General features: G+C 37.3%; 4 protein-coding genes across 7 annotated transcripts in view; 2 read left to right on the top strand and 2 right to left on the bottom strand.

The window, feature by feature from the left end:
* abca12 (ATP binding cassette subfamily A member 12) overlaps positions 1–5,104 on the top strand; it is a 95,926-nt gene extending 90,822 nt beyond the window's left edge. The window contains exons 73-76 of the mRNA XM_089133079.1: positions 1,665–1,757; positions 1,912–2,017; positions 2,862–2,999; positions 4,265–5,104. Of these exons, the coding sequence (XP_088989205.1) occupies positions 1,665–1,757; positions 1,912–2,017; positions 2,862–2,999; positions 4,265–4,369 (442 nt within the window). The 3' untranslated portion in view covers positions 4,370–5,104. The remainder of the gene's footprint in view (positions 1–1,664; positions 1,758–1,911; positions 2,018–2,861; positions 3,000–4,264) is intronic.
* An 838-nt stretch (positions 5,105–5,942) lies between these two features.
* On the top strand, positions 5,943–47,830 carry bard1 (BRCA1 associated RING domain 1). Its single transcript, XM_089133080.1, has 10 exons — positions 5,943–6,082; positions 10,287–10,419; positions 12,764–13,755; positions 17,197–17,277; positions 18,559–18,731; positions 29,871–29,988; positions 30,142–30,274; positions 35,302–35,397; positions 43,409–43,506; positions 47,428–47,830. Exons 3-10 carry the CDS (start codon positions 12,766–12,768, stop codon positions 47,761–47,763), a joined length of 2,025 nt encoding a protein of 674 aa, XP_088989206.1. The 5' UTR covers positions 5,943–6,082; positions 10,287–10,419; positions 12,764–12,765; the 3' UTR covers positions 47,764–47,830.
* Positions 47,831–53,501: 5,671 nt separating this feature from the next.
* Positions 53,502–114,531, bottom strand: vwc2l (von Willebrand factor C domain containing 2 like). 4 transcript variants are annotated; one of them, XM_039649673.2, is made up of 5 exons: positions 113,685–114,531; positions 111,501–111,973; positions 102,976–103,077; positions 87,997–88,126; positions 53,502–62,599 (listed from the first exon to the last, which is right to left on the bottom strand). In XM_039649673.2, exons 2-5 carry the CDS (start codon positions 111,888–111,890, stop codon positions 62,448–62,450), a joined length of 774 nt encoding a protein of 257 aa, XP_039505607.1. In that variant the 5' UTR covers positions 111,891–111,973; positions 113,685–114,531; the 3' UTR covers positions 53,502–62,447. The 4 variants fall into 4 exon arrangements, with proteins under 4 accessions (XP_039505607.1, XP_039505608.1, XP_039505609.1 ...); XM_039649674.2 differs by lacking the exon at positions 113,685–114,531 and adding an exon at positions 112,900–113,580; XM_039649675.2 differs by lacking the exon at positions 102,976–103,077 and having other exon boundaries at positions 113,685–114,527.
* Positions 114,532–128,443: 13,912 nt separating this feature from the next.
* LOC120473694 (E3 SUMO-protein ligase ZBED1-like) lies at positions 128,444–131,390 on the bottom strand. The gene is made up of 3 exons (XM_039663676.2): positions 130,454–131,390; positions 128,810–129,427; positions 128,444–128,699 (listed from the first exon to the last, which is right to left on the bottom strand). Exons 2-3 carry the CDS (start codon positions 129,422–129,424, stop codon positions 128,601–128,603), a joined length of 714 nt encoding a protein of 237 aa, XP_039519610.2. The 5' UTR covers positions 129,425–129,427; positions 130,454–131,390; the 3' UTR covers positions 128,444–128,600.
* Between the last annotated feature and the right edge of the window lie 12,789 nt (positions 131,391–144,179).

Here is a 144,179-nt window from a genome sequence, read left to right on the forward strand (position 1 = left end):
ACTCTGCCCAAGTAGCAGTGCTTCCCCTTCAGAAAATATAGTATTTATACGGTCAAAAGATGTCTGTGTCTCATATGGCCTTGATATTTGCACACTCTGTGACTATACAAACCACAACATGTAAATAGGAAAACGTTTGCGTTATTTTGCCACTCATTTGGATCAGTATGAAAGCTGCAACCAGTCACATCGAGTCTTTGTGCTAAGCTAGGCTAGCGGTGGGTGCGTCAAACAGACTTATAGCACGCACGGAGATGAAAAAGGTATGTATGGACTTATCTAACTCTGGGGGGTAAGGTGAATAGGCTAAAGTCCCAAAAAGTCGGAGTGTTCCTTTAACAGAACAGCTTCGGAGTTATTGAAATGGTTTTATGGTTTCAACTTCTTTCGGGTTGAATGGTGGCCGTCCCCCAAGAGGACTGACCGATTAAAGAGTCAGACACGAACATAGGCGTAATTTGCGGGTGTGATATGTCCCCATTGGAACATTTCGCGGCACTACAAACAAATAAAACATTTCCAGTTAACTCTAGTAGAGCATTCAATTCGTTCGTTTGGTAAATAAGAGGCGATCTGAAATGTGTTGTTTTTGAAATAAAGTGACCAAAGAGCTCGTTGCCTCTGCGATCAGTGGCGCGGATATGGACATGAACATGCGCTTCAATCCGTTAGGGGGACTGAGAGAGTCTCTATATTTGTAACGGTGAAATCACAAAACCTAATGCACAAAAAACGTGTCCCTGCTTGATATACAACTAATAATAAACTATCAGTTTTGTGAGGAAAATAAACTACAACTAGTACGGATTAGAACCCAGAACCTCTGACACGCTTGGCAAAAGTTCTGCCCCTGGACCACTAAAGTTCATGGGGAGAATAGCCAGATCTATGTATTTAATCACATGAAAATTCTCACCACTATCAAATAGATCTCATTAAATAACAAATTAAACCCAATGTACTATTGTATAGTATGCAACGCGTCACACTCTGCGTGAGTGGTATTTACAACAGTAACGTTAAATGCAAGTACTCCACAGCGACTCTAGGGGTCGCTGTTTGACAAAAACGGAATTCCTGCATAGTGCCCCTTTAACTAAAAAAATAAAAAAACACATTTAAAATCCCATTTAAATGTAAACACAATAAATGCCATTATAAAGCAGCTTTACATACAATGTAGCCATATCTATACATATATTTTATATATGAAGAGTTCAGATGCAAAAGCCTCTAAATGCCATTTGAAATTTTCTTCTAAAAATGACCATTTTTATCAAGCTTGTATATTTAAGTTCAGTAATTTCACTTAAATGACAATTAATAGGTAATCTTCATTGACATTTAACTGAAATTACTGAACTTTAGTATACAAGCTTGATAAAAATGATCATTTTAGAAGAAAATTTCAAATGGCACTTAGAGGCTTTTGCATCTGAACTCTTCATATATATACATACATATATATATTAAATAATGTAGTAAAATATTGCATTAAACATGTTTAACTATATATTATGAGTTAACCTGTTAATGTTTTTTAAACCTAGCCTATGTATCGTTTCAGGCGATGCTTTGAAGCCAACATTCAAATTTTGTCTTATAAGTTTAAATCGTTTTAAAAAACTATACTATACTATGCAATTTGTCTCTGTATCCTACAGTATGGAGGAGTGTGAGGCCCTTTGCACCCGTCTGGCTATAATGGTAAAAGGGCAGTTCAGATGTCTCGGCTCCCTACAGCACATCAAGAACAGGTCAGTGGTTTATCTTTCTGTGTCCTGTGCTTCCTTCCACCAATTATTTTCCATAGTTCTTTCACGCAACACACTCTAGAGGCGGATTTCTCCTGCAGATGCTTCATAATTTTTTTTTCCCTGCTGATAAAATAATCTTGTGTTCATCTGACAGGTTTGGCAAAGGATTCACGGTGAAGATGTACTTAGCTGGATCTTCCTATGATGTAGATATGATCAGTAACTTCATGCAGCAGAATTTCCCCAGCACGTTCCTGAAGGTGAGAAAGAGAAAAAAAAAAAGCATGTGATAAGGATATTTTTCATTAAACACATTTCTAACACATTTATCTAACACATTTTTGGGGTATATATTCTGGGATATCTCATAAATTTAAATGAATTGATCACTTTTATTTCTGATTTTTTTTAAATGAAAACCTATTGTGAAAGTTTTAAAACTTTTCCAGTGAAAGTTAGTATCTATTTAAAGAGCACGTATACAAAGTCAATTCACGTTTTCATGCTTGAATGTTTTTCATATTTTACATTGTCGCAGAACCTCTTTCAGTGCTTTCTAATATATAGAGAATAAATCTCTTTGGAGTGACTTTTTAACTTTGCAATCCTTTTTCCATGCTCAAAAACATTACACATTAAAGAAAGCTGAAAATGGGAAAAAAAAAACCAACACATAATATATTCTCTTTAAAACTAAGCTGTGAAATCTGAACTTTTTCGTCGTATTTCGTCAGATGAAGATATTTAAGCATATGACAGCCCACATATGTGCCCACGTGCAATTTTTAAAGATTTAAATGACAGTACATCGGACTCGACAGTAATGCACTGTATCTCATTTCAAATGTGCAGTAAATAGGGAGTTTACAGAGAAGTCTTTAAGGCACAGAAGAAATAAAAACAGCATGGGTCAGAGAGAGAGAGAGGGTGGAAATGGTCCTAAAAATTCAATTATGCTTGTTTTGGGGACAAAGAAAATTATGTTACTAGCATTATTAGTGGACCTCAGGATTTTATTTTATTTTATTTTTTTATGTGATCCCTTTGCAATACGTGTATTCTGTTATTTTAGCTAGCTAAGTTATCCATCTTCTGTCCATAAAGGATCATCACTCGAATATGGTGGAGTACCATGTGCCTGTTGCTCCTGGTGGTGTGGCTTCAATCTTTGGCCTGTTAGAGTCCAACAAGGCTGTACTGCAAATCAAACACTTTTCCGTCAGCCAGACCACTCTGGATGAGGTAAGATACATTCTGTGGAACACAAAGATTTTAGTTTTTGTTTGAAGAATTTTCACACATCTCATTTCCTATATCCTTCACACACTATCCAGTGATTTGTCGAGTCATAAAAGTAGTCCTTAAACCAGTGTTTTTTTTTCATCATTATAGCTTTTATTAAAGCAGCACTATGTCGTTTTTTCAACCTTTATAATATTTTTCCAAAACCCTTGAGATGGTACATCGACTTAAAATAGGTTGAATGACAGGTCTGCCACAGCCTGACGGTGTCTGTATCGCTTTTACTGGCACTCTGTAACTTCGTAGCCTGGGTTTCCCCATTCTGCCTTGCCGCAGTGCGATTTTATTCGTAGGGTAGGGGCTAACGTTAAATTCTTGCACGTAAGTAACAAAACAATCAGTCAGGATAACTATCCTATGTCTGCAGGCTGATAGTCATGTTTGTAACTTATTTTTCTGGTGCAAGTGTCTTGCCTCAGGGTATAATGCGAATCGATTTTTTCAAATTTGCAGATTCATCTATGGTAGCTTGACATTATAATATTGACGACATGGCTATTATCTACAAACAAACATTGAAATGAATTAGCATATCCATTATATAATAGTAACCAATAGGTTAACGTTACTATAAAGACGCTGGCTTGTAAACGTGAGATACGCAATCTTTTGACGTTTGAAAAAAATAAAAAAAAAATAAAGCCCATGACACTATATTCATAAGACATGTTGAAATATATGCCAATGTACCTGGGATGAAGACATTTCACACGCAACACTGGCAGTCTGCCCAAGATGTGAGAACTACTTCCTTCTGCAGAGTTCGGGGGTATCGCTTGTCAAATGCACGCGTGTATCCCCTAGTTTGTTTCCCAACTGTAGGGGGAGCCCGAGAGCAAAACTTCAAAAATAACATAATGCTGCTTTAATATTTTGAATGAGATTTTATGGTTTTATTTTAATTTCAGTTAAAGTTTTAGTCATTTGTTCTGACTTTTTGTCAAATGTCAATTTTTTTTGTAAATGTCTAGTTTTGTACATCAGGTTTAGACTAAATGAAAATAGGAGGGCATTATTTTATTTTATTTTATTTGATTATATATTAACATTTATACATGTCTAAAATACACTGAAATGTCTTATACACTGAAATATGAATAAATAATGTGTAAATAATGACAAAATGTTTAATTGTGAAGCTGGTGATGGTGACAATGGAGAAAAATGAACTTGAAAAATGAAAAAAAAAAAACTTGTCTCCTTAGGTTTTCATTAACTTCGCCATGGGGAAAACGGACACAGACGCACAGGAAGTCACGGAAGGATCGGACATCGACAGTCTAGACTCGTACAATGCTTTAGACTCCTAAAATATTTGCACATTATGAGATTCAATGAACCTCAAAAAAGACATTAATTTAATATATAGGACATATTTTATAGACACGATCATTTTTTGGGTTTTTGACTTTGATGGAAGGCTATTGAATAATGAAGTCGCCAAATACCTTATGGTTAATTATTGAAGATCATTATGAAAAATTATGTGTATTCACCTTCTTTCTACTCTTCCAAATATGGGATCAACATTAAAGAACCTTTTTATGGATTTTTGTTTTGTTTTGTTATTTGCAAAGTCTACATTAGTTTACACATTTTGATGCAAATTCAACGTATACTTTAATTTGTCGTCAAACAAATTCGCTGCTTCTTATCAAAGGAAATTAAGTATTTATTTACTAAATTGTTTGAAATTTGACCAGCTCTACCAAATATATATATTATATATATTTTAATCACGACATAACAGAATTAATTATGTATGCAGAGAGAAGAGTCCATCCTGTTAAACTGCTGGCTGCATCGATGCAGCTCTTGTCTGGGGTTGAAATAAATCACAAAGACCTTTTTGGCTTGGAGATATAAATGATTCTTCAATGTCTGCACATCTTCACTCTCATTAATATTTTCTCTGAAGGCACATCTCTTGTGCAAGAATGTACTGAATATTTCATCGGCCCTTTCCTCTGTCTGCTGCAAGGCACAGTTCCTCTTTTAAAAATGTACTAAGCTTATTTTTACATTAAAGCTATTTTTCACATGCAGTTGTTGAGCGTTTGTCTTATTGAATGCGGGGCAATTGGTTCTTTATGTCATGAGTTGAGGTATGCAATTTCTTTGCATAGAAAATCGAGCTCTGTGGAAGTGATGAACTAATGTTCATTCGAACTGCATTTCAGTTTGTTTGTTTTTTACATATGGGAACACAGGTAAAGTGGGACACCTTGATAATTTGTCACCGGTGTCATATTAAAATAGTTCAAAAGACTTAACCCTCACACAATGACATTTAAAAAAGCTAAATACCGTCACTACACTTTACAAATTGATTTTTTAAAAGCAAATGTACAACAAACCGTCTTAACCGAATGAACTACTGTATGTAGAGTGATGAATTGTACTTTAGTGATACACTGATACACAATAGTCAAATTAAAATGGAAATTATCAGTCACTAACCACGGTATTTAATTATGTTCTTAAGAAAACTTTTTTTTTTCGTTTAGAAGTACTCAAAGTAATGATAATTAAAGACTCATATATTCACTTAATTGTGCTTTTGTGATAAAAGAAAAACAAACTAATATGATTGCAATCTATAATTGTTTAATATTTTATCCAATATACAGTAAAATACAATATACGACGACACACTATTATAGCCTACAATGCCCATGAGACACTACACTTTATATTTAAAGGGTTTTTAAAAACGTTTTGGTTGATTTATATTGACGTTTTATTCTGAAGTAAGTAAACAGGAAGGAAGGAACTTCACAACTAAAAGCCCAGTTGACCAATCAGAGTGTAAGTCCGCTCAACTGAGCTCCTCCCCTTCGCTTCCCCGCTGTTGGCGCCACCTTCAAAAACACGTCTAGAGAAATATTGTGATGATCGGTCTCTTACTCGGTTATTATGTAACAAGAAATATCATCCTGTCAAACTGTCAAAATCTGAGACATTTACCAGGACTAAAGAGACACTTGCAAAACTTCGCGAAAACTTCCGCTGTGTTCTAAATGGTAGGTTATGTTTAGTTTCATAATGAAAGTAGATTGTGCATCCTGGTCCTAACAGGCCAAAACGTCATTTCAATATGATTTTACAGTTCATATCTCAGGAGAGAGGCGATAAGCCTTAGACTCAATGGACCATATATTGGACCAGATGCTTTGCTGGTTAAATAAATTAGTAAATTATTGCCATGTAGTTTTCGCATCGTGCGTATCTGAATCTGCAGCTTATTTATGGGTTGCAGCTTTATCAGGCTTATGTCATGAATATTTTTTATATCCAATAGACATAAGTTACATTTAAAACTGTTACACTCTTATAGGCATATGATTGATTACATATTTGACTTTTTCAGTTTGTGTATTTGTCTTTGTGTAGTATATATATATATATATATACATTCTGCTAGTATGATCATTTTTATCAAGCTTGCATATTTCAGTTCAGTAATTTCACTTAAATGACAATTAATAGGGAATCTCCATTGCCATTTAAGTGAAATTACTGAACTTGAATATACAAGCTTGATAAAAATGATAGTAGAAGAAAAGAGGAGTTCAGGCACAACACTGCCTATTGTTATGGATGGTTGATCCATAACATATTATTTACCTATTGTTATGGATGGGCCAAACTTACTTTCACCTTCCCATAATACTCCTTTTCTAACCATGTATACCATCGAGTTCATATGTTATTTTTGTCATCCTACCTTATTTCTTCACATTTGGCAGTTTCAGATGTGGTTTTATCTTTGAAAGTCTTCTTAAAAGGCCAGCGTTTCTCTGTCTTCTTCTCAGTGTGGCAGATGAAACTGGTGTTTGGTGTGTACTGTTTATTGAAGCTGCCAGCTGAGCGTCTGTTGCTCAAGCTAGAGACTCTGAAGTACTTGCCTTCTGCAGTGTTGTGCATCTGGCCTTGTCCACTTCACTCTCTGTCCTGGTTCAACACAGTTTACTTTCTTATTTCGAAGCAGTATTAAGTGCAATAGCCTTTATCTCTCAAATGAACAAAAACGGCTGCTTTTCTTGAGAAAGCTGTTTCTTTACAGCCCTTTTTGAAGTGAGAGTTTAGGAATGCAAGTGTGCTCAATACTCAAAACAAAGCCGTAGAAGTGCTGTTTCTACACATCATTAAGTAGGACAACCTTTTTAACTGCGCTAAGATAATAAGAAAGGGTTCTTTAGTACTAAATGAACATATTACAACACATTACTGTGCTTTGAATAGGGTAATGTTGTCTTAGACTGATTTATTGGCTGCTCAAATGAGGCTTTTCTTCGCAGATTAAGATTGAATTACATGAATATAAACAGTAATAACACCTTTAGTAATGGTGTTTTTGATCAGTTAAGAGTTACCTTGGTTAAGAGAAGTATCACTTTAAAAAAACATGTTGACGATTCCAAATGTTCACAGATCTTTCTCCTTAGCCATTTATTTTGATTTATACTGTATATACTATCGGCAAAAAGTTTGGAAGAATTAAAATTTTGTAATGTTTTTGAAAAGAAGAGTTAAAAACTACAATATATATAAAGCTGTAATTTATGATGGAAAAGCTGAATTTTCAGCATCATTACTCCAGTCTTCAGTGTTGTGTCTTCATGATATTCTATGCTGATTTGGAGCAATTTTTATTTTTTTTATTTTTTAATTTTTTTACCATTTAAAAAGTTTGCAGTAAGGACGTTGTTTTTTTTTAAGAAGTGTATGCTTTTATTCAGCAAGGACAGATTAAATTGGTTGGAAGGGACAAGGTTTCAAAAGATTTCCACTTAAAATAAATGCCATTCACTGAACTTTCATCCAAAAATCTTGAGAAAAATGTATCATGGTTTCCATAAAATGTTATGCAGCAAAAGAAGTTTTCAACAATGATGATAATAATAATAATAAGAGTCATTATTAAGAACTGAGACATTGAAGGCTGAGACATTGCCTCAAAATAAGAAAGTAAACTGTGTTGAACCAGGACAGAGAGTGAAGTGGACAAGGCCAGAGATGCACAACACTGCAGAAGGCAAGTACTTCTCTAGCTTGAGGATCAGACAATCAGCTGGCGTAATGGTTGCTGAAAATTCAGCTCCGTTGTTACAGAAACTACATATTGAAGTATTTTAAAGAAAAAAAATATTTTAATTTCATAATAGTTTTTACAGTATTTTTGACCAAATTTATAGTATAGATGTATACACACACAAATGTATAAGTATATATGTTTATTAGACTACAACGAGGACCACAATGGAAATTAGTTTTGTAACTTCCTTGTTATCCTCGACAGTTCTGATCTATGTATATATGAAGAGTTCAGATGCAAAAGCCTCTAAGTGCCATTTGAAATTTTCTTCTAGAATGATGATTTTTATCAAGCTTGTATTTAAGTTCAGTGATTTTACTTAAATGGCAATGATAATTACCTATTAATTGTTATTTAAGTGAAATTACTGAACTTAAATATACAAGTTTGATAAAAATCATCATTAAAGAACAAAATTTCAAATGGCATTTAGAGGCTTTTGCATCTGAACTCTTCATATGTATGCATATATGAAGAGTTCAGATGCAAAAGCCTCTAAATGCCATTCGAAATTTTCTTCTTTAATAATGATTTTTTATCAAACTTGTATATTTAAGTTCAGTAATTTCACTTAAATAACAATTAATATGTAATTATCATTGCCATTTAAGTGAAATCACTGAACTTAAATATACAAGCTTGATAAAAAATGATCAAATGGCACTTAGAGGCTTTTGCATCTGAACTCTTCATATATATACATATCTGTGTGTGCATGTATACTGTGTGTGTGTATATATACACTACCGGTCAAAAGTTTTAGATCAGTAAGATTTTTTCTGTTTTTAAATGAAGTCTCTTCTGCTCATCAAGGCTGCTTTATTTGATGAAAAAAAAAGACAAACAGTAATATTGTGAAATATTATGACAATTTAAAATGACTGTTTTCTTTTTTAATATATTTTAAAATGTAATTTGAAAGCTGAATTTTCAACATCATTACTGTTGCTGATTACACATCAGTTTTCAGTGTCACATGATCCTTCAGAAATCATTCTAATATGCTGATTTTATGCTCAAAAACATAAATTATTATTTTCAATGTTGAAAACAGTCATGTATCATTTTCCCCCCCAAAATTCTATGATGAATAGAAATTTAAATTTCATTTATTTAAAATCTAATCTTTTCTAACATTATAAATGTCTTTTCTGTAACTTTTGATCAATTTAAATCATCCTTGATGAATAAAAGTATTTTCTAATTTCTTTCCCCAAAAAATAAAAAAATAAATTCTTACTGACTCCAAACTTTTGAATGGTAGTGATTAATGTTACAAGCTTTCAATTTCAGATCAATTCTGTTCTTTTGATCTTTCTATTTATCAAAGAATCCTGAAATAGGATAATAATCATAAATGTTTCTTGCATCATATTATAAAAATTTCTGTAGGATCATGTGACACTGTAGACTGGAGTAATGCTTTGATCACAGGAATAAATTACACTTCACTATATATTCACATAGAAAACCGCTGTTTTAAATTGTAATAATATTTCACACTATTACTGTTTTTTTGTATTTTTTATCAAATAATTGCAGCCTTGGTGAGCAGAAGAGACTTCTTTTAAAAACATAAAAAAATCTTACCGATCTAAAACTTTTGACCGGTAGTGTATATGTATATATAATAATATATATGTATGTATGTATATATATGTGTATATATATATATATATATATATATATATATATATATTTACACACACACACACACACACACACACACACACATTTATATATATATTTATGAAGAGTTCAGATGCAAAAGCCTCTAAGTGCCATTTGAAATTTTCTTCTAGAATGATCATTTTTATCAAGCTTGTATATTTAAGTTCAGTGATTTCACTTAAATGGCGATGATAATTACCTATTAATTGTTATTTAAGTGAAATTACTGAACTTAAATATACAAGTTTGATAAAAATCATCATTAAAGAAGAAAATTTCAAATGGCATTTAAAGGCTTTTGCATCTGAACTCTTCATATATATATATATATATATATATATATATATATATATATATATATATATATATATATATATATATATATTGTTTTCCCATTATATCATCCAGCCCCAATACGTATAGGAAATAATAAAGTATGCATGTGATCTGTCCTATAGGTCTTGTGCACGACCTTATGCTGGTGATGGTTGCACTGTGCCAAGGTCCTGCTTGGGTGAAAGACATTCAAATCAAGAAACAGCTCAGTAACATAACAAGTATTCTGCAAGCTGGATTCACCAGAGTTCTCAAGTAAGACAACCTTCACATCATGACATCAAGCCACCAATTATAACCATAATACTTGTATATTATTACATCCCTGAATGTAATGTACTGAACACTATGGACTTTATAAATTGATGGTCCTTTTTTTTTTCTCAACACTCAAATCCCCAACTGAACTTTGAGCTTGATAATGACTATAATTATGCAATGTAATTTTCCATAGTAGCTCTGGCGGTTTCCTCTGAGCTGAGTTGAAGTGATGCTGCCGATGGCAGAGAGATGTGCCGTCTGACAGACAGCTCTCTGCCCCAGGGGTCAGGGAGTTTAACGCTGCAGAGGAGATTGAGTTGGTGGAGAGGTCATGCTGAGTCTCTCATGCTGGTGCTGCTCTAGCATCAAATACAACACCTAGGCAGGAGAAGTGTATAAAACCACTGGATAAATGAGCACATTACATCTTTACCAGTCCCTCCAGAAAAACGCGATTATGCGATCGCTGAATTCAATGCAAAATCAGCCAAAGTCCGCATATTTATGCGGGGGCCGCATTTTTTCAAATACGCCGCACTTTCGCCGCATAAATTGCCGATTTCCTTGCAAAATATGCGGGGTTTGCATAATTTCATAATCCTCGCATTTTCGTTGCAAAAAAAGTCACGTGTATTGTAGTAGAAAGTTAAAAAATGTTCCGTTTGCTTCACACAAGAGCAGCCATTTCCCTCTGTTTCCATGGGAACGTTATGAAGTGACGCAATTACGCGACGCCAGACAGACTCACGGAGGCGATTGAAATCTCACAAATCGAACTCGTATAACTGTCTGTCACACGTTCTACCGTCACATCGTTACTTAATAAACAACATAAGATAAAAGAAGTAGCATCAAACAGAAATTACCCGCACACATGGGGCGTTTGAGGCGCACATATAATATAACACTGCAGAGAGTTCAACAGGGAGCGCGCAGCTCTTAAAGGGGCCACACCTTATTTACACTCGTTATAGTCTGAAATAAAACAAGATGAGAAATTAAATATTCCCAGCACTTTCTATGATGTAGTATGCTTGCTTATCAAAGGAAGTAATAAGAAATGACTCTTACATTAGCCTAGTGAGAACAGGACGTCGGGGGAATCACTGAAAAAGAGAAATCTTTTTTCATCAAACCGCAATTTTTGCAAGTTCTCTCAATTTTGGCAAATTCCTGCAATTTCATCGCATAAAATTGCATAAATATCCCGCATATTCCATCGCATTTTTAAAGAAAACGGGCCGAGCAGGCTAATCAATCAATTTTTGCCCGCAACAATCACAAAAAAACTCCGTGTTTTTCTGGAAGGACTGAATACTATTATGGTAAATGTTATATATAAATCGCAAATTTTTTCACAAATTTTTGGAAATTACCACCACAAAATCAGTCATTTTGATCGCAAAAATCACAAAAAAAATCGTGAAATCCTGGAGGGACTGCTTTACACACCACACTGTGCTTTAGCTCTGCCTGCATATGAGGTTAATGTCAGCAGGGGACATTTAACTACTATTTAAAACAATGTCAAAGCTCACTGTTCTTTCAAAGGTCTCTTTTCTAAGCTTAAGGGTCATTGACAAATTAAGGAAGTCTTAGATGATTAAAGGGAGAATTCTTTGGAAGTAAAAAAACACACACGCACACACAAAAACATATTATATATATATATATATATATATATATATATATATATATATATACTAAATATATATATATACTGTATATAATATTAATATAAAATACAAAAAAATACAAAAGTAAAATACAAAAAAATATTTTTTTAAGGCTATAAGAAAAATTAATTCAATAACCCCAAATGGAATAACCAAAAGGAAAAAAAGTATCTGTGTTTCCAGACTATTGCCCATATTCAGATTTTTAAAATATAAAGTTTAGAAGAGTTTCTAAAAATAGATGTATCATACAGTGTTTTCATGGCATAAGTTCAGTAAGTTCAGTCACGACTGAATGACTTCAAGGTGCACATTTTCATGTGCAGATATGCAGGTTATAAAGTGTTTTTAGTTTTAATAATCATGTAAGTGCATGTTATCACTTTGAGAAAACCAATGAAAAAAACAAACAAACAAACAGAAAAAAGATATTTACAGATGATTGTTCTAAATACCAAAAATAGCGATGAAAATAATGCTAAATTAACCATTTAAGTTAAATATCATCTGAAAAATCATTTGGAAGGAGGTTTGAAAACTTGAGTCTGGAAAAGTATGGAATTTTAAATGGAAAATGTGTAGGAACCATCTCATTGTATCCTTTAAAATAATACGTTAATGTGCTCAGCATTTGACTTCCTGGTTTTATTCTCTTTGTTCAGCCATGGCCACTGCCGTACAATCAGAAAAGAGCTCTGTCCCTAAGAACAAGAAGAACATCAAGATGTGGTTTAGCCCAAAAAGTCGCAAAATACGCTGCTGTATCGAGAAACCCGCTGGATCCAACAAATCAAATGAATTTCAGGGAACGGAAGCGACTTCGCCCGAACCTAAGGACCTGTCTGTCTTCAACTTCACCTCTTCCTCCCAGGAATCTGGCTCATCCACTCCTCCACGGGGGAAGGCAAATAAGAAAACAAAGAAAAAAGGGAGCCAAGTCTACAGACAAGCCAGCGGTGGTCAAAGAACCACAACACGGTCTCAGACTATGCAGGAATCTAAGCGGCTGAAGCTAGAAGCTATCAATCAGCATTGGGCCATTGGAAAACAAGCTGCTATAGACAAGAAGGATGAAGAGCATGAGAAAGTGAGCTCTGGAGAGGAATACAGGAGATGCAGTAAGAAAGTTTATTTTCTTTTCCCTCACAGCCACCCCAAGGAGACTTATAAGGCTCCTCACCAAGGAGAGAATCAAATTCCCAGTCCCCAAAAAAGCATATTAAGAAATACGGAAACTGAAAACCGTGAAAAGAAAAACTGTGCAGCTTTGAGTTCATCATATCATGATCAACAGGTTTTGGCTGACACTGATATCCCACCAGAATCCAATGAAAATGCTCCAGGGCCTCCTCAGCCTTTTCTTCCTGGAACTGGTAAGAGAACAAGAGAGAATCAGGACAGTTATAGTCCGCAGAGTACACCACAACAACCCAGAAATTCAGGAAGAAAGACTTGGTTATCTAAAGTAGGAACTGAAGACCCCTCTCAGAGGACATCCAGACAGTCCAATGAGAAGCAGAATGTGAAGCCAATCACACCAGCTAACCCTGACCTCAGGAGGAAGTCTCCCAGTGTGAGACGAAATAAGACAAATCCCTCTTTCATGAAGAGGAACCGCAATGGAGAGACGCCACTGCACTTAGCTGCCATAAAGGTTTGCGTTGACTTCCACACATCTACACATTGGTTTGTTGGCATCTGTTTGGCTAGCTTCTACGAAATGACATATACATTTGTGACATTTATTCATCTCCATTTTAAAAGTTATTTTATCAACTTAATTGTTATCGGACGATATCTGATAATTGTAAAATATTTATTGGCTTGTAAGTATCTGACAGAATTTTAATAAAACCACAAAAGTTGCATCGTTGTAAGCATTTTGTTATTACATTTGGAAATAATGTAAAATACCGGTAAATAAAAAGGTTTATAAACACTATATACATTAAAAACATGTTATATTTCCACTCACTCCACAAAAATGGTTAATAGTCTATTGAACAAGATTGAAAAATATAAGTATAAACTAAACTTAAGTTATAATGGCATTCATTGGCAGAATATTTATTATAAACACCAAGACTAAATGAATTTATGGTGAAACTAAATTACTGACATTTGGATAATGCGCTATATAAAATAACTCGCACAAACTGTATAAATGAATGTGAGGAGAGATAAAAACTGAAAGCCAAGAGATGAATAATTTCTGTACTACTGTGTTGACCAACATAAAGTCATTCACCAAATTCAAAATACATAGTTAATGATTTTTGTTAGAGAGTATTTTGTCTGCGTGCTTGGCGTTAATTGACCTATGGCTAAGCCATGCCTCCAAACGCGATGAGCCAATCACAGTGCGCAGCTAACCCAATACACTCGGACATTCTCTGCTTCCACTTCTATTGAAATGCATTGCAGTTAGTCAGTTTTCTTCAGTTTTTTTCTTGTCATTTTAAGTTTAAAATGGTCAAACGGTGTACATGCAACTCCGACACTAGGTTCCCGAGAGGCTAGGCGACGGTGTGTATTTTTTACCCTTTCCCAAGCAACATCTCAACTGAAATAAGTGTCTGCTCTGGAATAAGTTATGCGATTAAGTTATGCGGTAGACACAACACCAACTAAACGTTTTTGAACATTTTTAAAATCTCTAATGTAACGTTAAGCTAACGTTAGCCTAACATTAGAAAACGTTAACGTTAGCTTCTAGCTGCGTTGTACATCATGTCACTTAGCTTCATTAACGTATCTGTAAATAACCGAGATAAAAAAATGTTAACAATGTTGTGCTGAATGAGTCATGTTTATACTGTAGCACCAAACGGTGATGGCAACGATATAAGGTTTATCACGTTTACACTGTGACCTGTACATTTTGAAGCTTTTCATCGACCTCCTCACCAAAAAAAGATGATTAATATAATCAATGCATAGTTAAGGCCCTTTTGTGACTTGGAGATGATATATTATCTTTCTGTCTTCTAAAATCATCAATTGCCTCCTGTCAAATGTCTTCTACTGTGACAGCTGCCATAGCGCCTGTTCCCGAATGTTGACTGTGTGTCCGAGTGAGTGGAGGGGGCGTGGCTTAGCCATAGGTCAATTGCATTATATACACTGGAAAAAATTATTTTTTCATGAGCTAAACCCCCATTTTTCATGAGCTAAACTCAAAGATCTAAGACTTTTTCTATGTACACAAAAGGCCTATTTCTCAGTGTTAGTGAGCACTTCTCCTTTGCCGAGATAATCTATGCAACTCACAGGTGTGGCATATCAATGTGCTGATTAGACATAAGGTTGGGCCGATGGACAATATCATAGACGGCATCGGCTAAGCATTGTGATGTGTGCCCACGCAGTTTGAATCTGGCACATTTGTACATTCGCTCTGTGCTGAGCTCCAGAGCGTCCTGAAATCGAAATTGCTAATGAGATATAGAGAAAAATATCTAGTGAAAAAATAGAATATTACGAAAATACCCCCCCCCCCAGTTTCACTGTAGATATCATCTGATGCCAAATTGGTAGATCGCCCAAATCTAATTGACCTATGGCTAAGCCACGCCCCCTCCAATCACTCGGACAAACACGGCACGGGTGCTATGGCAGCCGTCACAGTAGGAGACATTTCACAGGAGGCAATTGGTGATTTTTGGAGACCGAAAAAAATATATATCATCTTGAAGTCACCTAAAGGGCATTAACTATGCATTGGAGGGTTATATTAATAATTTTATTGTTGAGAAGGTCGATGAAAAGCTTCAGCTCCAGGCAGAGATCTACAGGTCACAGTGTAAACGTGATAAACCGCATATCGTTGCCATCACCGTTTGGTGCTACAGTTTTTACATGAATCTTTCAGCACAACATTGTTAACATTTGTTATCTCGGTTATTTACAGATACGTTAATTAAGCTAATTGACATGATGTACAACGCAGCTAGAAGCTAACGTTAATGTTTTCTAATGTATTCTTTATATATAATGTAGATTTTCACCATTTCACCAACGCAGCTAAAAGCTAACTTTAATGTTTTCTAATGTACGTCTAACATTAGACTAACGTGACGTTACAGATTTTAAAGATAACGTTCATATGCGTTGTTGACTTAACTTAGATCAGATGTAGACATCCTTGTTTAATTTATCCACGTTTAGTTGGTGTTGTGTCTACCGCATAACTTAATCGTAAAACTTAATCCAGAGCAGACACTTATTTCAGTTGAGATGTGGCTTGGGAAAGGGTAAAAGAAATACACACCGTCGTCCAGCCTCTCGAGAACATAGTGTCAGAGTTGCATGTACCCCATGCACACTGTTTGACCATTTTAAACTTAAAATAACAAGAAAAAGCGAATGAAAACTGACTAACTCCAATGTATTTCAATGGAAGTGGAAGCAGAGAATGTCCGAGTGTATTGAGGTTAGCTGCGCACTGTGATTGGCTCATCGCGTTTGAGGGCGTGGCTTAGTCATAGGTCAATTAGACAGCATGATTATTGCACCGGTGTTACATTCGGAAATAAACACTACAAGCATTAAAAACATGTTATATTTCTGCTCACTCCACAAAATGCTTAATAAATGCTTAATAGGAGAAGTGCTCACTAACACAGATTTAGACAGATTTGTGAACAGTGTATTTGACAGAAATTTCCCTTTAGTGTACATAGAAAAAGTCTTAGATCTTTGAGTTCTGCTCATGAAAAATGGGGGCAAAAACAAGTGTTGCTTTTATAATTTAGTTCAGTGTAAGTTGTAGGATGTTTCAAACGATAAAAATGCCACTAATTCCAGAATATATGATAAGCCTATTTTTATTCTAACTATTCGCATGTCAATTACATAGCTGCATTTTATTATTTCAGTTTAGTATTTTCTCCTTTCCTGTCTATGTCACCAATTTGTGCTTCACAGAACCAGCAGTTTAAATCTATCGTTTATTATTGCTTGTATCTGAGATTGTTCTTTGTTAGTATTCCAGCTGCGAGTCACTTTGACTACTTAATGATGGATGCTAGGTCAGCTTTCGAGCCTGGTTGATCAATATCTACCACAGATCTTTTGACCCGGGTCTTTTGCACAGGGTGATGTAGAGGAGGTTCGTAAGCTCCTTGCTCAGGGAGCTGACCCCAACCTGAAGGACAACGCAGGCTGGACACCACTGGTGAGTGAAGAGAACTTGCACACAATTGAGTATAAATTTTTTACACGGCCTTGTCTTTTGTTCGAGTTTGTCTGGGCTGAAAATGGTTGAAAAGCTTTTCCTTGTTTGTACAGTAATGTATGTTATCCTAGCAGAACGCTGCATGTTCACTCAACTGCCTTTATATATAATGTAGATTTCACCATTGCCTTTCCATGTTTGTGGTAGTCTTTGAAATGTTTTATGTATATACACACACAGCACACACATTTACAGATTAGGGAAAGTTGCCAAGTGATAAGGATTATACATTTAAATAGTTTTATAATTTAAACATTTTTTTTGTGTTGGCCAAAACAATGGTTTGATATTTTTATCTTTTTTATGAAATGTTTTGTTTTTCAGGGTAGTTTTGCTGTTTAAATTATGCTTATTGGCAGGTTCCATTGTGAATACTTACTCCATATAGTGTTATAGACAATGCTTATCCCATATAGACAGTTTTCTGTAAACCTGAAAATCCTTCTTTCCTGAATAACACTGGTGGAAATTTTTGAACCGTAAGGCCACCCTTCAAAATATTCTTGTTTGCTGTAACCCGACCGACCCTGTCAATTTAGGGCCGACCCAATTTATTTATTTTTTTCCTTTGCAATTTTTAAAAAAAATTAATGATCACCATGACTGAAATTGTACTTTTTTTTTTACACTGAATCCTGAAAAAAAAAAAAAAAAAATATAGACCTACCTACTGACCCTTTTTTTAAAAAAATTTTGCTGTTACTGCAAACCAAAATATTTTTAAGGATGGCCTAACTTTTTTTTTTTTTGTAGCCAAGGCTCCATAGTTTGTGACTCTGTGGAAATGTACTTTTTAAAAGTAAACTAACCTTAGAAATATTCACTGGAGTGAAAAAGTGTGACCCTTAGATCTGGTCCCATATATTTTAAATTGTACTTTACAGATGTATTTTACAGTTTAAATAATATATCATTATTTCTTTCACAGTAGGCTACTGAGAATTGGGAAAAGGAGTCTTGACAGCTAAATCATAAATTTTCTATGAAAAACCTTTCAAAACTGGAATAATGAACCACCACATGTTCTAAGTTTCTTAAAGAAAAAATGTATAACTGGATTTCCCCCAGTCATAAATTCCACAGGTCTGGCTTAAAGACCTTTGCCAAGCTGTTGATTCTATTATTATAATGCTCTCTCTCTCTCTTATAATCCTTCATCATATGATAGAACATTGTTGTACTAAGGCAATTATGTATTATCAGTGTGTTTGGTTTTTGTAGCACGAGGCCTGTAATCTCGGTCATCTGGGAGTGGTGGAGGAACTGCTTCAGCAGGGGGCGCTGTTGAACACACCAGGTTATCAGAACGACTCTCCACTGCATGATGCCACCAGGAACGGCCACATAGCGGTGGTCAAGCTCTTGGTTGAACGAGGCGCTTCCCAAAGTGTTCTGTGAGTACTTGACTTCACATTCTTTCACCTGATCAAAAACTGAAGCACTCACCAGAAGCTGAGGTTTGGTTGAATATAGTCAATTGGGGGGGATGGTATAACCATAACTTTGTATATTTGTGTGTGTGTGTGTGTATGTATGAATATGTTTGTATTTTTCAATTTTTGTGATAATAAATAGAAATTGAAGCTGCAAGCAGTATTTATCGGTGTTCAAGCAGTTCAGGCCTTTAAGCACAAAAGCATCAAAAGGCATTCAATTTTATTTAACATGCATTTATCCACCAGCATAATAGACGTAAAACACCATTTACAATCAATACAGGCGATTTAACATTGGAAATACATGGTTTTAAAGCTTTTTAACAGTTATAGTGCCACCTATGGTCCGATCTCCATGCTTCTTCGGCATGTTCTGAGACATACAGTATATGAGTTTTCCTTTAGGATTTATATGATTTTGGGTGCATTTTGTCCCACCCCTTTTGTAAACGACCCTGTTATAGCCAATCAAAAGCAAAATTTTGACTTTTTTTCAATAATTATTGATCTAGAGAGTCCAAAGAATAGGCCTAGACTGGTTTGGTTCCAATCGGGCTCATACTCTGATAGCTTCTCCACAATTTGAGGCCCTACCATCTGACAAAGTTTCAGAGCTCCAGCCCTTACGGTTTGGGCTGCACGATGCGTTTCAGGGGATTCTTTCTTTCTTTCTAGCAAATACAATAGGTTTTCAGCACTCCGTGCTGGAACACCTAATAAAGAGAGACCGTTTTGACGATTATAGCGCCACCTATGATCCGATCCTCACGAAACTTTGCATGCTTCCTAACCATGTTAGGACACATATGCTCATCGATTTCCGTGAAGTTGTGACTTTGTGGGGGGGATTTACTGGCTTTTGACTGAATTTTGCCACAGACCACTATCTACCCTGTTACAGTCAACCAAATGCAAAATTTCAACTTTTTTTCGATAATTATTTATCTAGAGAGTCCAGAGAATAGGCCTAGACTGGTTTGGTCCCGATTGGGGGAAAAAACAGGGACTAGTTCGCAAAAGTGGGTTTTGAACAAAAACCTAAATAACACATTTTTTTGCTCCAAATGGAAATCCGAGATATACATCTTGTCCGTCTCGAGCCAGGGATTGCAGTGGTGTAAAATTGAAGCTAAGTTGAACGGTCTAGGAGTTATGAGCAATTTAGTACTTTTGGTTGCTGTAGTGCCACCTATGGGCCAATCGGGCTTATACTCTGATACGTTCTCCTCAATTTGAGGCCCTACCATTTGACAAAGTTTCAGAGCTCCAACCCTTACGGTTTGGGCTGCACGATGCGTTTTTGGGGATTTTTTTTTTTTTCTTTCTAGCAAATACAATAGGTTTTCAGCACTTCGTGCTTGAACACCTAAAAAAACCAAAAGAGCAGCATTTACTAAATATTTTGTAACATTATAAATGTCTTAGTTTTTATGCTGAATAAATGTATTGATTTCTTTTTTTTTTTATAAAACCTTACAGGAGTAGTTCACTTTTAAAAAAAACGTTTGATTTTGTCCATATAATGGACTTCAATGGGCACCAAACGGTTCAAGGTCCAAATGAGAGTTTCAGTGCAGCTTCAACGGGCTTTAAACGACACCAGACGATGAATAAGGGTCTTATCAAGGGAAACGATCGCTCATTTCAAAAATAAATAAAAAAGTTTAAGTTTTGTAAGCACAAATGCTCGACTTGCGCTGTTCTGTTATGAGTGTTCGTGAGTCTCCTGTTCAAACTCGTTCATCAAAATCTTTTTTCGATCCTAGATAAGACCCTTATTCATCGTCTGGAATCGTTTAAAGCCCTTTGAAGCTGCACTGAAACTCTCATTTGGACCTTGAACTGTTTGGTGCCCAGTGAAGTCCATTATATGGAGAAAATGCTGGAACGTTTTCATCAAAAACCTTATTTTCTTTTCGACTGAAGAAAGAAAGACGTGGACATCTTGGATGACATGGGGGTGAGTAAATTATCAGCAAAAGTTTTTTTTATAAGTGAACTACTCCTTTAACCCAAACTTTTGAATGATTGTGTATGACTGTTTCCACAAAAATATTGTATACACTACCGGTCAAAAGACTGTTTTTTTTTTTGGAAAATCTACTGAAATAAAATGTTTACATATTAAAATAACTTCATCTCATTGATATTTAATTTTTAATTAACTTTAAAATAAACAAAAAGATTTTTCATAACATAAATACACATCTCGCATAAAACTCTAATCAAAACAATACAACTAATACTATTAAATGAACAGATATATCTGGATTTGACCCGAGTCTGCACTACAAAAGATGTTGCAAAATCTCTACAAGTTGAGACATGTCTACCATTGCAACTTTATATGTTCATATCTCATATCTTGTGACTGTGCCGTTGTGTATACCTGGTGTAAAGAGATGTTAGAGAACTTCTGCTCCGCTTTTTCCCACATGCCCTTTATCTTAATGAACTCTATTTCCCCAAGATTGGCAGCAAACCCAGATGAACGAATACTCATCCCGAGAGTTCTCTGTATACGTCTCTGCGTCGCTTTTTGTCTGTCTGCCCTTTGTACATTGATTGACTAGTGCTGTGCTGTACATTGGGAGAGCATAAAGCATCAGCAGATTTATGCTTCGTTAGTCAATGTTGAAGTGAAGCATCAGCTCTGTCATAGAAGCACCGCACAGAAGCAATCCACTCCTGTCAGACGTAATCAATCACTTTCACTCCTTGCGGTCTGGAATCGGAGCGGTGGGGCTATGTGGGGAACTGCTGCGGGCAGAGCCTTCGCTGTAATGTGTTGCATGAATTGACTGGCACATCCCTGCTGTACCAGCAGTAATCTTTAATGCGTTTCAGAACAGAAAAGACACTTCTTGGGGGACCTTGCAGGTAGCAAGTACAAGCAAGAGTCGGTAGTTCTGTTCCAAAACTAGCAGCACCTCACTGTCACAGGACCTCATATGACAGCTACTCACAGAATATCACAAACAGCGCTTCTTTATATTCATAAACATATTTATTAGTATTCATTGTCTCATTTCAGAACACCAATGCACACCAATATATATATATATATATATACAACACCGGCTCTAGGTTATTTGGTGCCCAAGGCGAGAGTGCCCCCCCCCCCCAAAAAAAAAAAAAAAAAAAACCTATATATTTTATATATATATATATATATATCCGGCATAAATCTGAAAATTTTTACACAGAAATGAAGGCCTAGCACTACAGCATTAATGCAATGTATCATAAAAAATAATATTTCATATGCAAGCTAATGGTGTAGTTGAGGAATTTTGTGGTAAATGGATATAAATTTATATCTCCAAAAACACTGCATTAATGAATAGATGAGAAGTAAACAAAAAAATATAATATTTGTATGATTAAAAATGTATATTTGTTGTACAAAAAACGAAGACCAATTGAAGGTATAATGCCGACGAACTAGTGCTGATGAAAGCCGATGTCACCTCTCGTCCCCTGTCGTCGGGGTAAAAAGCTGCACTTGAACCATGACTGAAAGAGAACAGGCGACTGTCAGCTAGAATGTGCGTTCTGCGTTTGCGTGCAATGAGCCAACTGTCTATTTCTGCAGATATATTACTCTATATTCGTCATTCAAAAAGGAAAACTGACGCTGCCGCCGCAGATAACGTTACACATAACGTAAACAAAGCAGCGCATGCTTACCGTTTTGAATATACGCGGGCATCCCCTTGTCAACATGTCGAATCGGGCAAAACAACGCCGACGAGGACTATTTTGAGCCGACGGCACGGAACCGCGTGGAACACACCGAGGAAACTAAAGCGCTAAAACCTGCTGTCAGATGTTTTCGCGCCACTCCCGGTTTCTGAGCAACGCGCGTGAGTTTGACAGCTGCTTGTCAGAGTGACTCAGTCGTTTTTTTAGGATTGTATAATCTTGTAAAAGAAATGTACAAAAACAAGCAGTGTGTGGACAATGCACAGTAAAAGTGTACAGCGTGTGTGCAGCTTTCATCATACGATATATACATTTAATTAACTTTTTTTTTTCAATTCTGCAATTTGCGCCCCGTCCAGCAGATGGCGCCCCAGGCGGCCGCCTGTGTCGCCTGTCGGCAAAGCCGGCCCTGTATATATATATATAAAGAGTTTGGAAACATTTAGGATAATGTACGTACATAATTGAATAAATAAATAACACTGTGTTTTTGGATATTTTGATAATTCTTACATATTGTACCTTTTAATTAGCCTGGGTTTCCCCATGCTGCCTTGCCGCAGCACGATTTTTATTCACGCTGCTAGGCAGCCTGGACACCATGAACCAAATTTTCTCCTGAGATAGAGAACCAATCACAGAACGGGGAGGGAGCAGCAAGACGATGACGACGTATATGCGACACATTGTTTATATTTGTTTATATCTATGGACCTTGGCAACGGACGCGAAGTTACCTTTTGATAGGGGTACACAATATATCGGCCACCATATCGGTATCTGCCGATATTTGCTCATTTTTATGTTATCGTTATCGGCCCGATAATAAAATTTGGCTGATATATTAAAGATGATAAATAATGAATTATTTCCTTCAACACTTGACACCTGAGACACTCTTCAACATGATTGATCTTAATTGCTTGAAATATGATTGGAATCAAAAGGAAAGTGCAAAATGTGCTCTTATATCGGCTACATGAAATTATAATGAGAATATTATAATTGTGTTAGGGGACGGATTTTAATTGTGAGGCTTTTGTTTTTGCAATCAGGCTTTCAAAAATTATATAAAAATTGGATTTCGATTTATCGGCCGACATTTCAATTCTTTCAAATATAAAGAATTATCGGTTATCGGTATCGACCAAAATGTTAATATCGGTGCATCCCTATACCTTTTGATACAGCCTAACATTTGACATTAAACATATCGGCTCAACTGATTTGGAGAGGGGGGATTTAAAGCTGTTCCCTTTTTACTGGTGATTCACTTTTTTAATTTTTACTTCATATAACGTTAGCCTTTTTTGTTGATCACATATTTTACCATTTCATGTGTTTTAACAGCTAGATTGTGTTGCTATGGACGCAGTTCTGTTCACTCCGGTAAAATAATCGTTTTTAAATGAATAAACTCCTTTTTAAATCAATATTTTGTGTCAAATTATTGATTTATTTGGTAGGTAGCCATGTTTTAAGTGGGAAAATGTATACTGTAGTGAGGCGGTTGTTACAGCGAATACAACCCCTTCAGGCTTATTCAAGACCCCTCCGCTTCGCGTTAGAGTTTGTGGGGGTTGTATTTGCTATAACAACCGTCTCGCAATACATTATCCCTTACTTTTATTTTTTATTTCTATGAGGGCTGACAAGACAAAAAAAAGGACTGTCAAGTGTGTTTAAACAGTGCTGTACAGCAACCAAACCAGTTGCACTACCATTTTCGCAGCGCCGAAAGCGGACCTTTCACTGATGTAATGACGCAATGACGTGCACTTGCTAGCCTGTTTCATTTACGTGTTCTCCGAATGCTAAAGAGGAGCCTCTTCTAGCCTCTGGAGGAAATGACTTGAAAGGACCCATACTGCCCTTACTGTTTTGCGTATACATAAATTTCCTAAATCTCTGACCCATCGTCGTCTTCATCGTCTAATTTTCTGTCGCTCTCCATACGTCATCTGGTATCATTGAACCCATTGGCTATGAGCTACGTACAGGCGCATTTGATAGACATTCGTAGGACCCAATAATACGGCTCTGGGCATTCGTAAACCACGCCTCAAATACGAGAAAATGAATGTGGTTTCCAGACCACGTCTCATTCTCGATGCGTGATCTGGCGTTAGCCAGGCTACCCTTTAATAGACACAGCTGAGTCAGTGTCATAGGAATGCGATCGTGATCTTTTCACAATTAACAGCGCAGCTCTTGATACAGATGCATTTTCAGTTTCTAAAATGCGCCGCGCACTTGAGTCTTGTCAGTCCAGTTTAAACAGCTCCTTTGTGTCTCTGTACTATGGCAAGCTGTTTTAGCTTAAATTGTCTCCAGCCTTATTCATCGTAATTTAATTTTTACGAGTAAGAATTCAATTAGAGGGGTTTACAATTAAATTCGTACTAGTAGCAATTACAATTAGAGAGCTCTCTAATTTAAGTTTTACAAGTAACAATTACGATTAGAGAGCTCTCTAATTTGATTCTTACTAGTAAGAATGTAATTGCAGAGCTCTTTAATTTAATTACAGAGCTCTGCAATAGCTTGTTTTCACATAACGTCACGCCACTTGCGTTGCCATGGTGCAAAATGCAAATGGAGGGCAGGAAGTGATTTGCTGTATTTAGAAAGCACTATAACAAACTCAAAATGCCTGTGTTTTGAGTCATTTATAGTTACTTGAATGGATCAAACCACAAGGAGTTTTTATCGTGTACCAAAAGTTGTTATTCATAAGGGGTGAAAATGCTGGAAATTGATCGAAAAACTCTGGAAAAACAGCTTGCAAACCTACGTCTGTAGTCGGGAGGAGCCGAATGGGATAATGCTCGTGTGTGTAACGTTAGTGATCACTTCGTCAAATGTGACTTAATACAACTTAAGTGACTGTTTGTGTAGCGTGTAACGTTTCCGAACTTTGTAAAGTCAAAATATGTCTGTAAGACGAGGTAGTTGCTGATATCTACAGCCTCGATGGCAGGAAAATATTTTTAATTCAGTTGAAAAATCGCTCCCCTTCATAACGTAAGGATCACATCCAACATGTTTGATTTTTTTTGTTTATTTCTTTCTCTTGTAGAAGTAGTACAATACGGACTTTCCTCCATCTTGTTTATTGCGCTCTTCACTCCCACCCCCCTCCATCTGAATTCCGCGCGTCATCATAATCACGTGACTGAAACCCAGCTATTGCATTCTTACTAGTAGCCATTACATGCCCTTTGTACAATTAATTTTTAATTAAAGAGCTCTCAAATTGAATTGTTACTAGTAGCAACTCAATTGCAGAGCTCTTTAATTCAATTAGAGAGCCCTCTAATTCAATTGTTACTTGTAAGAATGCAATTAAAGAGCTCTCTAATCCAATTATTACTAGTAAGAATGCGATTGCAGAGCTCTTTAATTCAATTACAGAGCTCTGCAATTATACATATCGTTAATTATTTTTTTTTACTTGTTCAATTAGAGAGCTCTGTAATTGCATTCTTACCACTAAGAATTGAATTAGAGAGCTCTCTAATTGTAATTCTCTTACTAGTAACAATTCAATTAGAGAGCTCTGTAATTACAAATGAATGGAAGTCAATGGAGACATACACTGTAAAAATTATTATGCTTTATCTAATCAATAAAATTGTGGCAACAGATTACAAGCAATATTATTTATTAAATTGAGCAAATTAGAATTGAGTAATAGTTAATCAAATTAATATTCTAATTAATAATATTGCTTGTAATATGCTGCCACAATTTTATTGATTAGATAAAGCATATTATTTTTTTCAGTCTATGACTAGTAAGAATTCATTTGTAAAGCTCTCCAATTAAATACTTGCTAGTAAAAATAGAATTACATTGAGTAAGGCTGGATACAATTTAAGCTAAAACGGCTTGCCACTGTACAGCCTTCTGAAGGATCCCAGCTTCGGAAACAAGTGGATGGTTTATTTTAATGGCGTCCCAGATTGCTTCGGGTGATGATATGTTTGTTCTGAGAATTTGACTGCAGATTGATTTATAAATGAGGCACAGAGTAATAGAGAGTTAACAACGACTTTTGTTAAAAGATGAAGCAGCCAATATTTGACGATTTTAAAATTGTAATGCCTGCTTGGCTGATTGTCGGTATCTGCAACACCATTGAAAAGCTATTCTTAATTTTTTTTCAGCTTGGTGCAGTGCATTCTGGTCTTAGCTGTTGTAGGAGGCAGCATAATTAAGATTCCAAGACTCACTAGGCTAGGCTTTGGAACACAACAGCTGTGTACTAGTAGGAACATTTAGATTGATTGGGCTTGCATAAGCTTGATTTGTTTCTTCGTTGATCTGATTCGAGCAAAGGAGCGAACTTCTTGCTTTCAGTCGATGAGATCTGGTTAGCTCTAGTGCTTAGCGCCACCATTCTTGATTGCTTCGGTCATGTGAACAGGAACAGCTGGAGCACCTCCGAGGACTAATTTTCACATCTCCATCGATCTGTGATTCATTGGTCCCTTTTTACCGTTGGCATCTGTGTCTGATTTGTCAACTGCAAGATGGATGCAGTTGCTGAGAGGTTTTAGCTTACTAATATCACTCGTTAACTGCATGGAGTGTCTTATTTTGCTGGAGGTGATGAATGCACACCTCCCCTTTATCAGTATGGGTAACACACACATGTACTGTATGTATGTGGCGTCTGTGTATTGGTTTTTCACTTTTTGAGATTAGAAGCTGTGCAAAATCATTAAACAAAATCCTTTACATCCAATGGGAGTGTGAAGAGACTGTGGGCTTGTTTGGGGGGGTGGGGGATGGGGGGTATGGGGTGGCTCATGAATCCAAATGAAATTTTATGGACCAGTGGACCTCTTAATTGCCCCCCAGGTGTTATCTGTGCTACAGCTTAATCTCAACACGCATCCCTCTCGACTTTCTTTCATTTCCACCTCTCTTTCCCTAACAGCCAATAGGGACAAGCGATCCGACGAGGGGCCGTCACATACTGCTTGCCAGATAGATCCGTTTCGGGTTTGCCCTAGGCCTTAACCTCTCACTCATCTGATAGTTTTGCATACTAAGTGAGTTACACTGTTTAAATTCTGTAGTCTGCAAACGCTTATTTTGAGACCCTGTCCCTAATGCCAACCTCAAACGTCCTATGCTTTGTCTTGTCTTGAAAGAAGCTTCTTATGTCCCCCATTGTTGCATTTATTTGATCATAAATGGTTAAAAATAACATTGTGAAATATTATTACTGATTTGAATATATCAGTTAATATATTAATTTTCAGCATCCATTACTTCAATTTTCACTGTCATAAGATCATAAGGAGTTAGGATCAATGTTGAAAATGGTTGTGCTGCTTAATATTTTTGTGGAAACAAGGATTCATTGATGAATTGGAGGTTCAAAAGAACAGTTATTTTTTTATAACATAAGCATCTGTCGTTCTTAATCAATAATGCGTCCTTGCTGAAAAAAAGTTTAATATTTTCTTTTTACTAAAGTTATTCTTTATATTAACACACCTTGATGGTTGCAAACATGTACGCAGGACACAGATCCATATAAAAAATGGGAAAAAGTCCAATAAACGGCTGTAGCAATTGAAAATCCCATTTATTTAAACAGAAACGCTTCTTTTGTCATGATTAATAATAAACAAATATTAGGAAATTTGCCAGCTACAGCAGTGTGCAGGAAAAAACATCTTGATTTAAATACTTGGGAGTTTTGTAGTAACTCTAAAATCCTTATTGATGAAAAAAGAAAGATTTTGTTTACTTGCTTTATAAATATATAAATACAAACAGTGGCGTCATGCCCATTTAAACGGTGGGGGCACGTGCTCCCTCAGATTTTTCCTCCCTGATAATTTTTTTGTTAACTTTATTAATATTATGCTCCAGAATTACCAGAGTCTATAATGCCTCAAAAGTATTCTTCTGGACGTGTAATAAATCAGTCAGCATCAGCCCACCCCGTTTTCCTAATATGGTGTCTGTGTATATAAAATATAGAGCTCTACGAAGCGAATTGAGATATTTTCACCAAATTTGGCACACACATGTATAGACTCATTCTGAGGACACATGAAAAAAAAAAGTGGGATTTTGCCTCTTGGTGGCGCTATAATAGAACAAAACATGAAATTCCCATTGATTTCAATACAGTTTTGTGATGTAAAATGCTATACTTAACAAATGCATTTGGTATAACATTATGAAACTCCATAAGAGTTAGCGCCACCTGTTGGTCAAAAGTTAAATTACATTACCAAAAATGCTAATAACTTTGCCTAAATATGCCTATTGTAATGACACTGATCTTAATAGATTCCATGGGTCATGCCAAGGACATAGATACCAAGTTTGACATATTTGGACAAACTTTCTGTCCGCCATCTTGATTTTCATCGAATTCCTACTTTTCAAACTCATCCTAGGCCATTTGTCCGATTTTCAACAAATTCGAATCGTATCATCTCCAGACTATGGTCAATAAAAGTTATGGATTTCGTGTTGATAGACGAAATCGTTTTTGTATACCACAGCAGCATATTTGAGGCATGTGGCCAAAAGGACTACTCCGGCTTTATATCTGCAATGCCTCGACATATTGACCCCAAACTTTGTATGTGTCATTGTCGCCCTAACTTTGACCACACAACATCACTTTAGTAACTGCGCCAGCTACTGGTCGAAAGTGATAATCCATTAAATCATACTTCTAGTTAATGTACTCCCACCCATGATGGGACCCATCTGCACCCATCTGTTGCTGCTACTTGTGCTTGGCCCCGGTAATGGCTGCTTGCAGCTATATTTTTACACATGCTTCTGCTTGAATATGATATTGCTTGTTTCTGCTTCTTCACATGTCTTTTGATCAGGAGGTTCAGTACTTTCAGAAGATGTCCTATAGCGTCCTCAACAGTGAAAACACGGAAAGCCGGAAATTGGCGGGAATTTCCCGTCAATGGCGGGGAAAGAGTATTACATTCAACAATATTAACAATATTACATTCACATTTGTATCCGCCATCTTTTCCCCTCTGCCACAAAACCCTGTCCTCTATGATTGGTCAAGACGAGACCGGTTGTATTGACTTTTGGTAAAATGGCACAAAGGGGGTATTTTGTGAGCTCCTTTTTAAGGGACATCTTACATTCTTGTGGCATTTATTTGTGCATTGCTTTGAAGTTCACAAAACAAATCCACAAAGTTTTGTGAGGCTTATTTATTTCAGGCTAGTTGAAGCACCAACTTTTCTGTGTGCGCAGTGTATTAGCAGGCTTAACAGAATCACAGATCTAGAATCACAGAATGTCAAATATGTCCTTGAAAATGTTTTTCTTTTTAAATAAAGTGTACTTTGCATAAACTATACATATGTCTGTGTTTCCCAGAAATATGCTTGGCCTGCGGCCGGTGGATTATGCACTGACTCCAGAAATGCAGGAGGTCCTAAGAATGGCCCCGGAAGCCATAACAACCACCCTGAGGCCCCGCACAAGCTTCAATAAGGTACACGACCCGAAACAAATAGACACACTGTAAACAAACAGACCAAAATTGCTGGTATTTTGCACTTTATCTTGTATGTTTCTTTTAGACCACATTTGTCAAGAGCATAAATGCAAATGAAGTGTGCGGTATTGTTTATTTGCATTCTTGCAGGCTGCAGGCTGTGTGCGGGAGACAGGTCCAGTGGTTTTGATTGGCAGTCAGCTGACGCAGACTCAGCAGAAGCAGCTCGCCAAAGCCGCTCAACTCCTTGGAGAAAAACAAGTGAAGTCCTTTTCAAGTGAAGGTACATCTCCTTTGAGTTTTATGTAAAGGAATGAGTGGGTGCTGGTGTCATTTTATATCATGGAAATGGTATACCAGTCAAAAGTTTGGGTTTGGTGTAAAGGCCATTGCACACCGAGTCCGAAATTCGCATCCGAGATTTTCGCACGTTAAAAAAAAAATTCGACCTCTCGTTATGTCAGTCACGCTTGCACACCGCCTCCGAAACTTTCGTCCGTCATAAAATTAATCGGATCGGGTTCGATTTTCTGCGTTTTTCGCATCCAGAGCCAGCATTTTGAGAGGTCTTTTGACAATTCAGGGCCGGGGGAGCTCGTCCTCAAATCATTGCACATATGCGCCGTGCTTTCAGTTTCGGTTTTCAATTCGATCAAGTGTTTATGAAATTAATAAACCGCCCCTTTCAATCAGATTGAAATTTAGGATCGAATAAGGTGTGATTGAGCAGCCTATTCGATAACTAATGTATTATTTGGGCACAATACACAATAACAGCTGTTCTGTCTGGCCAGCGCTTCCAACGGGTCCGTGTGTGTGTCCACCTGGTCCATTTCAGACACACTGCCAGTCTCCGTTCAGAATCGATTGGTTCACGGAAATTGGTGGTCTTGTTTTTAATATGTGGCTCCAGAATCGCTAGCAAAGCATCGAACTGTCCCGCTGACATTCTGAGGTAAATTTTGAATCGCTCAGGATAAATTCGCAACTCCTTGATAAGGAACTCTCCTTCCTCTCGGCGCAATTTCAGGATTGGATGGACGTAATATTTTCTCTTTCTTCCCTTTTCAATAAGAGAGAGGGCAAAAATCATCCTCACTGCTTGACGAATCCATTTGGTATTTTTGCGTTTTTTCCCGCAAAGGTTTAAGAAATACGCAACGGACTCGGTGTGCAAGGTTTCTATGCGTGACGAATTTTTAAGCTGACGAACACGAAAATACGCATACGAATATTTCGTGCTCGGTGTGCAATGGCCTTAAGCCTGAAAAAACTGGTTGAAGAGAAGATATTTGACCAGTGGTCTTTGAAACAAAGGATCTTGTTGGAAATTAACACTTGACTCCCTCTTCCTCTTCCTTTGAGACAAGTCTCACACTTCTCTCTCTCTCTCTCTCTCTCTCTCTCTCTCTCTCTCTCTCTCTCTCTCTCTCTCTCTCTCTCTCTCTGTGATTATCATGTTTAGTATCATTTTAAAGGTCTCAGGGTGACTGGTACAAATGTCTCATTCCCAAAGAAGTAAATCAAAAGGTAATACATTTCTTAAGAATATAGAAGCATCTTGCACACAGAAGGGTGTGTCTTTGAGTTAACACCTTCTGACCACTTTTCTGAATGCAAATTTAGCACTAGCAAATGGTCACCCACGGGTAAATTCCCACTGGAAGCCCATGTTTACATTTGAAATGAGGCCTGGCTATATAATGAAATGCAACGAGCGATCAAGGCTTTTCTTGTATCTCAGATCAGCCCGTGAATCAGTTGCTGAGACGATAATGTCGGGTAAAGGATTTTCCTCTTTGTTCTAGAACATTAGATGGATTGCATTGATCTTTCAATTGACTATGAAATTGTAATTTAATAATAAATTGTTATATTTGATTATTCGAACATACTTTGACTTTATTTTCATTAGAGTTAAAAGGAATAGTCAAACATTCACGTAGATTTAATGATGCACAGATGTCATTGAAAAAACCTTTTCATTTATGGAGTCAGATGAATTAATACATAAGTTAAAATGTATTGCATTTAATTAAAAATCCCTTTGCCATGAGAAAAGATGGAACACGCGTGAGACCTTCACCTCTAACCGCCATTGGATCAATTTAGACCGCCTTATAATTGGTAAAACATTTTTAATGCTCTGTCTATGCTCACAATGGCTGCAAATATTTGATCAAAAATGCAGTCAAAACAGTTATTTAAGTTGTAATAATATTTCACAATATTACTGTTTTTTATTTTAATATTCAAATTTTATTTTTGTGATGGAAAATCTGCATAATTTTTCAGCATCAATACTCACATGATGAAATCATTGTAATATGCTGTTTGGCTGCTCAAGAAACATTTCTTATTACATTATTATTAATGTTGAAAAGTGTTTTTTGAGGAACCCGTGATAAAAGAAGATAAAAGAAAGTTCAAGAAAACAACATTTATGTCTTTTGTTAACCTTAAAAATGTCTTTATTGTCATTTTTGACCAATTCATTGCATCCTAGCTGAATAAAAGTATTTCTTTCTTTTATAAAAATCTATACATGAACCAAAAATCTATGAAAAAACTTATTTCTTAACATATGAAGACAATACAGCTTCATATTATTTAACATCAGTTGCAAACAAAATACTCAAAACTGGAAAATCATTATTGATAATTTTGACTAAATTCTGATAGGAAGAACCACATTCAAAGCTATTGTAAAGTAGCTTTTAATACATTTTGATGAACATGTTATTTTTTCTAACTTGTAAAATCCATCACTGTCTAATCAAATGAACATGGTGGCAGAATAAGCTTATTGGTGAGTGTTTTTATCACCAATGGTGTTGGATAGTTTATGTGCTAAAAATTTGATTTTCAAGCTGATTTTCCTTCATATAATCATTTAATTTACATTGTCATGAAATATTTGGCATTTAATCAGAGTAAATGTCAAATTTAATTGCATGCCAGGTCTTAATATTTTTGTGTGTTTATATAGAATTATTCCAACACTTTGTGGTCGGATCAACCCTTAGAGATGACAATGAAACATTTCCTGAGCAGTGAAATGAAGTGTCTCTTCTTTCTTTGCTTTTCTTCCATCACATAGAAGAGCATTACAAAGCATTCAGCTGGAGCATAAGAGGGGTATTATGAAATCATACATTATGAAACCAGCACTTTCAGTGACAAATGTAGCTCTTGCAGAGTCTTTCGACTCCTCCAGAAATCACACCAACAGACAATGTGCAGTGTCTCATCTTCTGAGCAATCAAAGTTGAAACAGAGTAGAATTAAAGTAATTGAAGCGGTTTCTCATACGCTGCACATAGCTGAAAAAGGGCAAAATGCAATTTTCTCTGAGAATGTGGGCTGTGCGTTTGTCTCACAACAAAGAGGGGAGCTTTGTGTTTTCTAGAATTAAAAGGATCCCCAGGGCTTGACGAAGTGTAGCAGACTACTTCTATATTAGGTCCTTCCAGTGTCTTTGTCTATTGTGTGCAGTGTTGTACATTAATTGTATTAAAACTATAAAGATAGTTTGGTAAATTAAACTCAAAATTAAAGTTTATGCTTTTGCTTTCCTTCGTAAAACTTTTCCGCTCCCTTGAGAAACTTTGCGTTTGCTCGTAAAGAACTCAAACGTTTCTAGGGGACGCAAAACATCTGCTATCTATTTTTTTTTGTCCCTTTGATTGAACTTTTTTTGTATGTAACTGAAAAATGTTTGAGTTGAAGTACTGAAACTAAAATAAAAATAAATGAAAGATAAATCGAAATAAAAACGAATACAAATGATAACGGCACATAAAATGACTTTAAACTGAAACTATAAAAATAAAAGTGATTTCAAAATATTAATACTATACTAGTGTATATATATATAATATATACTACTAAAATAACACTGAGAGTAACAAAGACAACTATCTGGTTAATCAACAACTTAACTGACAGTATTTTAATTTCACACTGCTTTTCAAAAGAATCGTAATGCCACATCTGATGATCATGAATGAATTCAAGCGAGCTTTAGACATAACCAGTGAATATATAATGATTACAATGCCTAGTTCTCTTACGAGAGCTTCTCTCATACTGCGTGATATCTTACGCTCGGGGAAAACCTCTTTTCCACGAGATATTGAAGCCAAAAATTATCCTTAAAGTCCCCATGAAATCAAAATTGACCATACTTACTTTGTTTGCCTAAATTGATCGTTTTGTGGTGAACAATTCATACATGCAAGTCAATCCACACACAAAAAAATGTTTGGCTCCATAATCTTTAATCAAATTTTGAAAATGCCCCTCCCCTCTGCATTGGAGGACCTTGCCCGATGACGTAGGCTTTACGGTTTGGGTGTCTCCTTAACATCCATAACCACACCCCTCCAACTGACAGCTGCTGTGTGTTTGCGAGCGCCGAGCGAGCATTGATTGACAGTGTGTGTAAACTTGCGTCATCCTCCATTTCAGAATGAAACACCCATTTTTCTAGATCCAATCAGGTGCTAGTTGGGAAAAAAAAGCCACGCCCACTATTTTGCCTCATTTAGTATTCCGTTTCTCTCAGAAATACGTCACAACACTGGAGAAAAGTCGTTTGCAACTTCCGGTTCACGGGGACTTTAATTTTGAATTAATGTAAAACGCGTTGCGGCAGCATGCAGACACAGGCAAGACGGCTCGCGTGCATATTGGCTGTCCTGCGGCAACTGCAGCAGCCTATCGAGAGAGGCCCTTGGTGACATCAGATCCAATGGGGGGCGCTTCACGCCCACTACGTCACATCCCGCCGAAATGGGCATGACCTGGGCCTATAAATACAGCTCGATCGGCTGATATAATCAGATTTTTCATCTCTTTGACAAAGCTGCATCGCTGGATCCGAATTGAAGAAGCCGCGTTGTCTGAGAAAAGCTTTCTGCGGGACGAGCCTTTGACATAGTGGGCGTGAAGCGCCCCCTTTAGATCTGACATCACCAAGGGACTCTCTCGATAGGCTGCTGCTGTTGCCTCAGGACAGCCAATAAGCACGCGAGCCGACTTGCCTATGTCTGTATGCTGCCGCAACTCGTTTTACATTAACTCAAAATCAAGGATAATTTTTGGCTTTAATATCTTGTGGAAAAGAGGTTTTTCCCCTATATTATGCAGTACTCGTTCCCTCTTCTAGAGAGAACTGAGGTTACATTGTAACCGGGTACATTCTCAATAGAAATGAATACAGATGTAATATATTACCATATTACTAGTCATTTATTTGTTTATTTCGTGTGATTAATTGCTTCATTCTTTGATTAAATGTCTCTCCAGTCACCCATGTGGTTGTACCAGATGTTCCCATCATGCCCTCTACCCTGACCACTCTGCAGGGAGTCCTCAACGGCTGCTGGATTCTCCGTTTCAGCTGTAAGTGCACAGTAATTAGTCAAAGCTTTACATAAGATAGTTTAGGCTTAGTTTGGTAAGTTTATATGAATATTAGTACTGTTCAAATGTCTCTATCTGAACTCTTATAATACAGTCCCCAAAGAAATAGGTCTACTTGCGCCTGCTAATGTCCAGATTTGCAAACATGTGTTTTGATGAGGATTTACTCTTGATAAGCAAAGTCTATTTTGATTGGGCAAACCATATGTTTGGAAATGGTCTTCTATTCTATTTAATGCAGCTATAAATTTAGCATGTGGTGCTTTTCTCATGAATTGATCAGCGATTGATATTTCGATATGATTTCTCGAATCTTCATTTTAATAGAAGCCATGCCCATTAATTTAGCTCTGATTTAAGTAATCCCTTCCTTTTTTGAGTCTGCCTTCTGTGCTGAATTCATTTCGCTCTATGCGTGAGCAACATCAGAAGTGCTCTGCCGTTCTCGCAGCCTAGAGGTTTCATTGCTGGTGAGGTGTTTGCTCTACAAGCTATCTATTTTTTTGATTTTGGTTATTGTTAACATATTTGCTATTCATATTTAATATCCAGCCCACAGTAGACAACACCTTTTGATGGCAGTTTTATATCAGTTCTCCCTATAGATAGGGACAGTTGTAAAAGGCTTGTGGTGGAAATGTTACTTGCTGGATATTGGAAATGCTTGATGTATCGTGATATAAATCTATGGTGTGTTTCACGTGCTCCAGATTTACTTCACATTCACCTAATTTAAAGCATTTCTAACCTGCTCTAGTTATTATGCAAATCTCTGATAAGGTAAGACTGGGTTTACGAAAGGGACATAAAAACTATTTTACAGTAGTCTAAAAACTATTGCCAGCTACACACTAAAACTAAAGCTTTATTATTATTATTATTAATTATAAATATTATATAATATAATATTAATATATTATATATGTAATAGTAGTGATATAGTAACAATCATATTTAGAATAAAAATGGAAATATTGTTAGAATGGAAAAGTTTTTTATATTACAATATTTTAATAATATTAATTAAGTGATGAGAAAACAAATCTGAATAAGAATGAAAATATTGTAATGCATTACAAAAAAGTTTTTGTTCCATTTTCTATAACAATATTTTCAAATAATAATAATCATCATTATTATATTATAAATCAGTATTAATTTAAATATGAATACTGTTATTTAATCAATGTTTTCATGTAATAGTTTATTATAATTATTATTATTGATAAAAAAATATGACAATTTTTTTCAACTTGCATGTTCTAAAATTGCACTGAGACACTATTCTTTAAAACAAGTCCAGGTATGAGTGTAAAGAGAGCTTTAAAAAATAGACATCTGAATTTGAGCAGGTATCAACAATATTAAAGAGTAACTATTTTCTTTGGCAGAGCATGAGTGATGACTTAAAGGGGCTATAAGAATTTTTATGTATTATTATACCGGTTATAGCTTTTTTATTGCCAATGTGTGAACATCTTGTAACTAAACTTATAAAACATGACTTTCTAGGTTGAAAGCCTGTAGAGTTATTTTTATATGAAGGACTAAAAAGCATAAGGAATATCAAAAGGATGTTCCTGAACTTCCATTCTATGACTTATGAAACGAATTCTTAAAAAAGAACTTCGCCTTTTTATATCAGGCATTAAATCACATTCTCTTGTATATTACGTGTGCTCGAGTTGCTGGCTGCAATTAATTTAATGGCCACCGGTGTCGCTATTACCAAAGGTTTAATAACAAGGGTTTTTGAATTCTACATGTAGCCCCTTGAAATTGGCGACTTCTTTTTACCCTTCAATCTTTGTAGCAGTACCATAAAATGTTGCATTTTTATTAAATCGCCATTTAAATGACATCGCACTGTGATTTTTGTGCAACCATAAAATAATGTCTCAAATGGAAGAATAAGTGAGTGTACATCATTCAGTTGAGCTCTCTGTCTGTGCCACAATGTTTGAGCTCTTGATGTTCTGCCTGAGCTTTTCTGTATGGGTCTCCATGGCTCACTGCATCATGGTTCAGTGCCCATGAGTGTGTGAGCTGCCAGCGCCATGATCCACAGCCACCCACCGCACACACGCATGCTGAGCTTCGATGTCTCCCATCATCGTGAATCTAATTAGCTAATATGCTAATGGCTCTTTGGTGCTCGTGCTAACAACCTGGCCCTATCGTCCAGAGAGAGAGTCGGATTAACCCTGGGATGTAGCATTCTCACCGCCACCGCCCTCGCGGGGTCCCGGGAAATGAACACCATAATTAAAGAGGCAGAGGAAGTGCAATTACAGCTTATGATTACTGTGGAGGATTCTGCTTGTGCTTGCACTCGTTCCTATAGGTGTTTTGAGAATATGGGCTTGGCTGGTTATAGAGATAGCGATACACAGTGACACTTTGGATGCAGGAATGCTAATCCTGCTAATGGCTCAGTGGCACTCTTCTTAATCTAAAGTGGGTTATTTCATTACGATAAGAGACTACAGTGGGATGTGGACAAAAATTGTTGGTCACCCCTCCAATTTGATTTCCATTCTTGAGGTATTGCGTTTTATTTTATTCTATATTAGTATTGTTGTATATGAAAATAGTGAATGTACAACATTTTAATTGACTAAATTAAAATGAAAAGGGTTGAAAAGCAAACTTAAGGTCATGCTTATTTTATGTTAATATAATAATGTCAATAACGTAAAAAAAAATTATATAAAGCAAAGGAAAAGCCAAGTTTCTGAATGACAGATCCTATTGATGTCTGTTACGGCTGGCTCATATACCACAATATAAAAGAGGCAAACAACAAATTCTTCAAACATTAAACCAATTTATTTACAAAACAAGAAAACAATTGGTCGATGAAGAAGAGAAGTGGTCCAAGCACTGAGCCCTGAGGCACCCCAGTAGCTAGATGTTGCAATTGGGACCACTCACCCTTTAAAGACACCCTGAAGGACCTACTTGAGAAGTAAGACTTGAACCACTGCAGTGAGATTCCCATTGTCACGAGCTGGGGGTTAACCATGTCAAAAGAAGCAGACAGATCCAGTGATGATGAGTACTGATGATTTGGAAGCTGCTTTTGCCAGTCGCAGAGCTTCAATAACCGAGATCAAGGCAGTCTCGGTCGAGTGGCCGCTTTTGAAACCAGACTGGTCATTGTCCAGGAGGTTGTTCTGTGTGAGAAAGGTGAACGTGACTTTCTCAAGTGTCTTAGCAATGAATGGAAGAAGGCATACCGGTCTGTAGTTTTCTAAAAAATGCTGGATTTAGAGTGGGTTTCTTAACCCTTAAACAGGCAAGAGTGGAAAATGATCAACAAAAAGTAATTTCATGTCACTTTATATCATCTGAAATTTAGTAAAATATATCCAAAGGAATTTTTTTTAAATATATTTGATATAGTTTGGATTTTATGAGATGTCTCTCCTAGGATACATTGCCCTATATGGTATAAAAAAAAGCCAGTCATCAATATTTCTATGATTTATTTGTTGCAAAAAAAATTATATGGTAAGTATATTGCATTTATTATATTTCTTGAGGCATACACATTTCTTGTATTTTTACTGAGCTGAATTGTTTTGAAATGAGAATGAAAATATTGTAATGCATTACAAAAAAAAAGCTTTTGTTCCATTTTCTATAACAGTACTTAATCAGTAATCATTATTAAATTATAAATCAGTATTAATTTAAATATGAATACTGTTATTTAATCAATGTTTTCATGTAGTAGTTTATTATAATTATTATTATTGATAAAAAAATATGACAATTTTTTCAACTTGCATGTACTAAAATTGCACTGAGACACTATTCTTTAAAACAAGTCCACTTCTCAGTCCAGGTACAAGTGTAAGAGAGCTTTAAAAAAAAAAATAGACATCTAACTTTGAGCAGGTATCAACAATATTAAAGAGTAACTATTTTTCTTGGCAGAGCATGAGTGATGACTTAAAGGGGCTATAAGAATTTTTATGTATTATTAGCTTTTTTATTGCCAATGTGTGAACATCTTGTAACTAAACTTAAAAAAAACACGACTTTCTAGGTTGTCTATGAAAGCCTGTAGACTTATTTTTATATAAAGGACTAAAAAGCATAAGGAAAATCAAAGGATGTGACATATACGTGCGTTCACAACAACCTTCCATTCTATGACTTATGAAACGAATGCTTAAAAAAGAACTTCACCTTTTTATATCAGGCATTCAATCACATTCACTGCAATTAATTTAATGGCCACCGGTGTCGCTATTACGAAGGGTTTAATAACAAGGGTTTTTGAATTCTACATGTAGCCCCTTGAAATTGGCGATTTTTTACCCTTCAATCTTTGTAGCAGTACCATAAAATGTTGCATTTTTATTAAATCGCCATTTCAAATGAAATCGCACTGTGATTTTTGTGCAACCATAAAATAATGTCTCAAATGGAAGAATGAGTGAGTGTACATCATTCACTTTATATCATCTGAAATTTAGTAAAATATATCCAAAGGAATTTTTTTTAAATATTTGATATAGTTTGGATTTTATGAGATGTCTCCCCTAGGATAGATTGCCCTACATGGTATAAAAAAAGCCAGTCATCAATATTTCTATGATTTATTTGTTGCAAAAAAAAAAAATTATACGGTAAGTATATTGCATGTATTATATTTCTTAAGGCATACACATTTCTTGTATTTTTACTGAGCTGAATTGTTTTGTCGGGAAACTCTAGCCATTGAGGTCCACTGTCTTGCAGGGTTGATCACCCCTGTTCTAAAATAAAAATAACTGTGTGAAACACTGCTGTAAAAATGCAAAGATGGAGTTAACTGAGCTTTATAATGTCAGTGTTATATGGGAATATTAACATTTGCACAATTTTTTTAACTCGGAATACATAGATTAAGAAGGGGGACTGTGTACATGGAGCCTATAATGATCTTCCCTATAGGGCCCCGTTCCTGGAACAAGATTTCTATTGATGATCAGAAAAAATGAGCACATAAAATTTGAACAAAGTTATGTGACCCACATACTACAAACAGACTCAACTATGATAATGGTAACAGAACTGGATGAGAAATACTTTCTCATGCATTCTACAAGAGATTAAAGAGGATGTTATCATGCGATGCATGTTGCCGGTTTAGGGGTTAAGCAGTGGAGTTATCTGAGCCTGTTTAAATGCTGTGGGAAAGGTACCAGTGTGAAGTGTAGGTACAACAGAAGAAGAAATTTCTTGAAGGAGATGAGTGGAGATAGGATCAAGCAGACAGGAATTAGGGTGATTAGAAAGCACGAGTATGGAGACTTTTCCCCCCGAGAGCAGAGAGAAGGATGGGGAGAGTGTGTGTGTTTGATGTTAATATGTGTTTGTAAGTTTGTGGTGTGAAGATTTGGCCACTAATAGTTTTTGTCTTTGATGAATAGAACGTACAAAAGAACAGCATTTATTTGAAATAGAAACATTATCTTTTTGTAACATTACGTCTTTACTGTTGCTTATAAATGTATTTCAAAGATCGTACTGAACTTTTAAGTGTTTGTGTGCATAATATGTATTCATTTTAATTGAATTTGTTTAAAATCCAATTTAAAATCCATTTATTATATATATATGTATATATATACTGTATGTGTGTGTGTGTGTGTGTGTGTGTGTGTGTGTGTATATATATATATAAATTAGGGCTGTGCAAAAGTTAATTGCGATTAATCGCATCCAAAATAAAAGTCTGTTTTACATAATATATTTGTGTGTGCTGTATATAATTATTTTGTATATATAAATACCTATGCATGCATGCATATATTTAAGAATTATTTGCTCTTAAATTCTGTATATATTAGGGCTGTGCAAAAATTAATTGCGATTAATCGCATCCAAAATAAAAGTCTGTGTTTACATAATATATTTGTGTGTGCTGTATATAATTATGTTGTATATATAAATACACACACGTGCATGTATATATTTAAGAAAATGTGTATTTCATATATAAAATATTTATATAATATAGATTATGTATTTATAAATATATACAGAATTTAAGAGCAAATAATTCTTAAATATATACATGCATGCATAGGTATTTATATATACAAAATAATTATATACAGCACACACAAATATATTATGTACACACAGACTTTTATTTTGGATGCGATTAATCGCAATTAACTTTTGCACAGCCCTAGTATATATATATAAATACATAATCTATATTATATAAATATTTTATATAGGAATAACACATTTTCTTAAACATATACATGCATGTGTGTGTATTTATATATACAAAATAATTATATACAGCACACACAAATATATATGTAAACACAGACTTTTATTTTGGATGCGATTAATCGCAATTAACTTTTGCACAGCCCTAATATAAATCTTAATTTACATAGACACACACACACACACACACACACACACACACACACACACACACACACATATATATATATATATATATATATATATATAAGGGCGGTCAAACGATGAATCACGATTAATCACATCCAAAATAAAAGTTTGTGTTTACATAATATGTGTGGGTGCACTGTGTATAATTATTTTGTGTTTATATATATATATATATATATATATATATATATATATATATATATATAAATACACACACATGCATGTATATTTAAGAAAACAATATTATTTATATATAAAATATTTATATTTATATAATTATAATATAAAGTATATATAAATCTACAGTGTACATGAAAATATTTCTTATATAAAATATTCTATATAAAATAATTATACACAGTGCACTCACATATATTATGTAAACACAAACTTTTATTTTGGATGTGATTAATCGCGATTAATCGTTTGACAGGCCTAATATATATACACAAACAAACAAACACAAAAGTATATCTATAAACATTATTAAAATAAAGACAAATGGCAAACTCTTATAACCCTGTTTCAATATAAAGAAATATAAGACAGCCTTTCAGTTAGAGAAGCCAATGATTGATCGAGCTAGCATCTTTGCCCTTCTCTTAAATGGCTTCATAAATATTTTTAGATGCTCTACAAGGTGCTCATTTATTCCCCTTGTCCTTTTTCTGTCATTCTCATTGGAACAACAGCCAATCGCTGCCTGTTACTCTAGAGCTCTTCAGTCAAGAAAGAGCCATTTCAGCCAGACATACAACTAGGGCAAACTGAGCTGAACGCTATCAAATAGTTGTAAACAAGTTCAGTAGGAGAAAAATGCTTGTGATGGAAGATTTGTTTTTTATGTGTGTGAAGCAGGAGCTGTATTTTTTATTTTTATTTTTTGGACAGCCTTGTGCAGCAGAGAGATCACTTGTAGTATATTGTTTGTGCTGAAGACGTTTTGTGAAGAATTTTACCTGACAGAAATGAAGAGAGAAAATGAGAGATCATCCACTCTAGGGTGTGCGTCTCCTGCCCTGAAAATCTTGTCCTGCTCTGTTAATTTTCCCAAGTGAAAGTTATAAAATACAGCATAAGACTTGCAGAACTTAAGCGCATGTTGCATCACTGCTGTTGTACATATTTGCCTTGAAACTTTTACACTTCGATGTTCACCCAAAAAATGTAAAATCTGTCTTTTATTTTCTCACCCTTGTGCTTTTTTTTCTTCCCCCGTCAAACAAAAAAGGGGGCTGCTTTTTTTCCATTTGACTGTCATTCTTCAAAACAGACCAAAAACACAGTAAAATAACAATGATAAATGTTTTAGCCACAGTAAAAAAACTATAAAAAATGTATTAGCCACTACTTATGTAGCCATACAATATCTTTGTGTGAGAATTTTTATTTCAAAATAACAAATACAAATAGCATACATGTTTAAAATGAGGGTGAGCAAATAATGACGGAATTTCTGGTCAACTGTCCCTTTAAAATGCGGATTTATAGCTGCTAAGTTATGTAAAGTTTAGGTTATGTATGTAATGTTTCGTTCTCTCACTCTCAATCTCTTTTCCAGGGGTGTGTTGTAGCCTTCAGGCAGGCAGCTGGGTCGGGGAGAGCGAGTACGAGGCAGGTGACGGGCCCCTTCGTGCCCGTGCGAACAGAGGCAGCCTGGTGAGTGACAGGCCAACATGCGAAGGGTCTAACAGTTATCGACACATTTTCCTCTCCAGAGAGGAGGAATAATGGCTGAGTGAAACCCTCTCCTGGTCCTGCTCTTTAATGGTCTCTCATTGTCAATCTGCCATGTTGATCTGTTCTCCTCAGGCTGGCTTGGCTTTTATTACTGACTGTGCTATGGATTGTGGCTTGTTTAGAAAGCTATGCACTTCCTCGAGGTCAGGGAATTCAAAGGGAGGCTATATACTTGTGTGACTTTTTCTGAGGTCTGTGCATTGTGAGACAATATAGGGCACTGGTGATCTCCCTAGGCCACGGTGTACTGCTTAAATGCAATGCAGCAAAGAAGCCAAGCTTTCTGTTCTGCTCCGATTGCTAAGAAGACTCGTGACGTAGTTTAATAGCAGCATCTTTGCAGTTATTTAATATAAAAAAACGCAGGGTTTTGGATGCGTTGTAGGACGAGGTGATGTTTTCACAATACATTCTTGATTATTTTGATGGTTATGTAAAATTAAGCATATTTTCAAAATTAAGCATATCAGTTTCTCATTAATGCAATTATCTAATCAACCAATCACATGGCAGTTGCAATGCATTTAAGGGTGTGGTCCTGGTCAAGACAAGCTCCTGAACTCCAAACTGAATGTCAGAATGGGAAAGAAAGGTGATTTAAGCAATTTTGAGCGTGGCATGGTTGTTGGTGCCAGACGGGCCAGTCTGAATAGTTCACAATCTGCTCAGTTACTGGGATTTTCACGCACAACCATTTCTAGGGTTTACAAAGAATGGTGTGAAAAGGGAAAAACATCCAGTATGTGGCAGTCCTGTGGGCGAAAATGCCTTGTTGATGCTAGAGGTCAGAGGAGAATGGGCCGACTGATTCAAGCTGAAAGAAGAGCAACTTTGACTGAAATAACCACTCGTTACAACCGAGGTTTGCATTTGTGAAGCCACAACACACACAACCTTGAGGCGGATGGGCTACAACAGCAGAAGACCCCACCGGGTACCACTCATCTCCACTACAAATAGGAAAAAGAGGCTATTGGACAGTTGACGACTGGAAAAATTTTGCTTGGTCTGATGAGTCTCGATTTCTGTTGAGACATTCAGATGGTAGAGTCAGAATTTGCCGTAAACAGAATGAGAACATGATCCATCATGCCTTGTTACCACTGTGCAGGCTGGTGGTGGTGGTGTAATGGTTTTCTTGGCACACTTTAGGCCCCTTAGTGCCAATTGGGCATCATTTAAATGCCACGGCCTACCTGAGCATTGTTTCTGACCATGTCCATCCCTTTATGGCCACCATGTACCCATCCTCTAAGCAGGATAATGCACCATGTCACAAAGCTTGAATCATTTTAAATTAGTTTCTTGAACAAGAAGTTCACTGTACTAAAATGACCCCCACAGTCACCAGATCTCAACCCAATAGAGCTGGGGAGCTGAGCTGGATGTGCATCCCACAAATCTCCATCAACTGCAAGATGCTATCCTTTCAATATAGGTCAACTAGGGGTGTAACGATTCACTCGTTTTCTCGATGCATCGATTATAAATCCTGGCGATGCATATGCATCGATCCTGAAACATGTATTTTGAATCGTGAATCGTTTATTTACGTGAATAATCGATTTAAAAGGCTAAGAATCGAATTAATCACGATTTTATAGCGATTCAGTGGTTTAAAATATATAAACACAACCTTAAAGTGTTCCTGGTACAAGCTGCCTCACGCATTGGCCGTCATACGACATCCGCATTTGATTGGTTTCAGGCGCTCACACACCCCTGATTTCGCACGCTGAAGCCCGGTCGGTCAAATGCCTGAAAGATGAGTTTATCTTTCTACCTGTTGAGCTACTCGTGTCGTGATCAGCTTGTATTACCGCAAATTAGTTAAAATCTCCCGGAATCTAGAGCGAGCGTGCATACGAGACAGAGGTTGTGCTCCAAACCGCGTATCGCACGTGCACACACGGCTGCACGCACTCGGCAGAGAGGGAAAGCGAGCGAGAGACCACCTAGCGTGTACGGAGAGTCCATGTAATAAATGAATGAAAGCGTTTTATTTCATAGTGCCCACGCAATGGCATGGCAGCTTTATCAATGGCTTGAGCGGTTTGCCTCAAAACTATTGCTTTCTCGACAGAGAGCTCAGCTGGAGAGCTCAAACATGGACTGCTCAAAAATCTGTAGTTAACGTTATGAAAGCATGAGAAGCTATATGGGACCGAGCGTGAGCAAAATCCAGTGAAAAGATGATAACGAGTGCATTGAGAGGACGCAAAATGAAACTAATGAAAATGTCTCCATTAATTTGTGCATGTAGTCATTTAATGCAATACTTTAAAAGCCTTTTTCAAAATATTTGCTACTTGCAAATGCTAATTTGTAGGCCATTGATTTTTTTTATAATAATATATTCATTAAAATTAAAAACAAACATGAACTAACATTAACAATGGACAAAATCCCCACTATCTGATCCCCGAAGGCCGCTGTGTAGGCTAATTCAAACCCAGACAAAGATGGGTGAAGCATTGAAATAATACTATAATGCATATAAAAATTTAAGAATCGAATCGAATTAATCGAATCGCATCGAATTTGGATGTGAATCGCATCGAATCGAATCGTTCTGAATTTGCACAAATCGTTAATGAATCGAATCGAAAACCTATGAATCGTGAATCGAATCGATTCGCTGTCTACCCAAAGATTCACAGCCCTAAGGTCAACGTTTCTAAAGAATGCTTTTAGCACTTTGTTGTGTCAATGCCACGTAGAATTAAGGCAGTTCTGAAGGTGAAAGGGGGTCAAACACAGTATTAGTGTGGTGTTCCTAATAATCCTTTAGGTGAGTGTAAGTTTGGGGTTTTATGAATGTTTTTTTAAAGAAATCTATTTAAAAAAATACAGTTAAAACTGTAATATTGTGAAATTTTTCAAGTAAATGGTAAAGCTGAATTTCAGTGTCACATGGTTTCCACAAACCTGACAAATTAGCAATTTAGAATGATTTCTGAAGGACCACGTGACACTGAAATTGTCACATGGTAAGTGTAAAGGTACTTGGTACTTGTGAAAAGCAAATGGAAAGAAGAATGTGTTCCATTTGATGAATTGTGCAGTTTTTTTGTGTGAAATTGCAAGCGTGTCCCAGTTATCGTGCAACTGTAATGACCTGATACAAGCGTGTTGACCTCTCAGCAAGTGTGTGCCAGTGACCCACATCTTACAGGCATCTTATAGCTCCCCTGAGCTGGCATTGTCCCAGAACCGTCCAGACCACACCAGAGCAGAAGCCTGTCACTTAACCCCACATGACCTGCCAGATACTTTCATTAATGGCTCTGAAAGTGGCTCAGACTTTCACTGAACCATAATGTAGCACTTTCTTTTACACCTGCTTTTATCCATTTATGGCAGGTAGTTAGTTACACCTTTACTTGTGAAGTGCTCTATATTAAGGGTTCCTGTGGTCATGGAATAATCAGGGATATTTTTATAAAATTTCCTGAAATTTGAATCAGCTAGAAATTTCTCTATAAAAGTTTTAAAAAACTGGAACAGTCTTGGATGTATTGGTGGAAAACGATGACCTGTGTTTATGCATCACCTTTAAAAATGCAAATATTTCTGTCTGAATTGTGACTAGGCACTTCACACACTTCAGAGACATTGAGCTTTGTTGCTCGTGGGTTCAAATCTGGCGCGTTTTGTGACCCAGTCAGCTTTCTCCCTCTTTTTTTCCCAATAATTTCCTGTCACTTCCACTATCAAAATGGCAAAGGCTCAACAAAATGCCAATAATTACAATGCAGGCCATTTTAGGATGATGATTACTCGGCTATTTCATTGATGCTTTGTGTACTAAATTGTTCTCCCTTTCTCATACATCTTTAGCTGCCTCCACTCTTTGATGGCTGCTTCTTCTACATGCTGGGCTCCTTCTTCAAACCGCCTAAACACGAGCTCCTTCAGTTAGCGAAAGCAGGAGGAGGTCAGCTTCTGAATCGCCAGCCCAAGCCTGACAGTGATGTCACGCAAACCCTGAGCGCAGCGGCCTACCACGCTGAGCCTGGTTCAGACCAGATTCTCTGCACCCAGTATATCTTATATGATCCTCAGAACTCTTACAAACCCCAGAAGGTCCGGGTAGGTAAGGTGTGGTGGGCTCCATCCACGTGGCTTCTGGAGTGCATAGCTGCCTTCCAGCTCCTGCCTGTGCCGGAGCCCTAGACCAACATATCCTTGCTGTACAACTGTGTTTCAACTTCATGACATCAAATAAAACCTATTATCTGCACAAAAGAAATTCATTTTTTTATCGGTATCTGAAGATGGAGACATCATAATTGCTCTGTTTTCATCAAGCTTTTGTATGCGAGGCAAAATAAAGGGCCCGACTATCCCCGGAAGATTCAGGTCACGTGGCAAATCTCTTGAGAAAGTATTTGCACGCTCTTTAGAGCCTATTGTGCTTGTTCTTTTTTCCTCTGTCAAATTATGCCATCCGAAAGCTAGAAAAAATTTCAAATGTTTGCCATTGTTAGGATGCGACCTACATGTATTTGGAGCAGACTCGCCAACCATTCAGAGATCTAATGGGATTTTGTTTTCATAGTCCCCCAGACAAAACTTAGATCTTCATCAGACTTTAAAATGCAATGCTAATTGCTTAGATGGCTTTTGTTTTTAAAAAAAGATATTCATATAGACCAGCTAGGACAGATAATGGGATTGTGGCTTTCTGTGACTCTACAGATGATGAGGTGGCTTTAGAGACGAATGAAGAGAAAAAGAGCAATTAGTTCTCAAACCTTTGGGGCTTTCGAGCAAGCAAGTTTTTGTTTTCTTTGCTTCTTGTTTCTGCAAGGGTTAAAAATGAAAGATTTCTGGTCCTCTTTGGCCATCTCCCAAGACGCGGCTTTCAATGGGATTAGTCAGGGATGCTCCTAATTGCTATTGATTGCTGTGAGCTGCATTAAATTGCTTCGCCCTCGTCCTGCAGGGACGTGGAGGGAGGCAATTAGTGGTGTGGACAGGGTTTGGTGGGGTGATTAATTGGAGGGTATTGAGGGTCCTGTGGGTAGAGGGAAACATGCACCCTTAACTCTTAACACCTGACTTTGCAAACTTTATCATCTCACTACTGAGAGTCGAGAGCTTTTAAGTCCGCTTTTACGGAGCAATGTGTGCAGACAGGTACGATCCTGAGGGCAAAGTTACTTATGCTTGATCTTATGTTGCTTTTGTTTTACAATTTATCTGAGGATGTCTTTAATATGTACTCTGGGTTTTATATTCACCCAATATAATCTTTTTTGACAGAATTTATATTAAAGGGAACGGTTGGAGATCTAATTTTATAATTATCGCCTAGACTTATAGTACCCAACAGATGCTGAAAAATAACAGGCTGTTATAAATCACAGAACTACTGAAGATTGATCTTCTTTGTATGTTTGGGTAGTTTTGCTGCAAAACAAGGTTTCTTCACCATATGCTTTGAAAAATTATTAACTGGATTTCATTTAGAGAAATGTCTCAAGTCTAGTCTTCGGAATTGCCTAGTTTTTCTTTTTGAGGTTCGTTCTCAGCTGATTCAAACGTGTTATTTATCTTGTTACCAAGGTTTTTTTTTTTTTTTTAATTAGCTCAAGCATATTCTGACCAGGGTTATTATACAAATAAAACTAAAACCATAATAATAATAATAAAAATTAGTGACTGAAATGGAAAATAATAATATAAAAAAACTTTCATTTTAATTTTCTTATAGTTTTACTTGATTTAACACTATTAAAAATGACAAAAACAACATTACCATATTTTTTACCAACTTTTCAAATAAAAAAAGATAAATATATCATTAATAAATTCTTATTCAAACTATTAATGAAAAAAAACTATAATGGTATCTTAATTATACTGAAATAAAACTGCCTCTGACAAATTATTTAGATATTGTATTATCACAATACTGTAGTTCTGCACTATATCTAAAATATCAGCATTTTTTAAATGCTGTATATTCATAAATATATTATATTATTAACATGCCATGTATACTATAGTTGTGTATGCATATATTTTCGATGTATATATTATATTGTCTGCGTAAGGCGCAGACATGAGACATTATTGAGACATGAGGTAGTTTAACACAGTCTCATGACGGTTTTGTTTGCTCCCTCCTGTATGCGTTCATGTGTTTCGAAGGCGGCGTGGTTTCAATTTATTTACACAATAGTATCATGGAATTTTAAAGCTAGGGTAGTTAATTTTCAGGAAGGCTAGCAATAGAGCATCACAGTCGGAAGTAAGAATAGAGAGCCTAAGTCCCGCCCCTCCGCTTCCGGCTCATGGGACCTTATTTCGGAAAAAATATGAATGGTAGTCAATGGCGAGAGACAACTTATCCTTTTATTCCGTCTGAACTGTGCCCTCAATTACACTTATGATGTTTATCAATTTAAAAGATTATTCTGAAAGTCAAAAACGTCGCAGTTTGTCATAAAACAGAAGAGCAACATTTAGTTTTATGTGAAAATCGCTCAATGAACTCCATCTCCCGGGAAGCGAAACAACGAGCGAGATCCGCTGCTCGTGTGTGTGCGGTCTGGTACAAAACACTCAGGTATGACGGCGTAACGTTACGATTATAGCGTAAGTCTATAGAAACAATGACAGACAATAGCCTCAGTAAAGTTAGCTTCATTCATTGAGAGAAAATGTGCGCCTTTGGGGTTTGTAGTCTTTGTAATTACGTATTTTCACAGTCTTATACCTCAACGGTTTTACATCAAACTGCGACTTTCTTTACTTTAAAATGTATCTTTTAAATTGACAAACATCATATGTGTAATCCAGGGCACAATTCAAACGAGATCAAAATATTAGTTGTCTCTCGCCATTGAATATTTTTTCCGAAATAAGGTCCCATGGTGGTCGACCAGAAGGGGAGGGACTTAGGCTCTCTATTCAATACAATTTCTCCATTGACAGTAGGAGTATAAGCCATTAAAACGTAACCATACATGGTAGACTTTAAACCAGCTACGGCTGTTCTAAGCGATTGTATATGCTCATATAAACGCCAAAAGTTCATGGGGCACTAACCTTTTAAGATAAATGCGTTAATTCGCGATGTCTTGGAATAGTACTTCATTACCCACAATCCTGAACAACCCCACAGTGATGCATCTGATTGGTGGAGGTCGTGTAACCGTCTGGTTAAACCCCGCAAAGGTCCGTGAAGACTGAAGATCGTGTAATGACGTAGGGCTAGTTCATTGGTCGCACGTCAGAGAGGCCCCCGCGCCATTGGATGTGCATTTGCCGCAGCACAGCCTATGAGCGAGCCAGATGCTCAATGTTTTAGCTGTGCACCTGCAAATGCGTTTTACATATAAGCTTCAGTAAATCGAAGAAAAGGAGTTTCCCTGCACATTCATTATATAAAATTCACCGGAGGAAAAAGTTCACGTGGCCGTCGTCAGATTTGGAAGTCACTCAAAAGGCTCTTTCACGGTGGCTTCAGTCGATTTCAGTGAGGCGCGTGGTTTATGGGAGGAGTAGTTCCTTTGCTCGGAAATGAAAATATTTACACAGTCTTGTACCTTTGACTTTTTTTTGGATTTTCTCTCCGTTTTTCACTCGAAATGATATGTTGTATGCTTATGAGTTCAGTCGTAGCTGGTTATCCTCAGACATGCTCTAATACTCTTTAGATATGGATTTTCCAAAACGTCAATGGGAGAAATGAATGGGAAATTTACTTCCGGCACCAAAGCTCTCTCGGGCTGTGGACGGGACTGTGATGCTCTATAGAGAGCTAGCTTTGAAAGCATGAGATCCCACCCTCCCTTCAGAGTGTCTCCAAAACCACGTCGCCTTCGAAACACATGAACGCATACAGCAGAGCAGGGAGCAAACAAGCATTATTAGAGACAGTGTTAAACTAACTGCCTCAAAGCACATAACATTACAATAATAATGACCTGTACCAACTGACTGCTGCACATTCATTTGGCCGTTGATGACGTGTGATGTAAATATACGTCGACCGGCAGTTGTAAAATCGGGCCAAATGCAAGGATTGGACGAACGTTTTATGGTCGTGCTCTTTACACAGACGATGCATTTAAAGGAGTAGTTCCTTTAGTAGTTCCTGAAAACCTGCATTTAAAGGAGTAGTTCACTTTTTAAAAAACTTTTGCTGACAATTTACTCACCCCCATGTCATCCAAGATATCCATGTCTTTCTTTCAGTCGAAAAGAAATGAAGGTTTTTGATGAAAACATTCCAGGATTTTTTTCCATATAATGGACTTCATTGGGAACCAAACGGTTCAAGGTCCAAAAGACACTTTCAGTGCAACTGCAAACTATTGGAAAGGCTTTAAATGATTTCAGACGATGAATAAGGGTCTTATCAAGCGAAACGATCCCTCATTTAAAAAAAAAAAACATTTAAAAAAATGTTTAAATTTAAAAAAAAGTTGTATAAGTTCACATGGTCGCCTTGCTCTGCTCTGTGATGTGTGTTCGTGACTCTCCTGTTCGAACTCGTTTATCAAAATGAACAAATCTTTTCCCGAGTCAACTCATTCATTTCGTTCCTTGAATGAACCAAATGACATGAAAAAAGATTTGTTCATTTTGATAAACGAGTTCGAACAGGTGAGTCACACAGAAAAGAGCAAGACAACCATTTGAGCTTATTAAACTTAAAATTTATTTATTTATTTATTTTTTTAAATGAGCAATCGATTCGATTGATAAGACCCTTATTCATCGTCTGAAGTCGTTTAACGCCCTTTGAACAGTTTGCACTGAAACTGTCTTTTGGACCTTGAACTGTTTGTTAAGTTGAATTTGAGAGAAAGGAAAAAAAAGAAATGGTTAAAGTATAAATTCATCATTGGTAAAGAAGATTTAAGATCAAAATGAGTGCAGCCTATTGGTTGGGAGCACATGCTGCAACCTGGGCGAATCAAGGTAGCTGATTGGTCATTGAAACTCCACATCTCCAAACTCCACCAGGTGTGTGTGTGTGATTACTAGGAGCAAGAGAGATCTTTGTTTGCAGTAAATGTGCTTCTCCTACCAAAGTTGGTGGTTTATTGTGTTTAAAAAACCAAAGGAGAAAGACTGTTGGGAAAAGCCACAATGTTTTCATCAACTTTGAGATGCAACTGGTAGGACAAAGACTTATTTTTCTTTAATGACCATATGTTGTGTATGTTTGAAAGGTGTTTAATGCTAGTAGTTTAGCATTTAACTTTCTAACTGCATTACAAGCTTTTTATTTACATTGCTGTTAAGTTGCTGTGAAAACTGTGAATAATTGACAATGGTGTTTGTAACATACTTTTGTTGCACTTTGTAGTGACTCATATCACATATCTGTTTCTGTGTAGGTTATTAAGCTAACCTTCTGGAATTATCATTGAGACAATACAAAAGAAGATCTAGTCAATGATGAGAGATTTTCAATAAACTGCTTCTATGATGAAGAACCAGCACCTTCAGAGTTGATTGAGGCCTTTTTCAAGTTTGGGCAGACACTGAGGCAAAGAAAAACCCTGATAACTTGACACTGTTTGGTTCCCATTGAAGTCCATTATATGGAGAAATATCCTGGAACGTTTTCATCAAAAACCTTAATTTCTTTTCGACTGAAGAAAGAACGACATGGATTTCTTGGATGACATGGGGGTGAGTAAATTATCAGCAAAACGTTTTTTTTTAAAGTGAACTACTCCTTTAATATTGGGTCTGTATTGGCATTAAATAACAAACATAGGTGCATTTCTAGTCGTAGTACCTTTTTATTTTTTCTTATCGAATATTGTAGCTAAGCTAACCTTTGCATTATTTAGGCTGTTTGCCAGTCGTCTGTTCAAGTGCTGCCTGCTGATTCTCCATCTGATGTAAGAAAATGAAATCAATAAAGAGAGTCTGATTCCCAGTAGAAGCATCAGGTAAGATCCTCACCTTAATTAATTTATTCCCTTAATTATGCATGAGCTTGTGAACACATGACCTTATCACAGATGTCCTGTGTGAACAACACTTAACTCAAAACATCCTTAAGAGAACAAATGGTGTGTGAATAGTGCTTTCCATGAATGTTAATGTATGTTGGCCCGTCAGTTCTGGCTACTTATTATGAAAGTTGCACTTTTTCAAAAGCTTTTAGGGGGCTCTAGCATTTCTTTGTGCCAGTTCCACCTTTTGTGTGAGCACTTTAGTGCTTTCCTAGACAATGATGGATGAGTAAACCTGTGGTGGAGTTACAGTAATGGTCTGAGTTCCTCTCTTTCCTGCTCCCTGACCTCAGTGTGGCGTTTGTTTTCTTAGCAGTAGCAGAATAAAGTGAGTATGTGCCCGACTGTACCTGTGACAGAGGGAATGTGAGGTTTCCACAGTGTAAATGAATGGCTGGTTATAAAATACTGCCCGGTCAGCATGTACTGTAGGAACTGCTCATAAGCGTCAGCGATGCCCTGTGCATTTGGTTGGAGATGAGCTGGTTGTATATGCTTACAAAAGATGGGAAGGGGGAAAAAAAAAATCCATACACGGCTTTCATTTTTTTTTTTACTGAATAACACTTTTTTTCAGTCTATTTAACAAAATAGTTTTGTCTTCATAAATAATACACGTTTTTAATCCTCTTTCTAACTCTGAATTCAGAATACACATTAAACGCTTTGAAATATTTACATGTTTATACAATAGGAAGGGCACCTGGGCTTTGTACTGTCACATAAAATAAGAGGAATAATATTATTAATAATAATAACTCTTAATCTTAAATAATATAACAATCATTGAGGAAAATGAGTTTTCAATGAGTAGTTCACAGAAAAAAATAAACAAATTACGACATGTCATTTACTCGCCCTCATGCAACTGTTTTTTTATTCACTTAATCCCTTTGAGATGGTGAGTTTGACTTGAGATTTTTCTGATTTGGGAATTTATCGATTTAAAACGATTGACTGAAAATATCCGAATAATTTGTTCGCAAATCAGACATCTTCTCTCTTGAAACCTCTTGTACATATTTTGGTTGGTTTAGTTTTGGGACGGTTTGAAAGCTTCAGCTCCCCATTCAATGTAATTGCATGGAAGTGCGCAATATGAAACTGAATACAATTCTTCTTAAAAGTCATATGACTTTATAACAACATGAGGGTGAGTAAATGATGACAGAATTGTCTGTTTTTTGGGTGAACGGTAGGGTTGGGTATCGTTTGAATTTGAACGATTCTGATTCCAATTCCGATTCCGATTCCTTGTTTCGATTCCGGTTCCTAACGATTCTCGATTCCGATTCTTTTAAGAGGCAGGGTCAAAAAGGTTTAGCTAACCTTCCTAACCAACTGTCTTTCTGAAGGAAATACTCCTTCTGTCACAAATACTCCTTTTGTCACAAATTTTGCATTTTGCCGAGATTTTGTTATTTTTAGAAAAGTGAAGCCACACTTTGGACCGCCAACGTAAGCTACTCATGTTCGACTCGCGCGGTTATGCCAACACTTCCGGTAGACGCTTCTTCATTGGTGGTGTTCAGCGGTTTCTTCTTCCGCTCGGCAGACTGTGAATATCGAAACTAGGAATCGAAATTTTAACTTTTGAACGATTCCGGGAAAAACGAAAAGTTAGTCCCGGTTCCAATCGATACTCGATTCTCGATACCCAACCCTAGTGAACGGTCTCTTTAAGCGTATAGTGCCCGCCAGTAAGAAATCTGATTGTTTAACAGTATTTTTTCCCCCACTTCCATTAGAGATGCAGTTTGTTTGTTTTCAGGCACAAGTTCATATAACAGTTTTGTTTAGAAAAAAGAACAATCTTTCACAGCTTCCAGCTACAGTTAGTCAGTGTCTCAAAAAAAAGAGCAATGGTTCACCTTTACAAAACTGACAGTGAATCGTAGAGACATTGACAGACATTGAAGGCCATGTGCACAAAGAATCAGGTCTTTCTAGAAGCATGATGCAGAACACAATATCTTCACAGATGAAGCCGGTCCCTTCTTCAGTGGGTTACTTTAGCTTTTGTTATGAATCAGGAAAAAAGACGCTGTGAGAAAGTACAAATGAGATGTATTCCACGTCATCAGCCCTGGCCATTGTGAATCCCATGTGATTGTCAAAAGAGAACAGCAGGAGGAAAAACTCGTACATGAGGACAGATGGGTGTTTTAAGTGCCACAGCTGACTTTCAGTCAATAAATAATCAAGAAATGACAGTTTCACTGATACCTCTCTTCATCATGTCCAATGATGTGCGATATGATGCCAAAACCAAGAACAGCTGTCCAGTTTAATTAACTTTTAGGGTTTATATATATATAAAAAAAGAAACACTGAGTTTTATCCTATACAACAATTCCAGGACGCGTTTTGTTTCAGTCGCTGCTGAGACTGAATATATTAGGGTGACTCTCACAAATAATGTGTAAAGAACATGTCCAGGTTATATTTCACCAAAATGAATCTTTGGTCTAATAAAACATCGATACCTAGTCAACCGTTCTCTGAGGTTTGTTTTCATGATAATCAAATGTAAAGAGTTTTATCTCTAAAAACTGTTTAGCATATGGGGCCATTTAATAAGTAAAAAGAAATTGCTAGTTAATACCACTAACAAGGCTCAGAATAGCCCCGCACTTACTGCAAAACGCAGCATTGAGAACTTTGTAAGTGTACAGACCGTTTAATAAGAGGATATTTTCTAAAGACGGTTCACTTCGTGTATACAGGCAGGAGCCATCTTGGAAAACAGTCTCGACAAGTCGAACCACGAACACTGTTCATGCAGTTCAGCTCACTTAGCACGTCGTTCGTGGTTCGACTTGCTGAGACTTTTTTCCAAAGGTGGCTCCTGCCTGTATACACCTTGTTAGTGGTATTAACTAGCCCCCAAATGCCCCCATTACTAGCGTTATAAGCTAAACAGTTTTTAGAGAGAAAACTCTTTACATTCGATTATCATGAAAACAAATCTCAGAGAATGGTCGACAAGATACCGATGTTTTAGTAGACCAAAGGTTCATTTTGCGCATTCAAATCAAAGTTCACATCAAATCATATTTTTAGCACCATTTAAGATTTGTTGTATTGTCATTTAATACAATATTATTGTCAATTAAGCAAATCCCTTCCCTAAATTCTTACTACCATAATGTAATAAAAAAATTATAGTTATTTTAACAAATGTATACTTGATGGCCAAATTAATAGTAGTATTAAATATTTCTTTAAACTTACTAATATATTATGATTCAACATTATGAATAATGGAATGAAATAATAATGGATTTTGTGATGGGAACTAAAATATGGGTTTATAGTGTTTGTAAAAGTTTTATTTACCAATATTTTACATTATTTCTCAATGTAATAATAAAATGTGACTTGTACACCAAATCTTTTTTTTCTAGTCAACTTATATTCCAGAAAATATGGAAAATAAATAAATAAAAAAAACTTTACATAAAACAAATACGTATAAAACAATACATCCAGATTAGTTACAGAGAATTTGATGCATGTAAAGTTACTGTACTTAAAAAAAATTCTTAATGAAAACCAATACTTTTTGATCATTTTCATGGCGCAATATTTAACTTTTAGGGTGAAATGTGATCTGGACAGTTTTTACAGCCATATATAATGACATTGTAATCTGAGATTGTGTAGTAATGAAATAAATGAGTTTCCCACAGTGCTTTGAAGCTCTTGTTGATATTCTAGTTTTGTTGCTACAGTAGATGTATCAGTCTACAGCAGAGGGAAGTTTAGCTCCGAAATCCTTCTCTTGTCTGTGATTTTAGAAAGGTAAGCACCTTGCGCCCATTCGGATGGGCAGGCTTAGGACAAAAAGAGAAACAGAACCCACGGAAACAAAAAGATAAGCCTGAGCTTTGCTTGTAGCTGTGGGTCATGTCTGGTGCTGCTTAGTGCTTCACAATCTTGCTCATGACAGCTTGTGTACTCATCTGTTCTTTTAGCATCATCCTGTCTCTGTGTTAGATGTTGCTACACAACATCTGTTTTTTTTTTTGTTTTTTTTTATATGCTCAGAGCTGTAATAAACGTCCAGCGTGAAGAAGGCTCTCGGGATTGTTTAATAATCGTTTGTCACTCGCTGTATGTCATTTATAGACTTTTACGGTTCATCATTTCAATTGAGACCTAATGATTTGCTCACTTATTGGACAAGTCTTGGCTTCTACCTTGAGCTATAGAGAGACAAGAGACCTGAAAGATGAAGTAAAAAGCAGTGGGCGAATATATATTTATATCTAGGACAATATATATATATATATATATATGGCACCTTTGGCGGTCATGCTATTGCATTCGTTGTCGTCTCATTACCAAATCTGCAGATCTGTTATTAAGTAGCTCATCCATCAGAGCTTCGAAACAGAGTCCAAAAGGTTAAAGGCATTGAATTTTCTTGGAGAGGGAAAAAATACCTATGATAAATCACAGGTGCTTGGTAAAGTCCCTATTGAATTAATGACTGGTATTCATCATTGTGAAAAGAAAGGAAAAAAAGGAAATTTTAGAGCTGGATGCCTGTTTTAAATGGGGTCTATAAGCTATGCATTAGTTAAACCGCCGAATGATGGTCTTTGCTAACGTTGTGTGGTAATGGGTCCCTGCACAGATGTGTTGGGATACAGAAAAGTCATCAGCAAATGTGGGCTGAAAGCGGCTCAGAGTCTGTCTAGAGGTTCTTATTGGTTTAAGTGTTTCTCAAAGTGCAGTTGATCAACATCTTCCTCCTAAGCTGAGAGCGAAATTGCCGTGAGCCCAGGTTACGGATGCGCGGAAGATCAAAAGAACGTGGCTTTGAAGCGCCAGACTGTATGCAGATTCCTTCCTTTGTTTTAGCCCTCTGCGTGTCTGTCGGGCAGTGCCACAGAGGGCAGAGGCGGGTAATTTATCACTGCATATTGCCTGATTAAGGAAAATTAAAGTAGGCTGTTGTGGGATGGCTAATTGCTTAGATAACAAGATCAAGCTGCAAGACTTTAGGAAAGTGTGCTTGTTTGGGATTGGGAGAGAAAAACGAGGGTTTTGAAAACTGATGAGAGAACTGCATTACGGTTGAGATTTGTTGGTTGCACGGGTTTGACGTTAGAGGATGCTTTCCATTAATAGGGTACAATATATTGCCTGAAACTACAACGTTTTATTTAACAAATGATGAATGGAAGGAGGTGCTTTATCTTCAGAAAGAGGAGGTCAAGCTAAAAATTGAGGAACATATTTATTTTCTATGATATTTGATTGAAATGTGCCTGACGCTGATGTTGTTGTTGTCTTTGAATGTTAGGGGTGTAAAAATATATCATGTCACAATATATCGCAATACAAAAATGCAACAATACGTATCGTGGATAATGACTATGTATCGTGGATAGTTCCCCCAAAATAAAAATGACTGTTTGAGTGAAAAAATTTAAGTTTTCAGAGTTTTAGTGTCAATACTACATTAAACTACTATATATAATGTTGATTATAATGTATAATAATGCAATGGGGGAATATTTGTGGGTCCTGATAATGCCAAATGTCTTGTTACCTAACATATATATATATATATATATATATATATATATATATATATATATATATAGTCAGTGATAGAGTGCAAGAATATTCGTGTAAAATTATTCTGTAATTTCAGCTTCAGAATCATGAATATTGTTATTCTGGTGTCACCATTGTCCTTGGGTTACAAGCACCAAGTCCAAGCCTATTCATTTAAACCCACAATGTAATATCAAGTTTAGCATTTTAATCAACAGTACATTTTTTGTTAACCCTTTTTATCTTGGAGTATCGCAATAATATCGTATCGCGAGTTCAGTATCGTGATCTGTACTACCCTATCTCACGACCAATTCGTACGAATTCGTACGAATGATTCAAAAGTGGCTAATTCGTACTAATTCATACAACCTCACTCGTAAAAATTTGTACGATTTGTCTAAACCCACGTAACGGTTATGTTTAGGGGCAGGGTCAGGGGTAGGTCATTCGTACGAATTCATACGAATTTGCTAATTCGTAAAATATGTACGAATTAGCTAAATCGTACTAATTCGTACGAGTGAGGTCGTACAAATTGTTACGAATTAGCCACCCCGTAAAATTCGTACGAATTCCCGTGAGATCGGGTTGGATATGTATCGAATCATGACATGAGGGTATTGTTACACCACTAATATATATATATATATATATATATATATACCATTCAATTGAACAAAATGCAGTAATATTCTAAAATATTATTACAATAAAAAAATAACCATTTTCTATTTGAATATATTTAAAAAATGTAATTTATTCCTGTGATGCAAAGCAGATTTTTTTCCAGCATCTTTACTCCAGTTTTCATTGTTACGCTATCCTTCAGAAATCATTCTAATATGCTGATTTGGAGCTCAAGAAAAATTGATATTATTATCAATGAGAACAGTTGTGCTACTGATTCTATGAATAGAATGTTTTTAAAAAATGCAATTGGACTTATATTGATGCATCCTTGTTAATTTCTTTTTTTTTTTTTACTACATTACAATATATTAAATCTCCAGTCCGTAACTAATTATCCAAAATATATTTTTGAGCAAGTACTTAACCAGCCAGTGTTCAGAGCAATCTGATTAACTTATCTAGATTTAAAACGGTAGCTTAATAATGGTAATAATGTTTTTAATTCCAGTGGTACTGGTGGATTTCCGCTGGAAATTCAAAATTCGAGCATGTCTTTGCGTCATTAATACATCACATCCGTACACATAAAGAAGGAGTCTCGGCTAGTAGGCTATATTGCGTGTGAGGATGTTGGAGGTGGAGATTTATAGCCTTTTCTCACAACATTTGATATAATTAAACGTATTAATTTGATGGTGGATCCAGAAAGGTTCAAACGACAATCTCTAATGAAAACGCAGAAGACTTTGGACTGAGAGTTTGGAAAAAGAGACTGCAACCGGGCGCATGCCAAAACAAGGATACATATCTGAAGAGCATTAAATGCAGTCGTGCAATGCTGATGTTGTTAACATCAACAATTTGACAACAAAGTAAAGTATAATTTGCACAGTTTGATGTGATATGACAAGCGATCCTTAGATTTAATCAGCGCAATTAACTACTAAGCTGCTTTTCCCTTAGTTGGTCAGAACAAAAGTGTTCAGATGAAAATGTAGGGTGAAAATTATTATGTTGGTCATACTTCCAAAAAGTATATAATCTGTGATTCTGAATGCCAGTATCCACATCGGCACGGTGACTCACAGAAGCACATTCTCCTCAAAACATTGTGTTCATCCACGCTGTGCTCGCGTAATGTTGACTATTCCGTAAATTACTGCAATTGCAGATTTCAAACAGAGATGGCGACAAAGAGGAAAAACTGCGACTGCAGCTTTAATATAATTATTATATAAAATATTTAATGCTTAATAACACAGGAAGTTAAAGTGTACCCTATTTATGGAAATAGTTTCCAACCAATACTGCTGGATCCATTATCATATATTTTTTTTCATTCTTCAGTTTTCTCATATGAATGAAGCAATAAAATTATATCCCTAAACAATCTCGGAATTATTTTAGCTGTTTCTCTTGGGCCATTTTCCAATTATGTGGAGTAGATCTACCTTATTCCCTCTTGTTTCACTAATGAAACTATAAAAATCAAACTTGTCATTAATCATGTTTCTTAATGAACAAGTTACAGTAATACCCCCTAGTAGTACTACCACTAAATATTACTCATACTTAACAAATGTGGGAACACAGAGGCTTGTACAGGAGGAGTGGTTTGTGTATGTAATGCTGTATCTCACTGTAAGCTCAGACTAAAATGATCAACTTTATCTTCAAAGGACTGAGGTGCTATTTTAGGTTTAAATGTTCTCATTGAGCACTCAATGTCTTGTGAAATATACAAACACTGTGTTTAAGCAGCATAAGCAACTAATAAAACTAGTGGGTGAATCTCATGAAACTTGTCAAGAACATGCCCAGATCATATTTCGCACCAAATGAACAAAATTAGAAATTGCATTTTTGCCTGAAGAAAATTATGCTTTTTTTAGGACTATCAAGGTATTTTAATGTACTAAGCACGTTTGCACTTAAATTGCCATTTTACGGCAATGAAAAAAAAAAAAACATTCTCGTAATTTTGTATTGTACTGTAATGCAAAAAAGTTTTTTAAATCTTTGTTAAAGTATTTATATTATGATAGTATGTCGTACTTTATTTGTGATTTAAGATGGTTTGAATGTTTTTCAATATTTAATTATTTTGATATTTAATCATTTAATATTTTTTTTATATTAATACAGTAAAAAATATTGAATTGCATTATAAGAATCTAATGAAAGTCTCTGTGAATATTGGCAATTACAAAATAAAACCGCATTTGGATTAATGTAAATTATTCTGAGGGAATACATAAAATGAAAATTGAAGTGGGGGACTTTTTTATGGTGGAAAATGCAAATATCATAAAGTCCTAAAATAGACTATTTTCTTTATGCAAAGTACCATTTCTTTCTTTTGATTTTGGAGTGAAATATTTCCATAAGGTTCACCATAGTATAAACTCCTCACAGGAGAAAAATGTGTTCTCAGTGAAAGACAAACTTATGATTCTGCCAAGGACTTTTGTGTGTGTGTGTGTGTGTGTGTGTGTTTGAGTGTACATTATGTCGAGTCCATGTCCCATGTATCTCAGCATGTCCAGCCGTCTCAGTTTGCCAGTGGAATTGTGCTCCTGCCAGTCAGTCAGTCTCTCGCTGTCACAAGGTGGGCCGCTGACAGCACATCGCATCGGCGTCCCTCTCTTCATCTCCGGAGGGTTTCTATGATGACGGCTGACCGTTGAGGCACTCCCGCCGCAAGCACTGCGCAGGCTTCCACCAGTCCCCGCTGTGGCACCGACAGATGGTGCAGTCGTCCACCTTCACTTCAATGCCAGCTGGGATGATTGTGGTACCAGCGAAGCAATTTGGACCTGTCACATGGGGGGGAAAGGAGGAGATTTTAAGAAAAGGAGGAATGAGCGAGAGCTCACGGGAGCCTCTTTTGGAGGGTGACTCACGGGAGTTTCGAAAGCGGAACAGACGTGTGGATGTTTTTCACGGGCATGCATCGATGGGCTTGTTTTTGTAACACTAAAGCTCTTTTGCTCCTCTTTTTTTCTCTCTCTAATTCTCCTCCTCACACACCTATCCTCTCGCCGGGATGCTTTGCATTCTAATGCGCCACAAGCTGCAGTGGCTGCTGAACAGCCACACTGGCACTATGTGTGATCTGAGCACGCTCCACTCATTATTCTCAGCTGCTGTGGCCTTGTGGACCATTGTAGAGCTATGCAGAAAAACAAATTAATTAGATGATACGCTAATTAATAAATCAAATAACCAGACTCCTAAAAAAACAAAACATAATGGGGTGTTTCAACCCATATTTGGGTCAAATATGGACTACCCATTGGTTTAAAATAACCTAGGTTTAAACATTTGGGTTTGTCCATATCGGACCCAAACGTGGGTTGAAACAATCAAGCATTTTTTGGAGTGCACATACATTGTATACAGAAAAAAAAATTCAAATTAATGCTGTTCTTTTGAACTTTCTATTCATCAAATGATCCTGAAATAAACGAATTACCATTTCCAAAAAAAAAAAAAATGTGTGTGTGTGTGTATGTATATATATATATATATATATATATATATATATATATATACACACACACACACTAGCTCAAAATCAGCATATTAGAATGATTTCTGAAGGATCATGTGACACTGAAGACTGGAGTAATGATGCTGAAAATTTTGACATTTATTCAGAATAAATGACATTTCAAAATATATACAAATAGGAAAGATATTTGAAATTGTAGTAATTTTTTACAATATTACCATTTTTTGTGAAATATTACTGTAGTTTTGATCAAATAAATGCAGCTTCTGTGTACATTAGGACTGCTTTTACATGACATTGAAAAAAAATGCTTTGTATGATAAACTTTTTTGTATGTAAACACTTCACTGAAAAAAGGAAGCTGAAGTTGTGAAGTGTTTCCGTCTCTGAATGAAAAAAAAAGGTAATTGCGACTTTTTATCTCACAAATTTGACTTTTTTTTTTCCTTCAGAATTGCATGATACTCTCAATTGTGAGTCATAAAGTCAGAACTGTGAGATATAGATGTGTAATTCTGAGAAAAAAGTTAGCCTTTTATCCTTAGAATAGGACTTTATAACTCGCAATTACCAGTGTGTCCCTAGTCTGCAGAGTTTAATTCTGTTTTATGAGCAGGAAGGGATAAGGAAAGCCTGGACTTAAACTCTTACTTTGAGATAATACCTACGGGTTGGCGCTTCGGAGTGTGTGACCAACCTTAACTAAGTTTACTTTTGTGCCAGAGGCTATCTGTCTTTGTAATTTGAAATTTTAAATGACTAGTAGTGTATTATTCTGGTATTTATTAGTAGCTAAAATTATTCGGAAGCATGTTTTAATACACATTATGATTTATTCATATTTTAATATGGTTTGTGTTTTAAAATGGTTGTGTTAAGTCTGTTATGTGTGTTTTAAACCTTATTGCAACTCAATTAAGTGGTAAACTAAACTAAAACTTTTGCAAGTTTGTATCTCTAAATTCTCCGAAAATAAGCCAGAAATAAATAATTGCAAGAAAGTCAGAATTGCGAGAAAAAAGTTTCTATTCAAAAAGATAAATGGAATAAATTAAATACTAATGTTTTTAATTCTTTTTAATTACATCTTTGGCTGTTCCATCTTACTGTTTCTTTAGTCTCTCAATGCCACTTTTTTAATATTGCGTGCTGACGTTGTACTTGCACTCAATCAAGCTGCAAGGATGCATCATGTGAACGTCTCCTTTTACTTATTTTGTGCTTTCTGCGGTGAGATGGTCAGAATCATAAGCTGAAAAAGAAATTATGTAAAACAGTACACTGTAAAAATGAATATGCTTTATCTAATCAAAAAAAATTGTGGCAACAGATTACAAGCAATATTATTAATTAAATGTAAAAAATTAGAATTGAGTAATAATTAATCAAATTAATTCCCTAAAAGTTAACCATTTAAAATAAGTAAAACTTGTAACCAAAAAAAAAAACATAAATTTAAGTCACCATTATGGTGATCAGTGTTTGTTTTAGGTTTGTTTTAAAATTACAGTTTTCACCTTCAGTGATTCTGCTTGTTAACATCAGGTGTCTTCAATGTTGGCAATATGAAATAAAAGAGTTCTTAATTAATCTTTGACGTCTGTCTGTTAGTGAGATATTTTTGTTAAATTGTTTGGTGTAAACTTGACTCATTTTAAATGGTTAACTTTTAAGGAATAATTTGATTAATTATTACTCAATTCTAATTTGTTAAATTCAATAAATAATTTTTCTTGTAATCAGTAGCCACAATTCTGTGTTTCCCAATCCTGGTCCTGGGGACCCACAGCTCTACACATTTTGTATGTCTCCTTTATCTGACACACCCAGTTCAGTTCAGAGCTCTTTATTAAAGAGATGATGATCTGAATCAGGTGTGTTAAATGAGAGAGCTGTGGGTCCCCAGGACCAGTATTGGGAAACACTGAGATAAAGCATGTTCATTTTTACACTGTACAAATTTTCATTTGGTCAACAGCAACGTTAAAACTCTGACAACACAGAGTCTGTTTTTCAATTCCAAGGGTATTTTATGATCATCATTTACAAGAAGAGTTTATTTTTTATATGCAATTCCCCAATGAGCAAATATTAGTGGCCCACTGTGAATCAAACCCCAAGCGGTTGGTATAATTGCTTATCAAATATCTTTGCGTTTATGTCCATATTTACCCATGTAAATTAGCAATGATCATTTCTAAATGATGGCGAATCAAAAGTGGAATAGCTCAAACAGCTCAATGTGTAGAATTATTCCTGTGATGTGTTTGCATTTTCTTTTTTCAGAAAATTAGAAGCTGAGCACAGCCACATTTATCTGAATGTTTCAGAAGATTACTTTATTTGTGCTTTGCAAGCAATTGACATGAAGGCAATAAGTAAAAGGCTAGGGCAATGTAAAGGCAAAATATCCATTCCTGTAGCCTCTATATTGTGCAGTGCAATTTTTTTTTTCTGTGGCTGGTGCATTTCTTTGTCTTTATAGACCTTATTCACAGCAGCGCCATCTTTGATCTTTAGCAGGAATGAAATTGAGGCTGTGAGGGAGACGTAAATCTCTTCAGCTGGTTGTACTGACATTTAATGTGTTTTTGAATTGTTCTTCTGATTTCCAAGAAATGTCAGTAGACATAAAAACTGAGACGGCATGAGCTGTGAAAAATTATAAGTGATCTCGGAACTTTATATAGCTTTTTGCAGCGGATGCCATTGAAAAAAAAAAAAAAAGGTTAGTCTATTCCCTACTTTCATTCCTGTCATGTCTCTGCTCTTAATAAGGTCTATATACTGTCTCTATTACAGCACTTGACCTTTGGTGACCTGATGGGGGACTGATGATGCAGTGGTATTCATATATGATAATTATATTATGTTTGGCTGTAGGGCTGGGTAATAAATATCGATTTCTCGATATTAATCGATTCTCATTTTTACGAACCGATATCGATTCTTAAGTCTCAAGAATCGATTAGTCATCCTGTTTCATTTGAATGAATGGGACGTTGTATCGCGGCTGCACGCATCCAAAAAAATCGCAATAATCTTTGTCCTTTGCTACTATTGATATGAAACAAAGTCTCAATTTTCAAATTACGTCCATTTTCTTTAGAAATTCAAAAACATAAATAGAGTTTTGGCGCTGTGGCGTGAGATCGCTCTGACGCAGCTCTAGAGAAGCAGCAGCAGCACTGATCTCTCTTCCGGGTTAATAATACCAATCACAGCGCGAAATAAACATTAATGAGCATCTGAAAGTGTGTTAAAGATAGAGTACAACTTATCGAAATCCGTATCATGTCACATTGATTAGCTCAATCAGCGTTTCAACCGTGGAAAGACGTCAGTTAGACAGCTTGTAATCAATGTCATCGTCATATTTACCTCGGAAAACCCACATAAACTCGTTAGTCAGCTAGAAAAAAATAACTCTGGAGAGGAGCATTTTGCTAAATATATACACCATATTACATATGCATTATAATCTTAATGTTCTTCAATATTTAATGCATAATTGAATAAATCTGGTAAGTTTTTATGACAGCCACCATTTAAATGTTTATATTTCATATAATCTTCTTATTATAAAAATAAATAAAAGTGTAATTTAAGTGATTCATTCATTATTACCTTCTAGGCTAATGAACCCTAGTAGGCTACAACTAGACTCCCACAGTTTATAGCATTAGTTAAGAGATTTGATTCCCTTGAGAAAAATTGCCATTTATTGTAACTGATATCCAAAATAATCGATATTGAATCGAATCGTAATCGAAATCGAATCGAATTGCAAGCTTGTGAATCGAAATCGAATCGAATTGCAAGCTTGTGAATCGAAATCGAATCGAATTGTGAAATTTGTCTCAATACCCAGCCCTATTTGGCTGTATAGTAGGCCTATCTTAAAAAAACGTCATTCTATGCTTTTTTACAACTTTCTTTAGTGTGTAATGTGTCTTTTTGAGCATGAAAAAGGTCTACAAAGATACAAAGCACTCTCTATGTTTGAATTCCTTGAAATGCCTCCATTGTAGTCTTGAGTTTTCAAGACTGCCGAAAAGATGGGTCTCAGTCCGCTTCCAAATGAACTCTGGTGCGGTTCAAATAATATATGAAAGCAACACGGACCAAAGACATGTAAACAAACCAAAAACGGGACATGACCCTGATAAGGACAGAATGCTGAAGCATTCCTGTTTTTTCTAGTTTTAGTCAAGATGTTGCCCATCACAGTTCAGGACAGGAACCAGACCTGCTTCTCCTCGCAGTAGATCTTCATTTATGTGTGCGGTGGAGGGATTTCTGCTGCTGTCTTGACTCCTTTAAACATTTTATAAACTCTACACAAGTTCTCAGCTGGTCAAAATACCATCATATGTAGGCTACGCACATACAAAGAGGGCATCTGCCAGAACACAGCATTGATTTGGGTTTCCGGTAAGTTCCATTGTGAAATATACATAATAAAAGCCGACCAGGCAGGTTGTGAACATATCCCTATGCCTTAAAGGATTAGTTCACTTTTGAAAAAACTTTTGCTGATAATTTACTCACCCCCATGTCATCCAAGATGTCCATGTCTTTCTTTCCTCAGTCGAAAAGAAATTAAGGTTTTTGATAAACATTCCAGGATTTTTCTCCATATAATGGACTTCAATGGGAACCGGATGGTTCAAGGTCCAAAAGACAGTTAATAACTGTTTCAGATGCAGCTTCAAATGTCTTTAAAACGACACCAGACGATGAATAAGGGTCTTATCATGCGAAACGATCGGTTATTTCAAAACTTATTCCAAAAATGTAACTTTTATAAGGACAAATGCTAGCCTTGCTCTATTCTGTGAGGCGCGTTTGCAACGTCACGTATTACGTTCAAAAGGTCACGGGCGACGTAGCCGAAAGTACAGAGTCAGTGTTTACAAGTTGAACGCATAGGTTGAACGTGCAAACTAGCTCAAACACCGTTTACAAAAAAAGGAATTAAAAGGAAAAACAACGATGTCGGACGATTTTGATTCTGTACTTCCGGCTACGTCGCCCGTGACCTTTTGAACGTAATTACGTATTACGTGACGTTACAAACGCGCCTCAGAGAATAGAGCAAGGCTAGCATTTGTCCTTAGAAAAGTTACATTTTTGGAATAAGTTTTGAAATAACCGATCGTTTCGCATGATAAGACCCTTATTCATCGTCTGGTGTCGTTTAAAGGAACATTTGAAGCTGCATCTGAAACTGTTATTAACTGTCTTAACTGGACCTTGAACCATCCGGTTCCCATTGAAGTCCATTATATGGAGAAAAATCCTGGAATGTTTTCATCAAAAACCTAAATTTCTTTTCGACTGAGGAAAGAAAGACATGGACATCTTGGATGACATGGGGGTGAGTAAATTATCAGCAAAGTTTTTTCAAAAGTGAACTAATCCTTTAAGATTCGGTATCTTTAGGTTCAGTGTTAAAATGCTGATGTGAATGTCAAGTGGACTAGGACATTTTTATTTTTTTTGGTCCAGACTAAACGAACCAAGCGAACTGAACTACAAGTGTAACACCCTAAATCGCGAAAGATCATGACATTGTGTGCAGCTGAGCCATTTGAGATCTCCACCTTGTAAACGAGACCTAATTAATGTCATTAACACGAGCAACAGTCAACGTCCAAATCCTTCAGTTGACAATGGCAAGCGGCAAGAATTGCTTGGATTTTCAAATTCCTGCAGTACTCCGACTCTCTGCCTAGACTGATCTCATGAAGTAGTGTGCGTGTGACACGCCAATTCATATTTCCATTTTTGGCATGTTATCAACACGCATAATCGCTTTTCAGCGTGTTTATGAACGCCGTTGACTTAAAGGGATAGTTCACTTTGAAATTAGTTTTTTTTATATGTTTTAGCTAACCTCAATGGCATCCAAGATGTAGGTGTCTTTGTTTCCACAGTATTTTCAATTTTGACATTTTTCAGTCAAACCGGTGTTGTCTGTCAGTCATATAATGCAGTTTTAGGGGGTCCACCTCAAAGAGCATGCACAGAGAAGTCAAAATTAAACATGATTTAATGACTCGTAAATGTAAGTACACATTGATGACCTAAGACAAGAAATGAGCGGTTTGTGTGAGAAAACGAACAGTATTTATATCGTTTTTTCCCTCTTGTTAACAGCCGTCGAACTGATCTGAATCAGATGTCCAACTGAACCGAATTGAACCGTCTCCAGACGTTATGCCGGAAGTGATCTCTCGCGCGTCTACGTCACGCATTGTTTACACGGAGATTTCCGGAGTTTTACCTTTCACTAAACATATTTAGATATATCGAAATCGTCTTCAATTTGCAACATGGCATCGTGACTTTTGCGTAAACATACACGCCACTTTCAAGTCAAGTGGCGTGTTATCTATACGGATTTTGAGCAATCAATGTGTATGTCTACGCCATTAAATGTCCGAGGGATTCCGCGTGTATGTACACACCGTTAAATGTCCGAGCGAAACAAAGCAAAATGTAGATCTACATCTGGGGAGCGATTATTTTTTTTTCCTGGGATGGGAAGGCAAAACGTATAAATCGTATTAACCCCAGTGACAGGTAGGTTTAGGGATGGGGTTGGGGTAGGTCATAGATTTATATATACAGTAATGTAACGTTAAGTCAACGGCGTTCATAAACACGCTGAAAAACGATTATGTGTGTTTATAGCACGCCAAAAAATGGAAATACGAATTGCCATTTCATGAGATCAGTCTGCAATTTGAATGAAGTACTGCTCTAAAACATATATGTACTGAGCACTATTGAGTCTTTCTTTGTAAACAGCTGCAATTTCATCTATAAGGCCTTGACAGCATGTTCTTTATAATTGTGGTGGTGCCATTTATGATTATTTGTAAATTAGATCTGAATTGGCAAAACGTCAGCTCTTAAGAAGTGTTTTCAACATATTTGGCCCAATAAAAAACAGCATTTACAGAAGCAACATTTCAGCATATATAAGGCCATTCTTGATGACAAGCAAGTCCTTGAAAAATAGTTCTGGTTTGATGTTGCATTATTTCCTGAAATATGGTCCTCACTCTAAGTCAGTAAAAGTCAGTGGTGCCACACATTTCAAAAAGAGTTCAAGCTTTCATGACCTCCCTTTTACTGTGGGAGAAAACCACCAGATTGCCTTTTAACCACATCACAGACATGTTAATAGACTTGCAATAGGGTGGTGGGGTTAGCGGTGCACAAATTGCTTTACTTCTTACAATATTCTGCATGCCCCTAAGAGACCTGAAGGAGTCTTATATGCACTCAAATATTTGATTTCCATCAGTAGAAATTATGAGCTGTTGGCAAAAGTACAAAAGCAACCTTTTAAGAGGGTGAAACAGAGATGCGGGACAACTAGCCTAGCCAAGAGCAGTTATTCATCATCCCATAGAAAAGAGCGTCACTAGTGCAAGGACACCTTGGCCAGGTGGATAGGAACCAAACAGATAACGGATGGGATTGTGCTTGATGTCAATCCTTAATGACCAGGACATCTGTTTTAAGATTATAGTTTGTCATGAAAATCCAAGTCCATTGATTACAATTTACATCATTGCACATTGTGCAGTATAAGGTTATAATAAGCAGTTTGTATTAGTTCGAAATTGGCAGTTAAACAGCTTATGTCCCGTATTGTGGTATTTTAGTATTATTTTAGTATATACTATTATCATATTTAATATTTTGAATTACAGCAGTGGCCAAAAGTGATGTCCAGCCAGGGAAATTTACGGCCTCACCCTTTATTCAAAAATCTGCTTGGAGTCAATTGTTTTACTTGTGACAACACCAAATTGTGGAGACATCAGAGAACCAAGAAAAATTTCCCGAATTTTCTTTTTTGCATAGTAAAATAAAACCTGTAGCTTGCAGTTTTTTTTTATTAAATAATTTTTGTCATAAAAATATTTCTTTTACCAAATTTAGTGTTTTGTTCATCCCTCATATTTAAATTGTTTGTTTAAAAATATACAAAATATTTTCCTCATTTTGATGGTTTAATCGAACTTGTAGGGTCATTAAAACAAATATCCATCACTTTTGGCCAGTACTGCTTTTACTATCAGTGTTGTGGAATATTCCTTTAAAAGTAATGTTACAAAATTGCATTACTTTTTATGAAAAGTAATGATGTCACTTTTGTATTACTTTTTCATCATCTGGGCTGGGTTTGCTTGTTTGTTTTTAAATAATAAAATAGTTCTATTTTTGGCAAATGTAAAGGCCCTTTCGCACCAAAAGTGAAATGAACAAGCCTGTACAGTAGAGGACGCAGCTCAAACAAACAATTCTTTTAACTGTGCCATTCTGGATTGCAGAAAATTCTGAAAAAATGAAACCGTTTCACTGTTTTTATTCATTTTTGAGGAATACTGAATTCTGTGCAAGTGAGATTAATTCCTGCTCACATTTAGTCTAGAACTACAATAACCATCATGTTTACACAGCGCGCACAACACTTCTGCATCTTACTCCTGATTTCTCTCTACATGGGACAGGAGAGTAAATAAAGAGCAAAACATAGTAAAGCTTATTTATATCCCCTTTTAAAAACAGTGTTTACAAAGTGCTTTACAGAAAAGAAATTCACAGAAAAAAGCATACGCATAAAAATAAGATAAAATGTATTAAATAATTAAACTTGAGTAACTCCGATATTTAGTTGTACATTTAAAAGTAACATATTACTTACTTGTTACTTGAAAAAAGTAATCTGATTACGTAATCTGCATTACTTGTAATGCGTTACCCCAACACTGTTGTACACTGTATTATTTTTTAGTTTTCTTTTTAAAATTAAGTTTTAGTAATTTTGTACTTTTGTAATTTTTATTAGTTTTTATAGTTAATGATTCTATTTAGCTATGTTTCTATCATTGCTTTAATAGTTCTTTTCATTTTTGATTTTAGTAATTTAAGTACTTCAACTTTAGTACAAAAACAAAACAAGTTTAAGTTTTTCATCAAATATTTATATTTTATTTTATCCTTCCTAGCCTTGGGTGCGTTTCCCGAAAGCATCGTTAGCCAACTATGGTCGCAAGTTCCGTCGTTATCAGCATAGTTCAACGAGTCGGTGTTTCCCGAAACCATCGTTCAAACGAACATTCGCAAACAGCATCGCAAAGTTGTGTGGTTTGAAGGACAGCTCTCGACCTGTGGTTAGAGGCATCGTTTCTATATTGCATCACATTTGGAGGTAATAAATCCTTATCTTGAGCAAAATAAGCAAGCTGACATTCAGTACAACCGGTGCCTTTTATTTAGAATACATACAATGTAATTTACGTATTTTAGATTGTCAAAAGATTTAAAGTACCGTGTTTGAAGAGTGCGCAATTGCGAACGCGCTCCACTATGTAAGAACGAGCCAAATATTGAGTCTGGTAATAAAGCAAAACAACTGAGAACAATTAGACATAGTCCTCAGATGACATGTCTGTAATTTATATTAACAAATCTATCATTAATTGGATCTCAAACAGTTTCATTAAAAGTAGTTATTACTCCACCACGTGCGAAACCAACGTCGTTGAACGATACTTTGCGACAGTGGGTTTCGGGAAACAGTCATAGCTAGTTGATTTCTCCAACGATGCATCGTACTATGGCAGTGAAACAGCAAACTACATAGTTGTACGGGAAACACACCCCAGAGAGTACAATCTCTGAAACATATGATGTTCTTTCTGTTGCAGTTTGATTCAATAAATCATATTGGTTTATTTTGACACATACCGTAATTGCAATATGATATTATAAACATCAAGCCTAAAATTTCAGCTGTTATGTTGAACAGGAAATGCAGAAACCACCAAGTGATTACTTTTGTCTCATGAAGGGTCTTCACAAGCGTTGTGTTTATTAAGGGGAAAAAAAAGTTCTCTTTCAGTTCACCCAAAAGTGAGTAGAGTAAAAATGGCAGTTGGCCTTGGTTGTACAGTACCTGACTTCGAAGGTCATTTTGTTTCACTTAAGCTGTAATTGTCAACTTTTTACTTTCATGCAGCAAACCCTTGAGTCTTTTTTAGTAACTTATTATTGTGAAAATAAAATGAACCTAGAGCACTTTGCTTCCACAGTGGAAATTTGTAAACCATTGTAACTGCTACATTAATGAGTCCAATGCAGTTGCATCTCCTTTACAATGAGGTACATATGCAGTGCATACATACATATGTACTGTATGTTGTATTTTGTTTGTGTCGTTTTATTCCATTTAATTCTGCAGCTTTAAATTCACCCTGCTCTTCACATGTTCTTTCTACATTCAGATCATCGTCATTATCATAGGTGAAGTTACTCTGTTGCAGTGGAGGCCCACGTCATTGCCCTCAGATTAGCTTTCAACCTACAAGTATGCAATTACTATGGTAACTACTGAAGCCACTTGCCCACGATTGGCTCACCCACATAGAAACATGGCCTGTTGTCTTTCCAGCAGTGCACAAACTGTGTTTAGTATTTCTGGACAAAGTTCTGGTTAACATGGGCTGGATCCAAGGCTGCATCAAGTGCCAAGGTTTAGAGGCATAATTTGGCAATTAACAATCAGAATCAAGCACATCACTGTTTCTTGAGGCTGTTTTTGAGTATAAATTTACCTCCTATTGCATTCCTGTGAGGTTCGTTAAGAAAGGAAGTGAAACTACCCAGGCTTCCACATCTTTCATTTTGAAATGACATGCAAGAGAGTCAGATGTGAGCTATATGTTTATGGAAGTCAAAAAAAAAAAATGATGCAGTCATGTCTGAATTTTGATTGACTGAGACTTGGCATTGCCAGCGTCATTGTTGATCCTCTGCCAGCTCCGTCAATGCTTGGATAAGTGTCTCTTGACATTTAACGTCTCAGTTTGTCCATGTGGAACAATCTGAGGGAGATTACATGACAGGCTGTTTAGAAAAGCCTTTGACCAATGCTATTGGAATTGATTGAACTGAAATAAAGTCCCTCGAACTAATTATTTTGCCTTTCATCCTTCTAAAATTGCAACCTTAAAGAGCTAAGTCTAACTGACATGCTAAACAACCAGTCACAGTTTGTTTTGTTCCGAGTCATGTTTAGGTTGGTGAAAATTAAAAGTCAATGTCCCTACAATATAAAACAGGTGTGCATATTAGGGGTGGAACGGTACACAGAAGTCACGGTTCGGTTCAGACCTCACGGTTCGGCACGATTTCGGTACATTGGAGGGAAAAGCAAAACAAAAAATACAGAAGGCATTTTATTTTTTAAATAAGTTTTATTAATAAATGCATAGAACCAGTTAATTTGTAGTGCACTGACAATAATTTTATATAATTAGTTTATTAATTAAATTAATAAAAAGACAAAAAGACCTTGTTTGGTAAAAAGGACCCTGTTTGGTAATTGTTCCTGGATTAATTTTTAAATTATTTTGCTATATTTCAGATCAATATATTTGTTTTCCGTAATTTTAATCAACATTATTAGGCTAATTAACAATGTAGCATTATTCTCATCTGAATTATAAATAATTGATTTCTGTATAAAATAATACTACCATTAAAAACACATTCGATTTTTCTTTTTTAATTAATTTAGAATGTGTAAGATTAGTGCTCCGAGGACAAGAAATTAAGACCAATGCAATATGACAAATGTCCAAAAGATGAAACCCACAGACTGTTTTGAAATGGAGTTGGATAAATATGTTTTACTTTTAAAACAGTGTGTGTGTGTGTTTTTGTTTGGCTGACAGTTGTAGGTTACAGTTTGTCAAGAGTTTACAGTGCGACAAAACAAAAGCACCAATGTGTTTTATTGTGAATGTACAAAAATATAAGAACAGTTTTTATGTTTCCACTGTTCTCTCACACACACACACACACACACACCAGCATTGCAATCTTGACATTGCAGCCTGTTAATTATGCGGTCACAACAAACGCGAATAGAGCGCCAAATTCGCGCCTAGTTCGACGCTAGTCCAAAGCGAGGATGCGTGTATAAAGCCAATGTTTGAACGCGCGTTTGAAATAAAGCCAACGTTTGAAAGCCGATGCGCGTTCAGAGCAAAGACGGTTCAGAGCTAGCCGATGGTACAGATTATGTGTCCCTAAAGAACCCGCGTATAACAGTAGTTCTGCATTACATTAATTAATATGCACGTGCGTTTTATTATCATTTTTTTTAACCGTGTATTCTCTGTTTAAATTCGTGCACCGAACCGTGACGCCCGTACCGTTTCGGTTCAATACGAATACATGTACCGTTCCACCCCTAGTGCATATGCATTCTACATTCAAGAACTTTGAACTTCACATAGTTGTGAAAATCCAGTAGATCCTGATGAGTCACGGTAAAAGTCAACGCTAAAGTCACGGTTGTAAACATGACCGACTTTCTTCTTTCATGAGGGGGCGTGGCTTCACAATGGTTTTGTTTCCAGGCGGATCTTTACAGAAAGGGACACACAAGTCTCCCAAAAACCCTGGAGAATTTAACAAATCAGATGACTACTTAGTGTTTCCAATTTTGTGTGCCGTGTGCATCAGACGTTCAGCTAATGGTCTGTGGGCATGACGCCTGAGGCTGAGACTGAGATGTTTTAGGCATCACAGGAGCCTTCCTCCTCTCCCTTTTGTTAAAACTAAATGACTGGCCCTACCTGAAGAGTCACAAAGCAACTTTTCTTCAAAGACTGTTATCACCTCTGCTCCCCTGGACTATCCTAGCGGAGACAGTGTCTGGGGGCTCTCCTCAAGCTTCAAAGATAGCACAGGAGAGAGGTGGGGACCCCTAACCAATGTTCCCTCTGAGATGCGCGCATGCATTTCAGAAGCCGCTGCCGCGCAGAAAATAATAAAATGTCACGCAGAGGACTGACGCGAAATGTGTGTGGAAATCCATTTGATTTGTAGTTTAAGTGAGAAATAATTTCAGTGCTCAGGTCAACCACTACAGAGTGAAAACTGGTAAATGCAGTTTACAGCTTTCATAGAAAGAGAACAATGTGAGCGTTTGTTATTGGCAGTGAGTTGTGTGTGCAGACCAAAGCTCAATACGAGAGGCAGCGAGAAACGAAAAGACGTGAAATAAATTCACATCATAGTGTTCAAGAGTGGATGAAGATTAAAGAAGAGTGGTTTGATTTAAAGTGGTGGATATTATGGTTGATGGACACAGAATGGTAACAATTACACACCCACCAACGTGCAAACTACATCTAAAAATAGGCCTACATCATTAGTTTAAAGCGATGTGTTCGTGTGTGGGGGAGTTTCAGGCATGGTTAGATTACTATAAAAGAGTTCACATTCACTTTTCTTGAAAATATTTAGCAATTTAATAATATAATATGTAAACAAATTGAAGCATTTAAACTGATATATTATATCACTTCAAATAATTCATTTTTTTTATTATTATATTAGGCCTATATTTGATTATATTTTAAGGCTAAATAAAGAACCTCACAAGGGTGTTGTTTAGGACTCATTGCCATTCAAAAGTTTGAAACCCCCTGCTGAAGAAAATATTGGAAATTCATAAGCAATAAACAATCATTTAAATTTGATGGTTTAATGCCTCCTGAACACAATTCATTGACTGTACAAAAACACTGTGGTTTTTCCAAACCATCTCAAAGTAACAGCTTACTTTTCTTTCTTACTTAAACAGAATTGAACTGTCCTGCAGAAGATTTTTTGGATTATTTTTCATAGGATTTCTTGGTAAAGACTAAAAATTTTTAGTTTTTAAAAAGATTAAAAAATATCAGATAACCTAAAATGTGCTTCATTTAGTGACTTCTTAATCAACTGCTTGTTTTTCAAAAATATGATTCAATACCAATAAGTTACATCAAGGGTCAAATAAAATAGAAATGGCACATTCAAGTTAAAGCTATACAACTGAATTTTGAAACCATTGTGTTTCTACATATGCTGTACAGGTATAAAGAATAATTTTGCTCAGGTGGGGAAAAATGTCTGCCTAAAGAAGAAAAAAGTTTTGCTCAGAAAGAAACAAAATTATGGCTCGTTTCCACTGAGTGGTACGGTACGGTACAGTTCGGTTCGGTACGCAATTATTTGCGTTTCCACTGTCAAAAGTTGTGAATGGTACCAAAAAGCCGAACCGTACCGTTCCACTTGTGAAAGGGTACTCAAAGGTGGAGCTAGACTCACTGCAGAACGCTGATGGGTGGACAGAGTATCGTCACTCGCGCGTGCTACAAGGGCATTAGAAGCATATAGTTGAAATATAATTCTACTGTTATTGTGTCACGAAATGTAGTTTTAAGACTTTTTCAGGCGAGAAAGTAGTTTTTTAAAGATCAAATCTGTGGTTTATTTATAGATTTTTGATAATTTGGCTGAGATCCATTCCAAGCGATCACCGGACGCTCGCGCTCGTGTCCCCGCCTGGAACAGCCTTTCCTCGGCTAGTCGTTCTGATGTTTGCCGCTGACTCGGACGTCTCTGTAGTGGTTAAACATGAGATATAATTAGTCTTGTATAAACCTAACAGGTGATCTTTGGTCTCGTGAATCTATAATTCGTTTCCTGGCCAATAGTTTTGGCAGAAGGCTACGTGAAGTTTATCTTTGAGCGCTGAATTTGTATATTTGACTGACTGAATTGTTTCTTGATATTATTTAAGCTTTACTGTATTTTGTACCTTTTACGTATACTTTTATAATGGCTATTATTGATAAAATTGAAATTCAACAAAAAGAGATAGTTTTGTCATTTTTTATTTATTTTATTACAAGATCATCTGTAATGTTGTTTATTGCAACATTTGTAATGCGATATGCAATACATTACATTAGATATCGCCTGGAATATGTTTAATATTTTTAAATTTAAACGAAAAGAGGCAGGGTTGTTTTATAATTAGTTTTGTTATTAACATTACATACATGCAGTGATAATCTATGCGTTGCCTGAACCACATTTATGTGCTTTAGAATGTTTAAAATGTATTGAAATGAAATCGAAAAGAAGCAGAGTGGTGTTTTATAACATATTTCGTTTTATTGTTGCCTAAAATAAACATACATAGATAACCGGAGTCGCAGAGCCAGAGCGAGCTCAGTGCCGCTTTCAAGAACGCGCTGGACCATTAGCAGAATTACTGGACTCGCGTCCTCGGGATCATTCTCCTGAGACGGACTTTGCGTTGGCTTCTTGGAAACGCCTAATGCCAGCGCTTGTTTCTAGTGACAAACAGGCCTCGAAGCAAGAACAAGATCTGCTGTCTGTCATCCATTGTTGTTTACTATGTCGCTTTCTTCGCGCGAAAATGACGTCGATCGCTTCTTTCCAGCATACCACGCCTATCAAGTAAGGGTACTGTTGGCGGTGGAAACGCAAGCCTGATCATGGTGTACCCGACCCGACCCGTACTGTACTGTACCGCACCGTACCGTACCCCTCAGTGGAAACGAGCCATTAGAGAGAACATTGCCCCTAACCCCCCAACACCAGACATCACCAGCTATGTGTTCTAGAGTCTACTGCAAAATTTGCAATACACATAAAAAAGGACATTGGCTCCATTTTACCCACAACCAAACCGTCGCCAACTGTATATAGTATTTTCCCGTGGGTTGTGGATGTCCCTATGCCATATCAGCTGAGTTATATCTCTGTAGTTGTAGTGAACCCCCAAATGATGCAAGTATGAATCAGTGTTTTAATGTTTGCAGGCCTAGTCTGTTTGCTATTGAAATAATCTCTTCTCGTATCTTAAAGACCCTCTGTGGTCAATAATTGTATTGCTTAGAACTCATTTTTGCTCACCAAAATGACATATTTAAATGGTTTTTTCGATGTAAAACAAAATTCTTCATTCCTTTAAATGGCTTGAATGTAACTACACCCTTGATTCATTTAATATACGTCATGAATATGCAAATTAGCTCTGCCTCCAGTCACTGACAACAGCTCAGAATAGCTGATCTACTCACTTACTGAGGGAAACGCTGCACAATGGTATCGCTCTTTACAACGTCGAACACACAAAGGTAATTAATATGATTAGCCTTTGGCTTGACTACATTATCAAACAGCTAATAATGTGTTGCTAACACAAACTATTTATGCTTTCGCCATCTCCCAAATGCCTTTTTGTAGCTCAAACAGTTGAGCATTGGTGCTTGTAATGCAAAGGTCAAAGGTTCGATTCCCAGGAAAGCAAGAACTACCGTCTATATCTGAATATAAGACAAGGTTTTTGTTCTAAAAATTGGCTGAAAAATGGGGGGTCATCTTATATTCGAGTCAAGGGGGTAATCCATCGACCGGCAGTTGAAGCCGGCCGTGTGCCGCCATCTTGTAGCAGAACTTCACTTGAGTTAGCATTTCCATTGATTCCCATGGAGTCACTTTGACAGCGAATAACTTTACATCTGAGACGTTTGAAGAATTGACGTTTGAAGATGTTTGATTTGTCCATTATTTATCCAAGAAACATGACAATGTATAAAATGCTCCATTACCTTGTAGCTTATGTTATGGCCTCGTAGAAGCAGTTTTTTTTTTTTTGTAAAATTAGGCTAACGATTGCGTCATAACCACACGACTCTCTGTCGCACAGTAGAGAGATTACCGTATGGACAGGAGGAGAAGCTCGCGGGCAATCGGGGAAACGTGGAGGCAAAGTGACAAAATAATTAATCAGAATACCTAGCAAAAGTTTCTCTTGCTCCTAGCTCATGGACAGCTCCTACTCATACTCTCCGCCTCTGCGAGTTTCGGAAGGGAATGATTCAGATTTCTCATGCCACAGCCACTAGAAGACAGACAGGTTGCTCACGTCACATCTACGTCGTCAAGCTCTCTTTGAGCCGGTTTGAGTCTGCGCGTCAGGAACGGAAGTCCTAAAAAAATCGCTAAAAATGGGCTTCACTTGTCTCAATGGAGTTCCAATGAGATGGCTCTGTCCATTTCTTATACTGTCTATGATTCGAGTGGAGGAACCGTTTGATAGACTTTTTCTCCCACGCCGTTGAGCGTCAAGGAGAAAGAGGGTTTCAGACGCTCTGAATATTGGGCCTTCCATGACTTGGTCAGCTCGCCATGTACCTCTGGGAAGAAGGGGTCGGGTCTCTGCTAGGGGTGCACGATATATCGAATCAATATCGTTGTCGATATCCATATCGAAAGTGTCACGATATTATGCAATATTTTGTTTATGATGCGTCTGGTCCGACGTGCACTATTGATTCTCCTTCTCCATAAACAATATTAAATCAATAGAGGTTTAACACTTCATGCTACAGATTTCCCACAGTGGTCAGAAAGAATAGGGGAGACACTTTGTTTTTCTCAATATAAAGTCGCTACTCGCTCCAAAGCTAACCGCCGTCACTCCCTCACTTCTCCCTTGCTCTCCCACCACACAGTCCCACACGCACACACTTGCCCCGGCTCAACGCGCACACCAGCGCACAAGTATAAACATCAGGCCACGGTCCACCTGGCAACTTCATGCATTTTCACTGATCGGATAGCTATCTAATTTATCAAAATACGATCTTCAATTCCCGCGCTATATGCAGATTTAATGGAGTGCACGTCACCGAAAGCAACAGTTATGAGCTGCATTTTATGATAATCAGGTAAAATAAGATCAGTTCGTTTATTTACTTTTAATGAAGATAACTGTGAAAAGCGTCTGCGACTTACTTTCACTTTGATTTGCCATAGTTTGCGCGTTGGCTTGATGAAAAGGAAATGTTCAACAGCTGCTCATCTGCGGTGATGCGTGTTGCAGTCGCGCGCGTCGTCATATCTGGCCATAACATGACAAGCCTGTAACGTTCTCATTTTTAGCGTTTTTGGAAGGAGTACATTTTACGTATGTGGTTTATTCAATAACGAGATGCATTTACATTTGTCCAGTTTCAACTGAAATGCGGCCCAGACCACCTCCTGAAGTGGTTTGAGCGATTAGATTCAAATACGTCACGAATGCATTTCACAGGGCATTTACACCAGGGGCCTCATGTATAAAACTTTGTGTAGATTTCATCCTTAAAGTGTGCGTACGCACATAAGGCAGAATTTGCGTACGCACAAAAATTTTCAGATTTATAAAACCGTTCGTACGCCAGAACCTGCGCAGAATTCACTTTATAAAACCCAGTCAGCGGGAGATTATGCGCACGTGCGTCTCCTCCCCGAAATAACCATATATGGAGATTACAACGCCTAGTTTAAATATGCATATCCTCATCTGCATATCATTTGCATATGATTATTCATCCACGTGATACCAAGTTTAACGGTACAAGACGTTAGGAAAATATGAAATGCGGATGTGCCGTCACATTATTACAAACATTTTTTTTTAGTAGCCTATAACCTTGCCTTGTTTTTGAATGAATAAATCAAATAGTGTTAAATACATTTCAGAGAAAGTTTTTCTCAATCTTTTCCACTGGCCAAATAGTATTTTTAATTGATTTATATTTTAATGGAAAGAGATAGACATGGTTGTGCATTATTTGCACGAAACAGTTTTCTCAGACAATCTGCTATTATCATGATAAGCAATTATCTCTAGTTAAAACACAGCATGCCAGAAGAAAAGTGTTCAAAAGCAATGCATCCACAACAAATAGGTCTATTTCTATTTATTGAATATATATATATATATATATATATATATATATATATATATATATATGAAGAGTTCAGATGCAAAAGCCTCTAAGTGCCATTTGAAATTTTCTTCTAAAATGATCATTTTTATCAAGCTTGTATATTTAAGTTCAGTAATTTCACTTAAGCCTAGTTCACACTACGTGATTTTAAGCCCGATTTAAGCCCGATTTGCAAATCGTTGAGTCGCCGACAAGTCAGGGTGTTATCGCGTGCAAATCGCGGGCGATTAGCGGACGATTAACACTCGCCAAACCGTTAGTGTGAAAGAGCCAACAACGCACCAAAGACAGCTCGCAGACAGGTCACCGAGCTCAGAAAAATATCTAGCATGCTAGATATCCCGAGCAGTCGCGCGACTCAATCTCAGTGATGTCATGAGTACAGCCAATCATAGCAACGCATGGGTTGAGGACACCAGGTAAATCTTACTTTTTCTTTTTTGCTTTTTTTTTCTCAGAGCAGATCGTCGAGCAAACAGTGTGCAGCACTAGTTTCTGTCTGACGTCCATATTCGCGTGTTGTGTTCTTCTCTGCAGTTTCGCGTCATTTCTGGTTCGTTTTATTGCGTGGTTTTTCGTGACAAAACATGGTTTCTAGACCAGATAGGATCGTGTTGTTGTCAACTCGTTATTTGTTTGATTTTTTTCAGGATTTAGACCGTACTATAGTACTGAAACAGCTCTCATTGAGTCACAAATGATATGCTCTTATCCGATCGTGGTTGTATCTCTATGTAGTGCGTTGTTAACTCGTGTAGTGAGTTACCTCCTGTTGTGGATCAATCACGTTGTGTTGTGTGGTGTGAACAGCTAAACAACTTGAACACTCATGATTTCACTGAGAGCAAGTCATGTAGTGTGAACTGCACAGTTCAGCCCGACATTTTAAAATCATGTAGTGTGAACTAGGCTTTAAATGGCAATGAAGATTACCTATTAATTATCATTAAAGTGAAATTACTGAACTTAAATATACAAGCTTGACAAAAATTACCATTCTAGAAGAAAATTTCAAATGGCACTTAGAGGCTTTTGCATCTGAACTCTTCATATATTGTAACTTCTCAGTAATGATTTCATGTAGTTTAAGAGTTTAACTCCATTAATGAGAATGTCATATTTAATCTAAATGTTTATATCAGAAGTAAAACATAGTTTAAACCATTCTCTTATTTATTTAAACTGTTATTGTGAATATGGACTGTATTTATGATTTGGACTCATTATGAAGATTTACGGTTTTACTTCATCTGCCGTAGGCTATATGTACGTCAGTTTCACCAAACGGCCCAACGTGCGTGCTGGCGCGGTCATTTAAGAAGGGATGGATGTTTGCTTCAAGTGATGATAGGTTTGTGAAATTATATTTGTATTATCTTTCTGTAGATGTATATTTTTCTTTAGATTCTCTGTCTAATAGTAAGCAAAAAGACATTTGACTCCAGTTCACCATCGGTGTCGCCAAAACACATACTCTTCTAAAAGAGTGTGTACGCACGGTCAAGAGCATCCTTACGGTGCGCACTTATTTACGCGAAGTTTATTTTTTATAAATCCCGATGTGCGCGTGGAAAAATGCGTGTGCATATTTCTATGCCCATTTTGTGCGTACGCAACGTTTATACATGAGGCCCCAGGTCTTTTTACGGTCATAGCTATCCAGTCAAAGAAAACGCATATAGTGGCGTTTATGTTGCATAGTGTGTTCTGTAGACTTGCTATTTATTTATTATCTTTTACTCTGTAGTGTACACAACTAACATGTCCTGTTCTGTAGGCCTAATTATTAATGCTGTACAAGTCCAATATGACTGTCAGTTGAAATAAATCTTATGTTGTAAGAAAACTTGTTTTATTTATTAATCTTTTTGGATGCGTTTTCCAATAACTTTTGTAGTTTTACATCTGTTTAAAAATATTGAAATTAATATCGATATCGCAATATTCATTATCGATATCGCAATATCACATTTTTGTCAATAGCGTGCACCCCTAGTCTCTGCTCGCTTGTCTCCGTCCACTCTAGCATCCTCTGTGAACGGCACTTTTTCTTGCGTTGCTCGATCACAGAGAGAGAGAGAGGGGGGGAGCCGGATCGTCGTCAAAAACCAGCAGACGATCCCGCAGGGTGGTTAAATACATCCCGTCGCACTCAGGGCAGCTGTCCTTGGTGAGTGCGGCCTCCGCATGGTCATAGCCCATGCAGGAAGCGCATAGGATATGCCGGTCTCCGCCGTCTAGCGGGCCTCTACACGAGGCATAGTTCATGTGAGGCATTGGGAATAACGCCTCGGAAATTTGCTCTTAAAGTAATTTTCTGTTGAAAACAGATTTTTTCCACAATCTATTTTTTCCCCAAAATAAATCTGGAAAATGGAGTGGTCGTCTTATATTCAGGGTTGTCTTATATTCGAGTATAGACGGTAATACGAATGTAATTATTACTGTAAAATGTATCATTCTATTTTAACCATACTTGGGTGTAAAATTGCACAAATTCTTTGTCCAAGCATACAAATAAGGTAAAAACTCTCTGATTGGTCACCTCTCTAAAAATGGGTGTGATGGATTGACTGGCTTTAAGTCTAGAAACATCTTGGCTCAATGTCTTTGAGGCATCACACTTCCGGAATTTTATCAGCAAATTACCTTCAAGATACCTAGGTTGGATTCAACCTGGACCATCCAGCACTCCTAGCGAAATCATCAAGAATCTCCGAACTATACCGCATCTAGACTCTTGTTCAAACGAAGTCAATCCAAGTAATCATTTTGCAGCCTTTAGATGCGTTTTAAGTTTTGCCCCTTTTAAAATGTGATTCTGATTCTTTGATGGTTCTCATAGGCTGTGGTTAATCAGTTAAATCTTGCTCTTTTTTAAACTTTTCTTTATTCTGTATATCATCTTTGCTTAGTACACGTAGTTTACTTATTAAACTCATTATATCCAACCCTGATGTAAACACCATTTTTGCATGATAAAGCAGGTTTTTTTTTAATATCCTGCATTGAACACTTTTATCCTAAAGTATCAAGGAAATGATTTGAATCTTCCTAATATGACCCGTCTAAAGATCTTGGAAGCAGACTTGGTTATTTCCTCCAGGGGACGGGGTCCACCGCAGCCTCACTAAAATGCCACCACCACAAGCTTGTGACCGTGCCCTGTCTGTCTGGATTAGTTCTCTTCCAGGCTGTAGGCGAGGTTTGTGTATCTGTGTGTGCATATCTCTGGCTGTCTTTCTGCGCTAGTAACGCATAAAGTCACAGCCGGTCTCTATTTAGCAACAATACCTTACACCACACTTCTCTTAGTAATGTGGATTCTGGAGAATTTAGGTCAACGTGTGCCAGAAGGGAAAAGGGAGGGAATTTTATAGATTTTAAAGTTACACTTGGAAGATTAGATATGATTTTTTTTTTTTTTTTTTTACCAATCTATTTTCAAACACGCCTCCTGGGGCACACTAAAGAGCGTCAAGATTTCTTTAAAACTGAAGACAGGAATTTGGTTGCAATTCGCAAACTTGATGTCATTTTAGCTTGTTAAAATGTATAACGTCAACAAAAAGGTTAGCTGTCTGATACTGTCATATATTTTTACCCCCATAAAACTTCTTTAAAAAAAAACAGTACTTTTTATTTAGTGTAGTAAAACAATGTTATCACATTGAAAAAGTCACTGGTACTTCCATGCATTATTATTATTAGTATTAATTTGACTGATTTAATGTAATATTTTCATTTGTTAATTATAATTGATTTAAATATTCTACATATTGAATGAATACATGTGCACCATATTCACATAATTTATATTTATTATAAATGTAAATATTTTGTGTATTTATTATCCTAATCTTAAATAAAAGTTAACATTTATCTCTTGCTGCCTAATCTACAGTAACATTCCAGTCGTGCTACAGGTTGACTAGCCTATAAACACAGTACCGATACACATTTTATTCATCCCACTGATTCACTGAGCTTACATTTTGTGTTTGTGCCACTGTATCGGACTGACTCAGGGATATCGCTTGCCCTTGGCCATGCAGTGAGCCATTGGAATCCAATAATTGTAATTTTGGAATTGGGTCTTGCTGACTATAGTGTATCTAGTCAAAGGAGATAGAGGAGCCCCCTTTGGCCAATTAATCCTTCTTAGCATGGTCTTAATCAATGGGACACTGTTTATCTGAACCAAATTTCCCCCTGTAATTGAGCAGAGGATTGGTAATCAGAGCTCGCCTGCTGGTGAAACTGAGATCTAATATAAAGTTTGAGAGGTTTTTAAACAACCTGTGCATAGAGATGTCTTTTATATCACACTATAACTAGCCTAGAAATCTAGACGCACCCCTAGCGGCCACCTCATTGCAGTACACGAGATCCAGTGGACGGAGTTGGATCCAGATCAAAGGGGTGGAGATGGGTAGGATTAGGGGTGGGGTTAGGGATCAGGGGGAGGAGATGGGTAGAATTAAGGGTGGGGTTAGGGATCAGGGGGTGGAGATGAATAGGTTTAGGTATATGTAAGGATTTCGTGTTCTGCAGTGAGGACCATCTCTTAACGGCAGCAAAAATAATTTTGCAATGTGGTCACCGTGGTCACTGAAAAATAATTTCCAGTGTGGTCTAGCAACTCTCCGTTGGCTTGCGAGCTGGAAAAAAACAAACTCTGGACAGGCCAATCACATCATGTATAGAGTTAGTGGGCGGACTTAACATAATGACAGCAGAGTTCTGATGGTTCTGCGTGATTTCCATAGGTGATTTCCCAGCTACTTAACAAAGAAGATGCTGCTGGCGAGCAGCGGTCTTTCAAATCGGCTTTGGCCGCGACTATGGAGGACTTGGAGTTAAAGGAGTAGTTCACTTTTAAAAAAAAAACTTTTGCTGAAAATTTACTCGCCATCTGGTCCCTGGTGTGCACCAAACAAACATTTTTCTCCATATAATGCACTTTACTAGGAACCAAACGATTCAAGGTCCAAAAGACAGTTTCAGTTAAAACTGCAAACTGTTCAAAGGGCTTTAAACGATTCCAGACGATGAATAAGGGTCTTATCAAGCGAAATGATCGCTCATTTAAAAAAACAAACAAGGTTTAACTTTTATATGCTCAAATGGTCTCCTTGCTCTATTCTGTGATGCGCGTTCATAGGAAAAGATTTGTTTTGTTGATTTTGACCCTTATTCATCATCTGGAATTGTTTAAAGCCCTTTGAACAGTTTGTAGTTTGCACTGAAACTGTCAAGTAATAAAGTATTCTCGTGAGTGTATAATATGCCATTGAAAATACACACGGTTAAGGGGTTCTAATGTCGGTTGCCATGTTTCCTCTCCATCTTGAAAGTACATTAGGCAAAGAGGGACATACCCGTTAATTCAAGCTTCGGCTTTCGCGATTACGTTTGAGTTAACACTCATGGACGAGGTCGAACTGGAAGCCATGTTAATCTTGGACTACATTGGCCACCGTAGGAGTTAAAACGAAATTGGAATTGAGAGGAACAGAAACTAACATTCACTGGATGGTTATATACCTTTTCACCGCTAGATGGGGGTAAAAATCACACAGTGTAGCTTTAAGTCACTTAAGTCATTCTTAAAAAACGAAGATGTGTTCAGAGTTTTGATGACCAGATTGTTCAAGTTTAAAATATCAACTAACTCCGCTGGTGGAAAAAAGCATGAGACTCACTCATCCACTGCCGTTTGTAGCTCTGGTTGGTTGTAGCGCTATCCTGTTGCGTGCAGAGGGATTTTGAAAGACAACTATTCAGATTAAGGCATGCCAATTGTGAGTTCCCAGGCCTAACATCTTGATGTAGATCTGGCTTGCCAGGCTACACTATAACGGCTATTTCCTGAAATCTGATGCATGCAAGTCAGCAAAACAATTTGCTTTCCTTTGGGAAAAAGTAGAGAGAAAACTCTAAGGAATTATTTAAAGTACACCTTGCAGGTGTTTTCATCTTCTCCATAAACCTATAATAGCAAATAGGCTGTTCTTACCGTTTTTACAGATGGGGCAGCACTGTTCTGGCTCATACACTGGGTTGACGCACTCTGGTACTGCACAGTCAGCGACCACACAGTGCACCTCGTTATTTGGCTCGCAGCGACACCATTCACAGGGCGAAGGCTGGAAAGACAGAGAAATATGATACGGTGAGAGACTCTTAAAGTAAGACACCACAGTGAAAGTCAACATGAAATCCAAACTGACCCTATTTGTGAGTCTATGGCATGTTTGCTTTGATTTAAACGAAACCTTTTGCGATTGCTCTGTTAGTGCAGCGCACTCTCATCCCAAGACGTCATATAACTGACGTCTTGGGACGTCTGTTGACCATACGTCAACATCCGCCTTTTTAGGGTACCCTTAAACGTGTGGTTCAGTTCAATTAGTGTGAATGCTGCCATCTGAACCCTGGTGTGCACCAAACAAACATAAACAGGAAGATGAGACCCTAAAAAGGACAGATTGCCCATACAGTAACTGTTTTTTTCTCTTCGTAGTCGAGATGTTGCCCATCTCGCTTCGGTATAGGTATCAGAACCTCGTCTCCTCGCAGCAGATCGTTTGTGTGTGTGATGGAGGAATTCCTGCAACTCCTTTACGCATTGTATAAGCTCTTCAAAAAGTTCTCAGCTGGTCAAAATACCATCATACTGTATGTAGGCTACACACATACAATGAGTGCCTTTAGCGCAGAGCACAGCATTGTTTTTCGTGTTCTGTAAGTTCCATCTCAAAATAGGCAATACGTCATGAAAGCAAACCAATTAGGGGTGCGTTTCCCGTACAGCGACGTACAGTAGTTCACTGTTTCACTACCATAGTACTATGCATCGTTGGAGAAATCAACTAGCTAGTCACGAATGTTTCCCGAAACCCACTGTCGCAAAGTATCGTTCAACCACGTTGGTTTCGCACGTGGTGGAGTAATGACTACTCTTAATGAAACTGTTTGAGATCCAATTAACGCTAGATTTGTTAATATAAATTACAGACATGTCATCTGAGGGCTATGTCTAATTGTTCTCAGTTATTTTGCTTTATTACCAGACTCAGTGGCCGTTCTACTTTGAATTACACCCAGGGCGAGACCCCCTTCGAGCGCCCCCCTGAAAAAAAAATACTTTGCATATTATAGGCTACTGTAAAAACTCATAATTAAAGTTGATTTTAGTTGATCATTATGAAAAGTATTAAATAATATAGAATATAGTGACCAAAATGATCACAGAATCTTGTTCAAAAAGCCTAATACACAGTGTCAATTCACCAAGTTAATAACATTAAAGATTTGTTTTAAAGGAGTGTCTTTTATCTTACCTACTAAACTTTAAAAAAGGTTAACACAAAAAAGGTTTTATATAAAGATAAACCTCATATTTCAGCATTTAAATCATCTCTATAAAAAGAATGAGTCAATAAAGATACATTCCTGACATTTATAATGCACAGCTTATCTTTTATTATTAATAGTAAAATTCATACCAATTTTCCCATGGCTGTCGTTGCTATAGAACCATGCGCTCATTACACTGCGCTCTCCAACAACAAAGAAGTTTTAGTAGCTAATGTATTTCCACCACAGAAAAACGCTTGCTGTAGCTCTGCTAAAAGATTTATTTACGGAGAAGAGAAAAAAACACCCAAGTGTTTGGGTGCACGTGCACTCCCATACTGAAAAGTTTATGAGCGCGCCTCCCGTTTGAGACATAGAGGATTTGAAATAACGACCACGAGCGCGCAAAAGACGCGATACGTTAACTAATCAGGAGATCCCCTTGATCCCCTCGCTTCTGCGCACGGCACCTTCTCAGCAAGCAGGGCGCCATTGCCAATAACTGAATCGAAATGATAAAAAATAGAAAAACTTTGCGGCACAGAGGATTTTTTTTAACTGCTCGTGCCGCCCCCCAGGTGACATGAAGAAATGCCGCCCCGGGCGACTGCCCGGTTCGCCCGTGCCTAGAACCGCTACTGACCAGACTCAATATTTGGCTCATTCTTGCATAGTAGAGCACATTCCCACTTTTCAAACACGTTACTTCAAATCTTTTGAAAAACTAAAAGACGTAAATTACATTGTATGTATTCTAAATAAAAGGCACCGGTTGTACTGAATGTCAGCTTGCTTATTTTGCTCAAGATAAGAATTTATTACGTCCAAATGTGATGCAATATAGAAACAATGCCTCTAACCACAGGTCGAGAGTTGTCGTTCAAACCACACAACTTTGCGATGCTGAAACGATGGTTTCGGGAAACACCGACTCGTTAAAATATGCAGACAACGACAGAACTTGCAACCATTGTTGGCTAACGATGCTTTCGGCAAACGCACCTGAACAAATCCCTATGCCTTTAAGTTGGTATCTTTAGGTTTGATGATGAAAATGCCAATCTGACCGCTAAGCGGACCAGGACTAAATGTTTTTTGTCTTGTTGTGGACCTAAGCAACCAAGCGAACCAAACTATAAGTGTGAACACACCCTAAAAAGGTAAATGAAAGTGCAATTAGTTGCTTTGTGTCACAAATCTCTCTCCCTTTTCTAGGGATGGGAATCGAAAACTGTTTCCACTTCTAAATTTTATGATCCATCGATTTTGTATGCCCTCGACGTTAACGAGTCCTCTTATCGATGCTCCTGCTCTGAGTCAACCAGCATGTAGGCTACAGACAGTGAACTCACAACTGTCCCTTTTGTCCTTTATCAAGCACCATAGCATGGCGTCCAAAGCGATTTTTTTATTTATTTATTTATTTTTTGTACCACCAAAGCCTTATTTGATCAGTGAGTAAAATTGTTTCTCTCTGTAGTTATGAATCGCTGCGCTTAACGAGCAGGGAGGGAGAGATAGAGAGAGCCCCGGTCGTGCGCGCTTACTCTCTCGCTTAGGCTTCACCGTCTCAAAACTAAGCGCTGTCTTGCTCTCTCTCTCTCTCCCTCGCACATATAAATTAAAATAATCGACACGATGGAAAGGTCGGGAGACTAAAGTTTCATGTGGAGCATTCAGAGATTTGTTTTTCCTGAATTATCCCTGGGTGTGAAGTGCTAAAATAGGCCTGCGTTGCCTTATCTTCTCTGAAAAGCGTTTCGCACATTCAACTGAAACCAAACTTCAAATAAATGGAAAAAAAAAAAACCGATCCAAAGATGAAATGTTTTCTGTGATGACACACATCTTGTGGGATGTCCCAACCACTAAACACACAACGCGCTAGGGGTTTCATCAACTAGTCGACTAGTGGACTGTCACAACCACTAGTTAGCGCTGTTGGCCTTAGTCGACTAGTCGGAAACAAAATGATCACATATATAGATTTATTTATTTTTTGTAAACTATTATACCCTTTAAGTATAAGCGGCAGTACTATATACTATAAGCACTATAAGGATTAATTACACTAATTACATTTTTCATACGTTTGACTGGGTTTGCGTTATGCATCCACTAGATGTGCTAAACGGAATGCAGCGAGTGCGCGGCTTCGGAGGTGAGACGTTTATTTAGTAAGCGTGAGCGCGCAGGGGCGGGCACGTAACTTACATTCGCAGCCTAACTTGCTGACAGCTGGCTGTTTTGAATGAGACGACCCAATTACTGTGAACGGGGAGCGCTTTATGCACATTCTGTGACGCGCGAGCAGTCCCGGGGACAGTGTGTCTGTTCGTGTGTGTGTTAAGAGTGAGTGCTCGTGAGACGCACATAACCTGATTTATACGAGGTTGAACTGGCCGCGTGACAAAGCGGGCATAAGATGGACACGAGCGCGAGCAATTGATCCATATATAATGCTCTCCGGATTTTAAGGCTTGAGAAAAGGCCGGATTGAGAAAATTAAAGGCTTTTAAGTGCGCTTTATAGTGGGGAAAATACGAGTACTACTTTCGCTTTTAGACCAGCACGTGACGTGTTTAATATAGACTCATATTACACCAGATTTTCTCTCAAATGTTTGCTTTCACTTTAGACATAGCCAATTATGTTTATTTAACAGTATTAGCATAATAAGACTCAAAAGATAACTTAATCCAGTATTCAGGCGCTGTTTGACAGGCTTCTAGTGCCTGTGAGCGTCGGGGGTAAGCCGCGCGCTAAGGAAAGCGCACGTTAGAACAGCGCGTGAATTAAATTTTTAACCGGCAAGGCTTATGCAAATAACGAACTTTTGTGAATTGCATGATGTGTAGGCTACGTCGCGTTGTACAGTTGAGACAGAGGCGCCAGAACTGAACTGATAGAATGCACTGTAACACGATACTACCATATTTCTTCAAAAGCAGATCGTGGAGACATTTACTATTCATGATATTGCACACCCCTAGAATAAACCATTTAACGACTAGTCGTCGACTGTTATGCAAAACTAGTCGACTAGCAAAAATCAGTAGTTGTGAAACCCCTACAACGCGCACATGTCCGATAATGACACGTTCAACCAATTCGCGAACTAATGACTCATTTGAACCGATTCATTTTGGTGAATGGTTAAATCAACTGAACTGATCTTCCAACACTGAACTCATGGGACGTTTAACCGGTGTATGATTAATCATAACACTTTTCAATAAGGTTCCATTTATTATATAAATTACATCAAAAGTACAGTTTGCTTAGTCAAGTGTAAGGTTTAAAACAAATAAAACCACTTGTTTTTTGTTTGTTTTTTTCCCAAAAAAGCATATGACTACTTTGTCCCACACAGTGCTATCAGGAATCTATAAGAGAATAGTTAAAGAATCGGATCGATAAGCAGAATTGTTAGTGGCATTGATATTGATAAAATCTTATCAATTCCCATCCCTACCCTTTTCAACTCACCCCTCTAACCCCTCTTTTATCACCCCTCTGATAAAAATATATAGTAAAGAGGCCGTTTCACACTGAGCGTGACGCGATAAAGCTATGCGAATCCCCACGTATAAAGCTTTCAGACTGTACATAAAATGATTGATTGCCTTCAGCTAATGGGCTATATGCACGCATAAGTTCCGCATTTGACCTAAGGATGCTCGTCTGTTTCTGGTTGGGGAGATTAAAGCGGAGGAAAACCGAGGAAAACGGGATTTATGGGAGAGTCTTCAAAATTTACTGTCCTCCCGTCTTTGAAACGAAACTTTCATACGTTTAGATGTAATTTTATATATAGTTATGTTTATTTAATATAATTTTAAAAAGAAGCATAAACACAACGAGGGGTGTCTGTTTTGTCTGTTTTTGTGACTAACGTTTCTTTAGAATAACCATGGAGTATAAAATTCAATATAAATTCTCGCTATTGCATTGGACTCTACGATCGGCGGAAGTTATCGAGCATCCTTAAACCTTCACCGGAAATCCCGGCGTGCATAGAGCCCATTAATGACTGCATGATAGACCTGGCGCTGACCGAGAATTTCCCTCATGTATGTCCAGGGGCGGAGTGGGACCAAAAAATCTACCGGGAAATTTCGTAGACCACCGGCCCTCGTCGCCGGCACAATTAGCCAATAGCATTTACAGTTTTACTGATTTAAAGGGAACTTTGTTGTACTAGTATGCTGGAGTAAAGTTCATAAATGGTCTTACTTTCCCATAGTACTTTCTAAAAGTAGTTGGGTGGACTCTGTGCCTCTAGGGGGGTTCGGGGGCATGCTCCCCCGCAAGAAAATTTTGGACATTTTAAGGTTATAATGCATCAATCTCATGCTCTATGATACCCATGAACTGCTCGTTGAACAAAGAAAAAACATTAATTTGTACCAGGACAATAAAGAGGGCTCAAATATTTTTTTAGTTATGAGAGTCTCAGTTTGCATTACATTATCAATGGTGTTTTAGGATGCCAAACAATTATTATAATAATGTAATAATGGTTTATAATTATTCCTATGACGTACTGTAAAATCCATTTATAGCCTATAAATGTGTAAATGAAAATGAGTATTTCAAAAGTATATTTGAACCTACCTTACACTATAATATAGGAAAATTAAAATACTTTTGTCCTAATTTCTTCACTTGCAAGAAATAAACCCTTGAGCTTTTATTTAGGAGAAAACACCAGATGATCGCGAGAGCAAAGTAATCACGCAGAACAAACTGGATGCTATTCTAATGTCAGTTATTATAATGGCGCAACGCCATATGGTTTCAATTTTAGTTCGTTGGCAAAATATAACATAAAATATAAAATTAGGTTTTACATTTTACGTCTTTACATATCTGTGTTGGGAAAAGGGAGAAGAGAGAGTTCGGCAAGGCGGATTCGAACTCGCGTTCAGCACATCAAAAAGCTGCTTTCAAACACTTCATGCCCTACGACCTACGCCACTGAGGCTGTTCTATGACGGGTGTCGTTTTGCTGTAAAGACAGGCATTTAGTGCAAATATATGCTCCGTTATAAAAAATGTAAAAAAAAAAATAGTTTTCTTCCCTTAGCTTGGGCCATGGCGAACTTCCAATAAATACATTTTATCAGACCGGGCCGGCCCTCGCGGCCTCGTAACACTACCGGCCCACCGGGAAAACTCCCGACTCTCCCAATTGCCACTCCGCTACTGTGTATGTCTCTCATATCACCAATAATTCCATGAGATAGTATCTAACCAGTGAACAAGTTGAGACTGTACCATTCTGTACATACTTAATCAGATAATAAGTATGATATCAATACCAAATTAATAGGGGATTAGTTTCTACATTGCATGTCTGTTTTTCTTTTTTAAAAATAAACATTACTGAATATTACATGTACCCCAAGTCATTACACTAAAATTTGTATTTCTGTGATAATGCAGTATTAACAGTTCACAGATTTAAATATTCTACAGAGCCATCTTTTGGGATAAGTGTGTGCCAGCTTCCCACACAGTTCAGATATGTTTTTAGTCCATTATTTTGGCTGTTGAAGCAAGTCAAATGATGCTACTTCACAGTTGCTATGATAATGTTTGATGGTGGGCAGTGTTAAAATTGCATTTCCCACATAGCCTAATTTTGGCTGAAATCATATCACAAAATTAAGTTTGCTTGCATTATTGTCAGTTAACAACATGTAACACTAGTATTTAAACTCAGCATTTTTCATTTTTTCATTATTTTTTTTTCACTTAAAGCCAATGTGTCCCCATTTGTGCCGCAATGTAGGCCAATGTTGTGTAGATTTGGTTGACTAGTGCACCTTTACTCTATTCTCAGCTCTTGAACTTTGTAGCCCCATTCAAAGTGATCGATAGTCTCTCTCTGGCTTCTCTCACAGGTCTCCTTTATGTCTACACAGAGAGTTTTGAGGTACGACCTTTTCAAGGAAGTGCCTGGGTGGTTTGATGTATCTTCTACATCCTGATACTTGAAACAGCAGTGTTCAAAACTCTTGGATATTATTTTGCACTCTTATTCTAATATAAGTGCTTATTTTTAATTTCCACAGTAGCAATTTTTGAATGTTCTCTAGTCTTCATTTTCATATCAGTCCATTAGAGTAATAGTTCCTCATCTCTCAGAGAGTGTGGAAGTTATTTGAATGATGAATCCCAGGTAAGGCCAATTGAGAGGCAACTTTGTCATCATTAAGGCAATTGTTTACCATCTATGCACATTTAAAAATTATGCAACATGGGGACTGAAAATGTATGCAAACGGCATATATAGAGGGGTTGGACAATGAAACTGAAACACTTGCACTATATTATTGTTGGAGGTTTCATAACTATATATGTGCGGCCTGGTGGGCAATCTTCACTGAGGGCAGAGTGTGATGGTTGAATTAGCAGAGCAATATCACAGATGCACATAAAATATTGCAATACATACAACACAATGGGAGACATATCAGAGTTCAAAAGAAGACAAATTGCCAAGAGGACAGCAAGTCTTGTGCATCAAGGTGTATCGAGAGCTATGGTATCCAGGGTAGTGTCGGTAGCTATACCACCGTTTAGGACAAACAGTAGTAGCTGTCGACGCAAGAGTGATCGATATATTCAATATTCATGGTCGGGGTGCTATAGCCAAACACTCAAGCCAATGCCAAATGTCGGTTTGATTGATGCCAACAGTGCAAATCTTGGGCTGTGGACAATGCGAAACATGTACTGATCTCCGATGAGTCCACCTTCACTATCTTTCCCACATCTGTGGGAGATACAGAGTGGAAAAGCCCTAAAGAAGCTTACCAACCCAACTCTTGCATGCCCAGAGTGAAGCATGCCGTGGATCAGTGATGGTTTGGGCTGCAATATCATGGCATTTACTACTGTGCTTGAAGGGTGCGTCAATGCCAAGGACTACTGACCTGTTCTAGAGGACCATGCACCCCCAATGGTTCAAGCATTGCACCCTGAAGCTGGTGCCGTCTATCAGCATGCATGATAATTCACCAATACACAGAGAAAGGCTTGTGATAGCATGGTTTTATGAACGTGAATGTAAAGTTGAACATCTCTCAGGGCCTGCACAGTCACCAGATCTAAATGAAGAGTTCAGATGCAAAAGCCTCTAAGTGCCATTTGAAATTTTCTTCTAGAATGATAATTTTTATCAAGCTTGTTTATTTAAGTTCAGTGATTTCACTTAAATGGCAATGATAATTACCTATTAATTGTTATTTAAGTGAAATTACTGAACTTAAATATACAAGTTTGATAAAAATCATCATTAAAGAAGAACATTTCAAATGGCATTTAGAGGCTTTTGCATCTAAACTCTACAAATATTAATTTTGTTAGCCACTTTGGGGTATTTTTTTGCGAGCAGAATTTTGAGTTTATACTGTCAAAAATATAAATGTCAGATATAAAGGATTCTATATATGTTGAATTCTATTTAAATGCCTAGGCCATAGTCCGTTTCTGATGCATATTACACGCAGAACTGAAACCCTTTCTCTGTTTTTCATCAGTCAGCCTAAACCATGTCATATTTACAAAGTACTGGGTGATTCCAGAACATTTGGTTAGTTCCATCAATTCTTTTCAAATCAAAATGTTTGTTTTAAATGCTTAGTAACAAGCAAACTAGGTATCTTAACTACATTTGAGAAGAACGGTATATTGTGTATATTCGACTTTATTTTGAAATGTGTATGACATGAGTATTTATTACTTTGGAATGACACGAATTCTTATAAAAAAAAAAATATACACATTTTCTGCTTTTTCTGTTCATGGGAATTGCTGCACCCTTATTTTAAATTTGTATTTTTATTATTGTATATTATTACATTTCATTACATGAGGAAAAACTAATTCTAAATGACACAAAACAAACCAAACGTTTACCAGAATTAACTCAACATTTAGTTTGGGGTGAGTACTGTAACTTTTCATTTAAAAAATAAAATATAATCGTAAAGACATGAATAATATCGCAAAAGAATTCTATTTCAAATGTTGAAATTAATCTTTTGAAATTTATTATTCATAAAATTATCAAAAAAACATTAACGATATATTAAAATGTAGTACTGGGAATTTTTTTGAAAACAATGAGATGATGCAATCCGTTTCATTAATTCATTTCATCTTTTAAACAGAGGTGACACTGACTCATGCGTATGCTAGCGTGTATCTCACTGGGCTGAATGTTTCGGGGACAGACAGAGACTGGAACGCTTGTCCTGGCAGTGGTCATGGCCTGTAGTCTCTGCACACTGTGTAAGTGGCACGTACACTAATAATCCTCTGTTCTCCATTGATAACAGCATTCAGTCCAGTGGGACAGGGGCTTGTGAACTAGCCCATACAAATCATTTGTAATTGTGCCAGACTCCTCGTAGGGCCAAAAGCATACAATGCGCGGCAGTAGGCACAAGCGCCTGGTTTTTATTGCTTATATTGTAGAGAATGCTGAGGTTAACATTCTCGCTTAAAAATAGACTATGATCATGAACATTTTGCTTTGCAAAAGGGTACTTGAGCAGTGTCTTGAGTGGGTATTATGAGATTCAAAGTGTACATGCAGTACTACAAAAAAAAATCATCCTTACAAATTATTCATTATATATATTCAGTATGGGACAAGAGGTTCATATCGTGTTCTGCTGAAAATAATTTTTTTAAGTAACTAGGCTTGGATCACTCTTATTGTAAAGGATTTATGCTTTCCAAGATTATCTACCTATGGCATTATATATTATTCAACAACATGGTTCCACTTCTGGTTTTAAGCCAGTCTGGTCAAGCTGGTGTTCAGTTGGTATACCTGCTAGATTTTCTTAGTCTGATAAACTGACAAGTGTACAAAATGCAAAATCAGACCAACCTCAGCTCAGGCTGGTTTGAAATGCTCTAAAAACAAAGTCAAGATTAAATATATTCATTCAAAATAAATAATTGTTACTTAGGTACACTAAAAAAATAATATGCTTTATCTAATCAATAAAATTATGGCAACATATTACAAGCAATATTATTAATTAAATTGTATTTGATTAACTATTACTCAATTCTAATTTGTTCAATTTAATAAATAATATTGCTTGTAATCTGTTGCCACAATTGTATTGATTAGATAAAGCATATTCATTTTTACAGTGTACATATGCATTTTGGGGGCTCTTAAAAATAGGGCATTCATTTTTGTGATTAATTTTTCCTATGAACAGCCAATCATTCTTTCAAGTGCTTTTACATTTATTCAAGCTAACCTTTCATTTTGGTTCAGTTCACATCAGAGACCATAGTTGTATTGCTTCCACGGCAACTGGCGATTCGTTTTGATGTGTGACCTAAAGTGGTTTCATTTACTTTGTCTCTTGTCTCTTATTAACATGCAAAGCCAGCATATCCTGGTTACAGGTAATTAAGTCCCTGTGCTCTGATGGTAATAATAACAGTGCTATATGTATAACATTCTAACATGCACACACACACACACACACACACCCATATATATATATATATATATATAGACTGATACTGTATCAGTGATGGATGATACTTTTCTTAAGAAGAGCACTGCAATCCATTATTAATGAGAAAAACTGTACCAGAGACAGTATAAGTGCTAGAGGAAGGTCCACTTCTAGGAAAACGAGAAGTCATGCATTCCATGTAATCTTATAGCAGTCACTGTTGCTGTATAGATGTATACAATAACTATACACTCACCTAAAGGATTATTAGGAACACCTCTTCAATTTCTCATGAATGCAATTATCTAATTATCAACCAATCACATGACAGTTGCTTCAATGCATTTAGGGGTGTGGTCCTGGTCAAGACAATCTCCTGAACTCCAAACTGAATGTCAGAATGGGCAAGAAAGGTGATTTAAGCAATTTTGAGCGTGGCATGGTTGTTGGTGCCAGACGGGCCGGTCTGAGTATTTCACAATTTGCTCAGTTACTGGGATTTTCAAGCATGACCATTTCTAGGGTTTACAAAGAATGGTGTGAAAAGGGAAAAAACATCCAGTATTTGGCAGTCCTGTGGGCAAAAATGCCTTGTTGATGCTAGAGGTCAGAGGAGAATGGGTCGACTGATTCAAGCTGATAGAAGAGCAACTTTGACTGAAATAACCACTCGTTACAACCGAGGTAGGCAGCAAAACATTTGTGAAGCCACAACATGCACAACCTTGAGGCGGATGGGCTACAACACAGAAGACCCCACCGGGTACCACTCATCTCCACTACAAACAGGAAAAAGAGGCTACAATTTGCAAGAGCTCACCAAAATTGGACAGTTGAAGACTGGAAAAATGTTGCCTGGTCTGATGAGTCTCGATTTCTGTTGAGACATTCAGATGGTAGAGTCAGAATTTGGTTTAAACAGAATGAGAACATGGATCCATCATGCCTTGTTACCACTGTGCAGGCTGCTGGTGGTGATGTAATGGTGTGGGGGTGTTTTCTTGGCACACTTTAGGCCCCTTAGTGCCAATTGGGCATCGTTTAAATGCCACGGCCTACCTGAGCATTGTTTCTGACCATGTCTATCCCTTTATGGCCACCATGTACCCATCCTCTAATGGCTACTTCTAGCAGGCTAATGCACCATGTCACAAAGCTCGAATCATTTCAAATTGGTTTCTTGAACATGACAATGAGTTCACTGTACTAAAATGGCCCCACAGTCACCAGATCTCAACCCAATAGAGCATCTTTGGGATGTGGTAGATCGAGAGCTTTGTGCTCTGGATGTGCATCCCACAAATCTCCATCATCTGCAATATGGGCCAACATTTCTAAAGAATGCTTTCAGCACCTTCTTAAATCAATGCCACATAGAATTAAAGCAGTTCTGAAGGCAAACGTTGGTCAGTATGGTGTTCCTAATAATCCTTTAAGTGTGTGTATACACTGCAGGAGAAAAGAGAGAGTGCTGAATAATATATTTGGCATTCTGCAGGTAGTATAAATACTATGAACACATTTATTTAAAGGCAGATTGCAGTATGAGCAGTGTTTTGTAACTGCATTACTGCAAAGGGTAACACAGTCTCATCCCAAATCGTCATATAACTGACGTTTTGGGACGTATTTTGACCATACGTCAATATCCGCCTTTTTAGGGCCCCCTTAAACGTCGGTAGATGGCGATCCCGGGCCGTCATACAACTGACGCTTTACCTTTAACGTCAGTTAGGTGACGGGTTAGGTTTAGGGTTAAGTTTAGGTATGGGGTAGAGTTAGGATCCCATAACCTCATCTACCGACGTTTAAGGGGGCCCTAAAAAGGCGAATATTGACGTATGGTCAAAAGACGTCCCAAAACGTCAGTTATATGACGATTTGGGATGAGACCGGGTTGCAAAGGGTTACAAGTGTAAAAGGGGTGTCTGTGATATTTCTGTATGTTGTCCGATTACATTGATTTCTGTATGGCTCATGTGATTAAAAAGATTTCGGAAGGACTAATTTTACACCTGACCAGTTACATTTAGATTCGTTGACGCTGTATGAGTCAGTTTAACGCTGATGGTTTTATCTCGTCACAGAGAATGAGGAAGCACACTCTTTTCTACTCGAAAGGACAATGACTTCTTCAGCCTGGGCCCGCATTGTTTCGAGATCATCTCTGATTCAAGAGCTCTCCTGCTATTGTGCGCTATCACTGCTTAGATAAATGGTAATGAGCCCTTGGAAGGGTACGTTTTCCATGGGCTTGATGAAGCATTGTAATACTGGTGGCAGAGATGGTGTGAGATGCCAAAATGAAATAATTCATTTATGAAATAATTTGCAAGCTGTGAGCACAACTATCTTTCCCCATTTCTGTCTAGTCTTCAAGAGAACAGTATTTCTGAGGGTAATTTAATGCGTCCTTACTGAATAAAAGTATTCATTAAAAAAAGTAATAATAAAGTTTAAAGGATAGTTGACCCAAAAATCCTTTATTTGCCCACAAGTTGTTCCAAATCTGTATGGATTTCTTTCTTCAGCTGAACTCAATTTTTTTTTTTTTTAAATATCAGTAACCAACAGTTGACTTCTATAGTATGGAGAATAAATGGAAGTCAATAGGGCCAATCAACTGTTTGCTTATTGACGTTCTTCAAAATATCTTCTTTTGTGTTCAGCTATCAAGGTTTAAATTGGAATTCAATTTATTTATTTATTTATTTTTTAGAAAAGGCATGCCTCAAACTTAATGGCTAGAACTAGAAGTAGTTATTAATGGATAACACCTATCACACAAATCTATCATATGGCCTAAGAATAATTAATATGACACATTCTATATTTTGGATCCTTATTTGACTTTGGCAGACAAGGTCACTCCTATTTTGTTTAACAGTAATTCTTATTTGTCTGTCCCAAAGACAAAATAACAACTGGGAAACATTCCAAACGGGTTTGGAACGCCATATGGGTGTGTAAATGATAGGATTTCCTCTATGGGGACTCGTGTGGGCATGCTGGCTCTAAAGTGGTAAAACAATATGTTAAAACCAGTTATATTCACTAAAGGTGCCACTGATGGCTCAGATGCAGAGCTTGAGTCATCAGACCCTAATGAGTTTAAGCACAGATGTTGAGCTACATCGTTCTGACAGCATTCTGGGAAATGCAGTTCCAGACATGAGGGTGACTAAAAGGCTCATGCAAAGATCACGGCTGGTGGCTTGCAAACGTTGCATTCCTATGTGGCTATGTTAAAACAACCAGGACCGGGGAATACAAGACAGAGAGGATTTTGGTAAAATCAAGACACTGAAGCCGATGACCACCAATTTCCACTTGAGGCATTTGGTATTATGAGATTAAACTTGCTGAAACCATTTCATAGCTCCAGTTTCCGCTGGCCTACTTGTTACTAGCTATTAATCAGTGTTTTAAATGAAAACCATGCTGTTCCTCAGGCAGTTGGATTGGGAAATCAATTAAAGCAATTCATTTCAGGTGCTTTTTATAGCTATTTTCTCTCACAGGTGTCAGAGTTTGAGTGAGTACAGTCACTAATTACTGCTCACTGATACATATGCAGATGAGAGGGCAACTTATTTCGCATGTACGTGTGCGCGAGAGAGACGTCATAGCTGAAACATTTCTAAGCACTAAACCGATTCTGTTTTAATAAAGTTGTAGTCTGACAAGTAGGCACTGCCTGGGTTTTGATGGAATTTAAACTGACATTTCCTCGTTGAATATTCAGCATGAAAAATGCGCAGCCGTCAGTTTCGAGACGCTGAACAAAACCGAAGCACTGTTCTTTTGTTGAAGCGTTGAGCGATACTCGCGGCAAGACAATTCCAAACTTTGTGGAATGGAGAGTGTTATCTGATTAATTTACAAAACATGGTTTTCTCTGAATGCTTGAGGATTCAGCAAGTAAAATACAATGAGGGTGCCCAGATATAAGATTTTGAAAGGATATGTCTAATTTTATTTTGCATGCATTATCTAGAAGCCATTCCCTCAAAACTTCATTTTCTCACTCCCTCTCACAGGTATTCCCCTTCCTGGTGATCCCAGGCACACAGACGGGATCGTTCAGAGCTCACATCCCGGCCCTAGCCTTTCTGCCTGGGATCTGAACTCACCATATAGCTCAGGTCTCTTGCTTGCAGCTGAGAAGTGGCTGGGGATGCGGCGGTGGAGTGGCTCCCTTCCACGGCTGCTGGGGGACCCTGTAGGTGAAACACCTACTGAGGGTAAGTTTCAGAGCTCTTGGTGAATATAACACAACAGCAGAATAGGAACCACTACCCCCCCAGAACCCCAATCCCACTGCCCCCTAAAATCACCAAAAATTGGCCTGGTTTCACAGACCGGGCTTAGAGAAAGCCGGGATTAGGACTTAGTTAAATTAGTAGTTTTTTTTTAAATGTGCCATTATTGGTGTGCATATTGAGACAAAAGAAAGGCACTGACATATTTTAGGATTAAGTTGCTTTCAGTTAAGACAGCTCAAACATGCATTTTAAGCATCTAGCTTAAGTCTTGTCTGTGAAACTGGGCATTAATGTTATAATCATATTGTTTTTTTCTTATGTTCTTACACTCCTAGTACAGTATATTTTGTTATTGTATAAGTGGCCACAAAATGTATTGGGAAAATTTCTTTGCAAACCTAAGACCATAGTAAACCAAGTAGTATATCTGTAAACTATTTTTTATTTTATTATCACTATTATTAACTGAATCGTTTAAAAGTTTAGGGTCTGTAAGATTTTTTTTTTAAATGTCTTCTATGCTCACCAAGGCATGTGATCAAAAATACAGTAGCATTAACATTGTAAAATATATTAAAGTAACTGTTTTATTTTAATTTGTTTTAAAATGGATAACTCCAGTGTTCAGTGTCGCATCCTTCTGAAATCATTTTAATATGCTTATTTAGTCAAATGCATTTCTTATTATCAATATTGCAAACGATATAGAATAAAGTAGTGCTACCTTCGATTTTTGTGAAAATATAACATATTTCTTTGATGAATAGAAAGCTCTAAAGAATGGCATTTGAATCAAAATAAATCTTTTGTAACATTATAAATGTCTTTACTATCACATTTGATCAATGTAGTGCATCCTAAGAGTATTAATTTCTTTAAAAAAAATCTTATTGACCCCATATTTGTTTACAGTAGCATATGTATGTATTTGCTTGTGTGTATTTTTTATTTATTTATTTATTTTTATTTAAAATGATCTAAACCAATGATCCATTTCCAAATGCTTTTTGGAGCCACTGTATTTGCAAACTTGTATTTTTATACTAAATATAAAAATAAAAATAAAAGGCTTCCTAATACATCCTTCCTCCTCAAAGCACAGAGAGAAAAATGTGCAGAGAGCAGTAAATTAATTGCAGAGATGGGAGTAAGTCACACATGTTCAAGTCACAAGCAAGTCTCAAGTCCCACACCATCAAGTCTCAGTCATGTCAGTGGTTCATATATATATATATATATATATATATATATATATAGGCCTATACATATATAAAGTCATTCTCGAGTCATACAGTTCAAGTCAAGTCAATTTTCTTAATTTAGTCAAGCAAGTCTCAAGTCCTTAAATGTGCGACTCGAGTCACGTCCCCCATCTCTGATTAATCAACCTGATTCTCTCAGGGTTTTGACTGACAGAATTGTATGAACATTCCTGAACTTTCACTGAAACATTGTAAAAATCAAGACATGTAGGCCTATTGGATGAGCTATTGCCATGGTTTAGAAATGATGTGATCAACTCGGTTGCTATAAATCCTATAGCTCAGGGGTAAGCAAGTTCGGTCCTAAAGAGCTGCCGTCCTGCAGAATTTAGTTCCAGCCCTAATCAAACACACCCGAACAAGCTAATCAATGTCTTCAAGATTTCTAAGGCGATAGGCAGGAGAGGTTTTTTTCAGTGTTGGAGCCTGTCTCTGCAGGACAGTGGAACTTACCCACCCCTGCTATAGCGCTTTTAATCACCCTCATCTTGGGAAACGTGACATTTAATAAACCACTTAACTGTCCGGGGTCAACCTGGGTTAACACACGGGTCAACGTGAATCGCTTTAATGATGCACTTCGATTCTTTCATTTCGAAAAAATCCGTCACTCAGCTTTCATTAGCAGTGATTAGTAACAACAAAAAGCTCTGCCGACTGATTGGTCTTCCTTATTCTACAGTGAAAAGCCTTCTCTGCGTGTAAGATTCATATCTCTGTGGGGCTCCTCCCACTCCTGCCGAGCCAAGTAAATACAGTCCTCGCCAAGGAAAGGCTGAGGAAATGCCAATGTGGCCCACACCAAAGGTTACCCTGTCGGCTTCTCTTAATTGGATCAGCTATGGAGCCGTGATGCCCTTTGATTCCCATTCACAGTTGGACTTCAGTAGTTGCTTTTAATTCAAAGAGATCTCTCCGGACACTATTGAGCGGCGATGCCTCATTTGCGTAATGCGCAACTCAAATTCAGGGCAGCAGAAACTGATCAAAAACAGATTTCTGCTGGTTATGTATTGCATCGTTTTGTTTACAGGCTTTCGGTCAGGGTCTCTTCTGACGCCAGATAATCAGTAGAGACAGATAAACGGTTTTAAAGGTAATAAAAGATTGTTAGTTGTCCTTCCACTCAAGGTTGGTGAGAACATGCGGGTGAGGTGCTGTATTGATGGACCTGGTCTTTTTATCAAACAGATTTACACGGGCAAATACGTCTAGCTGAACCATATGCGAGCATCACAACAGGGCTAATCAGCCGCCTAACAAAGATGGATTTGATTTAAAAGTCGCAGAGACCCTAATTAATACAAACTGCTTGACTTTGTCAGTCTTTCCCTAGTAATGACATTTATGTCAGCCACAAAAATATTCCTTAGATGTTGGTGCTCTAACCTTGGCAGCTTTTACAGATTTTAATTTGATTGTCGCGAGTCTGACTTCCAAAACTTAATACTTAGTCTTTGTTTATAGAGAAACAGGCCAAGGTACTGTTTGTGGAAGTGAATTTAGATTGACACCTCAAAAGAAAACACTAGGTATTACAATAAAAATGCTGATTTTTGTCAAAAGCTGGCCAGCCCCATGTTGATACAACAGAACTGTGAGTGATAACATATCGGATGTTGCCGGAGGGGAAATTCATCACGCAGAGTGAGCCTAAATTACATAGACCCTCCACCCCACGGTAATCCTGATATTAAACATCATTCTGGGTTTTATCTACTGGTAACATAGTCTTAGATAATAATATTTGCAATACATTTAATGTCGGGAGACAGGTTGCCTAAAAAGGCCCGAATTTACATTATCTCAAGATTAAACTCAATGAATCAGATGCGAGCATGAGATGAATGCTGATGATAGCTTGTTCTCTGGAGAGAGAAGATTCATGATACATGCAGTGCAAATCCATGAAAAAGATCCAAAGCATCACAATTAAGATTAAACGCATAATTACCAATGTGGCCAGTGAAGTATAAATGATAAGAAACATCCAAGAACGTCTGTTCTTTCTCCTTAATGCATGCATGATGTTTATCTTAAAAATATCATTTTTGGAAATAGGATTTTGCTCAGTGTGATTAATCATTACAAATAACTCATTTATAATATGAAATGTCATTACATTTTAAATAAATTTGATAAAAATGATCAAATGTGTGTATAAAAATTCATGTAAAACATGCATATTTATATAGTGACAGGATAAAAAAATGCTGCCAAAGGGTACTGAATTTAGAGTTCGAGAGAGAGATGAAATTCATAAATGGTGCTAACATGTGCTGGAAACTCTAATCTAAGAGGTGCATAATTTAGTGTCTGATGATTTATTGCTTTGTCCTTTGTTGATATCTAAAACTTATATTAGAGTTTGCAGTTGCTGAAACAGCCCACATTAACCCTATAGGAAACAATTTGTTGGTTAAAGTGAACATTCTGTGATCAAGGGCATCTGTTGTGATCTCTGTCGTTTTCTTAGTGTTGCAAGTTTCAATTCTCTGACATTGTATGTTACAAAAACCCATTTTGTGTGGCTTAGGCTGGAAACTAATACTTCTAAGAGTCTTTCTGGTATGAAATATAACATATGTACCACCTGCTATCTGCATCCCTGCATGTAGAAATGCATCAGTTCAAGACGCGTAAACAAGGGTCCTGTTGTTGTTAGTGTTCTGTTTTGTGTACATTATATAGTATTAGACAAATATCTAGTACATGCAGCTGCTTAAAGGTACAATATGCAGGATTTTTGCAGTAAAATATCCCAAAAAAACACTAGGCCAATGTTATATATTTTGTTTAGTTGATTACTTACAATATCCCAAATGTTTCCAACTATTTGTAAATCGTGAGAAAATTGCGGCGAAACACGGGGCATGGGAGCAGGGGTGAGGAGTTGCCAGTCAATGACGTCATATCCGCGTTACCTCCGGTTTCCGCCAGGTTTGACCTCGTACTGCAATAGTAACCATTTTGGCGACAGACGTGGACAACTGGGTCGGTTATGCCCATTATGCGTGCTCAACAGCGTGAGCGTCCCTAGCAGGGTTCTGTTCAAACATTATGGACCACAGCAAGCGGACTTTGAGACAAAAAGAGGACTAAAACGAAGATCAACATCTTTCCAGATGCCGAGAGCTCCACGTCCGCGACTAACTAGGGCTGTCGCGGTTATGGAATTTCCCTTGCGGTAATGTTGAGTGGCTCAATAGCGCGATTTGCGGTATTACCGCCATTTATTTATTTAATTTATATGTATTTGTTGCTATATAAATAAAGTTTACGATGTGGACAAAAATGAGGACATTTTCAGTTACCAATGTAACCGAAACTAAACACACAGTATGCGCATTGAAAGACTTTCACTCAGCGCGCATATTGTTATGACAACGGACTTTGAGCGAGTCGTTCATTCAACGAACACGTTTAAAAAAGCTGATTCATTAAAAGAGATGTAAAGAAACAAGATGTTAATTATTTTTAACTTTGAGGTTCTACTTTTCAAGGCTCAGCTGAGCAGCAATGCGTCACATGGGCAACGCTGAAGCTGATGCTTCACTTATTAGAGACCCATATAGCATTGATTCAATGCGTGACTCACTGATTTTATGCTGTGGGATGCTGACCAGCGCTGCTGCTGACGCGCATTTATGGGAAAATACCCGTGTAGAGAACGTTAAAATGATGACGCGACAAATATTTCGCTTCCCTTTGACACGACAAGCTTTTCACGACTTCAAAGACAGACGCTGGTAATTGCACGCGCTCTGCCGATCTCTCTCATTCAATAGCTGTCTGTGTGAAGCCTGTAGGCTACACAACACTATGATAAACAGTCTTGTTATCATTAGGAACTTGTTTAACATTCAATACACATGCATTAAGTTCAAAACAAGAAGGGTATAGCCTTATTAAAAAAAAAACGTGAATATTGCGGTTGCTGCGATTACGTGCAATCCTCTGCGGTTGACATGTCAGACAGTCCCTCCAGAAAAACGCGATTATGCGATCGCTGAATTCAATGCAAAATCAGCCAAAGTCCGCATATTTATGCGGGGGCCGCATTTTTTCAAAATACGTCGCATAAATTGCAGATTTCCGTGCAAAATATGCGGGGTTTGCATAATTTCATAATTCTCGCATTTTCGTTGCAAAAAAAGTCACATGTATCTTAGCAGAAAGTTGAAAAATGTTGCGTTTGCTTCACACAAGAGCAGCCATTTCCCCCTGTTTCCATGGGAACGTTATGAAGTGACGCAATTACGCGACGCCAGACAGACTCACGGAAGCGATTGACATCTCACAAATCGAACTCGTATAACTGTCTGTCACACGTTCTACCGCCACGTCGTTACTTAAACAACATAAGATAAAAGAAGTAGCATCAAACAGAACATCAAAGTAGCATCAAACAGAAGTAGCATCAAACAGTTACCCGCACACATGGGGTGTTCGAGGCGCACATATAACACTGCAGAGAGTTCAACAGGGAGCGCGCAGCTCTTAAAGGGGCCACACCTTATTTACACTCGTTACAGTACGAAATAAAACAAGATGAGAAATTAAATATTCCCAGCACTTTCTATGATGCTTCCTTATCAAAGGAAGTAATAAGAAATGACTCTTACATTAGCCGAGTGAGAACAGGATGTTGGGGGAATCACTTTTTTTTCTCTTTTTCATCAAACCGCAATTTTTGCAAGTGCCCTTAATTTTTGCAAATTCCTGCAATTTCATCGCATAAAATTGCATAAATATCCCACATATTCCATTGCATTTTTTAAGAAAACCGGCTTGCGTAATCAATCAATTTTTGCCCGCAACAATCACAAAAAAAAACTCCGCGTTTTTCTGGAAGGACTGAATACTATTATGGTAAATGTTATATATAAATCGCAAATTTTTTCACACATTTTTGGAAATTACCACCACAAAATCAGTCATTTTGATCGCAAAAATCACAAAAAAAAATTCGTGAAATCCTGGAGGGACTGGTCAGAAGCGCGGTACTACAATATTGCGGTTACCGCGACAGCCCTACGACTAACTTCGACTTAGAGACGCGAGTGTTGCATGTTACTTGAGCAAACAGGTGAGCAAATCAATGTATATAAAACTAATCAATGTATAGTTCAACATGATGAAAAGTTAGAATATGATCTGTATGTTACTCTCTAATGTTGATCTAGCTTAGTCAGCCAACAGACAATCTAACTAACAACATTCAACACACTCAAATGCCGTTTAGTGTGATAGTGAAACTGTTAGAGCAAGTGAAGCTGTTACCTCAAGTTTAATTCCTCTAATAAACTGACCTGTGTGAGTAATTCAGCACTTTTGTGTAGTTCGGTAGAATTGAATGTCCTTATTCCTTTATATCCGCGGGACTCACGTTGCGTGTTGTGCGAGTATACGTCTAGCAATCGCGCCCTGCGTCCTACAGTCATGTTAAAAACATCAGTGTATTCACTCATCCATAAAAGATCCATCAGCTTGACGACAAGATCCATAATTCTGTTTAATGCGGAATGTAGACCCCTTTTCAGTTGGTAAACATGGTGACGTTTTTATGTGGGCGGAGCTTAGGTGGAGGCAGAGCGATCCCTCTGGCTGCTTCACTAACGCTAGTTAGCAAGTTTTATTAGCTTGTTTTTTAACAATGACTGGAGAAAATCAGATTTTATCTTAATGTGTAAGGTCACTCAATCTCCAGGACCGTGATTGTTATTTCCAAAAGTTATTTTTAACGGACAGAACCAGATTGGCCGACCCGTAGCCGCCTACACGCTCACTCAATGCATGGACGATCGGACAGGATTAACGTTACGTTACCTCGGGTGAGTGGCCTGACTTCTACATCTACCTTATAGAGAAACCGATCGTAAAGAGAAACTGATGGCATATAAATCTTTAGATGCCTCTAACTATGTGCTGAATGGTCCTTTATAAGACTTGTGTGTATGATCCGCAGTTCTGCCGAGCCAGGGCAGAGAAGATGACAATGTACATTACGGTGCGATTTTAATCATGTGAATATTTTCTAGAAATAAAAAATCCAGATACAGCATTGATACTTGCACCAAACAACACAATAAGATGACATTTAAAAATAATAAAAGTCATTTAAGCTCCTTATTATGTAGCCGAATCAGTGCTGGTTTGCATTGGCCGCCTTCAGTTTTCACTTTGTTTTGCCTCCAGCTAGCACCGTGACGTAACTGTGACGTCGGCGCAAAAGGGGTCTATACGTCATTAATATACGCCTTTGTTATTGTAAGAAGTTAGCGACCCCTGGTGGCGAAACAATCTTGCATATTGTACCTTTAATAGACTATGGTAAATAAATGCGGCAATATGCTGTTCACCAAAGAGCTTACAACAACATGTATAAAGCGGTCATGAAATACTAAATGCCTCATATATTTGTCAATTCTATGTCTTCTGAGTCTCGAGTTAGTAGAATGGTTCGTCATGCAGCACGACACTCATGTGTATGGCTGATGGGTCTCTTTTTAAGAATGCTTCAGTGCTTTGTTGTATGATTGATTGGCTTGCTTTCTTCCTCTGATCAATATAAATAACTAGAATTTAAAGTCAAGAGAAAATGCATGCTACTTTTAAATGGATTGCTTTGTCAAGTGGATTGTGGCACAGTTCTAATCAAATTACAGTTGATAGTGATGGATAGGACTTAAGTAAAGAAGAGCTTGAGTAAAACAACAACAAAACTATCCCACAAGCACTCATACACGGACCCACCTACAGACTAATACGCTGTATTTGAGGACATAGTTGGTGCACTCGTGGATATGTATTCTTGAAAGCTACGTCAAGCAAGATTCATATTGTCATGAATGCTGTCTCAGAGCCAGACATGTGCAATATGCAGACTTGAGTAAACAATTCAAACTCTGTAAAATACAATCCACCCACAATTCAAGAATAATAGAAAGGCTTTTTTTCCATTTGGAGCTCCCCATGATCCTCCACTATACGTGGTTGAAGATTTATCTGTAGTGCAAGACGCACATAATAATTCATGCAAAGGCTGTGGGTTACACAATGCAATGCTAAATTAATAAAGTAACCTAGTCATTTTGCAATTCTGGTAATCGGGAGGCAGCGTGATCCTACCTTGAACTCCTCCAGGATTTTATAAGTCTTCCCTCTGTATTCGCAGAAGTTTTTGACCTCCTTGCATTCGGGGCAACACCCGTTGTGTTCCACCTTGGTGCACTTGGGGTGTATTTTAGGGCACTCGGGTTGGTCACAGACAGGTCCGTCCTCCGTGCACATGCACGGGCAGTTCGAGTGGCCAGGGAAGAAGCGTTCCCCGAGCTTGTACACAAAGCCACTGTCATCCACGCAGCCTTTCCCTCGGTAGTCATCGAAAATGATGTCATTGTTGGCAGTTCTCTCAGCCTCTTCCGCGGCGGGATAGTCCTCAGGGCCGACAGAGGCCGGTGAGACGGCGGCGTTCAGGGCGAGCAGCACGACGCAAATCGCCGGGAGAAAAGGGCCCATCCTTTGCCGCGGCAGTCTTGGCGCATTCAAGGAGAGTGTCTCAGGTCCCTTAAGTTGTAAGTCTCCATGCTGCAAATATGACACTGAAAGAAATGTAAACAACCCGTAGCTTGATAACTGGACATGCATCTTAACTCATAAAAAGAATGTCACAATGATCATGGTATGGTTTTCTTGAGAAATGTAACCTCAAGTGAATGGAGGAGTGTTGTAACAAAAATCTTTAACAAAAATCTTTTTTTTTTTTTTTGCACTGTCTCAAATCTACAATTGCAGTTGCCTTAAAATTTGAAGTTGATTGAACTGGAAAAAGTTAGTTAATGCAATGAAGGAGATTGATTTAATCATCAGAAACTCAAAATAATAAGTTATCTGAACTAAATAAATTATTTAAGTTGATTTGACAAAAGAAAAAAATGTTGTGATAACAAATCTTGAAATATTTTTTTTTTACAGTGATCTGCTACAAAGTAGTTTTGAAAATATACTATAAACCCAAACTGTATAAATTAGTGTCAGGTACAGAGTCCTGTTATAGGCTACTGGTATGAGTTGCAACACCTATTAAATTTTAGTATGAATTTGTTGTGCCAGTCAAATTGATTTACAAATATCATAAATACACACACACACTGGGAAGTGTTACAACCCTCCCAATCCTGTCGTTAGTCACAAACTACACATGCAGATATCAGAAAATACATGTTTCATTTCAAATTAAATACATTCTGATTGATCTGCTTTGGAAATCAAATTCCAGACATAAAAGCTATTTTGAGGAAAGTGAAATTGCCTGACCTGTAAATAAAATACATGTTTCATTTCAAATTAAATACATTCTGATTGATCTGATTTGGAAATCAAATTCTAAACCAGACATAAAAGCTATTTTGAGGAAAGTGAAATTGCCTGACCTGTAAATAAAACGTCTACGGTCTCCCCATGAGGATGGGGGGGTCAGGTATGTTAGTGGTTTCACCCCTGTTAAACAAAAGGTGTTACAACTCACCCAGTGTTACAGCACTCCCCGGTCTCACTGGTTAATCTCTGGTAAAGATCTGTCATTTGTTCCCATACAGAATGCACTGATGAAGAGTCAGCTCACGTAAACGTGGTGTGTTTTCCTCCTAAATGCTTTCTCTGGTGGGGGTGTTGAAAATATTACTTGCGTGTGCACGGGAAAAAGCCCACGAAGAACAAAGTAAATCAACGCAAACAGAAACCCAGATAATCACAGCCATTACAGACAGTGCTCTGCTCAACAAAGTTAGCCAGGATGTCTATTCTCGGGGACAACAGGTAGCTCCCCAGCTTAATTCCTCACTGCAGATGTGCATTGACCATGTCCGTACATTTCCACGCTCTGAATTTCGACTGCTCCAAGAGCCCTGAAGAAACGACACGGTTCCTGTGTCATTAACGAGTGCGTAATGGGCTTCAGTCCAAATGCCTCTTCACTCGTGAAAGCACGAGAAATTAAGCATAAAACGGCACAGTAGTGCGCGATTCTGCACGCACTAAGAAGCTGGCAGAGGAAAGCACTTTAAATGAAGAGTTCCCCTTTTACACTGAAAGATAGTCTAGTATTGTCAATGTCTAGCCTAGTCTATAATAAAATGACTGCCTCAGGCATGCTGAATGTATATGTGCAGAGACTGTCCGCCTTGAATGTAAATATAAATGCATTTTAAGCAAGTAATATAACCATGGTCATGCAATATTAATTAAATATTGCATTGAAGTATTGCAATAAACACGGATATGCCTTTAACCAAGTGGTTGGACTAGACTTACCGCGTTAAAAATGTCTGGTTCCACTTTGTTGGAATCGTAATCAAACGAACAAGTACACCTTCATGATGATAAACTCCAAAAAAATCATTCCAATTCGGGTTGGTGCAAAAAAAAAAAAAAAAAAAAATGTGCTTACTCCAATACAACAGATAATCCGAATGTCTCTATTATTTACAAATGAATGCTGATCATGTCCACTTCAGAAATGACATATCCAGAAACGCAATAATGATTCCCCCGATCATTTAGAGACCTCAAAAGGAAGGGGAAAAGATCCAAAACATATGTACACTTCCTTCTCGTGATCATCTAGTCATCCGCGACATTTAAATCAACTCCCAAATACTGCAGGTAAAACAGTATAACGCCATTTGGTGTTCGGCACCTCCGCCGAGAAAACAATTTGATGTCAAGTTAATAAACGAGATTAGATTCGATGGCATTACGTTTCCCCAGAGCGAAAGTAAGTTTATCTACATTGGAGAGGCTCGCACCGCCAGAGCAGACAGAAAAGCATCGTCTGAGACTAAGTTGAGTGCGGAGAGGAATGAGAACAGAGGAGCGTTTCATCTTCAGTAGGTCGCCTCAGAGAGTTCAGCACCGCGGACAGCGCGCGACCCCGCACTGCCGCTGCTCCAATCTTCTCCCTGCGAAATTCTCTAATCATGAAGCATGATTTTGCGAAACGTGCAACAGGACAGTTTTTTCTCTGGATCTTTTGGTCGTATTTGGCGCACTCTACTCAGCGTTTTCAATCGTAAATTAAAAGAAGTTATTAAATCGAGTTTGGTCATCAACAGTGAATCATATTGCAACAATTGAAATTTTCATTGCATAGGCTGATAAATTGTAAACTGAACCCACAAGAAATATATAAAATTGCTGTGCAGAAGGTAACCCATAGGGGCCACTGCATTACTGTATTTGATAGTGAGCTGAAGGTGGGCGTTTAGTATTGGTGCATTTTGTGTCCTTCGTTAACGTGTAAACAATGAAAAGTTTTGCTTTGCTATTATACACGTATTTCATAATGCATCAACTCAAATGCAGATATAAATCTATTTATGTATTTGTGCGTGTGTTTATTTTGTTCCTTTCTACCACACTGTAAAAAAAAAAATCCGTTAAATTTACGGAAAAAAAATAGCAGCTGAGCAGCAGAGTTGTCCTGTTAAAAATACGGTAGCAACATTGTAGGTTTAAAAGACTTTTAACCATATTTAATTTTACAGCAATAAACTGTATTTCATTATCTGATATCAAAAGATCAATCTAAGCTCATCATAATCAGCTCTTCCATGAGAAAATTCACACTACTATAGATAGAAGCTGCAGTGTCATTCACACAAACATTAAACACCATCATGGTAACATGTTGAAATTTAAAATAAAAATGCAATAAGTATTAATTTAACAACATTAAATGTAACACAAAACCCTAATGTAACTGATTAGAAGAAAAAAAAACTAAGAAAATTATAAAGAAACCGTTAAAATACATTAAATGTGAAGTGTCACGCAGGGAATGGTGGGAATGTCAATTTACATTTTTTTCACTGTAAATTATACAATGACTTGTTCTTTTTCACTTCCAAAAACTGTAAATTTAACAGTATTTTACAGTAAAATTACATTAAATGTACCATTATATATATCACAGTTATTTACCGTATATAAGGAAACTTTCTGTTACCCAATTAACAGTTTTTCACTGTAGCATTTTTACAGTCTTTTACTGTTAAAATCACGATCATTTAATATATATGGTTGGTAACACTTTATTACTTTGCAACTACATGTCAACTAACTCTCATTAGAGTATTAGTAGACTGTCTGCTTAATATTTGTTAACTCTTTATTGTAATGGTCCCCCAACAGATATTCTAAGTGACTTTGCAACTACATTTCAACTTATTCTAACCCTACCAGTCTACTAATACTCGACTAACACTCTGATGAGAGTTAGCAGACATGTAGTTACGGCGTTATAGTCAACAGAACGTGTTACAGGGACCATCAAAATTAAGTGAAAAAATATTGTTTTCCCAGGTTATGAACTCCAACGTATTAAAATTATGGACAATTGTACATCTTGTCAACATATGATCTCTTCAAGGACTCACTCTCTACCTTTTATTTATTTTATCTTGTGTGTAGGGGGAGATCTGAAAATGCCATCCCTGTTACCATGTCAGTAAACGACTGATAATTGAAAACTGGATATTTGTAGAAATACCAGCATTAAACTCTCTTTGTAATGGAGTCACTCTAAATGATGCTGGGTTGTTTTAACCCAAATTTGGGTCAAATATGGACTAACCCAAATGTTGGGTTAAAAATGTCATTTAAAATTTGAACCCAACTTCAACTTTCACTTTCAACTGTACATTTTTTTAATTACATTTTTTTTTTTTGATCAAAGTCTTTTTATTGGATTTTAACATTTTACTTACATTTTTAACCCAACATTTGAGTTTGTCCATATTTGACCCAAATTTGGGTTGAAACAAGTGTAGTGGCATGATCTTCAGCACAGCTAGCGATAGCTAAGTGAACTGTTAAAAGTTCAACTTTTTTATAAGTTAAGCTAAAATCACATTTCCATAAATGGAAGAGATACCCATTTTGTGGAATTAATTATAGTTGTATGAATTATACAAATGAATTTCGAACTCAAAACTGCATAATGCAAGCTCGCTACTTATATATATATATATATTCTTGCTGTGTCTCATCATATTAATGGTCTTCCAGCTTCTGCATTCTTATTGTTCTCATGGTAACACAGCAATGAAGGTTCTGCAGAAATGACAAAATTAGTAGTTCATCCTCAGCTGCGGCAACACTGGCAGCTGTTATTGAATAATCGCACTCAGTTTATGTCTTCTTCCGAAACTGAAAGCCTAAGCACCCAATATCTGCGATTAAATTCAGTCTGTTGCAAAGCGCTCCTGTGGGCCTGCTCGATCATCCAATTTTCCTCATGAATGGAACATTCAATATAATGTCCAACACCCATAAAATCCAAACAATAACATAGCAGAATTAGCCGTTGACATAGCCATAGAAATCGACAATACAATAGTGTGTTATGTAACATCTTGATGAGCACATTGTAGATCAACAGGTGAATGTGGTGAGGTTGGGTTCTGAAGTATTCACCCTTGAATACAAACATCCAAACCCGCTGATACCAAGCCACCTTAGATACAGGCTGTTCACATAGCAGAGCAAATCAATAGAAAGATATCTAAAAGCGAGGACACACGCTTTGCTTTTAACAGTGAAATTTCAGCTCTAGGTTATCTGCCCCTGAAGATACATTTGGCCAGTTTCAGGGGAGTATGTATGGGCAAAGCCAAACATGAGAAACTATCTCTTAGACTCTTCATCCCACTGTGACTCTAATCGAATAAACATACCTCAGGGGGAGATGGAGTCTAGTGTGCCTTTGGCTTAACCTTCACTCTCTCTCTTCCTTTGCTAAATCTCTCCGTGCAACGCAAGTCGGCTAGACTGATGTGCTAATGAATTAAGGGAAATACTTTATCATATCTCAATATGAAATGTGCAAAATGGAAATCATCGGTCAAAGCCGGTGAATGAATTTTATGTCGTGAAGCTTATGCCTCCTCCTCCCTTTCATGAGGTTGCTCTGCATGTTGGCCACGGAAGCTAGCGCTATCTTTCACATGTACAGTGGGGCTCGCAGCGCATCTGTCACGTCACGTAAGAGTCAAGCGTGTCTGACCGCGAGTGGTGACATCACCGGCCGGTAATTGGGGCATGTTTTCTCACTTTCTCGTTCGGAGAGTGTCATCCCCTGTAAACGATCCCACCCTAATTGGTCTTAGCCCTCCTGACTTATGAAGGGTTCACAGACGGGGTCAGATTAGGGTCGTAGCTCTCGTTACAGAAATCATAACCCCAGTGCATGAGCTCTTATTAAACAGTCTGCCAGGAGCCGCTGACATGTTATGTGATTCTAACACAACTGATGTTTGTGAAACCGAGTGTAAGAATCTAATGTCTTCAAGCTTCAATGGTGAGAAAAAGAAACCAGGTTTTCATAAATACTCTATAAGTGTAGAAGCTGCATGAGTTGACAGTTTATTAAAGAGCAGATCCATGCAGACGTCGTAGTTTACCAAGGAAATATCTCCTGGAGAGCTTTTGAGGATATTTGCAGGCAATACAGGCACTTTGAGCTTGATCTTTGTGTTCAAATCATGATATGGCGAACTTAAAGGGATAGTTCACTTTGAAATGAATTTTTTGGTATGTTTTAGCTTACCTCAAGGGCATCCAAGATGTAGGTGTCTTTGTTCCCGCAGCAGTTTCAATGTTGATATTTTTAGGTCAAACCGTTCTTGTCTGTCGTTCATATAATGGAGGTCTATGGTCACCACCTCAAAGAGCATGCACAGAGAAGTCCAAATTAAACATGATTTAATGACCTGTATATGTAAGTACACATTGATGGCCTAAGACATGAAATGAGCGGTTTGTGTGAGAAAACGAACAGTATTTATTTCGTTTTTACCTCTTGTAACCACAGCCACGTCCAAGTGATCTGAGGGCGCAGGCGCTTTGTGGCTGTGGTTACAAGAGGTAAAAACGATATAAATACTGTTCGTTTTCTCACACAAACCGCTCCCTTCGTGTCTTAGGCCATCAATGTGTACTTACAGTACATTTACGAGTCATTAAATCATGTTTAATTTGGACTTCTCTGTGCATGCTCTTTGTGGTGGTGACCATAGACCTCCATTATATGATTGATAGACACGAACGGTTTGACCTAAAAATATCAAAATTGAAAATACTGCAGAAAGAAAGACACCTACATTTTGGATGCCCTTGAGGTAAGCTAAAACATACCAAAAATTTATTTCAAAAGTTCGGGGTCAGTACATGTTTTTGAAAGAAGTCTATTCTGTTCAGCAAATTATGTACTTATTTGATCAAAAATACAGTCAAAAACTGTAATACTGTGTAAACAGTTTTAAAAATTGTAATTTATTCCTGTAATGGCAAAGCTGAATTTTTCAGTGTCACATGATCATTCATAAATAATTTAAATTTGATGATTTGCTTGATGATGAAAACATTTCTTATTATTATCAATATTAAAAACAGTAGTGCTGAATAATATATTTTTACAAATATTTTTATATATTTTTTCTCTTTGATAACAGTTTAAAAGAACAGCATTTATTTGAAATAGAAATCTTTTGTAACATTGTAAATGTCTTAACTGTCAATTCTGAATGCACCCTTGTTGAATAATGATATACAATGAAAGTCAATGGGGCCCAAAGCATGCAGGTTTGAAGCCACATGAGGGTGAGTAAATGATGTCAGAATTATCATTTTTAGGGTGAACTGTCCCTTTAAGTATGTGTGTCACAATCTTTACTGTTGCCTTAGTGTGATATTTTGCCGATCCTAAAAACATGACAACATCTATTTGAATGGCCATACTTTCTACATCTCCATTGCATCCCCCTAACTCAATTTTGGTTGGGGATATCACACTTTCTGACTGTTTTTTCCTGAGATCTTGCCCAGACTCAAAGGTCAGTCAGACTCACCAATTAAGGATGGGACTAAAGGACTGCGACTGACATTTCACTCCAATTCCCTGTCATGTACTGCAGTGCCCCATTTTGGCGGCAAATCAATGTGAGGCCTGCTGAAAAAAAAAAAAAAGAAAGAAATATGGCATACTGAGTGAACATAAACAATTGTAAAAGTCCTAATAGAATTAAATGAATGGAGCAGCTTTACAAAGTGAAAGTGTGTGAATGTTTCTGGCCTCAGCTTAGAGTAACAAAAGGTTTAGAAACAAAAAAAAAAAACAAACAAAATGAACTTTTTCTGTGGTTCTCTCACCATAATACTATCACCACAGCCATTTCAAACCACTAGCTGCTATGACACCAACTGATCCATTAGCTCTGCGACTATTCCTGGCTGATCCATTAGCTTTGCTTCCAAGCCCTAGAAAATTAGGAATTACTATATTCACAAAACAACAAACACTTAAAACACAAAGGGATGTAATCCATTAGGGTTGTTTTCAAATTCAGCTTTCATGTGTATATCCGAGAATCAGGAGAGTTTAGACTCAGAGTGCTAAACAGAGACTATTTGGGTCTGATCAAATCGCTGGTAAAAGCATCAGGAAGCATCCACAGAAACCGTTCAGATTCAATTAGCTAATGGAGGAGCACTGTATTTCCTAAAGCCCTTTTTTCCTTGGCAATGCATTTCACAGTGAGGACTTCAACATCATTATAATGGTTTAGCCATTATGTCTCCATCAATAGACTTCTCACAACTTCTCAGCATTATATTTGGTTAAGGCAGTTCATAGTTCCATAATATTAACGGCACAGCAAGACATGCCCGGGGACAAGGCAACCTCAAAAATAGCTGTGCAGCTATGCATCTTATTTGTGAATGTGTGGCTATTGTCTTGCATGCCTAATATGAAATTGTTGCTCCACCATTTTTTTTTTTTTTTAATCAAAGGAGAATAGAAGGATGTGCACTATCGATATAAGAATATGGCCTCTTCAAAATGCCACAGGCCCATCATGTCTCTTAGCAAATCCTTAGAGGTGTGGACTTCCCTGGAGAGGAATAAAATGAATTCATCACACTCTCCATTATTCATTGTTTTTTTGGAGTAAAACATTCTTTGCTTCAGTCCAGGTTCACATTCTTTTGACTGTTACTGCTTTGACTAGATTCATAGAAATAATAGATTAATAGAAATAATAGATTATGCGCTGTAATTCACACTGCAATGTGTACAGCATTCATTAACGTGCAACAAATGTACTTTAGATATTGGGCCTAATTAAAGGAGAACTCCAGTCAATTTTAACGTTGAGCTAATTTTTTTGTACATTTGGAGTGCTGTCAGTACAGACAAAAACGACAAAAGTCGGTGTTGCCTACACCGTGATATCGTATTTTTAAAATTCGCACCCTGTTGACTTCAATGGGGCAGCCTCTTAACTTCCTTTATTTGTCATTACGAGTGCACAGCCATGTAAGTGGTGTTATTAAGAGTGACCACGGTCAATCTGACTGCAGTAGATGTGAAAGATATGACTAAAAATGATGTTAATTCAGCCAGCTCACATACCTCTATTTGCTTCCTGTTTTCGGTCGAAGCCCACAGTAGTCAATTGTCGAGTTCACGCGCGCGATCATTAGTGAATATCATCTCAAACCCAACACTGTGTGGTGTTCTGAGAATATCAGCTCAAATGGATAGTTCATCCGAACTATCTATGTTCAACTATGTTGAACACACGGAGGAGGTTTGAGATGATATTCACTAATGATCGCGCGTGTGAGATCGACAATCGACTACTGTGGGCTTTGACCGAAAACAGGAAGCAAATAGAGGTATGTGATCTGGCTGAATTAATATAATTTTTATTAATATATTTCACATCTACTACAGTCAGATTGATCGTGGTCACTCTTAATAACACCACTCACATGGTGTAATGACAAATCAAGGATGTTAAGGCTAAGAGCAGGTTTAGATCTATCTATCTCTGTCTGTCTGTCTTATCTATCTATAAATTACAGGAACTGTCTGTCCGTCTGTGTCATGAGTAAGTGCAGTGCCGAGTTTGACGTTGTTTGGATTATAAATGCAAAAGAAATCAGTAAATATAAAAAATAAACATTCTGACATTAGAGGGGGTTGTGGTTTAAAAATTGTGGTTTAAAAATAAACATTCTGTGAGCTAAACATTAAGTCAGCTACACTGTTTACTTCTAATGCATAAAGCAGTTCACCTTTGGCTAAGCCACGCCCTAGAATGTAGATTGACCAATCACAGCGCAGCCAAGAACGAGCTCCCACAGAGGTCGGACACTTTTTCACAGCGCTCTATTGACTTTCAACACAGATACACGTTTCCCAGAGTGGTTGTCGATTATAGAATTGAATAGAGACCTACCCATTTGCATGAACAGTGTTGCTCCCTGATATTGTTAGTCCCAGCCTCCGTCTCGATTAGTAGGAAGTGGTTCATTTTTTGACTGTGACCGGTAACGTTATGCTTTTGCCTCTATTTTGGATGCCTTTTTGTTTCTTGCGTTTATGTCTTGAATTTAGCCTTCAAACGCATATTGCAGCCCCTTTTGCCTACTTCTATCGGACACTTTATTTGCTGCTTTATAAAAGTTTGATAACATTTCAGCAGGAAGCTGTTACAGCATAAGCCATGCAGAGCACAGATGAAGTTTGACGGATGTAGCAACAGTAACTAAGGGGGGTGGGGCTTAGCCAAAGGTGAATTATGCATTTAATACAATGTAATTATAGTTTTTTTTCAATGTAATTCTATGTTTCTTACAATGTAACTATACATAGTCTAAACTGTATGGAACTATGAAAACTGCATAGAACTATGAAAAAAGTAGCAATTTATTTTTGAAAAGTAGCGTTTCTTTTTGAAAAAGTATCGATTCACTTTCGAAAAAGTATCGATTCTTTATTTGAAAAATTATCGATTCACTTGAAAAAGTAGCAATTCATTTTTGAAAAAGTATTGAATCACTTTCAAAAAAGAATCGAGATTTTTTCAAAAATTTCTCAATACTTTTCAAAAAAGAATCAATACTTTTTCAGAAGTGAATCGCTACTTTTTTAAAAAATGGATAAATACTTTTTCAAAAATTAATAGCTACTTTTTCAAAAAAAGAATCGCTACTTTTTTAAAAATGAATCAATACTTTTTCAAAAGTGAATCAATACTTTAAAAAAAAGAATCGATACTTTTTCGAAATTGATTCAATACTTTTGCAAAAATGAATTGCTACTTTTTCAAGTGAAGCAATAATTTTAAAAATAAAGAATCGATACTTTTTCGAAAGTGAATCGATACTTTTTCGAAAGTGAATCGATACTTTTTTGCACGGGCATTGCACTAGTTCTATAAACAATCATATTCCCGACTTAACAATCTACAGAGTGTGTGCGCGTTTATCCGTGGGGTTTTGCCCTTGGGTCTGTCTGTCTGTCTGTCTATCTATCTATCTATCTATCTATCTATCTATCTATCTATCTATCTATCTATCTATCTATCTATCTATCTATCTATCGCTCAAAGAAAGATTTGCTCCATTCAACTGTAGTGGATCCATTAGAAATGTTGTTAAACACACTATTATTTATTATTTATATTTATTATTTAAAAGGAAGAGATATGCATTCAAAATGCATAATGCAAAATGCAAAGTCAAAATGCAGAATAATTTGTAAATTTAGTTTAAAAAAAAATTCTGAAAAGAATCATAATGTGAATCAAAGCCTACATGTTCTGTCCATTTTGATATAGACTGCTTGTCCGCTTCCATTCCTCAGGACACACACACACACACATGCCCGTGCAGCTTTCAGAGAAGCCACTGTTGTACTGATGATGTGTATGGGGCCAAATCCAATGTCTGGGCTCTGCAGGGTGTCCGAGGCTTCCTATCGTCCTCTTGCAAAAACAGAAATTTTCCATTGAGTTAAGCAAGAATATCACACTCTCTATCTCACTTCAAAGTGTTTGCTTGAAAGACTAGGATTCATGTTCTGGTTCCAGTGCTCAGAGGGAAACTGTAAAGAGGGTTCACTGTAAAGTGAACAAAGCATTAAAAGAAATCACTTCATGAAATCTATCATTACTATCATTACAAAAAAAATGTATGCCATCATTTTTTCTGAGAAACACAGAGGATTTCTGAAGAATATGCTCTTTTTGAATATAACATTTTATAGTGAATAGCTTTTTTTAGGAACAGACAATATGTTATAGCCTATTATTACTGAAAATATTTCCTCCTTTAGGCTACAACTCTAAAATCTAATTCTCTATCCTCTATTTAAACATATACTTTGCATTTGGTTACTATAGAATGGCAATTTTTACTTTGAATGTGAATGTGATATTTTAGAGCCTCAGGGAAGGTAAAGTTTTTTTCAGCTAACTTTCTTTATGTTCCTCAAACAAAGGAGACTTCAGAGTCCGAGAGTCAGAGACCCCAGAGACTACTTTTATGTGGTTTGAATTTGCTGTGTGGAGATTCTTAAAAATGTATTTGGGTCTGCAACAACACGAGACGAATAAATAATGGCAAAAAATATATATATAGGTTTTGGGAGAACTTTTATTAAGAATTCAAATGTAAAATAACACTGCAAATAATCTTCACTGCATAAATTAAATAAAAAATTAATCAGTTACAAAAGGTATTCGGACATGAGTGATTTTCTTGTCTTTTTTTGTTTGATTTACATTAAAGGGGTGATGAACTGAGAAATCAAATTTTCCTTGAGCTTTTGACATCTAAGAGGTCATCATATTATAAGAATATCCTGTAAGTTTCAGAACTGAAAACGTCCTTGTTAGTCCAATAAAAGCTTTTATTGACACCAGCCTCTGAAAACGACTCGTTTTTAAAAGTGGGGGAACTATGACGTCGAAGGGGTTAAAACACCACCCCCGCAGAAGAAGATCAACACCTACTTTAACACAGCCGGTTTAGCCCCGCCCACCGATTCGTGCATTACACGCATAGCTAAGTAGCCTAACATATGCCTACCTCATGATGACAAACTAGATCGAGCTACCGAGCAATACAGAATATTGTGCAGTGCCTGGTTGTGGAAGACAGTCACTGCATGAGCTTCCTCTGGATTCCAATAGGACTGCATGGCTATATAATTTAAACCTTGTTTGTATAGTGTGTAACCACACGTTTATAAATATATATATTTTTAAAGATATTGTATTAAAAACTGCATATATATTCTTGTTCTGTAAGTTAGCCATCTCCTCACATTTGCCACAGAAGCACCTGTATGACGAGTAAACATGATGCCACAGGTCCCCGTCCCTCGCATAAATGTAATTTCGCTTGTACGTAGCGAACTTTATCACAGTATGTGTATGTAGTTTCAAAAAATTGCGCCAGCATTAGTGTTTGTGTGTGTGTGTGTTGTTCCACATCCATAATTGCAAATGGGACGCGATTACAACAACTCAACTCAGTACATAAATGTATCAAATAACCATACCGAGATGTACTGGTTAACACAGTCTCATCCCAAATCGTCATATAACTGACGTTTTGGGACGTATTTTGACCATACGTCAATATCCACCTTTTTAGGGCCCCCTTAAACGTCGGTAGATGGCGATCCCGGGCCGTCATACAACTGACGCTTTACCTTTAACGTCAGTTAGGTGACGGGTTAGGTTTAGGGTTAAGTTTAGGTATGGGGTAGAGTTAGGATCCCATAACCTCATCTACCGACGTTTAAGGGGGCCCTAAAAAGGCGAATATTGACGTATGGTCAAAAGACGTCCCAAAACGTCAGTTATATGACGATTTGGGATGAGACCGGGTTGTACTGGTCCATTCTCATTTGTGTTTATTCTGCCGGAGTCTCTTCGTACTATTTATATATTCCGATTCAAATGTACGCTGAATGACATTCGAAATCAATCCGGTTGAATGTGTTTTTGACTACCTCTGGAAGTGGTCACATGTGGACAAGCCGGAAACATTTAGACCCGTTTACACCTGTATTTAGAGTCATCAACTTTGATTGGGGTGATGCAAATGCTTCTACGTGTAAACAGGGCCCTAGTACAGTACATCATCTGTTGGTTTCTGTATGTGCATTCCCATAGTTTTTAATCCGTATTAGTGTCACAGTCCTCCAATTTGAAGTGATCTGCATTTTAAGAGAAAAACAGTGATCTTACAGAATTTAGACTAAACAACATTTGCATTAGTAATTTTACTTCTATTCAACTTATTCTGGCATTACAAACAGGTAAAGGTTTTGTCATTTTTTCATCAAGTACGAAAGGTATGGAAGCTTGTTTCAGCCGCAGAATGAAAAATAAAAAAGGTAATTGTGACTTTTTATCTCACAATTCAGACTTTATTTCTCAGAATTGTGAGATATGAAATCGCAATTGCGTGTTTTAAGTCAGAATTGCGAGATATAAAGCCAAAATTGATTGATATAAAGTCGCAATTGCGTGTTATAAAGTCAGAATTGTCAGATATAAACTATTCTAAGAGGAAAAAAAGTTTTTTTCCCTTAGAATTGGCCTGATAACTCGAAATTGCGAGATGTAAACTCCCAATTGTGAGAAAAATTTGTGATTGTGATAAAGAAGTGCAGACAGCTCAAAACATTTACTCGCAACATTTACTTGTCTCATTTTCAGGAGAAACACAATGGCACTCCGACTTCAGATTTCATTTGTGTGAGCCGAGGTGGAGAGGAAAACAACACGAACAACTGATTACTTTAACTGTGCCTTGCTTTACTTTCCGCCAAAGTCAAGTGGAGATTAGCATCGGTTTGATCAGTATTCTCCTTGACCTTAACATTTGGAGATTTTGTGGATTTGTTAGTCTTATATGGAATTTCCAAATTAACAAGAAACAGAAGGCAGTTCACATTAAAAAAATAAGTAAATAAATAAATAAAAAAAATCTTTTTTTATAGTCTAGCTTGCTACACATTTAGAAAAAAAAGTTCTATATGGTTTCCCATCATGTGATCATTTTATTAATTCAGTTTTTATTTCAATGGGATTTTGTGAATGAAACAGCTCATAACCAACATACTTTATCACTTTAAAATTGAGTCAAGAACCCTATTGAACATACAACAAGAGTGTTTGTTCAGAGACTGTATTTTCTATTGACAACCATATTTTATAATCTCTAATTGTCATGTTCAACAGACAGGATCAGAACAAATGATTGTTTTGTAATATGTTGAAACTATATTACACTATATAAAACTATACAATCAAATAAAAAACTAAATTATTTTATTTTTAATTTACTGGAGTCGGATTAGTTATTAAAGCATAGTGCTAGTCATTAACCATTGATTCCCAGGGAACACTCATAATTGATAAATGTAAACTTAAATGTTCATACATTTGCTTTGGCATCTGCTAAATGAATGTCAGTGGCGTAGGCTTAGTTTTAACATTGATGAAAACTGTTAAACTACTGAATATGAATGCACAATATTTTCGTCTACACAGCTCATCAGTTGTTCTTGTTTGAAATATTAGTTTACAGTAACTAATTACTATACGCATTTGTCCAGAGCATTTGAATTACAATTGTTCACTGGATGTTGGTGATTGTATCTAATAATCAAGGATTATTAACATTTCTGGTACATCTCTTGTTTATTATGTAGTGTAAACAAATATTTTTTTTGTCTTTACATGCAATTTGAACTAAAACATTATCTACATCTTGAGGCTCTTAAATGTAAACTGTAGAAAACATATTTGTTTGGCTCTCGTGGTTTGGTCTTTGGTCATACTTTGTGTGAACTATTACCTCAAATTTGCGTTTTTTTTTTTTTAGTTCACATTTTTCGATTTATTGTGACACGTTACACATCTTGTGTTTAATGAATAAGTAAAATAAGACAGTGTTGCTTTACATGTGGAATGAATAATTTTTTTTATTTATTTTTTTTATTAATGCAGTGACAGTCATGCAGTGACAGTCTTCGGTTCAGTGACAGTCTTCAATGCAATGACAGTCTCCAATGCAGTGAGTCTTCGGTTCAGTGACAGTCTTCAATGCAGTGAAAGTCTCTAATGCAGTGACAGTCTTCGGTTCAGTGACAGTCTTCAATGCAATGACAATTTCCAGTTCAGTGACAGTCTCCAATGCAGTGACAGTCTCTAATGCAGTGACAGTCTTCGGTTCAGTGACAGTCTTCAATGCAATGACAATTTCCAGTTCAGTGACAGTCTCCAATGCAGTGACAGTCTTCAATGCAGTGACAGTCTTCAATGCAGTGACAGTCTCTAATGCAGTGACAGTCTTCGGTTCAGTGACAGTCTCTAATGCAGAGACAGTCTTCGGTTCAGTGACAATCTCTAATGCAGTGACAGTGTATGATGCAGTAACAGTCACCAATGCAGTTACATTGAACAATGCAGTAGCAGTCTGAGAGGCAGTGGAAGTGGAACAGTGTGGTTCTGAGTAGGGCTGTGGAATATGAACAAAATAATCACATTGCGATTTTTTTTTTATGAATATTGCAATTGCGATTTTATTTGCGATTTTGGCAATTGTTTTTGCTTTTTCAAACATGCTACATTCTAAATGTATTCAGTGCACAAGAAGTGCATAACAAAACATTTCACAATGAAATAACATTAGTATTAACAGTTTGATAAACAAAACTGTAATATTTAAAACAGACAACAAAACAAATTAATGTTAACTAACCTAAATTCCAGTCATAAAAATAAAGTTAAATAAATAAAATATCTTTCAGTGCACATATTTCACAATGAAAAAACATACTGTGTACAGTAGTATTAACTGCTTAAAGGGTTAGTTCACCCAAAAATGAAAATTCTGTCAGTATTTACTCACCCTCATGTTGTTCCAAACCTCTGTGTTTACTTGTTCTGCTGAACACAAAGGAAGATATTTGGACGAATGGTTTAATCAAACAGATCTCATTCCCCATTGACTATCATAGTATGTATTTTTATAGTCTATACCATAGTATGTATTTACTATGGTAGTCAATGGGGAAAGAGATGTGTTTGATTAAAACATTCTTCCAAATATCTTCGTTTGTGTATAGCAGAACAAATAAACACATAGAGGTTTGGAACAACATGAGGGTGAGTAAATACTGACAGAATTTTCATTTGTTGGGTGAACTAACCCTTTAACAAACAAAATTGTCATAGATCGTGTCAGACAACAGACAATTAAGATTAACTAACCTAAACTTCTGTCATAACAATAAATAAGAACTAACAGGCAATGGCTTCTTCAAGTTGCAGAGCTGCTGGCATGGCTGATGTCGTTTTAAAGAAGCTTCCCAAGGACTTCCTTGCTTTTTTGCCTGGTGGAGGTAGATCGGTCAGGATTCTCTCTGCTTGTGCTACTCCCAGGTTCAGATGTATCCTTTGACATACAGAGCAGAAATAATATTACAGGTAAATAATAAAAAGTCATAGAAAGAGTGTTTATCTTAAGAGATGACAGTTTTATCCAGTTTACATAAATTAACTCACCTTGTGGGAACTCGTATCCATAACAGAGATGATCCGGGCCTTAATGTTTGGAAGTTTATCCTCATCAGTGTAGTTGGTTTTGAATCTTGGATCCAAAAATGTTGCTATGTCCAGAAGCTCTTGGGTAGTTTCATCCTCATAATGTTTGTTGATGTAGTTAAGAATTTTTGATTTTATAGTCTTTGTCAGGACAGTATCTTCATCCTTCACTGCAAGTATCTTGGTGTTCAACAGATGAAGAATTGGTTTCACGTAGGATACACCGATGTAGTTTTCACTGGAAAGGGCATCCGTGAACTCCTGAAGTGGACCCAGTGCCTTACTCACAGATTCTAGAACATCTGTGTCTTGCCATTGTGGTACTAGGTGTCTTGTTTTACGGTCAGCTGAAAGGACCTGAGACAATGCCTTCTGTTGCTCCAAAACCCTGTCTATCATTTGTTGCATTGAGCCCCATCTTGTCGGGCATGATGTAATGAGGGCATGTTGGGGAAGCTGAAGTTCTTCCTGGGCTTCGGCTAACATCATCTTTTTTTTTCCAACTGTGGGAAAAATGTCCCACAATCTTTTTGCATAAGCCGTTGGCTCTGGAAATGCGTTCATCCTTGATGGCATTTTCTAAAAAGAAATAATTGCAAAACATGATGAAAATGTGTAATATTGTAAGTATTGCATGCATTTAAATATAACTATTGGGTAATACTTTACAATAAGGTGCTATTTGTCAACAATTAGTTAAAGGTGCAATGTGTATTATTTCTGAGGATCTATTGACAGAAGTGCAATATAAGATCCATAACTATGTTTTCAGTGGTGTATAAAGACCTTACTTAATGAACCGTTATGTTTTTATTACCTTAGAATGAGTCATTTATATCTACATAAGCGCGGGCCACCCCTTAAATGAAGGTCGACATATTGTGACGTCATGTTTGTACCGTAGCTGACAGCGAACACACAGAACTACAGAGTTTGCTATGTGGGGAGATATGTGCTGCTGGTTACGTCGGCCACCGTAGCTTCTCTTTAGATTTTGTGATGGGAGCGATAGGCCGTAAGTGGCTTTCTTTTTGCAATTCGCGAATCTCATAGACGCCGCTAAAAATCACACACTGCACCTTTAACGCAATAGCTAAAATGAACTAACAATGAACAATATTAATACAGCATTTATTAATGTCAATTCATGTTAATTTTAGGATTTACTTATACATTATTAAAATCAAACGTTGTCACTGTTAGTTAATGCACCATGAACTAACATGAATAACTAGTGAAGTTGTATTTCATGTATTAGTATGCTAAAATGAACATGAACTAACCTTAATAAATGCTGTACTAGTTGTTACATACCATTGACACGAACTAATACCATTAACAATAATTAATAAATGCTGAAAAACTAAATTGTTCATTGTTTGCTAATGTATTTAATTACAACTGTTAACAAATATCACCTTTTTGTAAAGTTTTCCCAACTACTGACAAGTAAAAAATACTAAAAGTACATAACATTATAATACATTTTTATATTAAACATCATTGCACACTTTGTTTCTTAATAAAAAATACGCCCTACAAAGTGTCCTAATATTCTTAATATGTAAAGTATAAATATATTATGTACAATAAACACTAATTTACCAATTGCCAAATGTAGCCTGTGCCCGAAGCACTGCAGTCGTGTCCAGTTGTTCAAAGTGACAGCCTTCACTATATTGGATCCATTGTCTGTGGTGATAGACACTTGTTGATCTTCACAAAGTCCCCATGATGCTAAAGCTTCTTTTAAACCTTGAGCGATATTTTCTCCAGTGTGATTTTCTGGAAAATATGCTGTTTGCAAGCATCGACTTTTTATTTCATAGTTTTCATTGATATCATGGACCGTTAAACTCATATACGGCTACATCGTTCTGCTGGACCACATATCTGTGGTCGTGGCGTAGAATTTCACCTTTTTAAGCTCGTATTCAACGCCCGCCTTACATTTCTCATAAATTTCGGGAATAGCAACCCGTGTGAAATGAGTGCGAGACGACAGCTGGTATCTTTTGTCCAGAGTTTGAATTAGTCTTCTGAAGCCGTCTTTACTGACGATGTACGCAGGCACCATGTCTTTGCATATATGATTTGTGATTGCGTCTGTGATTTCTTTGTGCCGTTTTGATCCTTTCTCATAAGGCGTGACGCTTGCAAATACTTGAACGATGGATACTTGTTCAGTTGGCTGGCTTTGAGGTGTGCTTTTGTCAGTTTCGCTGGACTTTGTCGACATGCATTGATCATGGAGCTTTTTATGGCGCTGTTTTAAGTGTTGAAACAGGTTTGTAGTATTGCCCCGTTTCGTCGCAATAATCGTTTCACAAGTCTTGCAAATTACCTTGCTCTGCGTCACATCCTCTCTCCTGAATCCAAAATACTCCCAAACGATTGATGTTGAATTTCTCTTTGGCACCAAATCATTTTTATTCTGACCAACATCCATATTTTACATTCTTTTCTCCCGCTCACCTATTCTGTTCTCCCGCTCAGTTCAGTTGTAATTTGAGCGGTGCACTGAGTGGGCTCTGATTGGTTAACATCTGATTGGTTAACATCATCAGAACGTAAATAGAAATTAATTAATAAAATCGCAGCCTCATGCGGTTTAGAAATCGCATGTGCTCAAATCGCGATTGTTTTGCAATTGCGATTAATTGCACAGCCCTAGTTCTGAGAGGCAGTATAGTTCTTGGAGGCAGTATGGTTCCCAGAGGCAGTGTGGTTCCGAGAGGCAGTGTCATTCCCAGAGGCAGTGTGGTTCCGAGAGGCAGTGTCGTTCCCAGAGGCAGTGTGGTTCCGAGAGGGAGGTCATTCCCAGAGGCAGTGTGGTTCCGAGAGGCAGTGTCGTTCCCAGAGGCAGTGTGGTTCCGAGAGGGAGGTCATTCCCAGAGGCAGTGTGGTTCCGAGAGGCAGTGTCGTTCCCAGAGGCAGTGTGGTTCCGAGAGGGAGGTCATTCCCAGAGGCAGTGTGGTTCCGAGAGGCAGTGTCGTTCCCAGAGGCAGTGTGGTTCCGAGAGGGAGGTCATTCTCAGAGGCAGTGTGGTTCTGAGAGGCAGTATAGTTCTTGGAGGCAGTGTGGTTCTCAGAGGCAGTGTGGTTCTTAGAGGCAGTATAGTTCTTGGAGGCAATGTGGTTCTCAGAGGCAGTGTGGTTCTGAGAGGCAGTAAAGTTCTTGGAGGCAGTGTGGTTCACACCCTCCCCCATCGGCTCGAGTTGAACCAAAAACAACTGATACCAGCTCTAAGTAGGGCTGTCGCGGTTATGGAATTTCCCTTGCGGTAATGTTGAGTGGCTCAATAGCGCGATATGCGGTATTACAGCCATTTATTTATTTAATTTATAAGTATTTGTTGCTATATAAATAAAGTTTACGATGTGGACAAAAACGAGGTCATTTAACCAATAACCGAAACTAAACAGCGTCTGCATTGAAAGCATGATTGAAAGGCTTTCACTCAGCGCGCATATTGTTATGACAACGGACTTTGAACCATTCATTCAACGAACACGTTCAAAGAAGCTGATTCGTTAAAAGAGATGTAATGAAACAAGATGTTAATTATTTTTAACTTTGAGTTCCACTTTTCAAGGCTCAGCTGATCAGCAATGCGTCGCATGGGTAACGCGGAAGCTTATGCTTCACTTATTAGAGACCAATATGGCATTGATTCAATGCGTGACTGTGATATTATTTTCTGCGGCTTCCTCGCGCTGTGGGATGCTGATCAGCGCTGCTGCTGACGCGCATTTGTGGAAAATACCCGTGACGTGAAGCTTAAAATGATGATATGACAAATATTTCGCTTTCCTTTGACACGGCAACCTTTTCACGACTTCAAAGACAGACGCAGGAAATCGCACGCGCTCTGCAGATCTCTCTCATTCACTGTCTGTGTGAAGCCTCTGTAGGCTACACATCACCAATATAAACAGTCTTGTTGTTATCATTATGAACTTGTTTAACATTCAATACACATGCATGAAGTTCAAAACAAGAAGAAGCCTTATAAAAAAAACGTGAATATCGCGGTTGCTGCGGTTACGTGCAATCCTCTGCGGTTGACTTGTCAGAAGCGTGGTACTGTAAATGTTTACAGAACAAGCGGGAACCCAGTGTGCCTGAATCTTTCTCTATTGCTGTTCATTTACATGATAGAAAATCTAAGGCCTTCAACAGCCGTACAGCAAACCCATCTAATCTGGTGCCTATTACACGCCAAACTAAGACTGCTGTGGGGACAAAAAGTAACTATAAAGTTGGGGACTATAAAGTTAGCACTTTTAAACATCCGCTCCATTAAAAATAAATCACTTCTAGTCAATGACTTAATAACCACACACAACCTGGACTTCATGTTTCTAACTGAAACTTGGCTAGAAGACAGCTGTAGTGCAGCGGTCCTAAACGAAACATCCCCTCCAAATTTTACTTATTTGAGTGTCTGCAGAGTGGGTAAGAGAGGCGGGGGCTTAGCTGTTCTTTTTAAAGATGTTTATCAATGTAAGCAAATATCATTTGGTAATTACCCCTCTTTCGAATATCTGGGTATTGTGTTAAAAGGTGCTCCACGTATTTTACTTATCATTGTTTACAGGCCTCCAAAATACTCTCCAGCCTTTGCTGAGGACTTTACAGAACTGTTATCAACAATTGCCTCTGAGTTTGACTGTTTTGCCATTGCTGGAGATTTTAACATTCACATAGATAATGCAGAAAACAATATGGTAAAAGAAATCAAAACTGTTTTAAAAACTTGATCTGACACAGCATGTACACGGTCCCACACACAATCGTGGACACACTCTAGATTTACTTATCAGTACGGGTTTAAACATCTCATCGATTGTTATTAAGGATGTAGCACTGTCTGACCATTTCTGTATTTTCTTTGATATATTAATCTCTCCTGCCATTGAAGCTAGAGCTGTGTCTGTCAAGAAGAGATGCTTAAATGAAAACACTGGTGTGCTATTTATGAAGGCTATATCTTTAAAACCAAGCATATCTGCCGACTCTGATTTTCTCCTTGATTCTTTTAACTCAAAAGTTAAGAGTGTAATTGATGATATTGCTCCTGTGAAAGTCAGGAAGAATAGTGGCAGACAAAAAGCACCTTGGAGAAACTCACCAGCTGTGCAAAATATGAAAAGACAATGCAGAAGAGCAGAACGCATGTGGCGGAAGACAAAACTTGTAGTCCATTATAACATCTACAAAGACAGCATCCACGCTTTCAATAGGGAACTAGGCAAAGCTAGACGGACTTTCTTCTCAAATATTATAAACAGCAATATAAACAACACACGCACTCTTTTTGCTACTGTAGAGAGACTGACAAACCCCCCAAGCCAGACTCCCATAGAAATGCTCTCAGACAGCAAGTGCAGTGAGTTTGCTTCTTTCTTCTCTGAGAAAATCAATAACATCAGAAAGGTGATCAGCACATCCTTGAGTTGCTCTGGGGTCAGGCAGACCAGACCACAACCTGAGAAAGTAGTTACTATGTCTGATTTCGAAGAAATTGATGGCACAATTTTGGTAGAAACCGTACAGCACCTTAAAACATCCACCTGCACCCTTGACACACTTCCCACATATTTTTTCAAAAGTGTGTTAAACTGTTTAGAAGCAGATCTCCTAGAAGTGGTAAATGCCTCACTTCGCTCTGGGAGCTTTCCGAACTCCCTGAAAACTGCAGTTGTCAAGCCCCTCCTGAAAAAGAGCAATCTGGATAAGACCATCTTGAGCAATTATAGACGATCTCAAATCTTCCTTTCATAGGCAAGATCATTGAAAAGGCTGTCTTCAATCAGCTGAACAAATTTTTAAGCTCAAATGGATATTTTGACAATTTTCAATCTGGTTTCTGATCGCATCACAGCACGGAGACAGCGCTCATAAAGATAATAAACGATATTCGCTTAAATACTGATACAGGCAAATTATCCGTGTTGGTACTACTCGACCTCAGTGCTGCATTTGACACTGTTGATCACAACATACTTCTTGACAGGCTGGAAAACTGGGTGGGGCTTTCTGGGATAGTCCTAAAATGGTTCAGGTCATACTTAGAAGGGAGAGGTTATTTTGTGAGTATGGGAGAACATAAGTCTGAGTGGACATTAGGGCTGTGCCATATCATACCGTCCACGATAATACCGGTATAAAATTGTACATGATAAAAAATTGTCATATCGCGATATTGATGATATGATGACGTATGGCGTATTTACGTTACTTAGCGCGTGCACAACAACACAGCAGCATGTCAGCCTCCGGATCAGATCAAGATTTAGTTCCTAAAAAGGGCGCTACTTCAATAGTATGGAAGTTGTTTGAGTACAAGAGGTCAGATCTCCAACAACACAATTTTTTTTTTTTGTCAAATATGCATGAAAACTCGTTTCACCACTTCCCTACTAGCGTACATTTGCATTCGCCTAATCTTCCTTCAGAGTTTCCGCAGTTCGGGTACAACAGTCAACACGATTAAACTCTTTCTAAGATGATTCAATGTTACTATTATTATATTTGATCTGTAAATAAAAGGTCTATGGTTTCGCATAACACAACTTTATCTTGCTGGAATTTATTGCTGTAACGTTAACTAAATCATCATGTTACTTTCTACCGGCCGGGTGTCGGTTAGAGCAAAACACTAGAGTCAGAGCACTATTGTTCATCACGCGCACAGTAACTGAAATGTAAAACTGTTAAAAGAAAGGACTCAATAAACGATTGCATAGCTAGATACTGTATATTATACACGATGCTACGCAAAAGTATTTATTTCCTTTGTGCTTTGAACTGTTCAGTGCGGAGTATTCGACGCGCTGCGCGTGCGCGCTGTGACTCCGTGTTGCTTCAAGCGCATCATTCAGCGCCCGGGATGCGCATAAGCGCTGTGCGATATATTGGAGCCTTTCATATCATAATACTTTTGCGCAATGAAAGATTATTAATAGCCTTTCTTCTGTCCTATCGATCATATGTTGCTGCCTCATTAAACAGCTGTGCTATACATTTTAAACATGCCTCAATTTTATAGTAGACTAGGCTATATAATAATTAATCCTTTTGATTTGTTACCTTGTTTTTTTCATGAATGTACAATACAAAGAGCAATGTGTAAAGTTTTACCAGATTTAGTGTTACAATTGTCTCTTATTTATTCCCCACTAAATGTTTTTTCCCTAAATGTTCAGATTTTATACAATTATTGTATAAATTAGGTATTGTATACCTCATTTGATGCTAATCCAAAAACTATGCAAGGCAACTGTTACATTTTGAAGGTTTGTTTGGATTGCCGCTGTTTGTTTACATTTTTTGTACTTAAAAGTTTAGGTAAATTTTATTAGGTGACAATATTGTGCAGGCTTCTGAAGTTATTGTTAATATTGTTAATGTATTACTGTAGTTATTGTTAAAATAAAATGATAAGGAGTTATGTTATACTTTTTTTTTGCACTAATGCTGCTGCCAGCCAGCTGCAATCACCAATAAAACATTGTTTCATATATATTTTTTCTATATCGTGATAAATATCATTATCGCAAATATTCTTGAAATATCGTGATATAATTTTTAGGCTATATCGCCCACCCCTAGTGGACATCCATGGCTTGCGGAGTCCCTCAGGGCTCGATTCTTGCGCCACTCCTATTCAACCTGTATATGCTCCCAATGAGCCAAATAATGAAAAAGAACCAAATAGCTTACCACAGCTACGCAGACGACACACAGCTCTACTTAGCCCTATCGCCTAACGACTACAGCCCCATTGACTCCCTGTGCCAATGCATTGATGAAGTAAACGGTTGGATGTGTCAACTTTCTGCAGTTAAACAAAGACAAAACTGAAGTTATTGCGTTTGGAAACAAAGATGAAGTTCTCAAGGTGAATGCATACCTTGACGCTAGGGGTCTAACAACTAAAAATCAAGTCAGGAATCTTGATGTGTCTCTAGAGTCAGACCTTAGTTACAATAGTCATGTCAAAGCAATAACTAAATCAGCATACTATCATCTGAAAAATATTTCAAGAATTAGATGCTTTGTTTCCAGTCAAGACTTAGAGAAACTTGTGCATGCTTTCATCACCAGCAGGGTGGATTACTGTAATGGCCTCCTCACTGGCCTTCCTAAAAAGACCATAAGACAGTTGCAGCTCATACAGAACGCTGCTGCCAGGATTCTGAGCGGGACCAGAAAATATGAACACATCACACCAGTCCTCAGGTCTTTACACTGGCTGCCAGTTACATTTAGGATTGATTTTAAAGTATTATAAATCATTTAATGGGTTAGGACCTCAATATATTGCAGATATGCTAACTGAATATAAACCCAACAGATCGCTCAGATCATTAGGATCACATCAGCTAGAAATACCAAGGGTTCACTCTAAGCATGGAGAGTCTGCTTTTAGCTATTATGCCAGCCGCAGCTGGAACCAGCTTCCAGAAGAGATCAGGTGTGCTCCTACAGTAGTCACATTCAAATCAAGACTCAAAACACATCTGTTTAGCTGTGCATTTACTGAATGAGCACTGTGCCACTGTTCGTCCGACTGTTACAGCACTTCATTTTATTCTAAATGGTTTTAATTTACTGTATTTTATTTTTATCATAATTTTTATTTTTTATTATTTCTCATTTTGTATTCTAAACTGTTTTAATTATTCTGATTTCTTTTGATTATTTTAATTTCTTCTATGTAAAGCACTTTAAATTGCCATTGTGTATGAAATGTGCTATATAAATAAACTTGCCTTGCCTTGCCTTGCCTTGCCTTGCCTTGCCTTGGTTCTGAGAGACATTATAGTTCTTGGAGTGTGGTTCTCAGAGGCAGTGTGTTTCTGAGAGGCAGTATGGTTCCCAGAGGCAGTGTGGTTCCAAGAGGCAGTGTCGTTCCCAGAGGCAGTGTGGTTCCGAGAGGGAGTGTCATTCTCAGAGGCAGTGTGGTTCTGAGAGGCATTATAGTTCTTGGAGGCAGTGTATTTCTGAGAGGCAGTGTCGTTCCCAGAGGCAGTGTGGTTCTGAGAGGCAGTGGGGGTCTGGGAGGCAGTGTGGTTCTCAGAGCCAATGTCAATCTGAGAGGCAGCAGGTGTCTCAGACACTGTGGCAAAAGAAGAAAGCACAAAATATTATATTTTTACTGTTCATGGGTCAATGACATGACATGCATATTTTGAAATGCATTTTGTGTCCAAGTATTTTATTATATATTGTACATATGTGATGCGATCTGGGAAAACACGTCAGACGTCGCGCTGTTTCAGTAAGGTCTAAATGTAGATTGAATGTCAGTTTTTTGTCAAAATTTGGTTTATCAAATTATTATTCTATAACATCTTGTTTATCATCTCTGAATATATTTTGGGAAAATTCTTTAGTTTAGTGCAGAAAAATAGCGATTTATAATGTCCAGCTGAAAAGACTGTGTTTCTCTTTAAAGCTGGGGTAGGTAACTTTTATAAAAAAATATTTTTTACATATTTGTTAAAACTGTCATTATGTCCTGACAGTAGAATATGAGACAGATAATCTGTGAAAAAAATCAAGCTCCTCTGGCTCCTCCCAGTGGTCCTATTGTCATTTGCAGAAACACAACGCTACCGTCAGAGACAACCCAATCAGAGCCAGGAGGAATGTCTTAGCAGTGTCAATCACGCTCGTGTACGCGCGGATCACACCCCTCTCTTGCACAGCGCAAGCGCATACCGTCGTTCAAACTCAAGATTGCCGGCGAGCTGCAGTTGTGCTTATGACGGAGAAGTACCCTAAACTGCCAATTCTCGAGGGACACCTGCTCATAAAACAGAGAGGTAAAGGGGAAAAGACCGATGACGATAAACAATCTTGTCTAATTTGTCAGCCCATTGTAGCCGCAAACATGTTGATAAAATGTCTGCTGCTAAGCAACAATTGAAACCTGTTAATTCACTGGCTTGACATGTTGCTGAAATAATGTACTAGCACACCTTATCTAGCATTATATATCGCTAGAACAATTACTTACATACTGTAAACTTAGTTACCGTTATATTAACGTTATCTTACTAGCTATTTATAACTTATAGAAAGAGTGCAACATAAAGTTACATGTATTGCAAAATACATAAGGATTTGAGGACCAAGTTTGTAGTCAAAGTATGGGCAGGCCATAGTCAATGTAAAGCATATTGTTGACGTTTAGTCCCTATCAGTGAATGTGCAATAACGGTTTATCCGCCGTCATCGGTGGCCCTGTTTACTAGCCTGCGCGTTCACGACCGGCTCTGCTGTGGGGGACGAGCTGTGGAGGGAGGGCTGTGACGCAGCAGAGCAGAGAGCAAGGGGGTGGGACCTAGTTGTGCTTGTTCAAATTTTCAGACTAAGTCAACGTTTTCTCAAAACTCCCTACTGCAGCTTTAAGAACACGCAGGCGGAGCAGAGGGTAAAAAAAAAAAAAAAAAAAATCTCCTGTTTAGCTGTCCTTTTCTTAACACTACAAAGACAGTTCACCTATCAAAATAAACCACATAACAGAATAAAGTCCAGTCCTGGGTGAACTGCACCGGCACGCAAGTTTTTATTTATTTATTTATTTTTATCCAGTGTTATCGTGTGGTGTGATGCGGAACACAAGAGAACAGAGTTTGAAGCTGCTCGTTTAAAAGACCTTGCTCGCCTCTCAATCATCCAATTTCAAAACGGTTTTCACAGGATGAATTTTGAGTTCGAAAGCTTTCGAATGATACCTAATCTATGATGATGATGACTAAAATATGTGATATGAAAAAAAGGCAATAAAAAAGGAGCGCGAGTCGTCCCGCTAACAAGATGTGACCGGTAATTAAACCTGTTTTTCTCAAAATTCTGTTTCTGAAAATCATAGCGATCAGCCGACTTCAGATAACCATAACTTTTGTTACAGACAAATGATAAAAGAAATAAAAACATATTTGGAAAGGGCTTGAACCCAGCTTTAATATGGTCAAAACAGCTCAAAACCTGTAATATGTCAAATTTCACCATGAGGTGGGTTTTCCCAGATTGCATCACATATATGGTTTGTCTTTTTGTTTGTTGTATTATTTATATATTATATGTTAATGCTTTGGCAATACACGGTCATGCTAATAAAGCTCAATTGAAATTGAATTGAAATTGGATTTTCCTTTTAAAATAATTTGAGAAATTTATGACATATCACTTTATTCTATAAAACCTATTTAGTTTAAATACTTTTTGGTACATTTAAATAAAACCCATTATTTTATGTTTCGTAGGGGTGGAACGGATCGCAGTTGATCCGTGATCCGCACAAGCGTGTAAATCAAATCAATAAATCAACGTGAGTTTCTAATGTACACTGATGACTGTTCAGAAAATGGCGGGGGGAAGGTTTTCCGGCAGGACAAAATAAAGAGGGGAGAATACCCCCATAGAAAACGGCTCTTAAAACATGTTTACCCACCAGACAATAAAATAAATAAATAAATAAATTCTTTGCAAATATTTGTACTTTTTTTAAGGAATTTAAAAAAATAAAATATTTAGATATTTAAAATTCTTAAAAATAATATTAATGTTAGAATATAATGCTCACAAGCAATTTTTCAATTAAAAGAGTGTATAAACACTTATACAACAAAATTATGAAGATTAATATGATTATTTTACCAACTTAATAGTAGTTAAAATTAGGTGTTTTATATTAGAAATTACTTAACTGTCCGAAACACAGTAGCTGTGTCTGAAACCGCTCACTCGTTCACTCATTCACTAATCCCTATATAGTGTATGGCATTTGAGTGCACTATATCTGCAAGGAGTGAACGAGATGAAGTGAGTGAATTCGGACGCTGACGTTTACACTGTGCGTCGGAGAGTTGAAGCTGTCGCAGTAAAGGCTTCGTCACGCGTACTGATAAAACTCCTTTTATCTTACATTACCTACTTTATAAAATAATATTAACAACAATAACAATCATAATGACTTTATTTTGTAATTATATACCTCCATGCCAGCTTTGTAGTTTCATCGACTGAAATTGTAACTCTCACGTTCACAGATGACGTGTCGTCGAGCGCCCTCCGGCGACCGTTATTATATTCAAATGAATATGCTTCTTAACGACCATAGACATATGTCTATGCTTAACGACGATTAACGGATATTTTTCAAATCCTCAACTGGATGTAATGTAATCTCTGGTTTAAAATTGCTCGCGCCGCACTTTCATGCGCGCTCAGTTCTCTCCGCATTGGATTGTGGGAAATAGGGCTTCAGCAAGTGTACATCGAATGTACACTCGAATTCAGAGAGGATTGTGGGTAAAAGTAGTGAATGAATGTAGGGAATGATGTCGTTCACTCAGAATTCGGACACCACTACAAAATGGCCGACACCCGATATAGTGCACTATATAGTGGATAGGGAGCGATTTCAGACACAGCTAGTGAGTAGAAATTTTCAGCCGTCTTGAACACAGCGAGTACTCACGGTAATCTGGAAACTGCCCCTGCGTCCCAATTCGCTTACTTATACTACGCCCTAAAAGTATGTACTCTTTTTGTGAAGAAAAAGTACATACTTTTGAGTGTGTAGCAAAAGAGTAGGCAAGCTTTGGGACGTACTATCACGTCATCTTTAACGGACAGCTCTGTCGCGTGCTGCGTGCATCCTGTCACCATAAACTGCCCTGTCAATCATCTTGACACAGTTAAAATCCTCCATTCTATCTAATTTTATTTCCTACCGTTTCGGAGCACGTTCATCTGCCAATCGTGGGTCTTTAATGCGGATACTTTCCTCGTGTTTTGCTATTTGAATATAATGATGCATTTAAAAAGTAATGGCTAAACGTATCCTTACAAAAGTTCACAATGCTGCTGCAGATGTAATATAATGTGGAGAACATTGAATAAATTATTTTCGTTAGGTTAGATAGAAATAATTAATCACTCAAACCTCTTTATCTAAACCTCTCAACATAACCCCGGGACTCGCGCGATCTCAGTGTCTGTAGTTTTCTAACACTTTTTACTCGTGTTTGTAGTTCTCTAACCGAATCCTCGTCCAACGCGCAATGGGTTGTGGGCAATATCAGCCGTAAGAGTGTGCATCGATCTACACTTCGGATTCTGACCGGAAAAAGTAGACCATCCGGGTATCTTTGAAACACTCATTTCAACATACTACGGTTTGGGACGCACTAATTCTATTTTCGAATACTATTTAGGACGGATAGTATGCGAATTGGGACGCAGCATGCGTCTCCCGGCAGTGAGTCTACGTTTAACATTAAGTCTAACTAACACAGTCTCATCCCAAAAAGTCATATAACTGACGTTTTGGGACGTATTTTGACCATACGTCAATATCAGCCTTTTTAGGGCCCCCTTAAACGTCGGTAGATGGCGATCCCGGGCCGTCATACAACTGACGCTTTACCTTTAACGTCAGTTAGGTGACGGGTTAGGTTTAGGGTTAGGTTTAGGTATGGGGTAGAGTTAGGATCCCATAACCTCATCTACCGACGTTTAAGGGGGCCCTAAAAAGGCGAATATTGACGTATGGTCAAAAGACGTCCCAAAACGTCAGTTATATGACGTCTTGGGGTGAGACCGGGTTGGTCTAACACATGCAACAAGCTAAAAAAAAACGTAAATTTTGATTCCTTTAAACTACTTTCGAAACGTGGCGCGAGACTGTTTGAGAGGTGTCCCTGTTCACTGATGCACTGTGGTGAGGGCACAGTGCACTGCTGTATACATGTGTTATTAAGCGTGACGTGAAGATGGATAGGTTAAACTAAAATTGATAGCTGTCAAATTATATTACAATGTTCCCATACATTGGTTCACAATATTAACACTGCCCGCCACACATAGATGTTCCAAAAGGCTTTGACATCGTTGAATAAACATGAGCACTGCACGTTTCAAAGTCAAAACGCTGCGTTTTTTTTTCAATGTATCTTTGAAGGGAACTAACTGTCTTTAGAAAAGTTACGGTGTTATTTTTATTGATTTTTTTTCTTTATCTTTCATGATAAAGCATCATTTTAAGAGCACTGTGCTGCTTTGTGTACAGCCATTACCATGGAAACCGCTGTTTGCAAAGCTCCCCCTGCTTTGTAAACAGCCTTGCAAACCGTTGTTGAATTGTCTACTGCAGTGTTTCCTTTATCAATCAGTAGAAAATGATGCTCAGTTCAGATACCTGTGAAACCGCTATAATTGATATAAATGTTTAGTAATTCTGCCCAGCCAGCACTAAATGTATGTCTTGGAGGTTGGTACACTCTCCATGTCAGGTGGTACCCTGCAACTACTACATTGGTTGTACTGTCTGACATAAAAAGTGTCAAATGATTTACACATTGAAATGTAATTTAACAACAAAAACTTGTTTAAACAGAAAAAAAAAACATGAATTATATCTGTTTTGAAAGGATTTTTTTAAAAAACACCTTTTTTAAGCTTTATTTTTTAATGACCGCTCATATTTGTTTTTTTGCACTGTTGATTCAAAAATAATTCAGCTATCTTTAAATGTCAAGAAAGATCACCCTTTTATAATTAGCTTACAAGTCAGAAGTTAAAAATTCACCTTTTAAAGCTGGGCTCGCCCTGAACAAAGCATCTTCCTCCTCATCGAGAATGACTTCAAGGCCTTGCCCTAAGAGCAGCAAGTCAAACAAATCATTTCAAAACACAGTTGATGGAGATAATATACTGATTTACTTGAATATATGCTCAGATGGAGATGATACAATGACAATGCACTTACTTTGATATTTTTTTAAATGCTATTCTTGCAGATAGTCAAACAAACTGAGTGTTATGGCGATTGTAAACATTCTAAATTTGTCAACATTTAGCTGTGATGTCACTCAGTGCTGCAGCAGACATTCTTTACACTTCTAGCTCACCTAGGCCTGTATTTCTCTAATAATCACTCTGATCTCCTTTATAAACTGCCCTCAACGCCGCCTTCACTGGCAGTTGAAATCAGCTCCGATGTGACTGCGAAACGACCGGTGTTGTGCCTAATTTCGACCCCCTGCCAAATTATTACCCCCCTCGTTGAAGTCAGTACCTGATTGCCTAATCCCAACCCCGCCCCTAATCTTAACCCCTCCCCCACAACTAATCCTAAACCTACCAATACTAGGGGGTAATAATTTGGCGGGGGTCGAAATTCGGCACAACACCGGAAGTCATTCATCTCCAATAGAGATTCGCAGACCGCATTCGAATGGGTCCGAAACGGGTCCGACCGAGTGCGGTGCGAAGAAAATCGTGTCCGTTGGTCATCCGGATGCGTTCA

The sequence above is a fragment of the Pimephales promelas genome, chromosome 7 (genome assembly GCF_988280905.1).
Source record: "Pimephales promelas chromosome 7, fPimPro1.hap1.1, whole genome shotgun sequence".
Taxonomy (NCBI): Eukaryota; Metazoa; Chordata; class Actinopteri; order Cypriniformes; family Leuciscidae; genus Pimephales; species Pimephales promelas.

Bases quoted from the DNA above. Each gene is read 5' to 3' on its own strand.
- vwc2l (XM_089133081.1), bottom strand. From the start codon at position 112,019: ATGCATGTCCAGTTATCAAGCTACGGGTTGTTTACATTTCTTTCAGTG. The intron at 88,127-111,500 runs GTAGGATCACGC...CTGTCTTTCCAG, and splicing joins AAATCCTGGAGGAGTTCAAG to CCTTCGCCCTGTGAATGGTG. The intron at 62,600-87,996 runs GTAAGAACAGCC...CCCATGTGACAG, and splicing joins CTGCCCCATCTGTAAAAACG to GTCCAAATTGCTTCGCTGGT.
- LOC120473694 (XM_039663676.2), bottom strand. From the start codon at position 129,424: ATGCCATCAAGGATGAACGCATTTCCAGAGCCAACGGCTTATGCAAAA. The intron at 128,700-128,809 runs GTGAGTTAATTT...TGTATGTCAAAG, and splicing joins TGGATACGAGTTCCCACAAG to GATACATCTGAACCTGGGAG.
- bard1 (XM_089133080.1), top strand. From the start codon at position 12,766: ATGGCCACTGCCGTACAATCAGAAAAGAGCTCTGTCCCTAAGAACAAG. The intron at 13,756-17,196 runs GTTTGCGTTGAC...TCTTTTGCACAG, and splicing joins TGCACTTAGCTGCCATAAAG to GGTGATGTAGAGGAGGTTCG. The intron at 43,507-47,427 runs GTGAGTGACAGG...ATACATCTTTAG, and splicing joins GTGCGAACAGAGGCAGCCTG to CTGCCTCCACTCTTTGATGG.